Source organism: Larimichthys crocea, chromosome XIII (assembly GCF_000972845.2).
Source record: "Larimichthys crocea isolate SSNF chromosome XIII, L_crocea_2.0, whole genome shotgun sequence".
Lineage (NCBI taxonomy): Eukaryota > Metazoa > Chordata > Actinopteri > Sciaenidae > Larimichthys > Larimichthys crocea.
In genome coordinates this window covers 24,498,181-24,624,940 of record NC_040023.1, presented here as the reverse complement: position 1 = coordinate 24,624,940, position 126,760 = coordinate 24,498,181, and the positions used below count along the sequence as shown (strand labels likewise).

The 126,760-nt window shown below is 40.0% G+C and overlaps 3 protein-coding genes across 7 annotated transcripts; 2 read left to right on the top strand and 1 right to left on the bottom strand.

Moving 5' to 3' along the window:
- Positions 1 to 5,718: 5,718 nt before the first annotated feature.
- mbpb (myelin basic protein b) lies at positions 5,719 to 45,660 on the top strand. Its single transcript, XM_010730143.3, has 4 exons — positions 5,719 to 5,930; positions 18,126 to 18,184; positions 26,998 to 27,073; positions 45,259 to 45,660. Exons 2-4 carry the CDS (start codon positions 18,140 to 18,142, stop codon positions 45,555 to 45,557), a joined length of 420 nt encoding a protein of 139 aa, XP_010728445.1. The 5' UTR covers positions 5,719 to 5,930; positions 18,126 to 18,139; the 3' UTR covers positions 45,558 to 45,660.
- A 4-nt stretch (positions 45,661 to 45,664) lies between these two features.
- LOC104918399 (myelin basic protein) lies at positions 45,665 to 60,758 on the top strand. Of its 4 annotated transcripts, XM_019264932.2 has the most exons (7): positions 45,665 to 45,814; positions 53,597 to 53,701; positions 53,884 to 53,910; positions 54,292 to 54,321; positions 55,771 to 55,851; positions 55,995 to 56,013; positions 59,151 to 60,758. In XM_019264932.2, the coding sequence occupies exons 1-6, from the start codon at positions 45,695 to 45,697 to the stop codon at positions 55,995 to 55,997; spliced, it is 366 nt and encodes a 121-aa protein (XP_019120477.1). In that variant the 5' UTR covers positions 45,665 to 45,694; the 3' UTR covers positions 55,998 to 56,013; positions 59,151 to 60,758. The 4 variants fall into 4 exon arrangements, with proteins under 4 accessions (XP_019120477.1, XP_019120476.1, XP_010728443.1 ...); XM_019264931.2 differs by lacking the exon at positions 55,995 to 56,013; XM_010730141.3 differs by lacking the exons at positions 54,292 to 54,321; positions 55,995 to 56,013 and having other exon boundaries at positions 55,780 to 55,851.
- A 1,594-nt stretch (positions 60,759 to 62,352) lies between these two features.
- On the bottom strand, positions 62,353 to 114,570 carry znf236 (zinc finger protein 236). 2 transcript variants are annotated; one of them, XM_019264926.2, is made up of 32 exons: positions 114,434 to 114,570; positions 112,699 to 112,838; positions 110,100 to 110,264; positions 109,796 to 109,974; positions 108,539 to 108,669; positions 107,248 to 107,420; positions 100,604 to 100,726; positions 99,505 to 99,678; positions 98,612 to 98,789; positions 97,595 to 97,867; positions 96,471 to 96,674; positions 96,112 to 96,244; positions 93,867 to 94,127; positions 93,453 to 93,685; positions 92,479 to 92,580; positions 91,084 to 91,226; positions 89,734 to 89,837; positions 87,243 to 87,394; positions 85,780 to 85,956; positions 85,183 to 85,492; positions 84,205 to 84,308; positions 82,915 to 83,352; positions 81,106 to 81,254; positions 78,887 to 79,118; positions 78,440 to 78,613; positions 76,465 to 76,662; positions 73,122 to 73,279; positions 72,856 to 72,984; positions 72,183 to 72,377; positions 69,111 to 69,240; positions 67,162 to 67,335; positions 62,353 to 63,470 (listed from the first exon to the last, which is right to left on the bottom strand). In XM_019264926.2, the coding sequence occupies exons 1-32, from the start codon at positions 114,483 to 114,485 to the stop codon at positions 63,352 to 63,354; spliced, it is 5,607 nt and encodes a 1,868-aa protein (XP_019120471.1). In that variant the 5' UTR covers positions 114,486 to 114,570; the 3' UTR covers positions 62,353 to 63,351. The 2 variants fall into 2 exon arrangements, with proteins under 2 accessions (XP_019120471.1, XP_019120472.1); XM_019264927.2 differs by having other exon boundaries at positions 62,354 to 63,470; positions 76,465 to 76,623; positions 114,434 to 114,569.
- Positions 114,571 to 126,760: the final 12,190 nt, after the last annotated feature.

Genomic DNA, 126,760 nt, shown 5'->3' with positions numbered 1-126,760 from the left:
CCCTGCAGTCACAAATGCTATCAGGAGCTCTGAGTCAGGATGGATTAGACCAGGCTCTTCCGGATGCATTATTAGAGGCGATTTGATTTCTCTGGTCATCATATTACAGGATCAAATCTGATCATCTTTAAGCTGGATTGCTTTGGCTCGATAAATTGTCATGTGACAAACTATGACTCCAAAATATCTTGCTGGAAAAATCCCACGCTCTATTATATGGTTGTCAAATTTTAGTGAAGCTGCTACTCCATATCCGGCAGTGTAGTGCTGGATATACACAGAAATATGGAGTATAGACTATTATTTTTCTGTTTTTCAGTCTGGATTGGGTATACCCACTTCTAAATCCCAGCTGATGTACTTTATTCAAAATATGGCTATTTTCTGTAGCTAATATTGATTTCATAATGATACTTACTCCAACACCACAAGTTAAGTGACGATGTGGAAACATTACTGGACCATTTTTGGGTGAGCTTAATATAAGAAGTCTTACATTCATGTTCATAATACAGGGTATTTATCCTTTGGTGGATCATAGGCTGCTTTAGAAAATGGACATGAATTAAGAATGTACCCACAGCACTATTACACAAGTGACTGTACTACAACTATTCTGAAGCTTTAGAATGTTTTATGACATTTTAATATCATGTTCCCTCGACAGGACTGTGAATCTCCATTCTTTTTGTGTTGTAACCAACCTATACCTGTGAAATGACAAATGATAACTAGAGAGTGCTTCCTCAAATTTCACTAATTTTCTGGTTCTTGTGTCTCATACTTTAAAGGAGAAAGGATGAAACAGTTTATTGTAGTGCCATAATTAAAATAATTGCACCCAGATGCTAATTAAAAAAAAAAATCAATGAACAAATAAAAGGAAAATAAAGCAGGAATTAAATAAAATGCTATTGAAGGCAATGTCTTATGCAACCCTGTCTCACATAAACATGGTAAGCAAGAGTAAATGTGATCACAGCATTGTAAAATGAAATACAATGAAATATAGAATGTAGAAGTAGACATGAACTATATAAAGGATAAAGGGCTGCATCCTCACCAATAACATCATTAGCATCATTTCTCAAGCATAGAGATGAATCAACTCTTCACATGAACATCAGGTAGTATTTTTGTTGTAGAGCTATTGTATTAGATTATATTAAATTGTGGGGGCTCTGTTGTTGTGTCTATCTCCTGTGTAACATAGATAAAGCAGTTTGTCTCATGGATGCACTTGGCATATAGTGGTTAAAAGAAAGAGATGAATCAACAACAAAGCAATCAAAACAATATTTTTTTTACTTTAGTTGGATTAGGAAATGAATGGACAGAATTTACCCTGTCCTCTCAGCCTGTTAGCTTGGGGGATTTGTTTTTTGGTCTTCACAGATCTCCATTAACTTTGTATTTAAAGGGGAATTTAGATCACATCTCTGAGGTGATCTAAACGAATGTATCAAATGAATGGAAGTTTTATCATGTTTGCTTTGGTGCTCTAAGGAAAAAAAGTAAAGCTTTTGGCACCCTGAGGTGAGTTTCATCAACAAACAGCATCAGTAAAATTGATTCCATGGCTCACAAACAAAGAAAGACAACTTTTTATGGAATTCAGTGGGGAATTATTTATGTTAATATCGCTCTGGAACATTTTTCTCAAGCTCACTGAAGGAAAAAAAAGGAACCATGGCTATTTATTTGAAGTATACAAGAGATAATAAAGCAGCAATTTCTGTCTTGGAGAGCCCTTCTAAACTTTGAATCTCTGTTGCCCAAATTATACATCTAATTGTACAAAGTGGGCTCCTAATAAGAGCACTTATGTACAATGTTTGAAGTAAGACAGTAGCAGCATTACAGCAAAAAGAGTCATACTTTAAAAAGTTTTGACTGCATTAGACTACTTGGTTATTTAACCCTTGCAAATATCTTGTAAATAGTTTTGTTAAATTACTGTTAAATTCACGATGACAGTTGTTATGCCTGGCTCGTTCAGGAACATATCGAAGACGAAAGGACCACACAGTAACCATTTAAATAAACAAAATGTGTTATGTTAAAGACAACTCAGCCTAAGCAAACTGTAATGTTTTACATCAGTAATCTGTAGTGAGTGTGGATGTTGGGTGCCATGGAACTGTAGGTTCTCACTTCAAAAACCAAAACAAAACCAGTGGGTGCCTTCCAGGAGGAAGCTAGAATAAGAGCCAGCCATCATGACACTATCCAGCATTATAAAGGCTTCAAGCACACTTCCTCTCAATGCCTCCATGTCTCCTTCTCAACATCTGAATAATTTACCCAGTGACTTAGGTGAGAAGAAGCAGACAGGATGTTCAATCCTGTACCACTTGTCCCACTTTCTGAAGACAGCCCCAGCACCAATTTCACTTGCATTCACCTGTATCTTGAGATTTGTCAAAATTAGGAGCTGCAAGGACACTGGCAGAACAGTTCAGTTTTCATAGTCCAGTGAAAGCAACTTTGAGAAGACAAGACAAAAAGAGTTAGTCAATGGAGCTGCCACAGTTGGAAAGCTGCAGGAATACTCCACTGACCACATCAGCTCTGGTACAGGATATTTATTAGTGGCATCCACCTTAGCCTTTACAGGAAGTACTGCATTTTAGCATACAGCCTTGCCGAGATAGTTTTGCAAAGTCACTTTGCTAGACTGACAAATTAATTTGCTACTGCCAACCCCTCCAACACTGCATTCAAATGCTGAACATGAGCTTCCAATGTATCATTAAACACTAAACATCATCCAAATAGGCTGCACACCCTGTCAGTCTAGCCAACACCTTGATCATAAAGCACAGAAATGTTGCAGGAGCCCAAAAGGCATTACAGAATAGGCAAACCCCACTGTGTGATGAAAGATGGGATTTTCTTGGCTCTTGCTGTTAATGGCACCTGCCAATAACCATTCAAAACGTCTAGTTGGGTCTCAGACTTTGCACCTCCCACCTGATCACTGCAGTCCTACAGACAAGGCACTGGATAGGTTAGGTTTGGTGACAGCAGTAACCTTTCAGAAATCTGTGCATAATCTATCTGACAGCTAACATGGAGAGGCCCGGCTCGAGCACACTAGTTCTGCCATGTTCCAAAATGTACTCTAAATCCTTTTTTAGCCAGTAGAAACACTATTTATGTCACACTCAGATTGGTGTGTGATGTTGTATCTGAGTTCATATTCAGCAACTTCACTAGGTCTGTCTGCTAAGTGTCTGACAGTGTCTTACTGTCCAGGTGATAGTTTTTTAGTTTAAGCTCCATTAAGCTTTGCCTGGAATGGTGAACTTACGATAGGCAACAAAGCTAAAACATGATCCCCTGGCTCAAATAGATGGCTTTGGCAATAAAAAAGTTCTATCCATTTTTTTATTGTGTTGCTGGGGCTGATTTTTGTAAGCACTGGCATATGCAAGAGGCAGTTGGCGGCAAAAAACATTTAAAACTCAGGAATGACTGTAGCCACTAGAACCTCAATTACCTCCAAAAGCTTGGCAGATACAGCTGCCCCTCAACAATTCCCCATAGTTCAGCCGTTTTGGGCACATTCTCCGTTTTTGACCATCACCACCAATTGTGCTGCCAAATCAACTAAATCTACCTTTGCAAACTGAGCTAAAGTATAATGGCCTTCTTTGATTAATATGTTTGTACCAGTGTTTCACTGTGTCACACAGTCAGAGAAGCACATCCAAAAGAACAGAACAAGGCAGTTGGAGTCACACAATACACAACTACAGGGAGAGTAAGTGGCTGGAGTCCCTCTCTGCCTAGCTCAAACTGACTAACTACACCCTAGTCTTCATGTGCTTTCTGGCCGTGGGTATTCATGCACCAACAAAACATCTGTATTGGGAAAGACAAATTGTCTCAGCCAATACTCTGGGATGCTCCCAAGCCAAATGCTACTTACCACAGGCATGAAAACAAAAAATCAGCAACACCTCCTGGAGAGATGTCTGCTGCTACATCCTATCTGGAGGATTCAAGCACGAATGTCACAGCTTCCCAGCTACAATATAAAAAACATAAATGACATCATGTATCACTCAGATTCAGCATGTCATGCTGATGACACACCAAATCTATTTTCCTGGAACAGTCAATGATTCCTCCCAGCTGGTTTAATTATGGGCATGCTTGACAGAAGTCCATTATCAGATGTGCATTCATTCCTGCATTTGAATGCACATAAGGCCTAAGTCAGGCATGTCCAGAGTCTGGCCCGGGGGCCAATCACAGCCCATGGCCAGATTTCATGTGCCCAAAGCTTTATTTTTATAATATATTATTTATGGCCTGCTAGCATTATCAGATACTGTATGACTGCCAGATCTGGCTTTTTTGGTTGACATAACGAAGCATTTGAATGCACCAAACATTAACCTCTAAGGACTTAACTGCAGGTGTTGTGTATCTGTAGATGTGACATAAAATATTATTTTCTGAATGAATCTCCTGTCAAAGATAAGAGCAAGAGTGATATGTTTTAAACTTGAATGTTAACAGACTTTGCATTACTCATAATAAGTCATGTTTAAAATGAACATGAGGTTAAGATTTCATATATGCAAGTTTTGCGTATTCCATACAATTTATTCTTTGTTATCTGACTTCAGGTATGAAAGAAAGTCAGAATTGGTTTTTAGATTTGTTCACGCCTGATTGGCTTACATTTGGTTACATTACCTTTTAAAAAGTTGTTACTCTCTGTTACAGAACAGTGCATTTGTATGTAACTTTTATTGTTCATTTTTTAAATGTTAATGGCATCTTCACATTGTCAAATCTGGCCCTGTTTAAAAGAAGTTTGAACACCCCTGGGTTATAGGTTCATGAAAGAGCTGATTTCAAAATCATCCTTCAGGCTTTGAATGGACTAGCTGCCTCATATACGTATCTCCAGTCTTATTTCTCCATATAGCCTACTCGGTTACGCCTTTTTATGTTCCCTCGATTTTGTTATTTTCATTCCTCGATTATTAAGAGATAATGTAGTGTTGGAGCCTTTCCCACCAAGCTCATTTTCTCTGTAATAATCTACCACTTCTACTTTCACATCCAGGCTGAAAAACACATATTTTTGTGTTCATTGTGATCGCTCCAAAATGGAACTCAAATCACTGAATGTTTTCCCTCCTTTATGTGTAGCTACTCCCCAACCCTGTTACGGCTATTATATGCTTTCAGTTTTTAAAATGACTAACCTCAAACTTGTTAGTATAGTAACACAGTGGGTGTGCGTGGGTTTACTTTTCTATGTAATAGCAACTTTTCTTTTCTGCTGTTTTTTATTTATTCGCTTCATTTTACTTAACAATATGTTTCAACACCTTCATGCATATTATGAAAAATGTCTGCAGTGACTGCCACCCACACCAGTACCGCTTCAGCTCTGCCCTTGAGCAAGGCAACTACATGCTGGTGCAGTAAACATAATGCAGAGTTTGGTCTTTACCCTCCTGGTGAGCAATATCCTGTAGGTGTTTGTACTTGAGATCCTATTTCAAAATCAGGACTGGTGTTGAGCGCGTTTATCCAACCCTCCCTGCAACGAACCACGAGCTACTAATCATGCACAGACGTGCACCAACGTGCTTTTTTACCCCACATTTCTTGGCGGACTAAAAAGCTGCATTCCGCCCCACCCCTTACAAACATCATCATCATCACTGTACCTAAATCAGGAAGCACTGAGACACGTTTTTTTTTTTCTTCTGTTTTTTTTGGTTTAAACGGAGACGCTTTGGTGATTACAGCAAAGGCGAACCATAAAGGGGAAAAAAAGGCGTTATTGTTGATGTTGTCGACGACCACCGTCGACCACTGCTGAAAGAAGACTGACAGCTGGTTACATCCAGTACAAGGCTCAGCTGTGGATGCATTTGACACAGACTAACCGGAGAAGGGTATGTGCACAGTCGGACTGGTTCAAAAATTAACACAAAAACAAATACAAGGCGAGAAAGCCCAGCGTGAAGACAGTTGCGCCACGTTACTATCGTCTTACTGCTTGTGTTTTGTTTTGTTTTCGCGCGGTGTAACGATAGTAAACAGGTTATCCACGTCGACTTGTTTACAGTGCCTAACAGTCGTTTCGAAACCAGCTGGGTAAACATGCTGGCTATGTCTCGTCTTCCTAACTCTACCTATCAATACGTAGTAAGTGTTATTAAATAAGCGTCACTGCCAAAGTGTCACTGTCATGTGCTTTGACAGTGTCGCCCCCCTCCTCACCACCACTACTACAACCACCACCACCCTCCCTGCTGCTTTCTCTTCTCCTTGAACCAAACCCGGTTAACATTTGTGTCAATTTAACGCTCCTTTGCTTAGCGGTGATATAACACACAGTGTTGAATAGGAGTCGAGGCCTTGTCGCAAACCTTAGACTCTTATCTTCAATTCGGCATACATATGTCACGTCAAACTGGATTTGAATGTTTGAAATTAAGAGTTTTGTTATTGGTCCCCCACTGTTTACTACCGGAAACCGCTATGTGTTTGGGTGGAGGTGGACCGTTTGACAAGCTAAGGAAACCTGTTATTTATCCGAAACATAATTCAACATGCACATTGATAGGTGTATTATATATAAGCCGAATTTATCAGAAGACCGGGACGATTCTTTTAAATGTATAACTCATGCTAATATCCACCAATGCGTGTTTTCTTGAATATAAAAGATTTTAAATTGAATTTCTTATACAAAAACGTATAAGGTATTTAAAGCACTCGCTTTGTATAATGTTGTGGCATACAGTAATCACCCTGTGTAAACACACAGACACAAACTTGTTGGCATGTCGTATTTATATGCTCAATGTACTTCACATACAACTTTACCTAGGCATAATCATCATTGCTATTATGATTCTTATTATAGACAAGAGTGTTTGTTTAATGTCCTGTCTGATATATTTTAGTACTTTTGTCTTGGCCAGTGGATAATTTACTGTCCATTCAGCAGACTAAAACATACACTGTTAACCCTGGAGGAAATGAAGTATTACATCACTCTGCATCCTAAGAGAGGACTGGTCTGTAGCAAGCTCCACTTGTTACTCAGTGTTACATGGAAACAGTAAAGGTCTGTAACAGAAACCACACATGTTCTGTTGGTCTAACTGAACAAAACAAAAGTGTCTCAAAGCAGTGACATTCTCACTCACTGTCGCTGCTATGCACTGTCTATAAATAAAGTACTCACACATGAGTGCCTGCTTATGTCTGAACTACACTGATTTACTAATGCCTGCAGCACTGGATGTCCTCTAGCCAGGGAACAATCAGCAAGGTACCCGCTGACTCTGTTTTGATACGTGCAGCTTTAATCCTCACCATTTTTGCCAGTTGATAAAGACAGACCACAGAGCAGGTCACGTATATCAATTGCACCCTGTAACTTCAGAATCACGCTGTCATCGTTATGCCCTGTTAGATAACATTGTACTAATGTTTCATTTTTGAAACAGATCTGAGAATTGTCTTTGGTATGACCTGAAGAATTTTGTGGAGCGTCAAGTATTACAGACAGGTCTGTATTGATAGCGGGATGCCAGCAGTTGTAGCTTAACCTCTGCATAGCTTGAGAAGTTTCAGATTGCCTCCGACTACCTGAACTTGGAAGGTCGCAGGAATGCATTCCTCTGCATTTTCATAGGATTTGCCTCAGCTCAGCCAGGAGAGAAAAATACCAAGAGGTTTGCTCAGCCGTCACGTGTTTGACTAGGCATTCCTTTGTCCTCATGAACCAGATGAGCCTCTTCCAGCAGGCATTAAGTGTAGCTTTGCATAAAGTTAAGTAGAAACGTTTGGTGTTTTGTAGGTATTTTCCATACAAAGTGAAGATTTCTATCCTGCTCTGTAAATATGCGTGACTGCACACTTTATCTGTGTTTTGCAGGTGATGTGTTGAGGTTAGTCAACTTCCGTCTTTACAGACTTACAAACTTCCTCTCTTCTCTCACTTCCCCTCCTGTCTGTGCCTGTTCTTGGCAGACAGGTTCAGTCACATTACCTAGTGGAGCAAACCAATAGTTTTCTTAGTTTAGTCCAAGGCGTGACGCTGCCAGTCAACTCGGAGAGTTACACTGACAGCATATCCTGCTGTGGCATTACAGCTTGAATTTTTTCAGCTCCTCATAGTGATCACAGATGGTAGAGTTGAATATTTTGCCTCCAGCTCCTTGTGGAGAGCTTGTAACTTGGATTATTAGATAGCAAACCACAGGTGGCAATGGTTGTGCATTCCCATTAAGGAGCATTGAGCTTACACTTGAAGCCCAAGGCTATATCACTAAGACACCCCAGGGAATGTCGGGCGGTGCCCATGCATAACAAAGTAAAACAAATATATGCTTGAATTAACAAAGCAATAGCTATACACAGCATTGGACCCCTGGGAATATTGTTTTTTAATATTCCCTTAGGGCCATATGCGCTGTTTTTCAAGTCCCACAGCAGCCTTCTCAGAAATTTCTGCAAACAGCTGGATATTTGTTTGTACACTTATCCAAGGTAGGAGTGTGTGCACAAGGGGTGGAAAGTGCTGTAGTCTGATATTTAATTTGGTTAAATGGCCAAGTTCTAAGAGCAGTAATCTAAGAAAGCCATGGCCCTGATGTGTCTGATTGGCAGCTGGAGCCCACAGGCAAATATTGCTTCTCTGGGTGGTGGAGCGACTGTAGTTTAGCCAGACGATCATGGCTGACTGGTCCTTGAGCTGACAACACTCCTCCTGACTGGCTGGTCCTACATACAACAGTCCTCACTTGTAGAGCTTACACCAGACTGGCATTGTTATCTAAAATGAGTTCTATTATGTGAAAATGGCATTGATGAGTGTGAGTGCATGGCCCTATCCATTAGTTAACCGTTTGCTGGGTGCCAACCAGCGTAACCTCCCTCTGGAAGATTCATTCCAAGAAATAAACCCAAAAGTAATGAACCGTTAGCTGAACCCCACCCTTCTCAGTCACAAATCGTTGCTGTGCCCTGTGTTCTCTCATACCATTTTAAGTTTACAGTAAAACTGAATCCGTCATAACATTCGAGTAGTTGTAGCCAGTGCTTTTGTCATGAAATGAAACAAGCACTTTTGGAGGCAGATTTTCTCACCCCTGTCTAGCTAGCTAAGTCACTGTAACTGGCTAAATCTTTCAGTCCAGCTTACTCTCAATAAATAAATCATTATCTAGCATTAACTTACGCCATTAGTAGTTGAGGATGTGCTCTTTGGAAGTAATGCTTAGTAGTGAATTTATTTGTAGGTAGGCTAGTGAGCTGGATATGCTAACAGTCGCCAATTAGAGCTGATAAATACACCATTCAATCAATTCCTAACACTTTGCACGCTTGTTTTTATTTTTGGATTTGATTTTGGCTGTAAAAAAAGAACAAAAAACATCATCCTTCAAACTCTCTCCACAGCAAGTATTGCTCTTTGACCTCTACCTTGATTTTTCAAATGTGACGTAAACTATTTCTGGCAGCCTCACAAAACAAGTGAAGGGTGAAAGAGAAGGAGAGAGAAAGGAAGTGAGAAGACTGAAACTAACGCGGCTGGAAGTCAGGCTTCCTGCTGCTTGCACTCATCACTGTACAAGCAGATGCCCTCTCACTGGGACAGACCTTTGACCTTAGATCCGTTGTCATGAGTAAAGTGCTTCCACTGGTAGAAGCAGTTTGTAACTCAGGTTTCACTGTCACTATTTCTCATCTCATCTCTCTCTCTTGTGTCCTCTCTCCTCCCCTCCTCACACAGACAGACATGCACAGACAGAGACTCTATTTTTATTATGTAATTGCCTCGAGTCTAATCTAACTTGGTGCAGTCTCTGAGAGCGGCCGGGGGGGTTAAAAGAAGTTCTTGTCCTTCGTGCACAAGAGCAAACTTAAACCGAAACAAAGGAACCAAACAACAGCAGACAGACACGTGTTCCAGACACTTAAGTGGTAGACAGAGAAATGGATTTGTCAGCATGTTGTGTAGCAGCAAGCTATGTCTAAGCTATTGTCTGTCTGTTTTTCCATTTGTTCAACAGTTGTTCATCTGATCGTCTGCACAATAAGTGAAGGCCCATGAAAGTGCAGTTAGGAGGGTTACCCTATGCTGGTTGTACCAGACAAGGTGTCTGGTAATTTGAGTTTTAATGTTAACGTTTTGATAACCCTACACAGTGGTGAACTTAATATCACTAAATAATATCAGCCTACCCTTTGTGTAACACCTTAGGGAACCAGATATAACATGGAAATGGATTGCTTCCATTGGCATGTGGTGGTTATTGTAGATATAAGCAAGCTGGTTAGCTTGAAAAACTTGAAAAATGTATAAGACTTAGATTTCAATGGCAGCATCTCCTGCAAATAATACAATATAATGATAATGTTAGTGTAGGATCACATTTCTTGCACATTTTTAATACATAAAGTGCATTTTGTTTCAGTTTCAGAGTTTTTGGTTCAATCAGTTAAATGTCATTTAACAAAGAAGTAGAAATAAAAATAACAATTATTATTGTTAATTATTGAGATGTAGCTCATGTTTTGGGTAGCGCATTGTATTGCAAAAACTGTAAGGAGCACTACTAGAGGCTGAACCTTGATAGAGTTATAAAGTTTGGAACGGGCACTGTATTATAATCAAATATCATATAATAATATAGTACATATGCTGTCGATAAGTCAATTGATTGTTTGTATGATTCAACTGTTAGAGTTATTTCCGTCCATTCATGAGAATATGATTTCATGATTTCAGTTTTGAGAACAGTAAATGTAAACGCTTTTACCAACTGCTGTTGACTTACTACTGTCATCATCAATAAGATGACGATCATAGAGGAAATTTCACACTTTTAAAGGAAGGCATCTTGCGGTGCAGTTTGCTGCATAGGCACATAAACTGTTAACCTAAACAAGCTTTAAGTTTCCTCCTCTATTATTAGTGAATGCTGCCGCAGTGCTGTGACAGTATAGAAAGAAGCTGTCAAGGCTACCAGAAACTATATGACACCGGCCTATATTTGAACCCTGTAATAATAACAGTAAATCTCTGTGAGTTGATCACCAGACCGGACGTATAAATCTATAACAACATTATACAACTTAGGCTGTTAGGCTCTGTGTTCAACACTTTAGTGTCAGGCACTGACCCAAAACCCACTTGAATGTCAAAAGAACAAAATGTCACCACCACAAAGTTATTTTCCCAAAAGATTTTGTTTTTCATTCGTGTCTTTGTGGGAAATTTGGATTTGAATGCTTGTACTGTTCGGTGAGAACATGTCTAAACATTCTATAGAGAAAGAAAAGGGGGAAAAAAAACTACCCAAAATGCACCACATTGTTTACTTGGCTCTCCTCATCTATTTTTTCTGAGTCATAGTCCTATAAAAGTCGGTTTCATGGCTGCTGATCCTTTGTTCGAAGAAGTATCTCTCAGACAGCACAATCCTGACGGTGTGAAATCCACTGTATTGTTTCGGCTCCGTTCGTAATTGTTTCTCCAAAGTGAACGCACAAACATACTTACTGCACGTTGATAAAGCAAGGACGATAATGTGTCCAAACCTGATTGTTCCAGAGAGTTTTATTGCTGAGGTTCTTGTAGAGTAATCCATTCTCCCTTTTGTCAGCATTATAAAAAGCTCATCTGATCCTGACAGGGAGATTTATGTTGCAGCAAGGTAATATCCCTTTCATCGTCAGCCTGCAGTTAGTCAAACATATAGCGGCACCAGCTCTATTGTCACAGATATAAAAAAAAAGGGTTGTCTTTTTATTGGTTGCCAAAACGTGACCTGAAACAAATTTGCAGCAGATTTTTAATAGATGTATGATTCTCTTAGCTATTCTGAGGCTTCCTGTTGACAAAGCTTCTATCATATATCAGTTTCTATCAGTTTTCTGTGAAACTGACACCTGAAGTAGTCACAAATAAAAGAAAATAGGGCCAGCATGTGCTGCAAACAGAAGATATATGGTAGAAGGTTTGTTTGAAGGTCAACAGGCAGGTTTTTTTCTAACTAATGAGTCTCTTCCTTATCTACGTTGAAGCCATGTAAAAATGTTAGCGGCTTATGATGTGGATATGAAACGGCCTCAGGTAATGGCTTGGCTCAGACATATGGATAATTGCTCATATGTACTGCAGACTCTGCTTTGAGTGGTAATGGATTCTTGCAGGTGCTGGGGCTGTATGTATCTGGCCTTTTTATAAGAGCTCTTCCCATCCTAATAATTTATTTAAAAGGCAAACTGAAATGTGTTAAGAGACATACTCAGATATACCTGCCACGTAACAGCAGCTTATAGGCTGTGGGCTAACCCTAACCCTAACCTCTAACCCAGACAAACAAGTGTGTGTGTTTTTGTTTTTAGTTACATGTATGAAGCACTGCTCCTGAGTTGCAGCCCTGCATCACCCACCAACCCCACCCCCACANCCTCACCCCCCCCTCCTCTCTGCCTCTCCCTCGCTCACACGCTATTATGCAACAGTCCTTTCTTACAAGTGCTTGCAGGATCTCAGCTTTGATTGTGCAATATTATAGAGTGAAACTGTCTGCAAGGCCTCACGTTCCCTGCCACAACGTACCCGCGACATCTCCCCACGTCCAACAAACATCAGCGTCCACATCAGTTTAATGTACAGCCATTGTTGCTAATTTTTGGAGCGACTTGTTTGTGCTTTCTGTGACTGTTTTGGCTCAACCACAAGCACACTCCAATATTATTGAACTCATTATTTTGAGTTCACAAATACAATTTAAAAGGAAGTTGAGGTTTTGCATAATAAGCCCTTGACAAACAATATGTTTAATAAATACCAATTAATTTCTGCAAGACACAATTCTCATTGCTGTATTATGGAAATGCAATGTCAAAAAAAGCTGTGTATTATATAAAAATCCACTTCCATGTAGGAAACTGCATTAGTCTAGGTCTGTTTATTGTCCAATATTTTCCCAGGATGTGAACAAATCTAAGAAAATACAACAGAGATTCATTAACTTCTCCTGCAAATGTCAAATGTGATTGTTTGGATTCAGAGAAGGGATATCCAGTCACCACACACAGCTTCTTCTTCATCTGTGTAATATGCTGACAGGATCATAAAAGTATTACCAGACTGCCCAGAGTCAATTCTGTATCTTGTTATTCATACCCTTAAGTCTCTAACTGTGTTAGCCTGATTCTTGACAGGTTCGTGTGAGTCTGATCATTGTCTTTGTCTAAGCTGCTTAAAGTCTTTCTGAAGCAGCTGATGCTGCCACAGGGACCCATGCTCAAAATAACAAAATAACAAGCTCATCTAGAGTTGCACTAATCAATATTTTTGTATTACCAGGGGGATCAAATGGCAGTGTGCTATCTGAGACCTGTCACCTCTAGAGACAAAACCACCTGGAATTATCATCAAACTCTGCAATTTCCAAATGAGAATTTTGTCTTCCGGCTCATTGTTTTGCTTTTGTGGTCCACAACTAAGAATCAATACTCGTTAATCACTCCCACACAACTTCAGACATCATTATATTGATGGATACATGCTTAAGAAGGTAATCGATCTGTTACCAAGTAAACATGTCTCGACAGACCTCAGGCTTATTGGTTTTTAAGATTCTAAGCATACTCTAACTACATGACTGGGTTGAATTAAGCATTGTGTTTAGCCCAGCTGTTGAAAACTCCAGCTCATGTGGAACAGATGTCCCAGTTTGCACTTGTACTGTCATGCCAGATTTATCGGCCCAGGGGATCCTTAAACATATTCTTGTATAATGGATTTCCAAGTAAACATGATTGATGTTTGATGTTGTTGCAAAGTATTAGTACCAACACTGTAAGTGGAGTTTTGCTCTCCACTGCCTGACACACAGCTCCCCTGCCTGATTTGCTGATAGTTTTGGCATGAGCATGGATGTCTGGAGAACAGACATATATATTATATAGTTATAACAATGCTGCTACCCACAATTAACTGTTTTGGTTCACTCTGTGTTGTCAGCAACTGTTTCCAGCGAAAAACTTCTACAAACCTCACTGCAGGCTATGTCTCCAGCACAATGTGGCATCCAAAGTTAGCAACTAGCTAACATAGTGGAGAATTTAGTTGCTGATGGGACAGATATTAACCCCAAGGAGTTAAACCAGGTCTAAAAGAAAAGTGAATATTGCACTTACATTCATCAGGTGGTCAGAAACATGAGCAAATGAAAGTAAATATTGCTCAGGTCACTGTTAGATAACGTTTGTCATGTGACAGGTTCACACATTCAAAACATGTTTACAGGTAATATGTAGCCAAAAAAAATCAAGTAATACTGCTTTAAAAAGTTAGCAGTAGTCAGGGCTGTTACATTTCCCTCATTAATAAATATTAATAGTTGCTTAGAGAGGTATCATCACATCAATAATGAGACTGATTTTCAGTTTCAGGGAAAACAGTTTTGTGAGTGTTTTCAGTTCCTGGGAGACTTTCTAAAATGGTCTCTTAGCACTAGAGCACAGAGCGTTTACCTTGAGCCATACTGCTGTGATATAAAATCTTGAACTTTTCAATCTGATTGCATGTTAATCACGCTTGCTCCTCTGTGCTCTCTGTTCAGAAGATAATGGATGTAATGACGCCTCTCAATGGTTCACCTGTATTTACTGTTGGCACAGGGGAGGTTATGCGTTATTTAATTAACCTGAGTTGACTGTTTGTGTGTCTGAGGGTGTGTGTGTGTGTGTGAAAATGCAGATTTGTTCTTGAATTTTAATATTTTTTTATCATGATTGTTTAAAGGTTATATTACCGTATTTTTGAGTCCCTTTGACTGATTGATTTGTCAGCAGGGAATGTGAGAGTTTCTGTGCATTTAAGTTTGAATAATGAAGCTGACACATACTGCATTGTTGAATTAATTAAGATAACTTTTCACCATTTTTGTCCTTCATATGGAAAGTTTCCTGTATGTTAGACATCAACGTGGACGAACAGCAGATCATAAACAAACCACATTGCCAAACATTTTTTTAACATGCACTGTTTTGTAGCTTTAAAATTTCTGACAAGGGACATGACCATGCTGTGTCCATGTATTGCTTTTAAATGAAGAAACACCAGAAAAGGAAATAAATCAGGTTGCCAAAGATGATGAAAGGCTGTGATTGAAAGACTGAGAATGGTCCAAAGAAAATTCTTTTTTTGAGTGTCGGGTGCAGGCTGAGATTTCGATTCATGCAATATTCCCCACTTCTGTTTGATAAGCATTGAGTTTTATGCCCTTTCGAACTTCGCACTTTTAAGCAAATGGCACTTCTTATTTTCTTCAGTAAGAATAATTTCATTTCTCACACTCGAGTGAAAAAATTCTTGGTTGGATTCATGTTGTTTGTGAGCTTTAAACTAAGTCACCTCGCCTTGCCATCACAGATACTTCTCACTTCCTCCAGATAGAGAGAGGTGAGGCTTCGTTACTCTACATATCTTCCCTTTAGGGGAGTTTACTTTTGGAGCTTTACAGACATTTGGCAATACATCTGCTGGCTTGAGTCTGTATTTCCAAGTTATTGCTGTTGCACTTAGATGTATACGATATATTGTCAAAAGTAGAGTACTGGACGTGGCCCTCACCTTTTAGTGCCGTACAGGTACCTCAGAAACCTAATTATTAAAGCCTGTAATTGAGCAATAGTTCATATGATAAAGTAGCACTCTTATTTTTATTTTTTCCCATGACTGCTTTAGTCAGACGGCACAGCAGCAGATAACTGTGAGGTTGAGGCTCATTTGTGGTACCCCTGCAACAAAATAATAGGATGTTTAAAAAAAGGTGCATCATCAGCTGTGGAGAACTGTATCAGATTCAAAGATGATGACACTAATGAAGTAGCGACTAATCACTGGCAGGCTGTGTTTTTTACAGCAGTGGTAGCACTGTAGGGCAAAATGTTGTGAAATGGAAGACTAGAGGAGCACATACAGGGAGAGAATACGACATGTTTGGTAGTTCAGTACAGTTTAAACAAACTCTTGTGCGTTGGTCTGTTATGTTGGATTTCTTCAGTTTGGTGTGAAAGCTGTGAAATCTCTGCCTGTCTCCAGGCAGACTTGCAGCAGTCTATCAACAGGACTTTGTGAAAGTAGTTATATGGTTTTAGGGTAACATTCATCTATTATTAAATCCATCTGCTGATTGTGAACTGCTCAGGGAAGCAATCATATGATAAGCAGTCTGTATAAGCGGCAGATTAGCCTATGTTCATGCAAAATCAAAGTAACCATGGTAACATGCATGGACATCAGGACATCAGTTCTGAATTTCCCTTCCTGTTATATAAGAAAGTGAAGAGGAGTTTAATCTGTGGTGCGTTTGTGTCCTATACTGTGTATTCGTCAGTCCCTAATTGAAAAGTAATTCAAACATAGCAGCCTTTCCTGTTTTTAGCTTCCTCTGTCAATGTCCTCTTCAGTCTCTTTGCCTCTGCCATTATGTCCATAAAGGTTGCTGAGTCTGGTTATATTGTCTGTTTGCTCAGCTCCATTTCTAGTACGACACCAGCTCAGTCCTCGTCAGCATTCCCCAATGCCCCAGGCCTGAAAGCCTCCTCATAACACTTTGTGGTTTAAACACTACTACACTCCCTGGTGCTCTGGGCTCAGTCCACTCAGCCCTGCTAATAAACTGAGCTAATATTAGCCAACAGCAGCCGTAGCAAAGATGCTCTGTGACAGAAGATGATGCATTGCAGCCTGTGGCAATGATCTGCAATGGTATACACTTCTTGTGGCCATCCTATTTGTTGTGAGCGTCTTTTACGTGATGAAAGCAGACTGTGTTGTACCAGGGACTCTTCAGAAGGTTCTTCAGAAGTTCTTAGATCGTCCTTGGTCTGACAGACAGAAGAAATGTCAGACCAAAGAATGTGTTGCTAGATCTTGCAAGAGTGTGTCTGCTTGAACAAAGTGAATTTCTCCTAATCTGAAAAATGACATTTAGTGACAATGTTCAGAAAATATGGGGCTTATGAAATATAGTCCAATATTTACTTCAGTGATTATAGGGAAAAAGAATTGCTCATATTTTATGCTTACATTTATGTTTCCCATCAAAAAAGAATCAAAACCTGCTGCCAGTCTCCTAAAGCAGAGCGGCAGTGGCTAAACCTTCATGACACGTTATGGAAATGACTTCAGTGAGGCATTTCTTTTATTAATCATCTCTGTCTATAGTTTGCAGCAGTTTACTTCACTGCCCAACAGAAAAACTGTAAATCACAGAGTTGATGCGAAGCAGCTGAAGGACATCTGAGGAAAAACCAGAAAACTTTTTTCTTTATAAAATATCCAGTTTCACAGAAATACATGAAAAATGTGGTGCCGTGTGCTGTAAAGCGTTACATATTTCTCACTTGGGACGTAGAGCACAGCTACATGGTGCAAGAACAGGCATGTACCTGATTACAAGTCAGTGTAGCATCGGAATGACTTTTATGGTAGAAAAGTTACACAGTGGGGCTTAAAGGTAACTTACACATTCATATAAATGTCACAATGGATACGGAATAATGAGAAAAAGAATAAAGACATCTGAAATCTAATATAACACCATGATGTAACACAAATATCATGCAGATGCAGATTAAAAAAACATTTCTAAACCATTAGTTAAGATGTGAAAGCACCCTCATACAGTGTTGTAATTAAGTTCTTGTCCTGTTCATGTTGACTGTTCTATTTATACACACCATGGTGGAGAAAACAAGTTTTGGTTCCAGCTTGTTTGTTCTGCCGTTGACTGCTTTCACACGAGTCCAAACAAAACCGCACTAAGCTGGCAAACACACCACAGACCCAAATAAATAAAACACGGTGTGCCAAAAGATGTTCATATCATTCCGACTGACACTGCTGGATCATTACCATTGTAAAACATTGTGTTTTACAATGGGTGATGGTGTTTTTATCGCTGTGCGCGGTGCTACAGTTTCACACATTGACTCAAGAGGTAGCCCTTCTTGCTTAGAAAAGGAGGAGTACATAATCTTCACATAATATATTTACAGTCTTCTCCTGGTGAAAGCTCATCCTCTGTTTTTTCTTCCAGTCTCTGTCAGCAGCATGGGCCAGCATCTAGGAAAAAGAGAGACACCCACAGACAGCAAGGTAAGATTTCTCATCGTACCGTAGGTCCATATGGGATAATAACATCTTGAAATGTTAGTGTTAGCATTTTGTCGATTGCAATGTGAGAAAGAAGCATGTGTTCTTTGTCTTTACCTTATCAGTGTGAACACTGGCCTTTATCAGCAGGACTTTGGACTGTGTTGTAGACAAGTGGCCAGGCTCCTACAATCACAGATTTATTACCTTCACTAAGCTTCACTCAGACTGTAAACCACTTTACACATGTCTTGAACGTCTCTGGAAAACTCAGAGCTTACATAACATAGCAGGTTAAAAATACTAAATTCCTCAGCGGTGGTGTATTTATCTCTAAGGACTGCACACATAATATTTCTGTGTGTTTACTAGTGATTTGATATATTTCCGAGCCGCCTACGTGATTGTGCTTACAACCGCTTGCTTTTTTACCTCCGGTGCTTGGATCACCAATCCAAGTTTTGTGGTGATTGTGCTGCCACAGGCAACACTTTATACTCATCACTCAATTGTACTGAGATCTGAGTAATCTATGACTAATATGCCAGGAGATTTTTGTTTTAGAGAGCAAAAGGAGGGATGAGGAGGAGATGACTTTGCAAATGTTGAGTAAATGACTTTAACTGCAATCCGTCCACAATTTTATCTCAAAGGCCACTGCACTGGTTTGAGAACCACATGCAGTGTGAAATCGTGATAGATGCCGAAAGATTACAAATGATTTTCTTTTGCACATTATGGTAAATGAAGGATTTTAATGTGAAAAATCCCACACACTCACACATTTTTGTGTCACATAGTCAGTTTGTTAAAACAGCATTTTAAACAATCGCTTTTCTGCAAGTGTCACATCCCACTCTTAATTGAGCCGTGTTGCCATGGCGATACCCGAAACACATCGAGTCTCCGCAGCTCCTGTGCGTTGCCCTATAATAACCCCTCGGAGAACCGCAAGCCCCGTCGTAGCAGCACTCCATGAAGGAGAACCCATTTGAACTGGAGAGACTAAATAGATGATTGTGTGCATCAAGGCTGTCACTAAACCCTCTCCAGGTACACATCTCATTTAGCTTTAGCTTTGGCCTGGTGATCATCAGGACTCTGTTTGGCTACACCCACAAATGTTCAGCTGTCTGACATCGATAATTGAGCGGCCGGATAGCACCAAATTTCCATAGCAGCAGCAATTTGTCACCTTAAAATCCATCTAAAAAACAGATTTTTTAACTTTTTTTTTGGTCTATCTATCCGAACAGAAGATGAAGACTGAGAGGTGTGAAATTTTTAAGCGCACTTGCATCTTGTATTGCTGCTGACTCCAATGATATGCTTAAAGTCTCAGACAGAGAGACGTTATGCTGGCTGAGGGATTTTGTTTGCTCCCGTTACTTTGTCCTGTCAGCAAGTGGGCAGAGCTGTTGGAACAAGAGCAATTAATGCATCAGGACGGAGGGAAATTAAGTACAAGTTTCTTTGATAACAAAGTCATCAAGTGCCTCACAATAGGCTTTCTTAATTGGCTGGGAAGCAAGATGCTCTGTTTTGGCCCAGGGTTAGTGTTTTTTTTTTTTTCTAAACTCATCTTTCTGCTCTGCAAGTGCAGAAATTACACTACATTATTATAGTGTAGAGGTGGATAAGCCTTAAACTGGGATAGTAATGTAATTCAATGACATCATGCAATTAACCCACAGACTTCTTTAAATCCTTTTTGTCACAGCTTCTTAAAATTACAGTGGATGTAATAAGTTTGGGCCATTATAGCTGAGGCTGCAATCAGATTTGAAGGTTTGAGGTTGCTCGCTTGTTGTGAGCATCCCTAACCCCCAGTTTGTGAGAAAGGAGGGGAAAAACATGTAGAGAATAAAAGCACCGTTGAGTGTCAGCATTTGAGGTTGTGGGCAGCAGCGTTAAAAAAAAAAAAAAACGTGGTCTGCCTGTCTGGTCTGGCTTGCGGCTGGCTACCTAGCTGGTGCCTGTAATGGGCGGAGTGATCACCTTGGCGTGCTGTGGAAGAGGGGAGCCCGAACCAGCAGGGACGCCGATAGCTCAGCTCACAGATGATTTGTTTCCTTTGCCTGCAAAGCACACTCTGGCGAGAGAAGAGCAGGAGCAAAAGAAGTGGATTCATTTGTTAAATGTGAAGCTGCCAGCATGTCATACTAAAGTTGCATTGTTTTATTTAGCTTTGTAATTACGTTGTATGGTTCTCCGAGACTACCATTTGTTTTTCCCTTTCTTCTGGCTTGATTATGGTGACATTAAAGTCAATTTAAAGGTCTGCCAAAACAGCCAGTTGTCATAGTGGCAGTCAAGCAGGAACAGAGCGTGACGGAGTGAGGCAGGTTGTGTTTAGATGCTGTTGTCTGAGTCGTGATCCTTTTCTAAATCCCTTATCATTTCAGGCTGAAATGTACCCATAGCTCCCTTGTCAATCCTGAACAGCAGCACTGACAAAATGTTTCTTTTTCAGCTGTCTGCAATGTTCCCACCGCTGGTATTTTAGATCCCACTTGGAATTACGGAATAAAAACACAGGCCTTGCTCTTAATGTGGTCATTAGCCAGAGCGAAAAAAACCCCCAGAGGTGGATACACTGCAAATATATCCGTGCTAGTTAGTGCATATCATAAGATTTAGGGAGAACTTTAGGAAGACTACAACTTTATTTATATTTATGCTTTTCAGAGCTACACAGTATATCCACAGTCACAGGGGAGAGTTGAAGAACAAGAAAAAAGCCCTGCTCTTCCTCTACATTTCTTTTTCTCTGCATGGTGTGTTATCAGCGCTGAATTACAGACAGAGGCTCGGAGTGCAGTATGCTCAGATTTCACCACTGCGTACAAAGCCTACCAAAACCAACGTAGACAGTCACCTTGTCTGATTCCACAAATTCAGTCACATTATAATGCAATGTGGGTGATATGACTCTACAAAAACTACAATTTAAAAAAGTGGGGGAAAAAACAAGCTAATAATACACAACCACTGTTTAAAATAACCCCCATTTGCAATGAACCATGCATTTCTGACCCCATTATGTTGTTTGTGCAGATCATTTCCTGACCAGCTACAGCGAGGGGAATCAATTTTTCAGCTATCTCAGACAGCAGCAGTGGACATAGGGTTGTGGTATAAAGGCTTCAGGGTCATGTGCTCAACAATCAGAGAGAAATCCATCACAGCGAAGACAGAGATTCCAATTTCTAAACTGACAATAACCTCAAAAGCTCTGCTTCCTGGTCTCAACTCTGGGTTGTCACGGTTTTGGCTGACTAATAAACTTGGCCATGTTTCTATATATGAGAGCAGAAGGAAAATTAGATAAAGTTGCACTGTGCACAAAAGTAGACATAGTTGCAGCAGTATTTAAATTTAATTTAAAGTAGCTCAAGTTGTAATGAGACTTACCCTTTTTATTATATCCTGTTTAAACGGTGCTCTAAAATCAGCATGCTTATTTAGGATATTGCTAAATGTTGCTTTGTTAACCGTTCTTTAATTTGCTTCATTGTGCCTGACGGCGCTAAAGTGCTTTAACTGAAACCACTGAATTCAAGGCTGAAGTCTCCAGATGAGGGAGCTTGAAGCTCAGTGAGTAGACCACCAGCCTTAAGAAACTACCATCCATCACTACCATCCCCCCATTGTACCCAATTAGAGCTCTCTCTGTATTGTGACCAGCCCAGCAGGCTTGTTCCTGTCCCTTCTGTTCCTCTGTGTGAGATCAGACCACATCTGAATCATAACTATACTTTTTCCATCTCCAGTCTGATCTGGTTTGCACTCTTGTGGGGTTTTTTTTTATATACTAAGGATACCATTGCTGGGCTCAGAGCATTTTAACCACAAAAGTAAAACTCTTGTGTCGCTGGCCAGAATGCTTTGTGTTAATTGTAAAATTTCATTGGGACAGAGATATAAATCTGCAAATTCCTCACTTCTCAATGTTTATTGAATCCTTTGAATATCATGTTTTGATTTTTATCAGTGGCTTTGCATTCACAGCCTCAAAATCTGAGCTAAAGAAAGTCTTTAATTGCACTTTTTGATTTCTGAACACTATCTTAATACCCAGTTTGATCTTTATTTGGTAAAATTAAATTATAGCCCTAAATAAGAGACAAATGTTACAGATATTTGATTGTACCCTTGACATTTGATGATTACAGTATGAAATCGGCATTTTAAAGGTACAGCTACAGAGACTCCACTTTGTCTGGTGCTTTTTATATCTTTTTTTTGAAAAGGTGAGATGAAATGCCTTTGCTCCATTTGTCTTCCATCTGAAGACAGGATGAAACACTGAAGGGCACATCTATCAACGAACCGCAGATAGGAAAAGGAACTTAAGATTCCTTTGAAAGTCCCAATCAGCCGAGCCCTAAAAGGTGTTCAAATGGCTGCACTCTGCTTCCCTTCTCACTACTCAAACGTAGAGAGTACTTAGGCACATTGAACCCCATCCAGTACCCTAATACTGAATGGAGATCAGAGGGCTGAGTGGTGCTGAAGCAGCAACCACCAAGGCTGAGTATGCTGGTCTGAGATACCCATAAAATGAGGAAACATGCTCACAGACTATTAGAGATTAGCCTGGATGTCTTTTAAGCAGTATAATTTGTAACACTAACTATTCAGTTGCAAAATAATGATTTTTTTGTTGAGTGGCTTGTGAACTTCCACATTCTTCAGTGGCTGGTAGATGTTCACATTTTTAAAAGTCTCAATGTATTGACCCTCAGATTTCTCTATTACTGAACAAGGCTACTTCATCAGTTAGCAAGGCAGAAAAATATAAACTCCCCTTTTATTCAGAAAATCCAATTGTGAAAGTCCTGAGTAGAACTTTTTATTATCTAATTTATTATGTAACTTGTAAGATAATAAAAAGTTAGATAATAAAAACTAAGAGCTAGTTAGCCAGACTTGCTAACAATTGCAATTTGCACATTACAGCAGACAGACACACACTGTTTAAGCCATTGCTTACAACTTTACTCACGCTATGATTGAATAATTGCTGTTCACAAGAGGTGTTTAGGCAGTTAGCAAAGAAATTGGCTATCCGGTTACATCATCGGTACAGTTTTCACAGAGACAACATCTAATCGCCATTAGTGGAACTGAATCTTAAGATATATTGTTATACATATTTTTATGTGGGTGGAAATTAGAGACAGTGCAGTGTAGAGGAGTTGTAATGAGGGGGGATGTACATTTGTGTCATTGTGTTCTCCAATTCAGAGACATGTCACAATTGGCAAGCTAATAGATTAGCAGGTGAGGGCACACTATGGCAGGACGCTCCCAGGAAAATCTAGAATAATTGGCAAGTCCTAATGGAGCTGCTGTCCTCGTCTCCTTTACATGGGCCATGAAGATGCTGCTCCACTGCCCACTTTGATAAAATTGCCACTTTTTTTTTTTTCTCTTCCATTTTCTCCCAACACCCCATGTGTTAATGATGACGGCCAGATACAGCGGAAGAGAATTGTGTAACATTTGTTGCCACAAGCTAATGGGATTCTCTAAGTTATTCAAAACACAGGGTGCAATTAAGTTATTTCCTCAACTTCGTGACTTGTCGTGTGCCCCAGTGGGAGGAGGAGCCATGTGTCAGCAGTAGTTATCTGCCCTATCTGCAGTCTCTAACTGGAAATTTAAAAAGTTTGTGCATTGGCAAGCCACAGTTACGCACTGCAGATTAGCTGGTTTTGTGTAACTAGCATCAGACCGTTGCAAAATAATCACAGAAACCTCTGTGCTTATGTGGACATCAAGCATTTGTCATAGGTAATTACATTATAGTTCCTAATAAAGTGTGAACCAACAGGCATGTTGGCAATGGGTGCATTTTAAAAATTCAAAAGTTCACTCAATTAAATAAAATTAAAACTCTGTTCTCTAATCTGTGTGCTAATAAGTACATCAGGACTGTCCCCTGCCCATCCTGACCCAATATCTCCATTCATAACATCAGATAACCAGAGGGGGAATTGTACTACAGGTAGACATGTGGCTATGATTAGCAACATAATGTGACACAGATTGTTCAGGTTGAATTTATAGTGATGGTCCCAGCGATAAAAGTGTTAGGTCTTGTTATGTACAGAAAACATGATAGAACATGAAAACCATAGCAGGGTGGCCTTGTTGTTCCACACAGTTGATGAACTTCTGCCTTATGTAATATGTGCCCTCCAGCAGGGCGAGAAACAGGTTGTTTGGAGCCTAAAGTGCTTTACATTTAAATTCAAATATAAAGGAGCAAAGTGCTGTTCATATTTTAACAGTTTCATTTGTGTCGGTGCAAACTGTATACTTTTTAAATTTCAAAACAGCCCCAAGTGCACGTTTCTTACAGATTTAGTCCTATGAGTTGCCTCATAATCAATCACCAGCGGCTTAGCAACTGCAATGTGGATTTCTTGTTTGCATTGCTAATTTTTTGCACTCCCAAAAAGTGGAAAGCTGAGGAGAAAGAAAGAAAGAAAGAAAGAAAGAAAGAAAGAAAGAAAGAAAGAAAGAAAGAAAGAAAGAAAAAAGACAGCTGTGTCTGCGTGTAAGTGTGCATAGACAAAATCCAACATATGTTGAGTGCTTTTTAATGATTAGAAAAATGTTGATGTGCCAGACAGCAAGAGGTATTGGTAGGACTTTGGACTGGACACCTGTTTGTCCATCATTATTATCATCATTCTATTATCTCAGATGCCACATTTATCTGCTGAAGTGAACATGTGAACTCCAATGAAAGATAAAAGTAAAAACTTTTACTACAACTTGCATACTTACATTAATACACCAGATGTAGGGTAAATCCTCATCTCTGATGGGCTTTTTCTGCTCTGAACATACATATGATTAATCATCTCATCACTTGAGAACTGCTCTTAAATCTTTTTCCCTTCAAAACTTTGCTCTGAGTAGGAGTTGTAAGATAAATGTCTCACCCTCAGCGAAGAACTTGCTGTCAGTGTAAATTTTCACAGATTTTTAACAGAGAGGGAGGGAGCGTATTTCAAAAACTTAAAGCCACCGGAAGCTGACTGTTTTCCAAAACTTTGGAAGTATTTCTCTCTCCCATTGAATATTCATGGCTGAATAAGTAACAATCAAAAAATCCATTTACGTACTGTGGAGTATTATTTCTTTATTTTTTTTCATCAGAACTGTGTTTGCAGTATTGTGTATTTACCAAAGAAACTGCTGTATGTCGTCAGATTTTGGTTCAAATGTTGCAAAATGCAGACTGGTGTACAGAAGCACATACCGTTTTTCCAGCTGAGACCCACCCACTTCAGAGAAAAGAAAAAGTGTTGTAAGACGAAGAAACGATATGGGTTTTTGACTTTCACTCTGGGTTCATTACCAAGCTCTCTGAATGCAGTATTAAACCTTGATCAAATCTCTTCATATCAAACCAAGTTTATATAACCTGTTTACATAATTGAACAGACAAAGGACATTTAAAAAGCGGAGCACTCTGTTGACCTTCTTAGTGATTTGCATCGGTAAGTGCTCGCTCACCGCACAGGACTGTGCCACAGTTGCACTTCTTTGTACGCGAGCTGCGTGCCCTCGTTTTTTAAAACGCCTGTGTCGATTCTACATGTTGGCAAACCCACTGGGAAGTGGAAGCTGGGGATATGAGCGTACATTGTCATCTGGGTGGGGAGGAGGGAGTCCATAAGAGGATTTATAAGACCTGGGGATTAGCAAATGCAGATCTTTAGTTCACTTGGAGCCATTAAATACAGACAAGCGACAGAATCCAACCTTATACGTTATGAATAGCTATGGAAAGAAATGAACATGACATGACTTGTTCGCTTTAGTGCCATGTAACGGGAGATTAATTTATCTGACTCAGTGACTCTGAAATGCCAGTACAGGTGGGTAGTTCAGCTTGCATAATGTGTAAGTTATGACTTCATGTATTCAAAGTGTCTAAATCAGACCAGAGCTGACAGGAGCCTGCAGCTGAATCAATACCACATACTTTTTTTATTATAACACCCAACTGTGTTATTTTATTCTTTATGCTTCCGTAATATTTACCTTGACTCCTTGTACAGTTCCGTGCTGGCAAAATCTACCACAGAAGTACATTCAACACTGAAGCGAAGCATTTTATAAGACAGTGGTCTGTTGGTCTGTTTCTTTTCTTTTTTTTTTCTAAGGGGATTTCAAACAGATGTGATCATGAGGCAAAACTTTTTAAAGAATTCACACAATTCATATCAAGATCTATATCAAATCAGTCTGTAACGAGCAGATTGACAGCTCCTGTTGCAGCTGACATGTGGGACTAGTTAGTCACACTACCAGCAACAGTGTTCATACAGTTTAAATTTACCATCTGCTGTCTTCTTATCACTTCTTGACTCATTTTAACAGTGCTATCCTTTGAGATTTGATTTAGAAACAAAACATACACAATTATCTCTACACCTCTTTTGTTTCATCTTTGAGCCTTGAAGGTTGAAATGGTACCATAACTTATCAGTAAATGAATACAGTACAAATACATTGAAATATTAAAAGCAAATCAAAAAAGGTTGTGTTAGAATAATAATTCCAAATGAATAAATAATAAAATTAAATGCACATGGACACACAGATTTTTAAAATCAGCATCAAAGTGGCCGATTCTGCTGAAATTATAAACCTCAAAAGCCTAAATAGGTGTAACTATCTTACTGTCTTTTCTTTCTTTCGCCTTCTCTCTGTTGGTCTCCGTCTTTGCTCTGTTGCCATGGCACCTCAGCGTCTCACCTCTTCAATCTGTTTTTGTGTTCCTATTAAAGGCTCCATCACCTGAACCCAAAGCAGCAGCAGAAGCAGCAGCAGCAGCAGAACCTGAATCACAAGATGAAGTCTTTGGTAAGGGGTCCACTCTCATCTCCAACTTTTATTTGCCTTTAATATACATTTATTACATAGTACATTACACAGTGTGTTTGTCAATACCTGTTGAAAACCAGCTTATCTGCAGTATGAGCATAATGTGGAAAACCCACTGTTACTGAGCAGACTGAAGAATGGGGGCCACTCTCATAACACCATTAATAGAATCTCAACCTCAAGCAAACGTGAGGAGCACTGGTGCACAGTGAATCAAAATATGCAGTCACACAAATATAAATTAGGGATGGTGAAATTATACTGTAAGATTATGATTACTGATTGATTAAAAAAGTTTTCCAACTGGAGATATCAGCTGTACAGCGGCTATTCAACTGTGAAAGTTTTTGTATTAAAAAAAGTTTAGCATCGAATGAAATATAGATTTTGTAGAAAGTTCTTGCTGAGGCCTCATAAAGCAGTGAAGCAAGAAATACAGCAGAACCTGGAATGACAGGCAACTCGGCTATCTCGACTGGGGTGGCAACTATGAAAAACTTCTACTTCACAACTCTAGCTCAGAAGCTGCTTAATACGTGACATTTGTTTGGAATGAGCAGTCAAGCTGGTGAAAAGTTAGCAGTTACCGCTGATGAATAAAATTCTGTGGTTTGTGGAAGCCTCATAATGAGAAACAGAAGTCGATATTCAGTTCACCCCAGAGTTTCTTTTTTCACAGTTTTCTCAAAATTTCTCTCACACACTTTCATTGTGAAGCGTTCAATGGGGAAGGACAGGGGTAAATAGGAGCCTCTGTAATACTGCAGCCCAGCAGATGAGGGCAGTTTGGTGCACCAGAAGAGGGCATCTGTCCGTTGGCACTAGGTTGATGGATTTCAGTGCTCGACACATACGCCGAGGCCAGAGGAAAACTGAAATTGCGAGTACAAATTAGCTGAATTTTTCTGCTATTGTTAATGAGGCAACAGCTCTGATTTAATTGTAAACAAAGGCAAATCAGATCGGATTTTGCACACTGCATGCATAATAGATCAGGTTGTATAACGTGATACAGCAGAAGCTCAATTAAGATTTAGCTTAAATACCAAACTTTGGAAGACCTTCCCCAAGAAATCAACATCCCCATGTGTTTACTTTCTAACTGTGAAAAAACATTAGTGTCCCTGAGGCTACCCTGGGCTCTTGTTAACTTTTGATGATAGAAGCTGAGTGAAGATGTCGCCTCAGGCACCTCCTAGGGTGAAGGAAATTATTTTTAAAACATTTTTTCAATATGTGCTGTAGCCAAACCCCCCCCAGAGCCAAACATCTCTTGACTACAAGAAGTGTGTTGACTTCTTGTAGCTGACTGTTGAGACTTTTCGGTATGCCAAAAAAGAAAAAAGAAAAAGTAATCACATAAAGTAATAAGGAGAGGTATAAGTTTGGGAGAGGTAAAGTTGGTTGTTCGTTTGCAAGACAATAAAACTCTCAAGACCACATTTGTCTCGGAAGAGCGAAAGAGAGAGGGAAGAGGACAGAAGACAAGTGCAGCCTGTTTTCTCCCCTCTGTGTCAGCCTCAATTGTTTTCAGGGTGAGCTGAGGTGAAATCCAAGAGAGGGGAAGGATTTGGATAAGTGTACTGACTACAGCAGCTACAGAACAAGACCTTGTGGCTGCTTTTTGAGTGTTTGCCAATATACAGTATCTTCCAGTAGCCATTCTGACCATAAAACATCTAAAACATGTACACTGACTCCCTTTTTCCAGCCCCATTTTTTTTACAGAGCAAAATTGCCCCTGAACCATCACAGGCAGATAAAATGTAAGATTATCACCCTCTGTTCTACAAATACTGTTTTTACCAGCGCTAAAAGCTCACTTCTTCTGAACTGCAGGTTTCAGTTATGCTAACGTCAGCTCGGGCAAATAAAGTGAAGAGCTGTCGACTGTATGTTTGTGTCAGGCAGAGCACAGAACTTTAACAATGAGTTTATCATTATTACCACAATTAGGCCTTTGTGTGGCTGTTATCTAACTGTAACTGAAATTCATCTTTAAAAATAACTGAGTAGCCAAAGTTTCAGTCCTGCAGTGTAAGCTAAGTGGGTCATTTTCTCCAAGTTTAATTGGAAGTCTGAGTAAAAAAAAAAAAGCACCCTGGGAGGATGTTAGATTAGTAACAAGCTATTGCATCCCTTTTGCTGTATCATGTAGAAACAAGATAGGTTTGTAATTATGCTAACGGAGGTAGCTTGTTCAATACCACGGTCTATAAACTACCAATACGTGGTTTTGGCCCCACACATTTGGCTCCACATCTCCACATCTAGAAAGCCTTTATATTTCTCTGGACCATCTCTAATCAGTATTTAGGGTCCCCTTCTGAACCTGGTGCTTTGCTCATCCCAGAGTTTCAGGAACAACACCAGTGTATCTGTCTTGGACATATCTATTAGATATGTGTATGTCAAACTGATGAATGAATACAAACATGCTTTAACACAGAACATGAAACCTCGGCACATATATCTGAACACAAATGCATTCTAACAAACTGTAATCACAATATTAGTCAAAAGAGACAAAACGCAATTTGATATTTTCCTTAAATTGTTAAGCCCTGCTACACCTGCACACTCCTGCCACTGCTAAAACTACTAACATCACCACTATTACTACTCCTGAACTACTACTAAAACATTTTAGTTGAGGAATGGGCATTGCAGTAACAGAACCTCGATTCAAATTTGATCAGGAATGCCAAGTTTTACAATTTGATCTAAGTTTCACGACTTGAGTGTGTTGCACTGGACGACTCTACTCTGGTAGAGTGGTGGTGGTACTAAATGAATATCATACTCTGTGGAAGAAGACTTAAAACTAGCAATTGAGACCACAGGGAAACTGCTGTAATGAGGTAATAAATCAAGTGAGAGATGGGGTCATTTCCCCATAAGAGTCTTTTTTACAGTCAATACAGCTGCCCCCTGCTGGTCACTTTTAGTTTCGGACACTTGGCTTCACTTTACAGACTTGAAGGTAAATATATACTGTCAATGGACTAAGAACATGGAATGTATAATAGCATATCCAACATAGAGCCTGTTAGGCTTATTAGTGAATCACTCAAAAGTCCACTGAGTCAGAATGGCCCCTTTGCAGTCCAGTTCTGGCCAGTCCAGACAGAAGTATTTACTGTATTATACAGTGCTTAAAAATATATATATTTTTATAACCCAGTAGTCATCCTTTAGACTACAGTCGTCCCTTGCTATAACGCGGTTCACTTTTCGCGGACTCGCTGTTTCACTGATTTTTTTTGTGTAATTTTGCATGCTTTTTTTTGCATTGTGTTCTGCGTCCTAAATTGGCTAAGGGAGAACCGCACATGTGTTCTGCGTCCTGATTAACTAAGGGAGTACTGTACAAAATGCGTGTAAAAAGGTGTATAAAAGTGTGTGGTTAGGGGTTATACGGCCTTAAAACATGTATAATAATTGTAAAACTTACTTCGCATATTTCGTTTATTGCGGGTTATTTTTAGAACGTATCCCCCGCGATAAACGAGGGACCACTGTATTACTATTCTGTGTCTGTGATCATTATTATTGATGATATTATTCAGTGACTGGGAAAGAGGGGCCACAATGGATGGATGCACTGACCAACTGATTTTCAAAGAAAGGTCAATATTGACCTAATATTATGCAAAACCAATTGCTCTTGCTGCAGCGTGTTTGTCTTTGTGTAAGTGTGTGTGTGTGTGTGTGTGTGTGTGTATGTGTGTATGTATGTATGATTAAATTATTGTGTGTGTGTGTGTGTATATTGATGTCATGCCATAGCAGCTTGTTTGAGTATGAAATCAGGTCCTCTTTGTGCAGAGGGAAACATAGCAGATAGCCACCACTGTGACTATCTGCTTTATTATCAGCAGGAAGGTTATACCTCACAGAGGCTTCATCAGATTGATCTGTTAGCTACTCGATACTCTCCTTCTCCTGTAGCTTATTAATGTCTTGTGCGTTTAACACTTGTCATCGATCAGCATGGAGCAGACTTAGAGGACCCACTACTGACACAAGCGATGCCTCAAAGAAACCACCCACGCGACACACAGTTTTGATAGTTTTATCCTCAATCAGGGATGACGTAGTTGCTAGGCACATTTATGAAATTATCTGACATGCAGGAGCATAACTACTGAGGTTCAGTGATTTCATGGCTTGACCTCTGCATCACTCGTGATAAAACGCTATCATTTTCTTACGCCTGGCCTCTTTTGGTTGACCTCAGCTTCCCTCACAGATGCTTCTGGCAGCTCCTGATGAGAACACGGCTGAATTAGAATGCGGGTGTAAGTGTCGTTATCTCTTAAGATAGGAGGTATGCAGCAGACGTGATCTGACTGCAGCGTCTGCCACGCTCATTCAAGACTTCAAAGTGAACATTACTGAGCTGAACCAACACCGTAAGGAGAAATAATTAGCCTGATTTTAGATTCTGGATATTTTTTTATCTGTTAAATGAAGAGTTTGTGTGCGAGAAGGTCAATAAATGCTTAGAAGCTGAACTTAGAGAGCACTTTGTCTTAATTAAGGTTTGTTAGAGGGGTAAGTCAAAGCTCTACTATAGTGTGTATTTTGTCTAGTTATTTGTCAGAAAGCTGCTTCAGTGCACCATGACATAGATTCTACTTTGATGCTTAATGTTTAACTGCTCGTTCAGCGTCGTTCTCTGAAAGTGTGTAAAAATCCCATTTTCTTATCAGTTTCAAACTCTTACTGAGGGAACATTGCCGTTAGGATACATTTAAAGCCTTCCTCTTACCTGTGCACCAAGGCCTAACTAATTCAACCCCATTAGGTCGATTCAAGATGCGGGCAAAAGAAAATAAAAGGAATTTCGACCAAATAGGAACGGTGTGAGTGGTTTATGACGGCCAGGTTAGCTGTGCTTTATTGGTGCCTGTTTTGGCGTGGTTGTCATCAGCAGGCGTCATGACTCATCCCGGCCTGTCCAGTGTCTGGGGATGTCTCCATTCAGCACTTCCTGTTTGCACTGCTTTTCCACTGAAGGGCAAACACCACCATCAGCTGTGGGGCTGTTAAAAGCCCATTATGGCTCCATTACCTGGCCCAGTCTGCAGCAGGCCCCCGCTCAGCAAAACAGACCCCCTCTATCTGCCTGTTCCGTCCTCTGTCTGGGTCACTGTTTCTTCATCATCACAGGGTGAACTGAGGAAGAAAATGAACAGCAGTTGTAGATTGAAACTCATGAGAGCCAGAAAAAAAGTGGGATGGACTTATGGACATGGTTGCCTGACCAGCTATTTTAGGGCATGGTGGCTTAAAGTGCTAATGTTTTAGCCCATTACAGTAAGTAGGACATAAGAGATGATGAGCTGGACAATTCTTTCTTATAGTTTGCTTTTCTTTAGACCAGGGGCTTCTGTCAGCGAGTGAAGACAAAATCAAGTGAAATTATGTAAAGTTAAATAAGACAAAAACATTCCTGGCGAGTGTGGATTTGTCTTTCAGAACATCTCAACACAACCAAAAAGTTACTTAATGTTTATTCTTTCTTTTTAAATGAAGTTATTGCTGGTTTCACATCAAATGCATTACACTGCGTACATTGCCTGAGGTAGTGCTTAGGATGAAGTGCAGCACTTAATCCCACAAAGCATCAGGGATGCCACAGACTACATTAAAATCACAATATTAATTTTCTTTCCTTCCCACATTTGGTGTGAAAGCCCTCTAGAGGTTTTTTTGAGATGGACATACTCCCTCAAAAAAGACATTAACAATGCCTTGAATTTCACAGCGTCATGATTAAATTATCGCTTAAGCTCTTCCACTCCACAACTTATGTTTTTGTCTAAAAAAACTGCATAGTGTTAGCACTATGTTGGCGTATCTCTAAAGAGGAGACTTCAGGGTGCTCATAGAAGCCATTTAAATTCATCTTGATGAGAGGTCATCAGTTTTTACATTGCTAACATTTAACTTCACTGAGCTGAACCCGCAACATCCTCTGAAAGACTATATTGCTGGCTTCAGATGTCAGATGATGCTTTAGAAAATGGTTGGCCGGAATCTGTAACCTTTATATGAACTGTAGATAATAAGTTAAAACTACATTCAAGGAGACTCACCCACAGTCTTTTTGTACAGTTGTAAAGCCGTCCAGAGCAAATAAAGGTTCAGGTAATTGGTTTTGTTTCTGTGCTTCGGCCTCTTCCTGCACCCACACTCATCACATGACATGAATCATTATTGATAAAATTAAGGTTAGCGGAGCTCTTACATTGCAGGTAAAGCTGTTCTTATGTAAGAGAGATGATTGCATAGAAGACCAAAAGTTTTCTAAGTCAAAGTGGGCACTTGAGGAGCTGTGGCAGTATATATTTTGATATTATATACTAATTTAATTTAAGAATAAAAGTCAGCACACAGACGCTAATGGTTTTCGATTGTTGCTGAGCTTTGCACATTTAATTCCCCCAGTATCAAGACCAGATTAACACTCAGTTGCAATCACTCAGCAGTGACCGCTCCTGAGCGAGTTCTTCTTTAGCCTCATATCATATTGTCTGTACAAAGAAACTGCACACTGCCTGCGAACGACTACTTCTGCTTCCTGCTGAGGTTTTTTTGGGGAAAGTCTGTGTGATGAGGCTGCCGGGAAGGTCGCCTGCTGACCACCCAGGAATTAATAAATAAAGGAAACGAATGCATAAATTAACAAGGATGGGATAATTTAGACACAATGTAGTCAGAAAATATAACATGTACACACATTAAAATCATACAAATTAAACTTAACTGGCTAATGTCAGAATATTTTGTTGCCACTTTGATTCAAAATCAAGAGCAATCATTGATCAAAACTAGATGAAAAGTGAAATACTGTTTCGGAAGATAGTTCATCAAGTTCATAGTTCATCAAACTTTTCTCACTGTTACAGTCTCAGTTGTCTTTGAGTTTTATTCAAATTTATTCCTTTCAGATCTTCAACCAAGAAAATTCTCTTTGTCCTCTCTCTACATTTATGAAACGTCGAAAATATTTTTTTTCCATCCTTAAAAGCAATGCTTCAAAAGAAACTTGAAACTTGTTTGGCTATCGTATACTGTAGCTTACTGTTATTAAATTCTGTACCAGTCTATGTTTGATTACAGGATGAATTGGCACAGTTGCAGGCAGTATATAAACCAGCTGAATAAAATAACAAAAACACATGACATGCATACATCTTGGTTATTTAATGTTATAATGTTAAAGATGTTACTATTGGCTTTGTGATAGTAACAAGTGCATTTTAGTAACACAGGTACCAAATCACAGAAGAAGTAATGGAGTCAACAGAAACGGTTCTGGCAAATAATGTGAAAGAGGAAGCACAGCCAAACAAACCACAGATGTAGAAGACTAAAAGAATAGGATTGTATGTCTACCTCACCTACACCTATATTTATAGCTTCTCCAAATCAAATCATATTGTGCTATGTCTTACACAGTTTATGATTGGATAGATAGATAGTTGATACAAATCAGCATTCAGGCATCTGCAGTACAGAAATTGTTGGGAACATTTTTATATACATCTACAGGACCCAATAGCATTAGCTAATTCTAGTGTTTTATCAGAGCTCTGAACATTTTCTGCACAAAACTTGACTCCACAGACCCAGAAAGCAGCAATAATTGCTACCTGTATCAAAAGAGGCTCAGCATTTCAGAACTTAACAGCATTTGAGGGAAAAAGTGAAAAGACAAGTGGCTGACATGACTATGGTCATAAAATGATAAAAGTCCTGTGCTCTGAAAAAGAGTTTTTATTTCAGATTTCTCCCATCTCAAGGTTACACTTGAGCTTCTATCAGGGAAATTGAATGATATTGGTGTGAGCCAGTTATCACTTATTTCATACGCTATGTGCTCCCCCTGTAATTGCTTTAGAGACCAAACCCACTCTTGTAAACTTAAGGGTGGAACAGGCTGCTTCAGATTGCATTGATTTTGTCCACTGCTGGTGGGGTTATTCGGAGTGCTCTGCTTTACCACTGGCCAAGAGGGAGCAGAGGGAGGAACTGAGCCTCACCCACCTCTCTGTTCGCTCGTTACTAACTCGGTAGAGAAGCTCCTAAATAGACAGATCAGATTGTAATGAAAACAGAATCAGAACATTCTCTTTGGAAATGAGATTTCCCCCCGTGAAGTCTTGTGCATATTCAATATCTGGTTTAGTTTTTTTAAGGATGAAGAGCCGGATGAGGGAGTTAATGTTTGCCATTGTGTATTTGTGTGTTTACTGACATGTCCTTTATCTGGCAAACACAGCTCCCTCTGCCTTCTTCAGGAATGACTGTATTTTCTTCACTTTTCTGCTGGATTCATTGTTTGCTGCACACACTGAATGTAATATTTCTTCAGTGGATAAAAGAGTAGAAGGAGTAAACTATTTATGTTATTTTAGTTTTTGTTTTTTATGTATTTTGGCTCCAGACAAACAGACAAATTATAACCATACTCTTAAATATTATAAGATCTGTTATGTCTTCTGACTTTATACATTTCCTAATTCACGTTCAGATGGCTACAGATTCTCCACAAGAGGAAGCTTATCAGTCATGGCAAGGCAAAGATTTGTAGAACATGTTTTATACATGAAGGCAATTCAAAGTGCTTTACATTATGCATTTAAAATATTGCAACGGAAATAAAGCATAAACAGTAAAATGCTAATTAAAGCATTTAATCAAAGACAATGGAGAACATAACAGCATTTAACCTGCATATAAATGTAGTTTAAGTCAGCTGTAGCTGTATTTCATCTGCAGGTTTCTTCCATAATGCTTGGTGACAATCTGTTTTTTAATATACCAGTTCTATCCCACCCATAGGAAAGGAAGGTCACTACAGCAGCTGTTTAGACTTACAGATGTATACAGTATATTGATAAATGAATATCCACACCACCTGCAGGTAATAATTGTTGTTTTCTTGTGTCTGTTACATTAAGAACAAACCTCCAGTAAATATGAAATACCCAAACAGCTTCAGCTTGTCTATCACAGAAGTGTTAATTGCTTGTACAGAGTGGAAATAAATTGTAAACATGACCTTGACACATACAGAAAAACAATATGTCAAATATTTGCTTATTTACACATCTTGCCGTTACAAAGTAACACTAGCATTCATTTGCAGTCATGTTCACATCATCTGTTTATTACAAGTCCAGTATTCACTTTTTTTTGGTCACCAAGTACTCCTGAGGCTCTTGAGGTGCTAAATGTTTCACTGTGTTCATGAGCTTGCTCTGTTAGCCTGCTGTGTGGTGCTGCTCCAGTCAGTTTATAGATTCACAAAGATAGCTGCCTGCTGCTTTAACAAATGCTGACAAGAGAGTAAACCAATAAAGTTACAGGCAGTAAAACCAAAAACAATTAGCTAAAAGACACTAAAATGCTCCATACATTAAGATAACTGTTTCTAAATGATTCACATGTTTATATACGTTTATATATGATATAATCGTGGATCATGTAGTTCATATTTATATCATTAGCAACAATTCTTTTTTCTAATTTACATTATTTGGTATTCTTTGTAGAAAATGAATTGAGGCTTTCAGACTAGTACAAGTTACAGCAGGAAATGAATATCAATCGTAGATATCCTCTCTCCTGCCACCCTTGGTCATTTTAGCATCTACACTCAAAATGGTGACTCTGTGTACTGTATATTATCACCGAGATTGTGCAAGCACTGCTGACTGTGCATAGAACACAGTATTGAGAATATACTGTACATGAGTTTGTACGTCTGCCGCGTATTCGTCACATATAGAAGTGCAGTGGCTCAGTCATTTGTCTCTGTGGCGGAGGCTGACACTAGCCGGTACGGGCCCTGGCACTGCCAACATGAAGCACCTCCTTCCCTTCCCCCTCAAAAGCTCTGATTGTTAAAGGGCAGCATCCATCACTGGACCAGTGTTCTTTGGTTTGACACCATTGTTCAGATTTTCCCTTTCTGTCCCCTCTCACCTCGCTTTCTCGCCTCTGATCTTGCCCTTTTCTTTCAGGTTTTCTTTTTTTTTTCTCCATCTCTCAGATGGATGAATCCATTTCGAGGGTCAACATGTGCCACATGCAAATCTTTTCTTATGGTCTGCCAAATATAATTCCTGTTTATGCAGGCATGTTTAGTCCCTCGTGTCCAAAGCTTTTTCTAAGTGATTTCAATCTATCTGCACGTTCTGCATCTGTGTGTTTGAGTGCCGTGTTGTAAGAGATTGCGCCTCAGTGTTGCCATGATTTCAGGAGACCACGTCATCTGGCCTCGACCATCTGGCAGGACAATCATCGAGTGTGTATGTGTGTTAGCAGCTGGGTCTGTGGCTACAAGAGTCTAAGGGGAGGGGATGATGGGTAACCGAGAGAATACCAAAGTACTACCCGAGCTACTGCATTCCATATGTCAGACAAGATGAACTGAAGTCCTTTCCTCCTGGATGAAAACCACAAATTCAACATAGAGTGGAGGCTTTCAGTGGATGAGCGACAAGCATCTGTGGCCATGTTAAGACAACGTATGTTTTATCCAGAGACATCCAGATTGTGTCTAGATCCAGCTGAGATGGATTACAGTTTACACCTGCCGATAGATTGTGTCTCATGTGGCCCTTAATTTACTGCTTGTCAACAGATTTTGCTTGACTGCACTACGCATTTGGCATCTGTCATAGTGGTCCCACAGATAAAAACAATGAACACAGCTGGTGAAAAACCACTGTGCGTATTTGGTAGCTCGCCTTGGGTCCAAATAAATAAAAAAACCTTGTCTGAGGCGTTTGGTTTTGGAAAACCAACAGAGCTTTCATCTGTGTTAGAAAGATTTCCATGCACAGTTGACCAAGTAGTCCTTAATCCCTTAGGTCTGGACTTTATACAGATATGTGACTGTTAAAATGACGGATGTTAATGGGATAACACTTCCTCAGTGCTTTATAACTGCACCTGTTATAAAGCTGTCTGTCTGTCTCAATGCATCCTTCAACATCTAAATGATGGTGGTCCATATTGCTGCTTTATCGACATGTGCTCTGGTGCATCATAAACCTTTTTGGTCTCCTAGTGTTGAAAACACCAGTCACAGCTACGCAGGCTTAATACAATCCTGCACTCACAACTTTATTTCACCAGGCACAGACCACAACACAACAACCAGCTCTGTGTCACAGACAATACTTCCAACAGAAGCACCACTGCAGATTTTGTAAGTGGCCCAGAAGCAGCTCTCCACTCGGCTCCACGGTGGATATGGGGCTGGTCGGTGGGGCCAGACAAATCAGATCGAGCAGTCAGACACAGAAACTGTGGTGTGCTGAGGCTGGGGGTTGGGCTCCGTGTGCTCTCTTGGCAGAGATAGGTGTGGTTTTCTGGGTGGCTGAGGAGCTGGCTGCACACACCTAAGCCTGATCATCATCTGGAGCAGTACTTACACGCTGGCCTCCTGTGTTTTCACTGCCAGATTGTCACCTCTTTGTGGATCCAGCTCTCTAACCACCAAGCCACCCTGCCACCTCACCCTTCAGCTTTAGCCTCAACCTTGCCACGCTTTCCACCCCCCTCGTTCCGTGCTTCTACCCCCCGTGAGCTTGCCTGCCTCCACAGTCTTCCCTGCGTCAGGAGACGCCACCTCGCCTCTTACCCTCAGTTTCAATAAACTGCTGCTTTGCTACTTCTCCCTCGTCTGTTTGTCTGCATTTTGGATCCAGCACCACTGCCACGCAACAGAAATGACAGAACTTCCAGTCAATAACAACCCTTGAAAACTTCTGATCATTAAAAAAAATAGACAAAGAGAAACTACATAACCTGCATATCCATGGTAGAAGCACATAAATCGAGCACACTAACAATAACCGGTGGGAAATGCACCGTTTTTGAAATGCTCCTGGTGCTTCATGAGTGACAAAAACAGCATCACTGATGTGATCTTACAGAGCCGTGCCCGGGGAAATCAAGTCGTCACACGTACAGCGTTCGCCATCTTGATTTCGGTGTACCGTTTGGAAAATTTTGCAGTCTTTGGTGCTTGGCAGAGCAGAATGCTTCAGACTGTGTCAAAGTGTAATGTCTCAGTTGAGGCTTTTATCACAAGCACCCAGCTGGCTTACGACTTCAGCGCATTAGTCATGTCCACTGCCCTGCTGAAGTGAGTGCATGTACAAATGTGTTTTGGCCCTCTCGTGTCTCCACAGGTGAGGAAACATCCCCGGACACTGCACTGATAGCATAAACCCATGTTGAGCTCTATTCTTCTTCTGCGGTGTCCCACTGTCTCTACGAGAGACACCCATTCACATCGGCTGCCAATGAAAACCTCATCCTCCACAAACACGTCTGTCGTGACAGAGATATAGTGCTGTATTATTACACCAGGCTGAACTGACCAGAAAATTAAGATTCACGAGTGAGCCTGTATGGACCTCGAATCACAGTATAATGTATTACTGTGCTTAATCCAAAGGTCATGGTCAAGTCTCAGCAAGTAGTAGGAATATCTACGTGTTAAGACAGCCCAGTGCTGAAACTATGTTGATTTATTGATTAACACAGGCAAATAAATTGGTTGATTGATTGTTGAAGTCATTTGTCAAGCAGAAATGTCAAATATTTGATGGTTCCAAGCTCTCCAAGGTGGATTTTGCTGCCTTTGAATGATTTATATGGCTGTAAATTAAATATCTTTGGATTCACGCCTGTCAGACATAGCGGAACCATCTGAAGATTTCAACCTAGGCACTGGATAAATGTGATGGACAGTTTTCACTACTTTCTAAAATTTTCTTCAAAATGATTGGCAGATAAAATTAGTTGCAGCATACTCGTTGGACAAACTCCAATAACCTTTACGAACAGTGGCAGATGATCAGGATATTTTCTTAGTATTGTAGCAAATATGGCACGTCAAATGGCTGTATTGATCCACCCCTGTCCAGTGAACAAGCAATGTAGTTGTCAAAGACATAGACAGAGAAAACAGGTAATCTTCGTCAGTAAACAAATCAATGTGAGGAGCTGTTGGTGATCACAGACCAGGGCTTCCATTATATTTGGTCGTGCTATAAGGTTAGCCTCTGACACTGCTGTGTATATAATGGAGCTTGAAACACTCATAGCAGGCAAGCCAAACCCAATGTGGCTAATGCCGCATTTTTTGCAATTTGGATTTAACAACCAAAAAAAGGTGTTCAGCTATGTCTTGTCTTGTGGCGCAGCAGTGTTTGCTTCCTTTTGAATCACACCCGAACTCCTTTAAAGTCAGCTCAAAGTGAAGTTCAAAGGTCATGAACGCGGCTCGGGCTATAAGAAGGGAGTGGTTCTGCTGTGGCTCTTATCTCGTCCAGAAAAATCTCTGGAGGACTAACGTCCTGAATGCCAGATGGGGTTTCAGAAGACAGAGAGGGGCTTTTTTCTCGAGGCTTGTGGGTGCTTCAGATCCACCATGAATGCAGCGGCAGAGGGATTTTTCACCCCTCGGTGGGAGGTTTGGTCCGGCTCCACATAGCAATGGGTGTTTTTTCAGAAGAATGCTTCCCGTGCCTCAGTCCCACCACAGTCCTTGTTGTTGTCCCAGAAGCTAGGCTACACATCCTCTTCACACAGAGGAAGAGGAGGAAAAATGGGGAGATTGAGGCCCACTCTCTGCATACCTCTCTCCATCTAGATGCTGATCTTCCCTTCCCTTGCAGGCCGCTGAATTTCTTAGCTGAATACATCAGACAGGCTGTTTTTGGTATCACCAAACAATTTAAGCTTAGATGGTGCAGGAGAACAGAGGTGATGGTAATTGTCCTGGACACAATAATCTGAGACTCTAAAGCGGCAGAATGCATCAATTGTCAATTCATTTCACCAGAGTTATCAGGGCATCGTGGTGGTAACAGGCTGTTATCTGGTCACCCTCAGACTACGATGATGTTTCGGCTACATTTTAAGAAGCTGGAATGAGGCCGGTATCTCTTAGTGATATTAAAGGCAGTCATACGGAGCGAAATGTTTGACAGCAGATTCTGACCTCACCGTCTTCTCGTCTTGTGGCTTAAGACCCATCTGCTAAAGCAGTGATGGGCAGGCCTGAGAAACTGTCATTATCTCAGGATTTCAACGCATGACTAAATCTGGTATTTATGAAAGAGGGCAACAAAGTGAAGGCAACAACACTCTCTGCAGTGTTATGCGTCAGACTGCTGGATAATTGGCCCTTAGTGTTGTTTACAAGTTGCTTCTTTTGCATAGCCTAATGTAGTGAAGGACTACACAGAGGAAACAGAAACATGCAGCATCGCTTTGAGCCTTGTATCCCTTCCCAGCAGCATCTCAGTGAGAAGTAGTTCTCTTTTAAATGTCCTTCAGTGTTTCTCAGCGGAAACACACAGACGCTTTGCCATAAGCTGCCACGGTGAAAGTGAGAGTTCACAGCTGGTCAATGAATTCAAGTCACACTGAAAACATTTACTACGAGATTAGTTACGAGAATTGTCAGGCTGAGCAGTGCAGACAATCACAATAAAAAATTGGTTAGGTGTTCTAAGGGGATTATTAAGCTCTGCTCTGTGCTGATTGATTGCCCGACTCATGGTTATTGAAACAAAGGGAAGATTGAGTCATGAAGGAAACAAATCAGTGTGTGTGATTGACTGTAATTTAGCCTGTGGCCTAATTAAAAAATCAGCACACTGAGCACAGGCTGTCACACAGGGGTCAGTGACCTAGGCACTTAAACTCGGCGACTTCAAAAAGATCTAGCCAAGTCTGTTTAATCAGGTTCACCTTAGAGTTAGTGCTGTCCGAGTTGAACTTCAAAGAACAAAATAAATGCCTGCAACTGGAGCAGAGATTTTCAGTGGGTGCATGATAGAAAATCAGAGTAAATTATAAAAGGCGGCTGTGTGAGGGCATGCAGATCTCCACGGGGCAAAAGGAACTTCAACAAACAAACCAGCAAGCTTCATTATCAAGCTTTCCCCATTAACCATACACATTAAAAATTCATGCTGGTTTGAGGGACTGTGAGCAGCCGAAACTTTATCTAAAGCAACTTAATTTTTCACAAAGACATGTTTGACTTGTTATCTTTTTGTTAGACACCACACTGTTCTGTTTACCTCAATAGCAATATTTTAGCTGATCACAATCACAAGCAGCAATTAAAGGATCATTATATTATGCATGATTAAATGGATTTCTATAACCGAATATCACTGATGCTGATCAGTGTCTGATTCCGTGTACAGAATAACAGTCTTATCTCTGCTATACAGACGAGCAAGCTATCTAATCTAAGCAGAGAGCCAATAAAATCCCTGAATAGTAAATAAAAACAACACTGTGTCATTCGAGTCACTTGATCGTCCAGCACTCTTCCTCATTAGGTAGTTCAAAATATGCGTGGGAGGGTATTTGTTTTTTTCACAAAAGAGTACGGGCCACAGAGTGAGTTCTCATTATCCAGAAATGTGAGCACCTGACTCACTAATCGCTGAGTCATCTGCACTGATCAGCAGTCCCATCAGTCCACCACATGTATTAGGGCCAGTTTGTGCCGCGAACAGAACCGCAACCCTAATGCACCTTTAATAACAACACGCAGGGAGTCAGCTGACGAATCACTTACTCATCAGCACATAACCTTTTGTATTATGAACTGTGGAGGGCTGGTAAAGTTCAGCCGTGTCAGGATGTTTTTCTCTGTGTAATTTGTGTTTTATTGGTATTCTAGTGGCAGATGGTAGTACCGGTGGGCTTTGAAAAAGGGATCAACAGGTGATGGATGAGGGAAATGATTTAAGAGGACTCATGGCAGGCCAAAGACAGCAGCTCTTATTCTGTTATTTGCCACTTTGTGGTAAAGCAACAGCCACAAGGCTGTTGGCCATGAGGCTGCTGCAGGTGACGGTATTTGCATTCACAACCTACACAATTGAGATGGATTGATTTGCTTATAGTTGTAAAAATGTCACAGATCCATTAAACACATTGAACATGCAGAGTGAGTCTCAAATGAGCCTCACTGCTGGATGTCAAACATCACGAAGCAGCTTTTCCTTCGGTGACTGGCAGGTCATGCTGTGGGCTAACAAACTCCCTCGAGAACCTTCAAAACACAAACAGTGAGGAAAAAAGTACAGTTTGTTTGTTGTATTGTTTTTTTTTTAAAACTTTGTTTAAGCCACAGTAAAAGTTTTCAGTCCAACAAAGTAAGATAAAAAAAACCTGCTGACAGTATGCACAGACTGTAAAAGTATTGTGCAGCCATTCACTGTTATTACATCTCAACCGTAGGGGTTCTCAGAACCAGGGGAGAGTGACAGACCTTTTTACTGCAGGGGTAAATACATGGATCATCATCTCAGGTTGTATTAGTAGATGCAGTGCTAAATAGACCTGAAGACAAATGAGCTGAAAGCAACGTATTGATTGCATCAACATGTTTAAATTGTTTCCGAATAATTAGAAGAGTCCTATCGGTCTCACTTTCTTTCTTATTCTTTAGACCTTTATATTGCGATTATGTTATTTTGGGGTAAAAGTCTTTGAATGGGATGTGTCATCCACCTTAAAGCAGCTGTTAACCCTGCAAGTACTTCGTTAATTCATAATGAGGACGTTTAGTGCCTCTAAAACGGCTTGATCACATTGACAAGACTGAAATTATTAGGAAGTGAGACACACGCAGCGGGCCAACTTTCCCTCCGTGCTTTTTACAGCAGTGCGGTGTGGGTTGTGGGATTGTGGACACGCTAAAGAAGTCACTGCAGTAGCAGGAGAATGATATTATTAGATCATTTTATTAAAGCCTTCTTACACCAAAGACCTATTACAGAAGGCGTTTAATGCTTCAAGTGCTCTGGTGTTCTGAGCTATTAGTGGGGCGGAAACAAGAGCTCTCATTATATATAGTGGAACCACTGATGAGATTTTGTTCAGTAACATGTCTCTGCTGACAAACAGTGAGAGGTACATCCCTCAGTCTTGCTTCTGGGTGAAAACCCCTATAATAAATAGTGTTTTGACAAAAGCGTAGTAACCTTATAATTGAAGCAGTGAGGTGTGTAAGACAAATAGCAGCTCCCTAAAGAACAAAAGTTGGTTTCATTCTCTACAAACTGAGTTATATTTGAATCTCTCCTGCATCTACATTCACATTTGATACACCAATTGCAAATCCGCCAGAAGGAAATCAAGGTGCCAACTCATTATCGAATAATAACGAGATCTTATTATGCCGGTGGTGCTGCTACAGTTGCATTGTTTTAGGAGTGAGCTCCGTCTGAAATTGTAACAAATCGACTTCAACAATTACAGAACCAGCGTTTGCTCTGCACACAGAGTAGCGGTCTCGTAGCTCTCGGGGCCCCAAATCAGATAAGTGTCACCGTGCATCGGGTTGAAAATCCATACTTATAGGAGTTATTTTAGTGACACTGGGCCCTTTGTTTCTCTGTAATAACTATGCAGCTCTGACAACAGGCTACTGTTTCAGCCAATATTAGCATGCAGATTCTCTGGTGTAGTGCTACACCATTTCTGCCAGTACAGTGTGTATATTGTTTTGGAGGCAGGAATGCACTGGATGTCCTCCGCTGTGGGAGCTGGCTAACTTAATGGATAGCTGTCAAAGTGGACGTTGGAGACGCAGCTGTACTGGAACTAATGCGCTGAAACATGCATTGTTTTGACATGTTTGCACGGGGGTCGACTCCGTTTTGCAAAGGTGATGCAGCCTTAAAATGTCCCACAGATTTCTGTTTATTTCCACGTCATTTCCAAGAAGCTTCTCTTGCGTTGCTTTGTGTTTTACAGTAATAAATCAAGAAGGGTTTTGTGCAAGCACTCCTGAGCACACATGCCACAAGATTTTATGACTCGACTGCAGAAAGAGAGCAAATGAGCTGACACTGACCTCAGAGACAAAACATCAACACTAGGAATTTAGTTTTTCAGTTGCTCATGTCTTTAATTCTACTGTTTCCATGACAGCAGGTGAGGTTCATTCAAGTTCAAATGTGAAATGTTAGCTCTGCTGGTCTCTGCTGCAGCAGGAAGGGTCTCGTCAAAAGAGCCCATTGTGCTGCTGTGGTTTTGTTGTGTGCCATGCAGGCCCAAGCCCATAGATGACCCTTGTTGTTTCTGCGCAGGCCTGGGTGAGGCAGATGCGAACCAGAACAATGGCTGCATCTTGGAGAAGCCAGCGGTGACTGACTCCACGGGCACTGAGGGCCCCCACCAGTCCTGGCCCGACGCCAGCACAGCTGACCCTGACGCTGCCACACCACGCCCCCACCTGGTCCGCCTCTTCTCCCGAGATGCCCCGGGCCGAGAGGACAACACCTTCAAAGACCGACCCTCCGAATCGGACGAGCTGCAGACCATCCAGGAGCACAGCGGAGCGGCTTCAGAGTGCGGGTCGGAGAACCCCGAGCAGGACCTAGAATAGCTAGCTAGCTTTTTTTTTTGTTTCCCGCCCTCCCTCTCTTTTCTCTTTTCCCTCCTCTGTCTTTCGGTCTCTCATTTAAGAGAGCGACAAGAACCCCACATTTGACATACATACTAGCAACCACTACTACTACAACCATGGCATCTGCAAGCAGCTCTGCACAGGCCGCCTTCGGGCTGGGTCGGAGGAAGAAGAACCCCGGCGTCCTGGATCAAATTGGAAAGTTCTTTGGAGGGGACAAGAAGAGGAAGAGCAAGGTGAGGAAGCAGGGAGAGTCGAGACGAGAAACTCGAACCCTTCTCATGTATTTCAGTTCATTCTGCTGATTCACACCCAGAGCCTACTTCTGATTCTTTCACAGATCTTGTAAGAATTTGTTGCAACATATTTGTCATATAGATTTGTGCTGGTTTTACTGTTGTTTTTTTTGGTGAACCAAAGTCTGACATTGTCCTATGATTTTCCTTAAGTGGCTAATAGGTTACAAATCATCATTGGATAATGATTTGGGTGGGGTTTGTTTTATTTTAAATGTCTTATTACAAAGAGGCTGTGATTTTAAATCATTTCTGTTTTTCTTTTATTTGAATGGTACTGACATAAGTAGCATTTTTTCCTCATCGGTTACGTTTAATATGTCTGTTGTAGATGTGATTTGGTGGACTTGTTCATCTGCTGTCATTTGTCAGACTGGAGTTAAGAATAGCTGTGTTTCAGTTCAGGTACTTCCCTAAATGATGAGGTGACATATGAGACGGGGGAAAATCCAGCTAATTCAGACAGAATACTAGTACAGGATTTTTGGATTTCGTAGAGGCATTAGGTACTCCGCAGAGAGTTGATGCGGCTGCTTGTAGAAAGTCTCTTTGATTTCTCTCGGGTAAAAGTAAAAAAGTAAAACTTCTTTGATAAGTCATCCACAGGGTGGTCCTTCACTACTGTTTGCACGGTACAGCAGTTTGCTAAGTCACTTTGAAAGTTAATGATCACATTATGCTATAATGATCAAAGAGATATAAGATGTATATTAACGTATATTGACATATATTAGAGTAGGGGCATATTATCACTCCCTGTTTGGGAATATATACAAGTGTCTGCATTCTGTAAAGTCGCTTGCAGACAAGTGATTATGAGGCATTATAGCCTGCTTTTAATGACTCTAGTGTTGTCAAGATACCATCATTTTAACCCTTTCGGAAGCATAAAAATCTTTCTGATCAGGACAGAAGAACACAAAGATCAATTTGTACTCGTGGCACCAGTTTGTCCATTAGATTCGACAAACTGGGATCCATGTCCGGACCGCAGTTCTGCTGTTTCCAGCCCTTCTCGGTCCACAGGCCATGCTCTCAGTGATGCCCTCTTGAGGTGGTGATAAATGTTGGTGAATATCAGCTTCTGCACCTTATGTGCTAAAAATATTGAGCTGACAGCAGCATTGGTTCGTGCGTTGAATTCTTGGTTATCCTGACAACACTACTGGAACAAGCTAAATCCCAAAGCCTCTTGCAAGTGCTCATTTTAACTGCTCTCCTAAACACTGGACATTACTGATATTGGTGTAAAAGGAGAGCTGTAATAGTGCAGCAAATTAAATCCTGTGGACAAAATAAAATCCACTTTGAGTATAAGCTTTTTTATCCTGGCTAACCCTGCAGAGCGCCAGTCAAAGTGCTAAGGCAAGGTAATTGCAAAGAAATCACTCAACAGCATGAACATATGCATTTTCCCCCGCGCCTTACGTCAACTATAAAAAGGTGTTCAGGATAAAAATGATTTTCTATATATTTATATATATATATATGCTTCAAATCTTTGCTCTCACCTGTTCTGCTGATCAGATATTGTTTTGCTTTTATAAAATGTTGAAACGTTCAGGGAAACCGTCAGAACAAATTGTGAAGCGTTCATTCAACATCCAGTTTCCTGCAGTATTGGTTTCCAATACATCTTTCTTTATGCCGTAAAACTGTACATTGCTCTCCGTATTGATGACAGGTTTACTAAAAAACAAAGTTGTAGAAATATATATTTATGTATTCACCAAGGGATTGCCTTCGAATGATGAGCGGTCACATCTCTAGTACGTGACACGAGCGACAGGTTTGCCCCACCTCCGTTGCCTCTAGCAAAAAAAAAAAAATAACTCAACCTGCACTAACTTTCTGCTGCAAACACTTCTTTTTCCAGCAAGAATTCATCATGAAGACAGATATTTTTTAGCTTCATTTCTAATCTACTCTCGTGTCTATGTGCGCAGATTCTTCACAGACGTTCTTAAGGCACACTTTAACTTCTAGGCTGCAGTATTAGTGGGGAAATGCATGCTTATTTGAGTAATGCTGAATTGGTTTCTGATATATTTGGCAGGTGTGGAGCCTTTTACACACTGATCCCTTTTTGCTTTTAACGTCCTTTGTCTGTATAGTTGTCATTCCTAGCCCGAGTCTGGGCTTTATTAACTGTAGAGTACGCAAAAAGGCGCTTTTTGTGAGATGACGCCAAAAAAACCTCTAGTCTCAGGACATGAAACGTGCAGGAAATGAAGTTTTTAGTCATTTCACATGACAGGCATAATGATGTTAATGTTAATTGGAGGGAAAATTTAATTAGCTATTCAAGCTGAAATGAGTATTCATACAGAACAGATGTTTAACTCTTAATTTGCATATTAATTTCTCGAATGGCAGACAGAATCGGTCTTACAATGCAACGCGGGAGTGATCGCTGTATGTGAATCCGGCTTCAGCAGAACAGCTCACAATCCAAGCCAAAACTCGTGCGATACTGTACTCTCAACCCCAGTGTCTTGGATGAAGAGGGGGGTGTCAGCGGCCCCCCTCTCACATCAGTTTGCTCACCTCAGGTTCACGCGTCTTTGACCCAGTCGGAGAGTTTGTTTGAAGCAGCAGCGGATCGCTGCCGATCCCTGATTTGTACCGCCTTCAACTTTGCAGTGGATAAGCGTTTGTATCTGTTGTGAAGTGTTGTGACCGTTGACCTGTTTCTAACCTGATCCTGTTCTAAGCTTTTTTTGAATTATTGCTTGATTAAAACTCTTTAACAACACCCTCAGCACTCTGTTTTGTTTCTATTCATGTTTGCCTCGATGTCTTCTCCCCCTTTTGGTTGTTGTTGTGTTGTAAAAATGTGATGGAATTGTTTTAACTGCTCTGCTAACAACTGGTAATAGCCAGACACTGTGATTTATGATTACTCCAAAGCTGAAACAACGAAAAAACCCAACCCATTGTATCCAATTTTACTTTCAGTGTACGGTAGAGGTTTGTCTCCACTCTCAGCCTTTGCGATTACAGACTTTGAGACACAGGGATATCTTTCCAGTGTTCAATCAATTCCACAAACATCCTGCAAATCAGTTATCAGAGAAGCTTTAATGGAAAGCAGAGCTGCTGTTTATCTTCGCTCTGATAGGAGTAATGGATGACCAGTTTGATGTGTTGTGTGTTAGTCTAAAGATGAAATGGCAAGAAGAGAGAATAAAAGCATTCATTCGTTCACACAGTTTGTCGACTACAAGGCCAGAGCTTTGTGATCACCACGGGCTGATTGTTCTTGTTGCCTGCAGACATAAAATGAAATTTATTCATGTAGAGTCAGATTGGGGAGAGACGTGTTTCTACATTTCTACTTTCAGTCATTTAGAGCCCGTCTAAAGACTTTTATGTAGACTTTCATGGAGATTACTTCTCCAACAAAAGGAAGGGGTTAAGTTCAGAAATTCAGTCAGTGCAAACTCATTTCAATTTCAATTTCCATTTAAGATTCAAAAAACGTCATCCTTTGGTTAGAAAAAGAAACAAGTAGACTGTCTGGCACAGGAAATTACTGAACAACAAAAACAAACACTGCTTAGAATTTTGGACAGACGAGCATTTTAAATAAATGTAAATGCACACTTCAAAGGACTGAAGCTGCATAATTAACAGAAGGCCTCATTTTATCAGTCACACATGAAAGAAGGCAGTGCAAACTGAGTTCAAGAAGTTAACAGTTGCTCAAGCATTTCATTTTCAGTATTGGGTTATGTGCTACCTAGGAAATGCATTTAAAACGTAATAAAACTTAAAGAGGGACTGTCCAAAAATGATTTGGGCAGGAGGGTGGCTGAACATTATGTTTCATTTTGGCCCACTACAGTATTATCATATGTACTCAGACCTTTCTGTTGAATAAGACAAATAGAAACCATCCATCCCTGCATTTTCCATGGCCACTTATCCTCATCAGGGGGGCTAGAGCCAATCCGAGCTGACGCTGGGTGAGCAGGGCTGACGCATGCACAAACATTATTTATCTGAAAACAGACCAGCCTCGCCATGATATTTCAAAGATTGTTGAACTTCAATTTAAATCATCATTTGTTAGACAATAGAAGTGGAATTAGCACTTGTTATAATAATGGGAAACCTAAAAAGATGACAACCCTCCCCCCTTAGGCCAAAATCATTTACATGCCATCCTTGAGAAAATTCTTTCTTCATCAGTTCTATCTAATAGCACAGATAATTGCTTAATTATCCTCCTTTTGATCTGATCTGATCTTTATTTGATCTTGTGAGGACCTGATTGACTTCCGATGGGAACATCAAACTGCGTCTGCCATGTTTGTGTATCTCCGCTGCCAGACAAACTGCTCTCTTTGTCAGCCAGGTCGATTGGCCTTGCTCTCCCTCTGCTCATGAATCTTAAAGAGCAACTACGAAAAAGAAAAAGATTATTACTTCTTTCTTCAGTTTGAGCAAAGATGCACAGTGTGACACTGAGGGAGCAGATAGGCTAATTAAATATGTGAAAGGCTCTTCTCCAACCATTCAGTGCTGCAGGCTAGATACCAAGTAAATCAGCTTCGGGTTTCTCAATGAAAATGGTCAATGTTAAATGCAGTGAGTGTCACTTCCTTTACACCAAACATGTCACGGGCTGAAGAAATTTCACGTTGATCCATGAAAAAAAATGATGGAGATAAAGATTCTCACCTATGAATCTTAAAGTCTCCTTTGCACAGCATTAATTATTAAGCGTCCTCAGTAATGATGCAGGTTCCTGGTCAGGTTGTGACCTCCAAGCTCATTGACACATTATGATAAGTGATTAGTCTATGTCCTGAATCCTGATTTATTACTTACATCATATCCCCAAGTGCATATTATATGTGTATGTGAAGTATCATGTAAATTATCTATAACATATGAGAGCTCTTAATCACTCTCTTGCCGAGAGTTAGACCAGAGGAAGGATACCACACTCATAGCTAGTATGTTAAATATATTCTGTCAATACCATTTTCATCCAGACTGAAATGTTTCAATAACAATTAGATGGCATGAAATTTATTAAATCCATGTTCCCCAAAGTGTAATCACTTTAGTGATCCATTAACTTGTTCAGTTCTTTGGTTTATGATCAGATACCTGCAACACTAATGACATCTCCACCAGCTCCTATTTTGTGCTAATCTGGTAAACATTGTAGGCTACTGCTCCTTATACTGTACATTAGCATCACTATTGAAAGTATGATGTAAAATAAGAACTGGAAAGTTGCATGGGCAGCAGTGACTGTACCTTGACTAGGAAGACATCAAAAATAGCACAAACTACAAAAAAATAAATAAAACTCTATCAACCAGGAATCCAAATGAAAGCTGTCATATTACTTATATAAACTGTTTGTATAATCTACGTGAACTGCATACGAATTATGGGTGTCACGGGTGAAAGTGAAAATCTCTCTGTACCTCCCTCTCCATACACACACACACCTGAACCCCCTTCTCCTCAGACATCAAATGATTTTTCAAAGACAAGACTGAAATGAGAGTTTGAGAAGAAGTTTATTTCAGTAAGACTCGGCAGACTGCCACATTGTCACTGGTCGCCATCATCATTAACAGTATGGAAACCACGTTTGCATTTTTTTGTCCTTTAAATATGTGCAGGCCTCATATTTACTTGACATTTGGATGCAACTGAAGTTGTTTGATGCTATCTTGCACTGTTTTTTAATTTAAAAATAAATGAAGACAAAAAAAAAGTGTTCTGAAGCCACGAGGAGAGACTCACATCAAAGGGGCATCTGGCTGAAATTGAGACTGTACCAACAGAATTCATACACCATTATTTGATCTCCTATTTCCTCTCCCCATCTCTTCCCTTTTTCCTCTCCTATTCATACAAACAAAAGCACGATAGCAGTCACAGGGGCTGCTCTATTTCCTCCCTCTAACTTTCATTTCTAGCTTATTTGCATCATGACAGAAATAGATACACAAAAAGACACGCGGGGACACACAGTTATGTAAGAGGACATCATTAAGGGGTCACTCTTGAAGCTCTGGGGCAACTACAGAGCTGGAATACACAGCATGCTGACATCAACAACAGAAAGGCTGGATCTACTCCTATTCGAGTTGGAATAGTAATTCTTATACCCACTGTAAAGCTTTTTTTCCAAAATGGAAACAAAATTCCCTTTATATAAGCCGTGATTGTCCGATATGCATTGGTGCTCTTAGTGGGTACCTTTCTTTCTTTCTTTCTTTCTTTCTTTCTTTCTTGCCCTTTGTGTTTCCTACACTGTATCAACATAATCGTTGGTTGAGTCAAGGTGATGCATGATCTGACAACGCATGTCTGTCCTATTGTGTAAATGCCTTAAGGTTCTTTGATGTGAGATAATGGACGTGAATCATCAACAGCGAACACACACACACACACACACACACACACACACACACACACACATTTTGCTCTTACATTAATGGAGTCAGGATAAATGAGGTAACATTAATGAAAAAAGACTGAACATACCGAGTGGGTGGAAATGAGTTTGTCCTCCTGTGGGCTGCAGGTTGTTGATGGCATTCAGTATTAAAAGAATCATAGTTTTCACCTTTAATATGTCTGTGCTGCTTGCACAAGTTAATAGAGTTTTTTTTATTTTTATAATGCAGCAGTGTTTTTTTTCACTCGGGGCCTAAAAGTCAGATCATATCGACCTTAATAAGCACGCTTCGTGAAGTCTGACTTGGAAGAACTTTGTACTTTGGGATGATAATTCATCTTCTTTGTTGAGATCAAGACACTGACAAGAAAATAGTGACATCTTCAACCTGCTCATTTGTTCCATTTTAATTTGCTTTTAATGGTTCTTGGCCAGAGGTTTTCTGCACAGTTTGGGATTAGGGTTAACGAGCTGGGGGTCGTCTGTGACGTGCGCCCGCTGTTAAAGCTGCTGACTGAATGAAAATGGAAGGAAATTAACTGGCGAGGAAGAGTTAGCAAATCATGAAAATATATTTATTTCCAGGGTTTCTGCAATTCAGCAGCCACTTGTGACTGTATGGTTCAAGTTTTTAAGAGTAAAGTAGCTCCTTCCTTATTATAGCAGAGGAATGAGCTTATATAAAGACCAAACATTTAGTGGAAACTGCCAATTTTCAGTGAGAAAAAACGTTTCTGAGTGGGACTTTGCTGTAGATTCCAAGTGCTTTACAAACACGATTAGCCCACTTAACACTCACAGCTCACGCCCTAAAGCATCCTTACGTATATCACACAGTACACGTGTCCTTTTTATATAAAAATTCAATGTAAAAGATTTGCATGTTGCAGCATTATGCGATGAAGATATAGAAACACCATCTGTGCCAACCGTATCCACTGTGTTGACAATTAGTCAGTTATATAACCTACAGATTCATTCATAATTAAATCGAAAATGATTGTTACTCATACTTACGGTAAGTAATCACGTTTATGCTTATGCAATGAGTTGCCACTGTTTGCCTTCAGCAAACATCTTTGGTTAAAAATCATTTTGTAATTTCTGATGTTTTTGCTCCCATCATTCAAAAAGGTAAGTAGGAGAGCCTTCTGGTAGCTTACTCAAATTTGTGTTTTAAGTCTTAAGTCTTAAGCCTTAAGCCTTTCCTTTTCTTTTCTTTCCTTTCCTTTCCTTTCCTTTCCTTTCCTTTCCTTTCCTTTCCTTTCCTTTCCTTTCCTCCCTCACAGGGATCTTTCCGAGGTGCTCTCTCTCCAGGCCCTCAGAAAGCCTCTGCGACTTCCCCACGTAAGCGTGGAGCAGAAAACGCTGTGGTCCATTTCTTCCGCACGATCGTGAGTAATAGAAATGACACACCACACCTCTGAAACACTCACGGTATCTAGGAAAGGGAGTCTGCATCAGCAGCGTTGTCTCTCCCCATTTCTTCCATGTCTGTCTCTTTGCTCTCTTGCTTGCCCTTGTCTCTCGTTAACTCGTGTTAACTCTTTGCTTTCTGTGATTAACTCCTCTTCAGGTGTCCCCTGCCCCTCCCAAGTCTAGGGTGAGTGTTTTATAGTGATACTTTTTTAAAAAAAAACAATATAAACAGAAACAGAAAGACAGTCACCGGTAGTGTAATCTGAATTTCAAATTTCTGTGTGCTGTCTGTGTTTGGCTTTGTTGCTGCAGAATGTCATTAAATCTGTGCTCTTTCCAATGTGAGCATCTGCCTCGCTCCTCTCTCCTTCCCCCCCTCACCTGCTCCCTCTTCCCTTTCTTCTTCATCTGCTCCTGCCCCCCTGTGACCCTGTGATTTTCCCCCTTGGACGGACCCTCCTCTCCTTCCCATCCTGCCTTTTGCGCTGAGTAAGACACATATTTCTATTTGTCCCCGCTCCCTTTACGTCTTGTCCTTTGTCTCTTTGTTTCTCTACACATCCAGTGGAGAGGACTAGCAGCCAAGATAGGCCTGGTAGGTTGTTTAAAGAAAACTGCTAAAGGTCATAATCACAATCATACCCAATTAAACCGAGGGGGAAAGTGAGGCCATCGTCTAAAAAAAACCTTTGCGAGTGACGCCTGTGGCTCTATTTCCATTTAGTCTCCATCAACCACTTTATCCTCTGTAATCTGTCCACACATCAGTGATAATGCCCTCATTGCCTTCCGACTTAAGTCCATTTCCAAATACATCATTCTAATTGTGTAGCTTTGCAGCCTGACAAATCCATATCATGTGCATATATTGTGGTCATTACCTTTGTTTCATTTCAAACGTTCCTCTGCGGGCGGCTGTAGCGAGGCTGCCTTCTGCTTCATTTGGCGACATTATCAGCACTTCATTTAAGTCTCCCTCATGCATGCATGCAGTGTGTGTGTGTGTGTGTGTGTGTGTGTGCGTGTGCGTGTGTGTACTTGGTCTGAACCCAGAAGTAGCAGAGGGGTTGTTGTGGATAAAAGGCAAAATGATTTAAGGGACTCTCTGAAAATTATTTGGCCTGGACAGCGGATGAAAAAAGGGAGAGAATAATTTTAGTTTTGGCTGAGACAAAGACAAAATGAATGCTGCTGGGAAGGGCCTTGGTATTTTTATAAAGTGAAACATAAGGACCAGCCCTCACCACCTCTCCAGTTAAGTCCCTAATTGTTTTCCTGAAGGAATAAACCTTAAAACCACTTCATACATTTTCCTGCCTACTTGCTCAAACATCAGCATCTCTCTGTTTTTCCACTTGAAACGATGAAGTCTTAGAACCATAAGAGCCTTTTCATCTAAGTGTCAAGTGGCAATGTTTTGAAATGTTTCCAAATTAAAATCCATTTGGTTCATTGCATCCACCGCGAGGCAGCTTATCGAATGTCATTAAGACACAACAGACAACAGACTCTCCACAAACTGATTAGCATTTGTGTTTTTTTTAGTGTTTTTTTTTTGTTTTTTTTTGATAACTTTCATATTGTTAAAAGTGAGACTTGTGAAATTCGCCTGATTTTATTTTAAAGAAGAATTTCCGAAAAAATATGCAAGCGGAAAACTTTTCTGTTTCATTTCAAACTGTTTCGTAGCTTTTCTAACTCATGAATAATTCACATTAAACACTTGGATGAAAAGCTTGCCAGAGGTGGAACAAAATGATAGAATAGGGCGAAGCTGGATTAAACCATGATCAATACATAGTTTTCAGCAATATATGTTTTGTTTCGTTTTTTAAACACTCTCTTCGATCTTTTCCCACAAACCCAGGAGGTGGAGGTCTTATTATTATATTCTCTTCCCTTCTTACTCTTTGAAATATTCATCCCTCCCCCCTCCACTGAATTGAAAATGAATCTGAGGCTCTCTGTAGAAAGGTCAGCCACTTCTTAATCCCCCGACAAATATCTCCAAGACTCTTTTAACACACTTTTCTCCCACTTCCAGGGTGACCAGAAGTCACAGTCAGCTAAAGCCAAGAAGGCCAGTGGGGACGGCAAAGGCTCCCTGACTAGGATCTTCAAAATGGTAAAAAAAACACACACACACACACTTAATGAGTTATTTCCCAGTGGCTTCTCTACACTTTCTCTTCCCTGGAAGTGAATTGAGATAGAAAATGCAATACATCCATAATCACTTTCTTGCCCCTGTTTCTTTTCCTGCCTCAGTGATGATATCAGCGGCAGAGTGAGTAACTGATGCGTGATGGAGGGATACTTGAGTTTAACTCACTCCGCGTTTGTTTTTTATGCTTCAAGACATCCTAATCTCATTACTACTGCAGCAGCAGCAGAATAATAAGAGGCTTTTAGGGACAAGATTGATCGTCATGGATACTACAAGCTCTGTATCCATGCTGGAAATGGTAGATACAGTTTTTACAGCGACAGAGTGGTTTGCTTATGCAAAACAATATAACATTAATATGCAATATCATCAATCACATGCCAAACCTAACTGACTCATTCAGGTCCTAAGGAGGACCCACTGTGCAAAATGTTTAAAAAAGTGAAAAAATATCAATTTAAAGACACAGTACACAGTAAAGTAAAAACAAACTCTGTCTTTAACTTACTAACTGAAAAAGCATTTTACAAACATCAATATGTTTCTGGTAAATATAAATATAATATAAAGTACAGCTGCTATTAACCTAATCTGAAAAAGTCCACTACAGCTGACGTATATATACCTGCATTATTAGTGGTTTTCATTCATATCTAATTAAGAGGTATTGTTATAAATGCAATTTTGTGATTGTACACAGTGCAGACATGAGTGATGTGAAAGCTATCACTCCTAGTGACAGATTCATGCAGAATTATCAGCCAACACAGCAGTTCTCCTCAGCTCTGCGGCACGTTTTCATCCTAAATAAAACACTTAGCTCTCACCTACCGTTTGGTAGCTACATGTTAAAATCAGATGCGCAGGGGCGGTCGGTAGCGTAGTGGGTTGTGCGGCCGCCCCGTGTGTAGAGGCTTCAGTCCTCGCTGCAGCTGGCCCCGGTTTGAATCCCGGACGGCCATTTACTGCATGTCATTTACTGCCCCCTGCTTCCTGTCTATCTTCAGCTGTACTATCAATAAATGCATAAAAAGGCCAAAAAAAATCATCTTTAAATTTTAATTTTTTTTAAATCAGATGCGCAACTAAAGCTGGCTTCACCTGAGAATAAAGGTAAACTGGTGTAATTATAAGCACAAAGGAAACCTGTGTTAGTGTTGGTGAAAAATTAATTACACAGTAGAATTTCTGCACTCAAGTACCTCTAAGAGGTTGATATCAAACGTGATATGTCGGAAACACTGTGAGCACAGATGGCAGAGACAGTTGACTAAATGACTAAATGAAGTGAACTCCCACACTGGACGTTCAGTCTGATACCGTGCAACACTTGTCCAACTTTTCAGCTCAATCACATTCATTAGACTTCCATATTCACACCTTCTTGGCTTTCCAATTTACAGAGAAGCTTTTTATTAGTTAATTTGTTTTCATTTGTCATGAAAAGGAGTAGCAACTTTAACACTCTGACAGTGTTTTTAATTAGGCAACCTCTCTCACTGTACCATAGAGCTGGTTAGTTTAACAATTACTGCAGGTGGAAAGAAATCCAAATTTCCCTGGGGCTGCATATTCATCTGTAGAGGCTAAATTGTTGTCACTAAGTTGCAAGACGGTAAACAGCTCTGGAGATGACAAACTTATGGGATGCTCGTTTCCCATCTCTCTGATATGGCTAATTAGTGTTCACTCAGTGCCATCGCATTATCATTTCCGTTCCTTCCACACACAAACGGGGCTCGGCAGTCTCAAATTGGAACGAGAATAAAGCCACATTAACTTTTAATTAATGTTTCATACTTAGTTTCTTTTCATTTACTGCTTTCATTTCCAGATTTATTTGCTGTACATTGAGTTGTTCTCTTTCATAACAGATAATGAAATTCATCCGAAATGGCTTAAGAATAGACCAGAACAAAAGCTCATTCATTATCTTCTTGGCCAATCCATAAAGATTTGTCACATATGTATAATCTCCCTGCCATTCAGCGTCCTCAGCTCTTCCTACTTTTCTGATCTGAATGAGAGAATGGGATGAGAAACGTCTCAGAGACAGCTTTGTGATAAGCACAGGATTTGGAATCGGAAACTCTGGGGACAAAAAAACAAATGGAAAATGTAGAGGTTTCGCTTCTGGGAGGATGAAATGCCTGAAAAAACACAGAGGAAAAACACATTTGCAGGATTTGTGAAACAATATGTAATTACCTGTGGTCAGTGGATAGGACACAAGCCAATGTCTTCAGCAAGGATTTTTCTCTTTACCTTAAGGATGAATACAGGAAGAACTGTTTCTTTAGATTAAACAAAAGATGTAAGACCCGCTTGCAAAATACTGGCCTCCCTTATGTATGTAAGCCCACCAAAGAAAGGAATGATGAAAAATAAAAATGCTCATGGTGACTCAAAATTATAAGATTCTGAATTGAAATTCTAAAATTACAAGTTAACATTTTGACTTTTTAATATTGTGAGGCATTTAGGTCACAATTCTGAAAAACAAACAAACAAGTGAAACGAACAAAAATGTTTTACTTAAAATGACTTCATAAGTTTAATTTAGTATTATAGTATGCATGTATAGTATGATCCCTACATAAAATAGTCACAATATTTATTCTGCATTTCATAATTACAAATTACTTTCTAAAACTTTTGACTGATTATCTCAGAATTAGAATTAGACTTAGAAGCCTTAGAGACCTAGTCCATTTTCACTTAATTTTGTCTTACTGTCTCAAAATGTTGACTTATTATGAGTATTTTTTATCGTTCCTGACATTTCATTTATTTATTATTTTTTCTCTTGGCTTCCATAACTATGTATCATTGCAGGCCTGAACATCGCCGAACACACAAACATACTAACCTGCTTATTTCTCTCATTAAAGGACTACTATGGCTCTTCAGTGTTAAGCCCTGGTCTTATCATTCAGTTGGAGAACTTCTTGTAGTTTTTTTCTTCTTCTGTTTCTGACAAGCTGAAGTTATGACATCGTTAATGAGTCATAATGACCATCGTCGATGGTAAAAAGTCAAATTTAGCTGTGAGTAGTTATCGCCTACAATTACCTAGAACTCTGCGTGCTGGTAAGGACTTGAGAGAAATCTGTCTACTGAGGTAAATACTCTTTTCACGCACTGAGTGAAATGACCAGTTGGCCGGACTCATCAACATCAGAGTCATCCTTTAATGTTGAAGCAGCCCTGAATGACTGCAACACTCACATATTCATCACGTCTTGTCTGTTTTCCAGGGAAGCAGGAGTGCTTCTCCAGCCAAACGCTGAGGTCCCTTTCTACAACCCCTTCCAACAGCACGAGGGCAGATGTTCAAGAACACGGGACTGAAGTGGGGAAAAAGAGGAAGAAAAGGAGGAAATCTTGTCACCCCTTAAACTCCCCCCTCACCCTTTGATAATACTCTAATGTACGCTAAATCCCTCATCTCCCTTATTATCACCCCCCCACCCCTTTTGGCTGGTAGATAGCGACACAATCTGTTGCCCCCCCCTCCCTGCATGCTTTGTGCTGAGTCTGTGCAGTCATCATCATTGGTGTGAACTGTTTGCTGAATTTGATCCTGAAGCCGCTCACATGTGCAGCCTGAATGACCCCCCCTGACCCCCTGCCCTGGCTCTCTTTACTTGTGCTTGAGTTTCTCTGGTTGTCTTCGTCGATTTCTCTAACAAAAAAAAATAAATAAACGGGGCGGCTAAACTGAAGCATACCCGGAGCAGTTGAAGGTTTACGGCCGGTGCAAGTCCGACTGACTTGACCGTCATTGCCGCTTGCTGATTGGACGAAAAGACCGGGTCGTTTCTGTTTTAGTAAAAGAGCGGTTTTCTGTCTTGTCAAACTGTCTTTGTCAGTCCCTCGAACCTTTTTCTGTGAGCTCAAACACTTGAGTTTGAGTTCTGTTTTGTGATAGATTTAACTGTTTTGACATTTTTATGAGAGCCATTTTAGTCACAGTGTGTTTTCATTCAACCCTTTGTGTCTTAGCTGTACTTAAGTGTCCTGTCGTGAATGTCATGTTGATCTATGTTTGTCGTTAGGGCCTAAAGGCTGGCTGTGGATTTTGTGGTAAAAAATGTAATTTCTAAACCTTCTAAATCAATTTTAAGCAACAGTCACTGGAAAGAAACAGATACATTAGTCTTTCCTAATGTATCATTTCTTTTTCAGTCCATGAGATAATGACATACACTAACGTTCCTCTAAATTCTTTCGTAGCGCACTGTTTTCCACCATTAAAAACTGCCAGACTCTGAATCTGAATCCGAAGCGTGATGCTGGTGCTGCAGCATGATGCCAGATCCAGACCTCTCTTCTTTGCTTTACTGTAGTCTAGGTCTCTTCTTTCTTTGTCTCTCTCCGTTTCTATCTTCTGCGCAGCAGCACACATACTGTAAATTCGCAAAAAAACTGTCTCTTTCTTCCATCCTGACTACCAAAAAACGATGTGCCGTGTTTTTTTCCCCCCGTCTCGTGGATCATTTAAAAACACAAACACAATTTCAAAAAGGTGCTCTGTAACTAACTTGAAGTTTTCTGAAATACATATATATATATATTAAAAAAAAGGTCAGCACAGCCACTCGTGCTGTTCAAAAACATCCATTTTCCAAAAGTGTTTAAAAAAAAGAAGAAGAAAAAAGCAGGCATGTGTGACATGTAAGCGTTCATCTTTCCCACTGTTTGTGTGTGCTTGAGCCTTGTGAGTGCTGTGTGGTGTGTGTTTTTTTTTCTGAATGGATCCTGTGGATGAATGTAAAGATCCTCTTCATTATTGTATGTGTAATAAAACATGACCAGCCACTTAACTGAGAATAAAAAAAATAAAAATCATAAAACCACCTCTACTCTCTGCGTCCTGAAGTGTGTGTTTTGTCTAGTGAGGCGTAACGGACAGCGAATGACTCATCGTGACAAAAAGAGGAGAGAGAAAAAAACTGTGAGGGAATGAATGAGGGTTGAAATGATGTTATCGGGTCAGGTCACAGCATCGCAGCAGGCAAAGGCACGACACAGTTTTGTTCATTACGCCAGAATTCATGACTCATTAGGTGATCATTAGTATTCAAGCCAAGGTACTCATCGCTGGACCAGATAGTGCGGCATTCAGGCTGAAGTGTAATCACACAGAGAATATGCGTTTTCATGGAACGTTTTCATGGAACGATAAGAGTGCTCTGAAAATATAAACGAAACACACAATGGAAATGACCTAATGTTTCATTACAAAACATTTTTCCTTCCCTTTTTGCATGTTTTCCGCACATAACATTTGTTTGTGTTCACTGATGAAACATGAATCAGAGATGAATACAAATGTTAGCCAGCTGTATGAATTCTATTTTGAACCTGGACTATACAGAGGATAGATTTCTTGTATTACCAAATACAAATGACTACTTTACACGTACCTGAATGTGTTGGATAATATATGTGGTGGCAGAATGGAAAATAAGTTGGAAGGGAGAGCAAAAATGAATTTCAGAATGATGGTTTCTCAGTGTGGCCTCTTAGAGCTCCTCTGAGAAATAGTCTGACACTTTAGGAAATCAGTTATTTACTTCCACTTGCTTAGAGTTAGATCAGTTTGAAGCCACTCTCACTTTTTTTTCCATATGAAGCTACACACAAGACGACCAGAGGCAATGTGCCTAGCTTACCTTAAGACTAGACACAGGGAGACAAAACGTGAAATGTAAAAGATTCTAAAGTTAACCTTGTTTGTTTAATCTGTGGGAGGTCTGTTAATCTGTTAGGAGGTATTTAGGCCAAAAAAAGCACAGCGTTTGAAGAAAGAGGCTGTGATGGTGGGCGAGTGTTCCTTTAGTGTGATATGAAATCTGATCATTAGATCATCCAGGAGTTTGAGAAACAGATCTATGAATTTGAAGATTTATCAGAGACAACACAGTGGTTTATAAAACTATGAGACAGATTTCTAAACTTTGGAAAGTTATCAGTAGCTATTGTTTTTTGTGTTTGACCACCACTTTGGAAGAGTTGAATCAACTTTTTTCCATCCATTTTGCATCCCTGCTACATCGCTGGACTGGTTACATTAACATGGAGGCCTAAAGTCGGTCTAAACAAGGCTTATAACTGACATGAAGAGAACCATAGCATGCAGTCCTGTCAATGGGAATTTCTAACTGCAATACCGTGAGGCCACTGGGCAGAACTTAAACAAGGCTGAACATCTTATTAATACATCCATGGTCCTATGCAATTGTTTAATTTCTCTGTACATACTTCATTTTAATTTATTTTAAAGTCTAACTTCTCTGCAAATGTTCAATATTTTAACATTTATAATTTTACATCTATCTATCTATCTATCTATCTATCTATCTATCTATCTATCTCTTCCATTAAGTCCATGAAGGGTATTCAGTTTTTTGTTTTTTTAACATTTAAGGAACAAATAGTAATATAGACACTAAACAATAAAAATATATGCACGTTTAAATTAGTAGAAAAATTACTCTTCTTAATTTATTATGGACAATAGAAAATACAACTGCAAAAAACAAAACAAAAAAAAACACGCTTATCATATCCTCTGTACATTGGCTTTGCTTCATAATGCAACACTATGCTCAAATGACATATTTCCAAGCAAACCATGTCATGGCAGTTCTTCAGAAAATATATGCAATCTAATGATGCTATTTACAGAATAAACAACAGTATGGAAAATGCTTCTGCGAGTGGCTAAACGAGATGATAACAACAGGAAACAATGCTAATAAAAAATTAAAAAAAAAACTTTCCGAGCATCAAACACTCACAGCTGACTGCTGCTGGCCTTCACCAACGTGTTTGGTACACCACTTTTGTGCGTTGGTTTCTAACTAAAACGGACATAAAACAAGCTGCAAATGCGAAATATGTACAGTATAAATACGTAAAAAAATGACATAATTTGCGTAGACCAGTGGAAAAAACTGAAATTGAAGTCATGACAGCAGTTGGTTGTGGCTCTGCGTACGTCCCTGTGAGCAGACCAAGAATGAAAAAACAAGACACTTGTCTAAGGGGGGGGCTTGTTTCGAAGACAGGGTCAGCATGAGAGGGACCTGCATCTCCTGGCTGAATTCTCTGGGATGCCTGTGTTTATTGAGCCAAACCTCTCCGGAGGTCATCATATTGATGACAATCAAACAGTAACAAAACAGATACAAGTCATTAAGCCAATCACAGGGAACCAGACTCCCCTTACTTCACTGTTAATTTGGATAAACAGCAGGGGACTGCTACGAGGGTAAAAGCCCTCGATATATAGTGCAGCAAATCTATAATGTCCAATCCTTTTTCTAACCAGATAACTCTTTTGAGTGAGAGGAAAATGTTTGGCAAAGCTTTGCTGTTTAGTTCTAAAACTCAATCAGTGCTCAGTACACTGTACAGTGCTTTTTGACTCTGGGGCTTGGTGGTTTGAGGTCAGGGGAAGACGTGCCAATCTCCGGATGATTCAGGAACCACTTCCAGGTCTAGTTCAGGTGTTACTTCCACCTGGTTCGCTGGTTCTTCCTGGCTCAGGGTCACTTCTTGGATCTGACCTGAAGGGAGAAAGAAATGAAGAATGAGAAGACGTTCGCGTGACTCACGTGCAGTGAAATGTGACTCCTTGAGATAGGTAACAGCGATTTGCAAAGCCCATGAACATGCATTCAGCACCAGCAGCTCTGATTCTATATTCAATTTGCCAGTGGCTGTCATACAAATGAGACAATCTTCCTCTCCTCAGTCCTGCAGCATTTGTTTTCACATCTCACATTCTTTGTGTGCTCTTCTTAAAACTACAAATCTACTGTACATACGTATATAATGAGACTTGACAGATGTGCAAAAATGCTCATTGTGGGTTTGAAAATGTGAGCCATGTGTCATAGTGCATTCAGCTTAAAATACCTCGAGCACAAAACAACGATAAGTCACTTATCTGCACGAGGAGAGTGATTCAGACTCGCTTATTTCTGCTGCTGCAGGCCACGCACTGCATTGACTTTTACAGTGGGAGCCATTTAATTATGCCCCTCTATTTTTGCTCTCTATATCTGAAACACTTCAAACACATATTCATTAAGTTGTGTGCACCAGTGTGCGGCTGGAATCTTTCAGTATTTTGCACAAACAAAATGACTGACATACAACAACATCTTGAACAGCCACACAAATACAGAATAATAAAAACAAAATATCCAGGATACATTTGAATTTTTTAAACAATTTTAACATTGTGAATATGTCTTTATTCATGTACAGTCGTAGGTAAAATACCGGGAATTGAGATCCTGGCATTTCCCAGGAATTCTTGCCAAACTGTGATTCAGTTTCCCAGGAAATAAAGGTGTGGAATTTCTGGATTATAAGCATGTGCGCATTAGTGTACACAAGAATATCACAGACTGAAAAAACTCTCCCCCTGCAGTGTTTGTTCTGATTCGGTCTCTTGCTAAAATGGCAGTTTACGGTTCAGCTGTGAAGAATATTCTTTAGATTGAATCCACAAACATAAACTATGTAGACAGGTTCAGTTGCTGCTGTTCCTCGAACAAGAGGAGGAGGAAAATTGCTTTCCAAAGTGTCTGTGGAAGATAGATATTCCATCCATGCCAATGCACATAGTAAAAAGTCAGCATTATTATTATTTTTATTGGTTATACGCTCTCGAAGCACTTGGTTGTAAAACTGTAAGAGGATAAAACCAACTTTAAAAGATGACTTGTTGTTGTACTAACAATGTTTACACAAAATAAAGATGACTTGTTGTTGTACTAACAATGTTTACACAAAATATGACAAAATATCACCAAAGTCACTGGAATTGCACATGTGTGAACCTCCTGGTGGAGCTAGAGGACAAATAAAGGAATCACCAAAGTAATTAGGCTGCATCTTCTGGGAACCATGAACGTTTGTGCAAAATGTCAATCCATCTTGTAGATGCTGAGAAAATTCACAGGATAAGTAAAACTGTGCCTTGCTGATGGACGATGGATTAAAGCTTGTAGGATCACCAAAAGCTTCAGGGTGCAACCTCTGGGGACTATGAATGTGAAACTGGCAACCCATCGAATAGTTGTTGAGCTATTTCAGTCCGTCTAAAGACGTAGAGGTGGATGGATTCACAGAATGATGGACTGATCGACTGACATTGCCACCCAAGGAGCCATGCTGATGCCTTTGGTAGTTTGGAACATATCTGATCCTAATCCTTTTTGCAGATGATGTGATTCTGTTGGCTTTATCGGGCTGTGCACTCACTGGGGCAATTTGCAGCCAAGTGAAAAGCGGCTGGGTTGAGAGTCAGCACATTCAAGTCTGAGGCCATGGTTCTCTGCTGGAAAACGGTGGAATGTCCCCTCTGGGTTGGGAGCAAGTTACTGCCCCAAGCAAAAGAGTTTAAGTATCTCAGGGTCTACGAGTGATCAGAAAATGAAATGTGAGATGGGTTGATGTGGCGTACCGGACCATTGTGGATAAGATTATCCAGTCCATCTACGTTCTAACCCTCACTCTCAAGAATGAGACTGCGGATACAAGCATCTGAAATGAGCATCTTCCACCAGGTGGCCGGACTTAGCCTTAGTCGCAGTTAGAGATGGGGTAAGGAGCTTGGACATCTGGGGGGACCTCGGAGTAGAGTGAACCAGGCATCTGATTGGACCCCCCAGACCCAGAACCCGCTGGAAAGACTACATAGTCCATCTAGCCTGGGAACACCTTGGGATCCCCCAGGAGGGGCTGGAATGCATTGCTGGGGAGGAGGACGTCTGAAGCACCCTGTGACCGCTGCCACCGCAACCCGACCCAGATAAGCGAAAGGAAATGGATGGATGGATTCTAAACACTGATCACACATACATGAAAAACCCTGCATTGCAACGTGTGAAGACATTTAATATCATATTGCCAGATACCGTACCTTTACTTCTAACAGTTACAGTTTACATCACCCATTTGATCCCACAGAGACTTCCAACTGTGCATTTCCAGCAAAAATATGTAAATGGAAATCTTTGCATGGGCACATCAGCAAAAAAAAGCCAGACTTCCATAACAAGCACAAGCGGGTGGTTGCCTTTTCAATCCTACTTTAACATGCTGTCACATCAGGGAGCTTTAACTGAGAGGTCTGTTCTCTCCATGTGATATGATCACAGAACCAAACACAGATTTATGTTTGTGTGGACACAGCTGGTTTGTGACCACATCAAAAACTCAATTACTTTTCCAGCTGTTTAAAATTTTGTACATTTATTCCACGTGGAAATGTTTTGATTTCCAGGATTTGCATCACCAAAGAAAACATCGGTTTGATCTAATATTGTAGCCTACTCCCAGCGACACTGCAGAAGCCGCTTTTTAGACATGACCTCTTAAACGATCTACACCTACCCAGCAGGGGGACCTAAGTGGAAGCTTTTGTGGAACTGGTGTCATAAGTTAAATAACTAGAAGAGATCTATCGGCATTGTGCATTCTGCTCTTCGGGGCCTCATCAGTCGTTGCTGCCAAGCTCCAAGGTAGCACAAGGTTAAGAGGGTAGACTAAACGGTAACTAAGGCTCTCAGGAAGAAGTAATGACTTAACATTCAGGACGAGCATCTGCTGGTGTCAAAGAGGAAGCTGCGCCGACAGCTTCAAGAGAACAAAGCCAACGGACCTGTCATCACGGTTTTCTTGCTCTACAATATCACAGCGTCTGTGTGTGTCTGCCTGTGTGTGTGTGTGTGTGTGTGTGTGTGTGTGTGTGTGNTGTGTGTGTGTGTGTGTGTGTGTGTGTGTGTGTGTGTGTGTGTGTGTGTGTGTGTGTGTGCATACACATTAGCGGTGAGAGTGGGGGTGGACTGAGCGGTTTGCTCTTTCTCTACAGAGAGAATGGGAAGGATCATCGAGGGAATTGCAACAGACACAAAACTTGAGAATAAGAGAATAACAGTCCTAGAGCGGAAGACCAACACTGTCTCTCAGCTAACCCTGGGTTATTTTTTAAAACAGAATGTTATATAGGAGATGTGGACTAGACGCAAACACTACAAGGTAGAAAACAGATGATAATTAAAGCCTCATCTCCCCTGATACTCTTGGAAATACTTCTCCTAAAAGATGGTGAGAAAAGCTGACAGAGACAACAGAGATTATTACTGTCTTCCGCTGCCCAGCTGCATGCACAGCTGGCTGAACCCACAACTACTATTGGTCGAGTTTGCGTATGAACTGGCGCGATGCCGGTAATCTGCTCACCGTAGCCGTGGGATCTCTTCATGTGGTGTTTCATGTTGCTCTTCTGGGTGAACCTGATGCTGCACACCTCACACTTGAAGGGCTTCTTTCCAGTGTGTTTGACCATGTGGACCTGCAGAGCGCTCTTCTGGTTGAACGCCTTGTCGCACTGACTGCACTTGAAGGGCCGCTCGCCTGCACGAAAAACACAGACGCAGAGGTTAACTCGTGATTCAGTGTTGTTGTATTTACCTGCATTGGAATGCCACTGTCGGATTAATTGTGATATGCAAGTGTTGTACTTTGGTTTGACTGATAAAACTCCAACAATATGTAACTAAAAGTAAACTATTTGAAAAACAATTATGGGGTTCAAACCAAAGTGAAATGTGAAAAATGTCCATCACAACTTCATCTCAACTTTAAAAGGTCTTCTTTTAAAACCCAAAGATGTGCAATGTACAATGCAGAGAAAAAAATCACACTCTTCAAAAATAATTTCAGTCATTTTAGCTCTATTCTAGAGCTGTCATCATTACTGTTGTCAGTCTGCTGCCCTGAATTGCAGCTTGTTCTGTGATCAGTTTTATTAGTAAGTGTTAGTAAGTTATTCGATATTACATAAGGGTTTAATTTTCTGGAGTTATGGAGTCTCTGAAATCCACAGTGTCAATAATGCCTGTTTAGTCAGTTGCTGAGATCTTAAATACATACTGTATATGTCAGAGTATTCTTGTTTGGCCGTCAAAACAGCAACAGCATCAACTTAGTTATTTGAACACACTTTATTCCCTCAAGGCAGCATATGTAGATATTTTCTATCTAAAAATGACAAGGAGACTTCTGCTACACGGCAAGTCACTTTTCCTTGTCATTCCGTGCGCTGACTTTGAACTATAGACCACACGAGAGAACAAGCAGCTACAAACCTCAAGCAGAACGCAGAGACAGAGACAGAAAAACTGACACAGCGGGTAGGTGAGCTGAATGGTAAGGTCTAATCAGAATCTCCCATAACAGTGTTTAAATGAGCTTATTCAAATGGTAATAGGCCAACAGAACTGGTTCATTATGTACATTGAGGGTTGATAATCATGTCTGAGTGATTAGGATTTCACAGTAGGACGAGGCATTCAAAGCATTGAGCTGCTTATGAGCTGCGTCTGAATTAATGTATGAATCAGTGAATCACACATCGTCTGTGTGGGACCCAGTGTTCATAAGGCGGTTCTTTTTTTTCCCCGCCACCATGTCATTAAGGACCGTATCAGGACTCTTTGTTGATTTAGACACATTAAACTTATTTTTCAAAGCGACCTGAGGAATTAAGCAGCACGGAAGCTTCAGAGAAACTCGGGGCAAACGGCTGTTTGTTGTGAAGCATTCAAAGCTAATTTTTAATTTGCTTTCCCCCCTGAGTCAGTTAAACATTTCTGACCATGTTGATGCAGTAATTCACTGTGGAATTTTTGACATACGGTATGCAGTATGTAGACCGTGTAACGCACAAGTCGAAAGCGTACTGCAGGTCTGACCTACGTTTCCACGGTGTTCGAATGTTTCTCTTCATTTACATAACTTCCCTAACCGTCACACAGACGCATGATATTTCACATTCATGCTGGAAACCAGACTCTGAAATTCAGCTAAATAATTCTTATAAATGAGCTTAATAAAACTTAAGCTTATTACTGGAATGTTATTCCATTAATCTTACTGTCATGCCTGTGGACATTTCAGCCAATCACATGCCTGTCGCCCCTCCCAATTAATCAGTTCACTAGTTTGGATAATTATTGGTATATATTCATATATTATATGCTGTTTATTATTTTAGAATGACTTATTTACTTACCTCACTCCATGGTGTAGTGTAAGATTGTTAGAAATGGTGGGTTTTAATTTGAATCACAATGTTGTGATGTTTGTTTTGACATGCACTGTGCAAACTTGCTCTGTAATCTTCTTACCTGTGTGTGTTCGGTTGTGTCTCTCCAGCTGGCTGCGCTTGGCGAAGGCCTTCACGCAGGAGGAGCAGTTGAAGACTCTGGGTTTCTGGGAGCTGGGTGACGGCCCCGGCTGGTGCACTCGTTCATGTTCCTGTAGACACATCAAAAAATGTCATTTTATTATTTTCAGTCCAGCACACAAAGTCCCTCTACTAGAACATGGCTAGAACAGAGATTATTTTTCCCTTGGAGACCATGATGCATGATCCACAAACCAAAAACTTTTCCTTTCCATTTTTAATGTTTAACACAAAATGGACTTTTCAGAGCAAGAATCACAAATATTAGCCGGAGTTTTGAGACTGATATAGATATTTGAGAATGTCATAATATAGCAGCACATATTTACAGTATCTTTGTACAGAAATGTGAACCAGCCAACATTTCTGATTAGAATCCTTTAAATTTGACTGATTAAAAGGTCCAGTATATGCAGGATTTAGTTGCAGGTTGTAATCAAATGGATAAAGTTTGCCCCCTGCCAGAAAAAAAATCGCAATAAAAAGGCAAAAAGTGCCATCTACAGCCAGGGTTTGTCTGTTCTAGGCTACCGTAGAAACATGGCAGTTCAACACGGCGGACTCCATGGTAGAGGACCTGTTCCTTCTATAGGTATAAAATGCTCATTCTAATACAAAACAGAACAATTCTTATTTTCAGGTGATTATACACTCATGAAAATATATTTCTGTTGATTGTATTTTTGCCTTGTACTGCCAATAGATCCTCCTAAATGTTACACACTGGACCTTTAAAAATTGTGACCAAGACTGAGCAGAACATTTTAGGTTACAAAAGTGGTCTGAGAAAAATCGAGGAGAAGTCGACTGACTTGGCCTTTCTAGAGTAAAATTCATTCATCATCAACTTCTCAAAATTGCAATCTGGCAGAACTCGACAATGCCCCTACTCATTCTTGTACTGCAAACTCTCAAGGGTGTTACAGTGAACACACTGGGCCTTTTTAAATGAGAAAATAATTCAGTAAAAACAATAGCAATAAGGTCATGGTTCACAGTGTTGCATCAGAATTCTGAAAGTTATGACGGGCTGAAAGAGCAGAATACTGATGGCAATGCTGAGCCTGCAGCAATGAGCCTTACAAAGCAGATGGGTATACAGGACAGTGAATGGAAACAACAGCATAATGAGATGATGATAAGGCAAAAGTAGCTATGCTGGAACTGCATCAAGCTTTGGAGGATTTAAGACCGTCTAGAGGCCGTTTGGGGTCATTGTGAAGGCAGTGTTTATTAAAAGGGCCTTGGGTAAGTTTGACAAGCACATCATAGCTTTGATAAAAAAATAAGAAAGAAAGAAAGAAAGAAAGAAAACTCACAGACCAAAACCAAAAATGATGTTTCCATCATGCTCACAGTGGAAAATGTGTCAGAAGACTCGCTTTAAAGCGATTCTTCAACTTTTTGTAAAATATGATTCTTTATGGATGAGAAGATTCATGAGCTTTAGAGGTGCTGGTAGGTGGATTTTGCCCTTGATCTTCTCCTATCATTTTTATTATACAAGTCTCACACCTTACAACTTAACTTATGCACGTCTTACTTTGTGCTTGTGTTGTGGACAAATTAAACAGCCATTTTAAATGACCATGAAATTAGAGATGATGTAATATCCATAAAAAGATATTTGTATGCATACACATGCAGAAGGGACCGAGAGTTGGAAATTAGAAATCTTCTGGTTTCCATTTATAGTCTGAGTAGTATTGACGTCTGAAAAGCCTTTGGCTGAATGCGTCTGTGTGGAGAGCAAACACAACATATTGGATAAAATGCAATCTTGGAACCCAACTTATAAATCTGCCTGATGAGTATCTGGGTTTTTATTATCTGGCAGATATCATGCAGATATCTGTGCATAGAAATTTGCAGAAATTTGCATTTCTCATCGTTTTCAAGACTGCAGAGGAAGTCTTGGTTGGATATCTGTTAGCCGTTTTCCAGATATTCCCTAGCAACACTAGAGGTCCTGAAACATTGGCCTTTGCCCCCAGTGGTTAAACTGGCATCAGGTGATTGGTTCAGAGACTGGAGTTGATAGGATTGATTACAATGGGCCAATACAGCTAATAGCCTTCATTTATCTGGCTATTCTCACCATGTCTACCGATTACAGCCCTCTAGCCAATCTAGCTCTGCCTGTCAGGCAGAAATGCTGACAATTAATTATAAAACTTTGTGTGTGTATATATATATAATTTATTTTTTTCACATTTCCAAATTATAAAGCCATAGTTTTTGGTTGTCTAGCTATAATTAAATTGCAAAATGATTAACCACAGGCCAACAAAGTGAAAAATAACAGCTCTACCAATTTGTCTTTTTCGCCACTGGGTCTTATATCAACATTGAAGTTCTTGCTGCAGACTAATGAGCACAGTGGGGACCTGGATAGAATAGAGCTCAGTCACTCTCATTGACCGACCTAATCTCAGTGTCATATATTTTCATATATTTCGCAAAGTGAGAGCCTATGGTGTGATGGCCTTGTGAGAGAGCTTGTGTAACAAACTCCTTCTCGTCTTTCCTCCTGTTATGAGAGCTCTGGCATTTACATGTTTGAGTCTGTCCACTACTTGAAGTGGATCACCAGAAAGGAGAAGAACACTAGCTCTTAAGTTGGCTACAAAACACCACTCAGTTTAAGTGTTTTGTTGTCGAGGGTGACAGTGTGTGAGAGTCTTTCTGAAATGCCACTTATTATTTTTGCACTTTATTAATGGTATCCTTTTCCTCACTGCCTCCTTCAATCTATCATTTTCCAGCCTGAGGTGGAGGGAGGTAGATGAACAAAAATGAGATTGGTATTGTGAGATTTGATTGATTTAAAAAAAAAAAAACAAAAAAAAACGTGAAGAGATTTATTCATTCATATACAAAGTTCAATTCTTCATCAAACAAGTGTTCAGTAGAAAGGAAACAGTATCTAAATAGATTGCAGCATTAAATATAAACCATAAGCCTTAAATGTAAAACCATTTATCACGAGTCCACCGTTTTTACACGTTCTTACCTTCAGGTGTGTAGCTCGCTTAAAGGCTTTGTTACAGACGTTGCAGACGTGACAGCGGTCCTTGCCATGAGCTTGTCTGCAGTGGCGTCGCAGCGTGTTAGCATTCTGGAAGACCTGATTACAGTAGTAACACTGGTTCCGATTATCAGCCTCCGTGTGGCCATCCTTCCCAACTTTATGGCCGTCATCAGTAATCTGGATCGAAGAATAGTCACATGTTTCCAATTACGCAACTAGACAAGCATCGTAAAAACGTGAAAGTCGAAAATGTAGACATCTTGCGGTAAATATTTCCTAAATAATTCAAGGAAGTTTTTGAAATTGATAAATGTGTTTTTCTTGATAACGTACGGATCAATGGTGGAGACGTTTCTACACACATGGTGATACATTTGACATAGGCGTTCAGTTTTTAATACTCAAAAGACAGCTTGAATGATCCTTTAAATATAACTGTACCATGTCCAGTATTTGATCCTAGTATAATGTTTAAATTGTATTAAAACGTCTTGTTTGAGTTGCTTATTTGAGCTTGAATAAAATATTCAAGTCTGACTTCTCTGGGAAGGTGCACCCGACCCGTCTGATGATGACGTTGAATTTCATTGCTGTATAAACCATGTGAATCTTGAATCTTAAATAGCATGCTACATATACAAACAAACACACTCACGTTGTAGCCATTATCGGCTGCTCCGTTTGTGGATTGGGGATGGTGGCTGACCAGTATGACCTGCTGTCCTGAGCCGGCTGGCTGTCCTGATAGAGTGGAGTCATTCAGCACTGCAGGAAATGTCTGACCCTGGAGACCAAAAGATACTCTGATGATATCAATCTCCATAATCACACACTAAATGACACTAATGAGTCTTGAGAAATACCTCTTGACTTGATCTAAATGTGAGTTTGTGTAGACTGTTGAAGTGCGTTTCTTCTTACCTGTGTATTAAGGTTCAGCGTGACGCCATCCAGCATACCCTGAGCATCTGTCAGTGTCAGTGTGACGCTGTTATCACCGGTCACGCCTCCTGGTGACATCACTAGGCTCTGGGATGCAACAGTATGTGACAGGGTGGTGCTCGGCGGCAGGCTGGAGACTGACAGGTGAGAGATCGCACATTAGGAAGAAGCTGTTACTGAGTTACTGCAATTTTACCACATTGATCATCAGCCTTACTGTCTATTGGTTACTCTTCTGCTGCTGTATTAGAGCAGTTATTAGTGATTTATTGTGAAACAGACCTAGATGGATCCATTAGAGGGAGTAATGAACCAAGAAGGAGCTACTGTAATTAGATTAGAAGCTGTAGGCAGCAACTTGGTAGCAAGTAACTAACTTTACTGTAACCTACTGTTTTGTGGAAAACTAACTTGCAACATGTGCAGTGCAAAAAAATATTGTAAGACTGTTTGGCGTGCATTGTAAACTGTTTTGTTGTATTTCTGACAAAGTAGCTACTCGAGGGGTGTTTGCTTCCCTCAGAATTCTGGGATCCGTAGTGTTAATCTGCACTTGCTGCTAGCACCAGGTGTTACACATATGAACTTAAGAATTAATTTAACTGCCGGTAGTTAATGGATTTTTGATTGTTCTTATATTAACTAATTGACCTAAGAATTGCAATTTAATGTTTCAACTATAATTTTTTTTCTTCCTTAAACAAAAGCGCCTCTGAAACACCATTCGGATGATTATTTGACATTAAAACTCTCCATTCAAAGCCTTTCACTAATAGAACTAATAAAATCATTCTCAGAATGAAGGATGGTTGATTCATTTGTTTAATAAAATCCTCCCATGCTGCACTGGAATGGTTTCTATGGTTACAGGCCTTAACGTGAGTTGAACTTTAGACCAGTGGCTGCAGCACATGAATTGATGTGATGACCCAAAAAATGTGTACCTGTATTTCATGAAGTGACAGATCAATTTGTTTTGGCTTACCAGTTTGGAACCTCCATTATATTAGCAGTGAATAACACAAGCTTATATTTGATTTTAATAAAAAGGCCAATCTGGGTCCTGTTCAGTGAATCAGTCAAAGCGCAGGCTGAACCATATTTACATACAGAGTGAAAGGAATGCTTCAATCTAATCAATAAAAGCGGAGATGCTCTCAGTGTCTCTGTGAAGCAGTGGGAATGTTTTCCACTTGAGCTGAAAGAGGACAATAATGAAGAGCGAGAGATGAGACTGGAAATTTGATTAAGCTTCTGTGTGACAAGCAAACCAGTCAACAGAACAATCAGGAAGCCATCTCTGAGAAAACAAATCAGATTTGCTTACTTCACAGCACACAAGCCCTTTACTTTCTTACCATGGATTGGTCTGCTCCTAATCATTAATTGGCAATAATTCACATGTGGAGTTTTTTAAACTTTGGGTTTAACATATTTTTGTGCACTTCTGAAAGCAAAAACACAACAGCAAAACCTCAAGGAACAGATTAAACAGTGCGTTTGTCTGCTCTAAACTTCTAACGCTAGCATAAACAGTGAACTAGTTTACTATTAACAGCACATTAGTAACCTAGCATTGTTTCCAAAGTTGCTGAGTTTATAATTTATGAGGCCAACACATGTATATTGAAGAGCCTTTAGCAGGGTTCTTAATTAAAAACAGCAGAAAACATTAAAGAGCTAGGGACTAGTGAAAACTGATAGCAGACACAATCATTTCAGGTGACAAACTATACAGTAAGAAGCTGGAAATACAAAGCCTGCCTTTGTTTCCTTTACTGTATTAAATAAAATTCAAAAATTCAAAAAACCAAACTGAATTTCGATTGGTAAATCTATATAATAGCATATGTGGTGTGTGAGAATGGAAAGGTTTGACATGCGAAGCAGAAACTATGCCGGACGGGGTTAGTCTGTTTGAAGTGCCAGAGCAGTATTCACTAGACAATATCCCATTTTACTCACTCACTTTTCAAGTTTTACATTTTTTCTGGCGGAAGTACACAAGGGCAGGCTTGAATCATGAAAGCTATTTGAGCTTCTCACTCACACACACTCACTCACACACACACACACACACACACACACACACACACACACACACACACACACACACACACACACACACAATAACACTTTGATGACTACACAGTTGGGGCACACACCTTAGAATGCCATTTCATGAAAAGGGCATTGATCAAGAGACTGTCTGAGCCTCTCCATTACTGTTTTATCCCGGGATCTATCATTGCCGCTCAAGGCAACGGAAGCTCTTTTTGAACCATTAAAGGGTGAGTTGAAGTCACTCCCATGTGGTGGCATTCATGCTCCCTCTTGCACTGGCTAAGCATACACTCATTCTCCTGTCATGTATGCTTTTGTATTTCAGGTTGCTACAGATTACTGTTGTTCATATCTGAAGGACAGAAAGAGCTTTGTGTTCAATCGCNATCCTGAAAACGATCAGGGGTGCCCAAACTTTTTCATACCACTGTATATAGACAGAGCCCAATCCTTCTGCCAGTGTGATTTATTGCTTGTTGTTGAAACCAGCAAGAGGTTAGACTTGACCTATGCAGTGTCTCATTCTTTATTTTTTTAACAATGGTAATAGCTTACAGCAGGACAGACAAGGACCCCCCACTTAGTGTTGGTGCCCATTCCATCAAATGGGTGGCAATCTAATCAGTTCTGCTCAAGTAGGTTACTGTGAAGATATTCGCTCAATTGCCAGCTGTGTATCTCCCACTATTGGCTTCAAGAGGTGTTTGAGTCAAGTGAGTGGTGCAGGGTCACTAACGATGGCTTGATGCAGGTCGAACATGAGTGCATTAGTAAGACTTACAAGAACAAAGCCGACTAAAACAAAGTGTTTAGTTACTTTGAAGCCATGAATCCATGGGAGGACTTTTTATTTTGTTAGACAGGAGACAACCAAATATCAAATCAGAATAACAAAAACAATAAAGCTTATCATTAAATATCTTGTCTTTGTATTGTGTTTAATTGAATGTAAGCCAAAAAGGATTTGCAAATCCTTTCATCTCCAGCACCTGCTGTTTGACAGTAAAATTGGTCATGCTAATTTGGATCTCGCTGTGGCATAATGACTTCATGCTAAGCGCATCAAAGATGAGATCCCCACAGAGTGAGCAGAGTTCATTCAATTTTTGCTGTATTACTCAAGAGCACTTCTGCAAGTCATAATGGATGCTTCAGGGACTGAACATGTTTTTAATATTCTGTGTAACTTTTTTCTTTTTAGAGAGAAGATATTCTAGTCACACCTATACACAATACACAAAAACACATCATTACTGACCTGTTATTCCAGTGTTGGCGGGGCTCTGAGGTAGGAGGTGGTCATTGGTGATAGTCAGCGTCGCGCTGGTGGGCTGACTATTGAGTGGTGATGCCAGCCTGATGCTGCCGTTCATCTCGGCACCATTAGGGTTGCTATGCTGGGCGAGCAGATCCTGACCTGCAGAAGTATGGAGGAAAGCAGGTTGTAGTCCAGAATCTAAGAAAAATGTATAGATATTTATCGGTTAAGTATACACAATTTGTCTAAAAAAGACCTAGAAAATGACACCAGACATTTGACTTGGAACCTCCGGTTCTGGGAATTGAAGTCAATGCGGAAGTGCTAAAAACGGCTGCTTGAGACAGGCTGCAGAAGTGAGTCAATCACTAAAGATCCTATATTAAAATGTCCAACTTTACAGCAGAAATAAACATGTTTACAGCCTGGTACAAAAAACTCTTTAGCTAATTCAGGGTTTATGCAGGAATCCTGAGGTTAAATTGAATACCATTTACAGTAATACCTTTGTAATAATACCTTCTAAATATTTTTTAAAACCTCAACACAACTTGCCTCTAGTCATATAGCAAAAACAGAATGGATAAATGGGAGGCCACGTGTACTGTTACTGTCAATCCCTTAGTTATTTACATATAGTCATTTAGCTGACACTTTTATCCGAAGCGACTTTCAGAGAAGATGCGATGGCTGCAGTGGAAATTTAACTGGTGGTAGGACTCGGTTGGAGCGGTGTACTGGGCATACTTATTAATGGCTGCTCTCCCATCAAGTTGTCAAGTCAACTGAACACTGCAGATAGATCCAACTACATGATTTGAGTTACGCTACTTGACATCTGCTGAAGAAATGACACAATGCCTAAGAGTTCAGCACCACTCCACACATGTTCTCTAATGAAGACATTAAGTGTACTTGACCAACAGTGTTTTACAGGAGGATGCTTGTGAACAGCTGTTCTACTGACACTTTTCTTTTTGGTCTTTTCAATGTCATTTTCAGTCAATGAAATCAAACTTTTTTGTGCAAAGCTCGTTTCAAGAACGATGTACAGAACTCTTCAGTATTCAGTGATGTTGTGCCGTGATACTAACCACAAACTTCTTGAGAATCATTACAAAGTTTCAGGGCGTTCCCGTAACCATGGTAACTCACAGTACAGGAGAAGAGGGAGCGACGCTGAATGCCGTTTTTATACGATAATGTCTGGACAGAGTGGAGTCGTAGTTTTACACATGAAGCAACAACAGGAGACTCTCTGTAAAGGTTAGTCAACGTGAGAACTCGTCTGACACAAACAAACAACTCAATCCTGAGTCTACTGCTGTGCGCTATGGAAAATCAGTCTATCTAATAAATTCTGGCGAAGAGAAATAGCTCTGGTTCTTGAACCAGTTCCAGGATTCAACAACATTCAACAACAAATCTTTTCTTATTAGAAATAAAGCTGCCGACGAACTAAACTGTGACAGAAAGCCCAGGTAGTTTCCAGAGGAAATAATCTGACTGCTCCAGTCATGCAAGCAGAAAATGATCTATCTTGACTCAAAGGGGCTCAGAAATACAGTAGTGACACAGCCACAACTTACCTCTACACTGTGGATACAACATAATGTGTTTTCCCAGCTGATCTATGACCAGCTGGGGGCTGAAGGCTTTGAGTTGGAGACGATGCAGGTAAAAAAAAAAAGGTTTGTGAAGATGACGCATCACCTTTACCACTCTGAGGCTTAATTTTGATTTGTGCAGCGGCTTCCAAATGAAAGAAAGGGCTGTGAGATATTGCATTTTTTTCTCTGCCTGTAAACATGTTTCGCCCGAGTGAGGAAATCAATAAATGTGTTACAGATCCTTAGGGGAATTTTTATTTCATGTTTTTGTTTGTTATTGACAGTTTGTGGAAAGACAAGGATAGATGTATGTAGCTGTGTTTTTTGTTTTTTTTTTGATGGAGCTACATTGTATTGGTCTGTACCTGATATGGTGAGGGTGATCTCCTGAGGATTTCCTGCTGCAGCGCTGGAACACGAAGCTGAGGCGAGAGCTTGAGTCAGGCTGGGATTGTTGATGGTGAGTGTGATCTCCTGGCCGCTGGTGCTTCCAGTTATCAACCCAGCGCTGCTCATGACATGGCTTAGGTCCTGAGAACCTGTAGAATACACAGGAAAGCATAAATCAGTTACAGTTCTGACATGAAGCCAAAGTCTGGACAATACCGAATTTTACCATTAGGTGTCATATCGGACTCAGACGCTCCAGAGTTTTCCACACCATGTTCCTTTAAATGTTTATTAACCTTACGATAACATATTTTACAGACTAGTTAGCAACTTACTGTGTTACCGGTTTGAGGTCGTACACCAGATCAGATCGGCAAAACAAAAAACTAAACTGACCCTAGTCTGAAAAGTAATTTTCTAACCTGTGGCATCCTGCTCGGAGAGGCCAGCCATTGTGACCTGACCAGGTGTGATGGTGGAGGGCTGCAGGGCCAGGCTGGTCAGTGGGTGGATGACGACATTGGCGGACACCGACGGGTCTGTGGTGGACATGAGCTGACCTCCAGAGTGTGAAACGAGGCCTGTGTCAACAGTCAGGGGCTGTGAGAGGAGGCCGCCTTGTTGTAAAGTCTGCTGGAGGAGGGCAGGATCAATCTGGAAGAGAAAGTACTACTTCAGATGAAAGAGGAAGGGTGATATGGAGGAGGAAGAGGAGAATGACACTTGTAGAAATGCACGGGGAAAACAGCTGCAGTGGAGATGATTGCTTTTAGAGAAAAGTTTTAGGATTTCCGAGGAAAAACTTTATGATACTTTTTGACAACATACAAAGTACATACAAGATCAAAGTTAGTTCAGCCTACGTACTTTCACTGAAGCTCCTTATACAACATAGATCCTATGTTGTTGAGGTGACTTAACAACCTCCAGATTGTAGGTTGTACATGTGGATGGAGAACATACAGATAGATTCAAGCTTTATTAAACTGCTTCTGATCTCAGATTTTGACTCATAACGCAGCTTAAAGGAATAGTTATCAATACATTGCTAGCTTAAAATATCTGTTCATGTCCAAATAAATCTATAGATTAAAAAGTGTTGTAGTGTGTGGCTACTCTTTTTTTAGCTGAAATTCATTTAGACCCATACATTGTGCTAGAAAGAAAATGAAGCACTAGACTAGACTATATCTAATCCGTCATAGCATGTGGTGTATGACGTTTCTGACAATATATTTGAGAACAAGAACAAATTTGAATTTATTATGTATTTATATAAATTTGAAAAGTTAATCATAAACAAACTGAATAGATATGAACCCCAGTATGCAGATCTGATGCGTTAAATACTAAATCATACTCATTTATTACTTTTACAGCTGGCTGAACAAAACTCATAATCGGCCCTCCTTATAAAAAGCTCTACTGACTTGTTCTAGTGATCTTGTGGGATTTATAGGAATTTCTCTTCCACTAGACTGCTCATTTGATTTAGTGCACATACGCCTGCTAGTCACGTTATGATAAAAACACTCAATCTGCCACTGTAGATCGCTAGAGGCCCCAAAGAAATCTCATTAGCCAATACGGTACCAATATGGCAAAGCAGCTGCACTAAAAAGGCATAATTCATTAATAATAGTTGTTGAAATGCTCATACCCACATCATTAACGTACAATTAGAGGATACATTTGCACTGAACAACTGAAAACAAACAAACTTTCATCTCTTGGTTACAAACAAATGTAATTATAAGGCGATGTTGACAGGGTGGTGCTGTGTTTATAGTTGTGTAGATGAAATGTGCAAGCAAAATGCCCTTCATTAAGAACTACTCCAACAAAAATAAAACTGATAATACAAAAACTCATTCAACAACAATTTTGCACAAACTAATCTGTAATTAATTGAGACGAATTAGACGATATGATAAATCAGCCCAAGAATAATTACGGAGTCTAGTCGTTCAATCGTCCTCGACACAATTAAATAAAGAAAATATAAGACATAATGTTTTGTGATTGAAGAGCATCCTTTAAAAGAAGTTTAGCATTTCAAAGGAACGCAAACAGATATGCAATTAATTAGAGACCATAGTAAGATTAATTTGTCAAGATGTATCCACTGAATATTAATTCAGACTCAAAACTTTGTGACTTATAAACTCTGTCTTCATAAATATTATAAAAAAAACATTGAATTGAACATTAAATAAACCATTTTACAATGTTTAACAGAATATAGAATGTCTATATTACGAGAAGCTAATAAAATGGTTATATTATGCCATTATATAGTATACGTCTCCTGGCTCGCAAGCTCATAAGTAGAACTGCAACAAACAATGGTTCTGATTCAACATATTAATATTATTTTAAGTTGGTAGATTTTTGTCAAAGATGGTATAAACTCTTTTGAAGTTTGGGTGATAGAAGAAACCCATGAAAAAAGAGATTACTCTCTTAACTGCTCCCTCAAAACGATTTTATACCCAACAATGACAAGAGCACAAGCTCAATTTTGTCGAGAAACTCTGCAACAAATCGTTTACTAAAGATTTTGATTCACGACCAACAGAAAAGGCAAGGAAGACACACACACAAGATAATAACACAAGATTCAGTTGGCGGTGTGGGTAACCTGTAGTGTGATGTTGTTGATGTTGTTGATGTTGCTGGTGTCGATGCCAGAGATTTGGACGTTGGGGCACACCAGGTTGGCAGACGTCAGTTGCAGATGGATGCCGTCCAGTGACGTCAGACCATCTGGGAGGGACACAGTCAGATCTCCTGCAGATACAGCACATACAGATTTGAGATGTTTCTATTAATACTCAACTGATTTAGTATTGAACAATTAATGAACCTTCCAGGAAGCAGAAAAATTTCCAGTGCCAAGATGTGTTTACAAACTCAGCCCCATGCCAGAAACTGACTGACTGCCAGGAGTAGACGGGCAGGTTATGACAGTTAAGCAAAACAAAAATGTAGTACTTAGTACTTTTATGGTACCAGACAAGCATGACCCGGGAGGCAGATACATATTACATCGCATGTCAAAGGCCAGCTGTGAGGGCATGGCATACAGCCCATTATATCCACTGTTATGCTTCTGAACAACAAAAGCGCCCTGACTCGTTCTGCTAGTACAAGAAAATCCCTAAAGTAAGGGTAGTGAATATCCCATGAATATGTGCCACTGAAAGACAGTACTGGAAATCTGGCAATGTTCTGTTTTTTTCCCAGATGATCAAAGGAGAGAGGTTTTTGACAAAGTGCAGTGAACTATGGACATCACTCAAAAATACAGAAAACAGAGGGCATATAAAAAAAAAAAAGACCAGATGTCCAGAAAACATTTTTTGGCCACCTTCCCCAACTGTCACGCGACAGGAAACTGCGAGGGGAAAGTAATTTCATGGCTGCAGACAACATATTTATTTCAGATTAATTGTAGTGTTGAGGAGAATGTATGTGCATAGAGCTGAATCCAGAAATCACAGCTGCTACAAACACCCACATAAAGCATTTTGATAGCACCATAAATCCAATAAGCTTGTTTATAAATCTGTTTCAAATTAGACAGTTTTGGGGAAGAGCTATTCATTAGCTCTGTGAAGAAATCTGAACATAAAACTACCTTCAAACACACAGCTCAAAATGTCACATAAAAGGGTTAGTTGTTGTTGAATAGGAATTCTGAAAATCCTCTTTCCATGTCAAGCCTTGGCATCATTTCCTTTACCAATTTCATACTACAGCTGTGTCAAAGTGAAGTGTGAAAGCCTGTTACAGAAAAGCAATATTTCTTTCTGTGACACCTGGATGGTTTATGAGATGGTCGTAAGTGAATGTTTGGAGGTTCTTTGGAGGATTTTGGGATGATGAAAAAGCAGATTTGTGTTGAGATAGTATCCTGTGATTGGAGGAAAAGGCGGTAAAACAAGAGGTGGCTTGTGGTGATAAACCAGCTTCTTCCTCCAGCGAATGGGTCTCATCTAGCACTGCAAAGAAATTCATCTCGTCTCGAGTAACGGCGTTGATGCTGCCAATTGATTGAAAAAAAGACTGACACTGGAAATGATGATCCCTGCAGCTTTCAGTTACACGCACAAACTCGAGTGCATTAATCATCGGTCTGTTCCGATCAGTCAAAGTGCCAACTGCCAATAAAATGTGTTGTTGGTGGGTCATACATAACCCAGTGAAGTAACTCTCCGGGATAATAAAATTCTGAGTCTTGGGTCATTTCATCCTCTTGAAATTATGCTTGTTGACCGTAATACACTATAACAGACTCTAATTGTCCCCTCAGTATGGCGCTCTACACCACAAAGTAAAATATGCAAATGTTCTTATCTTCTACCACTCTGCACAATCGATTACAAGCTATTTTTTTTCTCTGTGTATGTATGAGTGTATGTGTATTGAACCATCCCACAATTCCTACCTGACATGGAGGCAGGCAAGATGGCCTGTCCCACCAGCCCTTGCTGCAGCAGATTCTGGTCAAATTGCCCTGTCAGGACTTGATTGGCTGGGAGGTAAATGTTGGGATCAGAGTTAGACGTTTGTAGCAGACCCACAGGTTGAAGAGCTTCTGAAGCTGCTGACTGCTGTCCCTGGCCCGCTGCCACAGATTGCCCAGTCCCTGGGTCTTGACTTGCTTGACCTGTGGCTGAGGCAGACCGCTTGGATTTGTTCCTGTCGCTGCTCGGCCGGAAGTGGCACTGGATGTGGGTTTTGCGGTGGCCTGAAGTTCTGAAGCGGAGTTCACAGAAGGGACATTTGAATGGCTTGGAGCCAGTGTGGAGGCGCATGTGCACCTTTAAGCTGCCCTTTGTAGAGAAGGAGGTGTTGCACATGTGACAGCTGAACAGTTTCTGACCTGCAGAGACACGACGGAGACTGTTAAAGACACGAGTCATGTTTAGCTAACCGCACCCATCACAACTCCTGCCTATGGCAACTTTTGTCTCTTTGTGTCACGATCGCAGAAGTCCTCTGTGTCCTTTGTGAATTATAAATCTGTCAAGATAGCAGTGATGGACCTGTCTGATGGAACAGCTTTGAATGAAAGCCCAAAGAGTCTGCAATCAAGTAAGGACGTCTGAATGTCTTATTTATCTAATCTTATCTTATTTCACTCTTTCTTCTTCAACAAGGTTTCAATAACACATGCAAAGTTAAAAAAACACATTCTGATAACTTCCTGTTAAAGAAATACTTGGAGCTAGTTTGTTCTTGTTTTTTGTATGTTTTAAACATGTTAGCTTAGCTTAGCATAAACACTGGAAACAGCTAAAAGAAAAAGAAAAGCCCTACTAGTACCACTAAAGCTCTCTTAACAACATTCTGTATGTTGCTTATTTTACTGTGAACATAACATATAATTTCCCATAACCCCCCATAAAGCCACAACATGTCGTTTTTAAACTTAAACAAACACTTGTTCCCTTTGGGCAGAGCCAGGCTAGCTGTTTCCCTTTGTTTCCAGTCTTTATGCTAAGCTAAGCTAACCTGCCGCTGGTGGCAGCGTTACATTTATAGTATAAACACGGTGACGGCATTGATCTTCTGATCTTAGTCAAGAAAGCATCTTTTCCAAAATATAATCTTTTCTGATTTGGGGATGAAATGTCCTGTCTTGTTTTAAGTATTCTTTAAATACAATAAAGTTACAGAGATTCCACAACCATTTGTACTTATTCTTATAACAAACTGTAGTGATGACTCTAACCTGTGTGCGTCTTCACATGGCAGTCCAGGGTAGATTTCACCGTAAAGCTCTTCCCGCATGCATCGCACTTGTAAGGTCTCTCCCCTGTATGGATCCGAATGTGCCTAGACATTGAAGCAGATGGATAAAGAGACTTTTGATGGGAAAGTGAGCGCAACTTTATCTTTATGCTTTATTATATAAAGCATACAGCCATACCAGTGTTTAATGGTTATTACCCATGAGCACTCCTCCATTTCATGCCTTTCATGCCTTTTCCAATGTTGTTGTTACATGTTACATGTTGTTACATTTGGCTCACTGATGAGTATTTGAGTTATTTACAGAAGAAATGTTAGAGCTCAGTTAAAAGTCAAGTCAACAACAAGGACCAGCTTTTAGATCATTTATTTCTACCACTAAAATTATCTCTTGAATCAAACTGTTTTATCATTCAAAAATGTTTTCTGATAGTTCTAAAATTATAACTGAGAAACGTAACCTCGTGCATTTCTGCACCTTTTACCTTTAATTAGGAACTCTGGCAAATAACTGCCTCTGTAAATTGCACAGAATGATCTACTAACCCATGTTTTTCTACCATTAAGTGTGTTTTATTTATATGGGTACAGTACTGCAATAAAATGTACCCTCTAAAAAGAAATGCAAATTACAGTGAGCATTAGCAGAGAGAAAGATTATACTAAGTGTCTGCATTGAAGAGAGATTATAGGATTTGGCTGCCTCGTTACATAAGACAAAATCCAAGAGAAAAAAAAAACTCAGTTCATACGGCAGAAAAAGATGACAACACTTCTCCTCGAAATCTCAAGTCCACTTCTACCATATGCTGTAGTAATGATTAGACTTGAAAGGCAGTTCCAGTATTTTTCAACCTGTTCTGACAATTTGTCAAGTAGTATTCCAAATAAATAAACTTTCACACACACGCTGTAATTTGTAATTTGTCTGTGGGGGTGTGATAGGTGTGATATATACCTGACAAGGTCACTGGGCTTCTTGAAGCTTTTTGGGCAGAAATTGCAGCAGTTGGCAAACTTGGGTTCTGTTTCCAGTTCCACCGCCTTGTCTTTGATCTCGCTGATTCGATCCCTCTCGGCCGCTGACTGGGCAAGGATCCGCTCCGACACCGAGGCCTCCTCCCCGGGATCCTTCGCCAACTCGGCCGCCTGCTCTTCGGTGAAAGTGATGATTTCCAAGCCCCTCCTCTTTGATGTCTTTTGCTCTCCTTCGTCTTCGTCTTCCTCCTCCTCCTCTTCCTCGACATCTTGACTCTCCAGTCCTATAACTGTGAGAATTTAGGGTCTATTATCACTGTGTGGCTTTCAGTTACACTTCATGCTAAGCAGCTCAAACTGAGGCAAAGATTTACAACTTGGGTAAAGATTTACACAAACAGTAGAAAATCAGCTTGATAATTATTTAGAACAGTAATGTAGAAACAACAACTTAAAAAAAAAAAGTAATTTAAAAAAAGACAAAAATCAATCTTTTGCATGCTGACTCTACATTTCCTTTTAAAATCCTTTTCACATTCCTGTATGAAACATCTGAATGAGTATAAGCCGTCCTCACTTTGTTCCTCCACGGCATGCTCCTTCTTCATATGCTTTTTACACAGCAGGCTAGTCCTGAAGCTCTCATCACACATGGAGCATTTGAAAGACTTGATGTGGATAATCATGTGCCGGTTCAGACTGCCATTGGTTGTGAATGAGGCGTCGCAAACATTACACTTGAAGGGCTTCACTCCTGTCAGGGAGAGATGAGAAAGGCAGGGTTTCACAGGAAATGTTAGACGTCAAACTTTTTTCAGTGATTTCACTTTTAAAGAGTGCATTGCACTTAAAAAACAGAAGATAGAACTGGATAACTTTCCTTAACTTTTCATACACTGCTTATTTAAAGTCCTTAAAAAAGAAACGTTAATGTTCAAGCTTTGCCTGTGGCTACTTTTAATTCTTTAAGTACTTATTTAACCTCTCCCACTCTGTTTGGATGCAGACATCTGTGGCCGACATTATTACATCCAATGGTACCAACCATGCCATGCTTGCTTATCAGGAAAGGAGGCTGAGTAATGCTCCGAATTTTGGCAAAAATTTGGCAGCGTAAAATGTCCATGCTTTTAACATCTCACCTCAAGATGGCTTTTATGAGTAACCATGAGTCTGACCATCACAGACATGTCCTCTTTATGCAAATCCCATGCAGCTGTGCACAATTAAACCATTAGGTTTTTGCATGCATTATAAATGGGTTATTTTCATGTATTTATTTTCATATTGCTGCATACTGGGGTGCTTAAACAGTATTAGAATTGTGTAATATTAAATGTGGTATGAATGGAAAGGTGAGACTGGGTTTGATGAGCCCCGTTGCATTCATGTGTGATGATGTTAATCTCAATTAGTAGCCATCTCATCGTAGTGAGACCATTTTTGAAACCTCTTGACCGCACTGTATAAGACCTATTGTGACCTCTAGGATAATCAAAGCCTCATAAAACTGTACATTCACAAGCTAGAGAACTATAGCATTTAGAGGATGGATGGATTATTATAGGGAGGGAAGAAGTTACATTTTGTTCCTTTCTAATCTTCAGGAGGAAGACTTGTTTTCAATACATTTACTGTAGTTACTTTGTAAAACCTTCATTTAAATCATTTTCCCTTTAATGGTATAACCATAAGTATTTCCCTTTTTCTACTTATTCATTTACCTTAAGATTGGACAGCACAGTGGGAAGAGACGGTGTAACAGTGCCTTCAAGTATCATCAAGTTTCTTTTAAAACTTTTTCATTTGTAATCGGTGTATGAATGGAATGCGCGGCCAGGCTTCAGGAGATAAGGCAATACAATTTATAGTAATTTAATCATTTAAATATTCCATTTAAATACAATGGTATGACATATTCAAAATTGAATATGATGTATTCAATAGCATTCGTGATCTTTGAAGGCTTTTAATTTGCTGAATCTAATTAATTTAGGAAGACGTGGAGATTTCTCAGTACGTGGGATAAAGTGAGCTCACCTGTGTGCGTATTGAGGTGGGACTTGAGCACTCCAGCTGATACAAAGGCTCGTCCACAGAGAGGACATCTGTATGGTTTCTCCCCAGTGTGGGAGCGCACGTGCTGCTTCAGATGGCTCGACTTTTTGAAGCCCTTGTTACACCAATTGCACCTGAAAAGGGAATAAAAAATAAATAAATAAAAGCCTGCTGTTTAGAGTACCACTCTGAAGATGCCAAATTTAATGATGAAATTAAAGACCTGAGCAGTTAACTAGTCTGTACGCTTTGGGTCAATGAGGGGCATTGTTGAAAGCTCCAAAAAACGTAATGAGGCAACCCAATCCAACTTCTTTGTAGTTTACTTTTAATCCCAAATCTCTCATGCTACCCATCTGTTCAGCAGCTTCCAACTTTTCTATGAAGGATTCATGATAAACACCACCGAAACCCAAGTGACGTGATGTAATGACTCAGTAAAAATGATAAGCCTTTTGCTGTGTGTCCACAGTCCCCAAAGCAGCTGCTAGGTGGAAAAAAGGTTTTGTTTGTTGCATGGGTAGGTATGAGCATGTGTTAAATATGCTGTGTGATGTCTGGAAACAGTGAATACACCTTGACTTGTATCCATGTCGAAGGAAAAAAGGAAAAAAATAAATAAATAAATCGTAGTTTTGGCCGAAGCTTTGGTGTGTGATTCAGCACTGTTTTCATTCAACTTGATGACCAAATTAGAAACCAGACTCTCCTCAATAAGTAACACTCCTGTGTGTGTGTGTGTGTGTGTGTGGGTGTGTGTGCGTGTGTGCGTGTGTGCGTGTGTGTTTCCTTTCTGTTAACATGAACTTTCAATGACAAAGTTTCTGCAGGGTAAGAAACCAGCTCCATATTTACCATCTATCTTCACTAGACCTGCACAAATATTAAAGCTGGTGTCAGGGATGAAAACATTACACGTGTGAGAATGATAAAAAATTTTTTTTTTGCTGTTCCTCTCCAAGGTTCCCTCTTGTCAGAGCAGTACATTGCTAGCAGGGAACTGTCCAATTAGGGCTGATGCATCGAATGTAAGATTATTTATTTCATCCTAGTCAAATCTCCTGAATTAAATTTAAAATAAATTTGTAAAAAGATCAACTTGACTCTTTCTCTGACCAGCCTTGTACAATAGTGTGCAATATGTTTAAAAAATGTTTTGGTAGGTCTGACATACACACAGAAATGATTAAAGGACTGTATTTGAGGAGATGCATCAGTTACATGGACAAACATGACTCTCTGGGGCATGTGTCTAAATGCTCTTGCTTTATCTTGGTACGCGTTTGGAATGAAAGACGCTGATAACAAAGGCAGGTAAAGTTATTAAAGGCAAAGTCGTTGTGGCTGCTGTAAACAATGCCTTGTATTTCCCCAGGCTCAGTCTTTATGATGGTGCTGCTATGAGACTGTTTAGATATTATAGAGCAGAAATACACAATGCAATCACTCCAATGAGGGGAAAATAAAAACCAGCAAACCGGTAAACAAGAAGGAAATGACTCAGCAAAATAATATGAAAACATCCGTAAATCAGTAAATCATTATCTAAACTTCTTGAAGTCTCAGTATTTAGGTTCTGTGACCAGAGATGTTAAAATGACTGATTCTGCATCAAAATTATAGTTCACAAATGTTGATTGTAAAATTGTACATCTATGTCATTGTGTTGCAATTTCTTGTACTGAATTGTGGGTGAACATTAGGCTACGGTTACATTATGTTGGCATAGAAGGTGGAGGGAGTTCAATAGTGAGTGATAAAAATATGCAACCAGTAGCTTGACCACAAAATGGCAAGAGAAAAGACAAAGAAGAAAGTGTTCAGAGGAAATGGTCGCTGCTGCACTGGGGCCCATCTGGTGTGAGCCAGAGTGGAGCGGTGCAATCAACCTAAATGGTGAAATAAATAGACAGAACTCTCCTGAGTTACCTGGAGTTTGCCAAACTGCTCTCAAAGTAGTCAAAGAGAGCAAAAAAGATTTTCTGGTGATGAAACTAAAATCTAACGCTGACTTGAGTGCCAAAGACGTTAGTGAAAAACAGGCACTTTTCATCGCATGGTTAATACCGTGCTAGCTGTTACTACATCGAGCCATCAGGAGGTTTGACAACTAGAGAGAAAAAGCGTTAAGAAAACATCAGAATTGGCAAAGATTTGTTAGATTTTTTTTTTCTCTCTCAGGACAACTCAAATCACTCGACAAGGAGCAGTTATGGGAAAATCACTGCAGAGGATGAAAGAGGGTGAAAGGATTTTTAAGAAAGAAAGGCAGAAATTACTTTGGAGAAATGCAGGTGTGCAAAGATAGCAGAGGAAGACCCAGAAGACCTCAAGCTGTAATTACCAGGACTGATGCTTTTACGAAGGGTTGGAAGTTAAAACGTGAGGTGGTGGGAGCACTTTCTGAAGCCACACATACCACTATGTACACACATGGACATGCACACACAAAAGAAACGAGTCAGATTTAAACCTGTAGGCTCTCTTGCTGTTGTCTTCACTGTCGTCCTGGTAGTCCTGCGTTTCAGTAGTCAGCTGAAGCTCGGCTTGACTGCTCTGCTGCATAAGCCCGTTTGTCTAAATGAAAGAAGGACTTTGTTAGTATCAAGTGTGTTATGTTTGATTCAGGTACGTCTTCTGTTGGGAAATGTTATTATTTGCTGAGTTACTGGAGAAGATCTATTTCACTCTCACATTTGCATGTTAATGTTGTAGCTATAGTCAGATGGCATTTAGCTTAGTTTAGCATAAAGACTTGATGCAGGAGAGACACGCTAGCCTGCCTATCTGGCAGCTCGGAAGCTCTTGAATGAACACTGGTTTCTTGTTTGTTTAATCCACACTCAAACAGAAATACCAAGAAAGTACTACGACTTGACAAACAACAGTTTATCCATAAAAAAAAACTTTCTTCCTGTCTTATTAAATCAAACTTCCTCTCTCTTCATATTAATCACATTTTGTTTTCTACTTAGTGATCTGTCTCGACAGGAACTGTTTGTTTTGAAAGCTGCACTTTGTGGTGCTGTTAAACTGTTCTGTATTATACTGAGAGGTGTCTACTCATGTCCACATTTATCTCAGTGATCCTCCAAAATGACTTTCTGGATTTATTGCAGGACCGTTTCATGAGAATACACAAGTTTTGGCTTGATGTACTAAAAATACTTGCTACAGAGTGTTCATCAATTAAGAAACTATTTATGGGATCTTTAATTATTAGTAGGCTTTTTTTTTTGAGAGAGAGAGAGAGAGAGAGAGAGAGAGACAGCCTTCAATGTTAATGCTAAAATAAGCTAATCTAAGGGGAGTATAAATCTTCTCATCTAATTCTAACAAGAAATATTTCCCAAAATGTTTTAAAATTGCTAATTATATTAAGTTTAATATCCTCTGTTCTACAAATAAACAATTCACATTATGTTATTTAAGATAGTTGTTAGAAAAACGACAAATGAAAAAAAAGGAAATAAGGAGAATTAAAAAACAATTACATAAAAACACAACAGGATCCCCAGTGTTCTACACAATTAATGATTCAGGGAGGCCATTAATCAAGCAAAATCTCCAGATATTCCACTGCATTGTACTTTTTTAAAATTATATTTTCAATTATTTTAAAGTCAGTTCTAAAAATTGCATGCAGCTACTCCAGAATATACATAATAATAATATTGTGTACTATGGAACCATACTGTACAGAAGCCTTAAATACCATTACAGAAAAATTATCCTGACACTGTGAAAATATATTTTTTAATTTGAGACTTCAAGTCCAGATGAATGTGAAGGCTAAGGGCACACTCAGAGGCCCTTGACTCACCACCTCAGCACTGGAAACGTGGAGCAGATTCGGTGGGTGATAGCTGGAAGACAGGGCCTGAGACTCGAGGGTGCTGGAATCCTGCAGCTGCTGAACAGTGGAGAACTGTGGCTGACTGTAAGTCGATTCAGTGATGGTAAAGCCTGAAGGAAGCCAACAGAGAATAACCAGTCTCTTTAAAAAGACACGATCCAGCTTGTTTGTTCTCAAAAACTTTAAATCTTTCGAGTCCGTAAGAACGTTTTTTTCATCAGAGATTTATGGACAGGTTAAGTTATTTATCTTAAGTTATGAGGTGAGTTTGTATTTCAATGTTCAGTCTAAATATAACTGTTTTCAATATAGATGAAATTTACAAATATGTATTCAACCAAACAGAGCTTTCAGATTCTACAAAACAAAAGTAACTGCTACATAATCCACAGAAGGAAACAGTCCAAAGCTCCTTTTCGTGATTTTTACCAGGCATAATGCTAACAGTTGGCATTCTTTGGGCTCATTATTCATACATTGTGTGGCAGCTTAAGAGCTATTCATTTTGCTGCAGACTCAGTATGTGAGCCTCAAATGAAGCACAGCGCGAGCACCTGTGAACTTGGAGCTGCGTCAATTCACCAAATGAGACTCTGTGATAAGTGACTGGTGTGAGAAAATACAATATGTTAATAAATAACAAGACAATAAGGCTTTCCCACATGAAGCAAACCAAATTAACCAAATGCAATACAAATGGGATTAGTATTCTGGGGGTTTAAATATGAGCTGCGTTTCTCATAATAAGTAGAAGGTAGATGTGCCTGACAGATTTTTGCTGTCAGCCTGCAATGCTGCATGCAGCCACCGCCCAGATTCTGCCATTCTGATGCCACAGGATACAGGCTGCCAACGTTAGTTGGTGGGAGTAAAGTAGCAACTATAGAGAGCACTACAATGGATTAAAAGCAGAAACTGAGAGAGGCTTTCACATATGGTATATCTAATACGACCAAATTACAACCAAATGTTCTGTTTGCTGTGGGAATTGAGTCTTTTTCCTGCTGACTCATTTGTCAGACTAGTGAAGCTGAAAGAAAGTTTATTCTGTGATCAATGTTTTTATTTGATTTATTTTTAATGAAAACCTAAAGTGAAAGATTTCATGACAAATATGGTTTCTTGGGGACAACATTTGCTCACAGCACACTCAATTAACTGCAGCAAGAAACACTGCAGGGTAACCAGTGGAATTACTTGCTACTGTACAGCTCATTATCTATTCACAAGAACATTTCAAATGTCCTATTTCTTAGTCCTATATAAACACACACTCAATAGTATATTTCTGTGAAAGAAAATCCAGGATGAAAAAGCCTGTGTGAGTGAAATGATTGAGACAAAAAATGTGTGTGTCTGTACCTTGAGTTAGAGTTTGCTGATCAAAGCCAGGCTGAGGGAGTGCAGGTGTCTCGAACTGGCTGATATTTTGAGGCAAAGCATGCTGGGTCGTCACATACGAGTCTGGCACAGCGGAGGAAAAGATGCACAGCAATACAACAGCTTAGTGTAGAAGTCACAAAGACACTAATCAATCACGTGTGGAAATAACTGCGTATATTAAACAAACTGAGGTGCGTAACAACAATAACTCTTTTAGTACTGTGAAAACAAAAAAGAAAAAAGAAAGCATTAGATTGGGTCTAGCTCATTGCTGCATGTGTTGGGAACATTATAAAAACAGTGCACTCTGTGTCTCCTCATTTAAATTTGAACACTGTACATCCTTTGAATGTAGGATAAATTCCAGTCTATGCATTATTAAAATGTCATGAAATATAGATAACTGAGGTCAAACGTACTGAATAGGACAATGCATTTTAAAACTGAGGTAATTTAGTGTTCTATGAAGGCCAGTTCCAAGGCAATCACACAAAGTTAATTATGAGAAATATGGAGCTTTCAGAGATCAAATAGGTTTATCTGCTTGGTTCTGGAGGACAGTGATGACCTCTCTCTCTCAGAGACCAGGTCCCCGTCCTTGTAGTTAGATTGCCATGCTATTACCTTCCTCAAAGTGCTGGAGCTGCACAGGAGGGAGTGTACTCAGCCCAAGAGTGGTTTGAGAGGTTTCCTATTTATGCTCTTTACAGAAAGCCAGAAATTTCATTTTAACAAAATCATACAAACATCTCTTTAAAAATTTCAAGTAGAAGTTTAAATAAGATGCCACATATCCCTTTGTGGTCGCTTGGATGGTGGTCGGACTTTCCAACAAGAAATGCTACAGTCACTTTATACAGCTGCTTTGGTCCAGTGGCCCTCGACCTGTACCTGATAGGCCTGCTCAGTAATGACATCCATGGTGTCCCGCCCCTGGTCACCCCTCTGCTTACCTTCTCCTTGAACGAGCGGTTGGTCAGTCAGCGGTGCCTCCAGTGTCACTTGTTGACTTCCATTCACCACCTCTGTCTGTCCCAGCCCCAGCATGCTTTGCTGCTCTGCCGAGGTAGCAGGTGGTTGCTGGAGGGAATCTCCCTCTATTTCCACCTGGATATCGTGGGCCACAGCGCCCCCTCCTAAGTGGTCCTCTGTTGACTGGGGCTGCAGTTGCTGGGCCAGTTCATACCTGGTTTGGCAGAACAAGGAAGACAGAATCTTAAATGTAAAATAGTGATTGATGCATTTGTATTTTTTATACATTATATATTCACTTTCTGCTTTATATATGACTTCCATGTCACTACATGCTTGATGCTCCAAAGTACATTCAAAACAGCCACAGAAAAGCCGACTGACAAAGTACAAACCTGTGTGTCTTCATGTGCTTCCTGCAGTTGGGTGATGACTTGAAGGTCTTCTGGCAGTAGGGGCACATGTAAGGTCGCAGGTCACTGTGGGTGGTCATGTGTCGTCGCAGGCTGCCACTGGTGGTGAACGTGGTGTCGCACATCAGGCACTTGTATGCCTTTAGGCCTGAGTGGGTCCTGATGTGAGCTTTGAGGACTCCTGAGGAGGCAAACCCCCGACTACACTGCACACACTTGTAGGGCCTTTCTCCTGTATGAGACCTGGGGTGATAAAAGGATGACAAACTCAGGTACTTTGCCCTAAAACAACAGTTTTAGTGTTTTGTTTGAAGTCGGAAAGCTAATGCTGACATTTTGAATTGAAGTGATTTAAAATAATTTTAAATTCCAGGTTCATCCATGAATCAGTGGAACTGTCACTAATGGCAGATATGGATCCACTGTTTGAGCTATGAGTTTAATCTAAACCTGCCAACAAAGAAGATAAATAAGGAGGCGAGACTCTTTCAAGGATGACAGCTCCAATATTTACAATTACCTCCCAATATTAAAATAAAGTAAAACACTGTGAGTCTGCCATAATGCAGAGGCTAGAGAGTTCATCCGAGATTATAGATTGGAGTGGCTGAATGTTTATGATGCAATGCTGCTCATTCTTAGTCCTCTTTCAATGTTCTACTTTATGCATGTCTGACAGGGCATTTTAAAGTTAGTTTAAGTTTGAGTCCTTGCACGGTTAATTTATGTCAAGCATTGAAAGAAGGTACATATCTCGAAAGGGCCTTTAAATACAGTATTGGATTTGCAATAATGAGTGTGCTTGCCTGACAAAAGTTGAACACCATCCAGCTGCTTCTCCTTTATCCATCTGCTCGCTACTCTACTCTTTCTCCTCAGCCTCTCCGGTCTTGCATCGATTTCATCTCATCTCTCTTGGTACATTCACACACCAAATTAATCACCTCTGTCAACATGTCTTTTCTTGCTAGGTGTTTTCCTCCACTCTAACTGCTGACTGTCGATGAGCTTAAGTCCTAAGCTAAAGTAAACTTTCCAAGATGAGAAATATTCTTTGCAGTTCACTGACATGATTATTACCTGGGTTAAGTTCGAAGGAATCATTTAGAACAGATTCAAGAGATTTGTAGCCCTCTTGAACACAAACATCTATTAAACCCAATGGTACAGGTGAAGCCATTCTCTGACACATACAGTAAACTTTCCCTCTCTTGGACAAATATTGAAGTAAAACTTTTGCTGGAAAGACATTCCCACAATCAAAACGTTGGTACCTGGGATACTTCCTTAGGCCGGTCTAAGTTATACTTGTCAAACAGAACCAGTAGTTGTTGGTGATGCCCCTCCTTGGTAGCTCTTGAGCTATATTGGTGTTCCCCAAGGCTTGATCCTTGGTCCCTTTTGTTTTCTGTTTGAATGCCTCTATTTTATTACATTATCCACCAATACAACGTTCAATAACACTGTTATGCGGAATAAGACGGCAGAAATCAAGTGTTGGATGTTCCAAAACTCTTTTTTGACTAAAGGAAAATAAATTAGAAATTATTTGTATTTGTTTCATTAAAATTGTTAGAATATCTTCAAATATCAAAACTGCAGCTGGAAACCTCAGTGTTATCTTTCAACCAAGTCACAAACGTTGCCTAATCATGGTTCCTCCAAATCAGGTCTTTCCTCCCCTGTGCGATTACTGCAATTCCCTGTATTCAGGGTTAAAAACGCAATCACATGCCTTCAGTTGGTACAAAATGCACCTGTTCTGACCTCTCTTTGCTGGTTTCATTAGATAGATTTACTGATCGCATTTAAAGCACTTCATGGGCAGGCTCATGGGCAGGCACTTAGCTTTATGGCTGAATTTCTCCTCCCCCACAAGCCAGAGCGCAGCCTCAAACGCTTAAACAGGGCTTATCTGGCTGTTGCTTAATCCCATTTTAAGACCAAAGGAAACCAGCTTTTTTTGAACTCCTTACCTGAAGGCTTGTAGATTCAGTAATATATTTTAAATCACTTCTCAAAAACTATCTTTCATAAAAACAAATAGCCTTCTATCAGTGTTAGCCTAAAGTTATTTATTTTGCCCATTTCAATATGTTTTATGTTATTGTTTTTATTTATTTATTGTTTTTAGTCAATCTTATTTCACAGAATTTGGTATTTGACCTGTATTTGCTTGATTTTACCAAATTTAGCACTTTAATCTAGTGTTATAAAGAAACTTTACCTGACATGTTGTTTAAGATGGCTTGATTTCTTGTAGGCCTTACTACAGAACTGGCACTTGTACGGGCGGTCACTGCCCACCACCTCAAGGTATTGTTGAAAAGCCAAGCGAGGGTTCTGGGATGGGATGAGGCCTGTCAAGCAACACGTGAACAAGCAAAATGTTGACTTCCATGTGAAAAGACATCTCACTTTTTGCAGAAACACACAGCACACGTGAAGAAACATCAACAATAAAGCTACTGAAAGATGCATACCACTTTATCCCAAGAACACCTGATACACTGTGTGTTTACAACAATGAACACAGACAAACAACACCTCATGTGTATACATATACCTGTCTACACGTGCTCTTACCAAAGTCAGTGATGAGGATGGGTTCCTGCAGGGGGATATCAGGCAGAGGTAGGTTACTCTTGGACACTTTGGCTTTGTTGGTTTTTCTGGGAAACTTGTGCTTCTTCTGCTGTAAGCTTTTGAAGTGAGAAGCAATGTGTGTTTTCCTGTGGCCTGACGTGCGAAAGATCTTGTCACAGTGAGGGCAGGGGAAAGGACGGACACCTAAGAAAAGTGAAGGGAAAAAAATTGCGCTTTTGGAGAATTAGAATTTAGAGAATTAGGCTGATTCTGATCTTTGAGAAAAATAGTCTAAAAAAAGACAATTTACATAAATATCAGGATTTACTGTCCCTAACCCAATCTAAAAAAAATGATATGAAACCAAAAAAGTGAGCAAGCTCATGTAATTTTATTTAATTTTTGTCTACAAAAAGGTTACAAAGCCTTTCAGTTAGCAGGAGACAATATTTTTATACTTTTCTATGAAACCAAAAAACAGCACAAGGAAAAGTGACAAAGATATAAAACTGGATAAAGCACAAATCCTTGGTAAGAAACAGAGCTGTGGACATATTTATAAAAAACCTTCGCTTAGAGCTAACACACACCAGAACACCTAACAGTGCCATTACAAAGAAATTAAGAGAGGCAAAAACTAATGCACAGATGCACGATAATTAAACTGTTACACAGTTTGGTTTATTCACATTAATACTGACATTTCATGTCCAGGGGTTATCTCTGTGAGAAGCAAAATCAGAATGACTGCATAACACATAAATTTAAATGAGGGCTCTAGCTGTAGCAGCAACACCATATTTACACGGGTCCAGCTTTTGCTATTTGGTGTGTAATTTAGAATAACATATAACTGTATTCTAAATGATCGAAGCTGCCATGAAACTGAAAACATTATGTTTAAAGTTCAGTTTAATTCCATTCAAATATCAGGGCACTTTTGTTTATATAGCGTAGGTCTAAACCGTACTCTTTATAAAATATATGTCTCCTTTAACTTGTGCACACAGTATACCGGTATATGATGTGACATGAGAGCCAATAAAGTGAAAGAAGTGTGTTCAAATGTTCATTTTACTTTGGCTTTAAATGTAACTGTTTAATGAAGTGGGCCTGCTTCTCACCTGTATGCAGCCGCATGTGTACCTTCATGCTGCCAGAAGTGGAGAAGCACTTCAGACAGCACTGACACTCAAAGGCCTTGATACCCGTGTGCGTTTTCATATGTGCTGTGAGGGTACTCTTGACTGCAAAAGCTCTGAAGCACTGTTTGCACTTGAAAGGCTTCTCATGGGTGTGGATGCGGATGTGGCGAACAAGATCGCTGGGCTTCTTGAACTCCTTGGAGCAGTATGGGCAGCCATGCCAACGAACGCCATTCTCCTCCCTGATGGAGCCTGGAAAGGAAGGAAGAGTGAAGCAGCTGTCCGGTGTCTGTCAGATGACGGCTGCATCTGAAAGCTGTTATTGTTGATCTATCATTACAAATCACTGATTGATGAAACTTGAAAAATAAAATGAAAGATTTTCTGATTTACTTTGAACAGCAGCCAGTAAACAGAATACATCATTTTATAATTATATGGACACACATAATACAAGCATGTATTTTTAAAGCTCTAAATATTTGGTATATTTACTTAGTAAATAACTGGACTGATCAATTATTAGAATTCATTTATTAGAATTTTAAAAAATCCAAGCACTTCCACTTCCTTTATCATTACATCTTATTTGCAGGGTTATTATAGATTAATCTGTCAATAATTTTCTAGATTAATCGATGTATCTATAAAACATCAATGTGAAAAATTACCTGAAATTACCTAAAATTGAGAAAAAATTCTCAAAGTGATGTCTTTAAGTGTCTTTTGTCAGCCCAAAACCCAAAGACATTCAGGAAATATTTGAGGGGCTGAGAACATTCTGCCATTCGTGCAAGAAAAATTAACGATTAATGTCAAAATAGTTGGCGAATATCTTCCTGTCTGAATAATTACTGCAACTCTACTAAACTGCTATTTGAAGTATACTTTATTACAGAGCATATTTGAATTTAAGCATATTCTTAGCCTAGAACTTGAAGTTTTTTTGTGATTCAGTGAGTCAATTTTACGTGGTTTGTGTCATATCCCGCCTACCTGGCATTTGTATAGGTTTCTTAAAAACGCTCCTTTTCTTCTCCCTGACTGGTTTTTCAGGACCTTGTACTTTCTTGCTTTCTACCGCAGAACCTTCCGTGGTCTGGTTCTGTGACTCTCTGGATGTGGTGTCACCCTGTGGTTGGACCACACTCAGCCCGCTGTTCTCCAGAGCTTGCTACAGACACAGAACACAAAACATCACAACTCGAAAACATAAAAAAAAAACCTATACATTACTACATCATATTACTGTTACACAAAGTTGAATAAGAGAATGTATCTTAATTATTGTTAATATATAGAGATTATTATAAGAGTATTAAGAATACTCTGAAAAGATCTGCCAAAAAAAAGGAAAAGCTCAATGATAATCACATCATTTTGTGTTGGAGAGCAGAGGCTCTATTCAACTCTTTGGCAGTAGTCATTTATAAAGCTTCCTGGTCTGAATTCATTTTCTCTTTTCCCCCAGACAGTTCACCACTGTGAAGAATCCATTCACTCACCAAAGCATATCATTTGGGTTGAAGCAAACATTATTTCAGGGACATTTTAAAGTTTATGGAAAACATTTCTTCTTTTCATCTCTTTCTCTGTGTCCAAATATATTACCACTGTGGATCCTCCGATCATCTAACTTATTTACACATAAATGGTGCCACTAAAGTGATGTTGCAGAATGACAAGGAGAAGCTTCCAAACGATGAGGTTTTGTCCACTCTCATATCTAATGCATGTCACACTGAGAGGTTGCTGTCTTTCTTTAAGATTAATATTTGAATATACCGTAGGTTAGATCTGGGGGATGTGCTTCTCAGGTTGTCGGTCCATGAATACCACTGAGTTTTGTTCCATCTAATTTATTTAGTGGTAGAATATAATTCGCTCACCTGTAGAATGTCCTGGTTGATGGCAGTTTCCATGGTAATAGCTGGCTCTGGAGGTTGGGGCTGTGCAGTCTCACCGCTGACCTGCTCAGACAGCTCTAAAAGTTGCTGAATGACATCTGTCACCCCCTCGCCGCCCTCTGACCCCCCAGGAGCTTGACCTGTTGTCTCTGTCTCCTATAGGAGAAAAAGAGGGGGAATGGACCGAGAAGAAGAGAAGAAAGAAGATGAGGGCCGTTGTGACAGATCAGGGCAGGCACTGATTTGAAAGCTGACTCTTTTTTATTTATTTAGGGCTCTCTGGGGTGTAGAATTAGCAGAGGAATGGCCATTACTGAACAAAATGTTAATCAGTGTCTACTTCTGTGTGAATCATTGACACTTCATGCATCATGCCATCAAAGACATTGAAATAAATACAGATAGTGGGTATAGTTACTTATACAAGGTTGGTTTATGTTGGATATGTGTCATGTAACATTTTAACATCACTAAACTTTTAATAAGTAATTAATCACCTACTAATTACTACTGCTGCTGCTCTTTCAGCAAATGAAAATGAAGCTTTTAGAGCTTTTACAGTATCAAGCTCTACCAGTAAACAAAGGGACTAAAAAAAAACATTTCAAAAAGGAAGCAGGCTCCCAACATTTTAAAGCAACTAAAGAATAATCCTGAATGAAATATAGCTTCATATTTCAACAAGATCCCTTCTATTTATCTGCGACTTGGTTGAATTATACCTGTGGTACCTTGTATCTGTCTCTGTCTCTCTAAGAATAAGTATATGAATAGTATTTCAGTATATCAGCCTTTTTTTAAAAGGAGATAATGGCTTATCACTTCACACAGGAAAAAGAAAGCAGACAGAAACAATTAAAAGTCAACCAAGTAAGAAACACCCACTTCACAGAAATAGGACAGTAAGCCATCAACGTTACTTGAGGAGCATTAGAACATTAATCTGTCTTGAATACTGGCATAAATTGCATACTAATTGTGTGGCAAGAACTCTCTACTATGTCTCATTAAACTCTTTCACTAAAGAGTGAATATATTAGAATATACTTAAAAGCGGATGTTGGGCACACTGTCCTCTTACCGGAGTGCTGGAAGGCACCTCAATCACTGAGATGTGCATCTTACTGATGTGGGCGTTCAGACTGCCCAGCTTCTTGAATGCGCAGCTGCAGTCCATGCACGGGAACAGCGGTACACCTTTAGTCTGTCAGAGAATAGAAAACACATACAACACATTATTTATGACTGCTTTGTGTACGTTTTGATATTAAAGCTCCTCTCCAGGTACTGAAAATCTAGAAAATATCTATATTTCATTTCGGTTTTATCAGAAACTGCTAAATATCAAACAAACTAAAAACATTGTGCTGTAGTTGAAGTTGCAGATGCTCTTGTTAGTGGCCTAAGCATGAAGGATGTTATATCAATGTACACACAGTTTATACAGACATAATAGTAAATTTTCTTGCATTTCATCAAGAGCTGCTCAAGCGTGTGCGCATTTATATATTAGGTATAAATTATGAGTGCTTACCCTGCTTTGAGAGCCATTTATTCTGATCTATAATAACATGTTCTCTTCTTCTGTTATTATCACCACCTGATGGCTCCTTATATTTATTATATGCACTAATGCTCAAACTGACTTACAAACTGAGTAGGGATGAGTAAGATGCTGATGTAAGAGAGAGAGAGAATAACAGCTTGAGATACAACCAGAACAGAGGTGACAGCAAGTGGTAATGATGCTTAAAAAATGTCAGAACCTGAAAGAAGAAATGTAAGAGGAGTATAAGAAAAAAATAAATCCATGCGAGCGAGTGTGACTATTGAGGGCGTAGCAAAAATAAAAGCCTGGAGGAAGTTGATTACTTTTCCATGAGGGGCAGTAGAGTGGAAGATGAGTGTCAGTGGACGGGGGTCATTGACAGGAAGTTGAGAGAACTTGTGAAGAAAGGGTGGCTGAACTCCCAAGACACCAGAAAGGATGCATTTAGAGCATGGTCCTCAGACTGTGGGGGCATATAAAAGATCTCCAGTAAGGTGTTATCACCATCATGATAATAGGTATGTGGCAGCTGAGTCAAGAATGAGTGTGCATAGTTGTGGAACATATTGGAAAGATGGTTGGGCAGGAGGGGAGGAACCAGGGAATTAGTATGGTGTTTTCACTGTAGTGGTAATCATTACCACAAAGAATGGAGAGAGGTGGAATAGATGTCATATGAGGAGGCGGAGGAGAAACGACAACAATGGAGAAAAGATCAGGGCAGAAATCAGCTCTGTGGAGAGAGAGAGTGGGAAGATGATGGAAATTAGTATCTAGCGGTTGATGCAACAAGGAAAATTAGGAGGGATATTAACAAAAAGAATTCATTATTTTTCTTCAGGATACTGAAGGCAGCAAGATTAGCTAGGTCACATTAAGGAAGTAGAAAGCTGGTTGGCATGGAATAATAACTCTGTTGTTGTGCAGTGCCGTTTCCAAGAACACTGGCATGCTGTGGCGTTTCTGGATGTTGTTGACAAACGGCTTTTTCTCTTTCTTAACTTGGATTTTTAGATGCAGTGACGGACTCTGTTTACCACCAATAGTTTTCCTAAATGTTCCAGAGCCCATGTAGTATTATCCTAAGTGACTACTTGGGACAACATTAGGCAGAGCGGGTCATCCACTAACCAGATCGGTGATCTGTGATTTGATGCCCGGCTCCTCCAGTTCTACATGTTGAGCACATTGCTCCCGGTGGGGAAATTCAACCACAGATAGCCACTAGGATCCTAAATGAGTACACTGCCTAGAACAATTTCTTCCTCGCTGTTATTGTTAACAATTGGGTGAGAAATGAATTTCAGAATATCTTTGCTATGTCCAACATTCTTTAATGACAGCATCCCGACTGAAACCTGATGACTCGTGGTTATCCAAGCATGATCTGACAATGTTCCAATGAGCTGTTTGTGACGTCCCAGAACGCTCGGCTTTTTCAGTCTTCAAGTGCCTCCATAAATGTTCAGAGGGGTTAAGGTCAGGTGACTACAGGAAAGTCCATGACACAACATAATCCTTGATTTTGAAGTAGTTCTTGCAAAGCTTTGAGGTGTCTTTGAGGTCATTCTTCGGTATGAACCCTTCTCCACAAATATGCAAACCAAAGAGTGTAGCATGTCTCTGAAGAATGGAGTGCTGCTTCACCTTGGTCAGAGTGTAGTCAACTCAGTACATGTGTCCAACTCTGGAGTAGGTAAAACACTCTCAGACCTGAATATTCCCCACTCCATGTTTCACTGAGGGTTTGATGCACTGTGGTATCCTTCTGTCTCCTGTTTGTCTCCTTACATATGCCCTTCTCTTACTGCTATAAATATCAGACTTGGATTCACCAGTAGAACTTTTTTTCTACTATTTCTTGCTATTTTCTGATAATGTGGTCAATTCTTTTGGTTTGGCTGATCGTGCCTTGGATACAACTTATCCAGTTTCTGCAAAGAGGTTTAGAGTTCCATGCACTGTCCTCTTAGAAACTTGGAGTTTAGCTATGATTTGACCTGGAGAAAGCCTCTTTGCATACAATAATAATTTGACTCCTTCACTTACTGAATCCTCAAACCTTCTGACTATTTTAGTACATACTGTACACACTCAAACTTAATAGTTTGTACATCACTTTCCGTGAGGCTTAGGGATTGTTGACTTGTTGACCTGAATCTGTGATGAGCGAAGGTTTTAGATGTCAGTTTATGTGCCGACAGTGTTGTCACCCCACACTAATAAACACTTTATTGGATTTAACCATGATGATTTTACTCTCCTGGCTCCTGAATATGCATCTGCACATGCAATCTATTGCAAATAACACCTGACCATAATTTATTCATAAAGTCAGTCCATCATAAGGACAAACTCTATGTGGAACAGGAAAGCTGAAGAACACTTGTGAAAATTAGATGCATTATTCAAATGGTCCTGCTGTTTGGCTTTCCAGAAGTAATTCAATCAACCCATCGCAGGCTTTTAGCATGGAATACACGATCGTGAGCAAGTGAGAAAAAAAACATATCCGTGATTCAATTCGTTCAAATTTATTTTGTGGAAAAGGCAATGATTAAGTGTAAGACAAGGTGTCTTTTGACCTATTGAACCCCTGAAAGAAAATGTCATGTGACAAACCTTTTCCATGGTGCAATGGAACATGACGGTTGGGGAAAAAAATCATCAAATATTATCAACAAAAGCATTAATACAACCTGACTAACTCATCAGAGTGAGTGAGTGTGTGAGAAACACCTTTATAACACCCCCACTACAGACACATAAAAGAGGTATAGATATGTTTGTACAGTTTAATTCATTTCTTATATTTCTTTTTAAAAGCTATAATTAAGTCAGTAGCTTTAAAGATGTTTTTGACCATCACATACTGTAGAGATCATGTTCAGGAGCCTCTGATGTCTTATGCTGTATTATTTATTGACGCTTGATCAAGGAGAAATAGAGACACTCAAAGTACATCAGAAGTGTCTGAGTCAGTCTCACATTCTGCCCAACTCATCCTGGTGGATAGACTTTAAACCCCAAGATAACACCACAAATACTCCACGCCCAGAATTAGTCAAAGAGAATGTTTTAACTTATGGAGGTGTTAGTCAACATATTCTAGTCTGGAGACACAGATGTCTGTTTATGCCGATTGGACCGTCAACAGAAAGCTATCTATTATGTCTAGGAAGGCAGCAATAGGTCTCTTCGACCCTGGCCACCACAGTGTTGAGATAGACTGGGACCTACTGTTCTCAACCAAAGCCAAACAACTAATACAGCCGAGGACCTCAACGCCCACACGTGACCTTGTGTAACCTAAGGATAGGAAATTTCATAACACCTGGCACCTGCTTTATTTTGTTCTAACAGGCAAACTGGGAAAACTGCTGATATGTCTGTCTCCTTATACCCAGAAACCCTTGTGTTTTTTGGCTGTTTCCTGTGGCTCAGATTACATTCTCACATCAAATGCAGTTCTGCTGAAGCCATTTCCAGGCATCTTGGCATGTTGATTTGGTGCCATCAAATGTTGAATGATTTTGTTTAAAACCTGCAAACCAGACTAAATGAGCAATTCCTCCTGAAGTCCTACATATCCCTTTGAACAGTCTTAGCATGAAAAATGATAACCAAGTCATGCCCTAAATGTTTGCTATTCTCAGCTATCTCTTTTCAGTGGGATTTTGGGTAAAGTATTCGCCTTTGCCTTTCAGATTCTGTGACTACACAGCAGATGACAAGAAGGATGAAAGAATAACAAATCCTGTGCCGCTTCAAAGTATGCCGGGAAGATACAGTCACAACAAATATGCGTGACATCATTTGAACTGATCTGGGATTCTGCTGAAGAATGATGTTGGTGTTAAATAAGGCACCGATCTTTACTAACAAGACTATGATGGTAGAGGCTGCATAGTGACGCTGAATTACATTACAATGCTAATGCAGATGACGCACAATAACAATGGTAACATGCTGATGTTTAGCAGGAATAAGGTTGACCACATTCATCTTATTTTGGCATGTCAGTAAGTATGCTATACTAATTTGTACTAAATATGCAGTATAGTCTGAGTCTGATGGGGGTGTCATTTTCAGACAGACCACTGTGACAGCAATTTTAGATTCAAATATCAAATTTTCAGAAGCTACAGCCTAAACCCAAGTGAATTTATTCTTCGGTTGGCACTGGTAGTAGTCAAATAAATTAGTGTGGAGCCTGGTGTGCAAGCAAGCAAAGCATCTTTTATTTATACTTTAAGGCTTTGTTACAATTTTGATAAATGCAGCAGCACTAAACATTGATGGGGGACTCACTGCACCTCCTGTGATGGAGGCCATTGTGCTGCCTTACAATCAGGCTGCCAAAAAGCTGACCCAGTCCAGACTGGAGCCACATTATTGGAAGTAGTCATCAACTCAGAGCTACTCTCACCACTATCACTCCGCCCATTAACACACATTAACGCACACACACATACACACACACACACACACACACACACACACACACAGGAGAAATCATTATCTGTCAATATGGACATTTGGACATCTGGAGGGGACTTTGATGTACCTGTCTCTATTTCAACCTCTTCACCACAGTTTGGTGCTAAGAGGAAGTGACCTCTGTGACAGGGCACCGCTACAGACCAGTGTCCATGCTAAATTAGGATTAATTTAGGAGGGGTCTTTAAAATTGGCTACTGTGAAGTGTTTACCAAAGACAGAACCAGATGAGGAACTGCAATTTCACCTCATTCTATTTCCAACAGCCAAACAATAGGCGAGGCGTCCCACGATATTGAATGTAACAAGCTGTGATCAGGAGGGCTGGTAATTTAGCGTGTGCGTGAAGGAGAGAGCACAAAAAGAGACCGAAAAATATCTTGGACAACAACCGGAATAAAAGAAATAAGTGAATTACCAAGGCCTGGTAAAAAGCATGAAAACTATCTGACAGATTCTCGGTGTGAGCAGTATGTCTGAGTCCATGACATAAAATGTAGTTTTTGTTTTCCTGCTCTCATCTTATCTGATATCTTTATATAGATAGGGAGGATTTTTGCAGGTAAACAACAAAGACGGGTCTGTCAGCAATTTAAAAGCACAAGCTACTTTTACTGAAAGCATTCAGACATTCTACACACAACCAACACACTTTAAGATCGTTCTTTCCTAACAAAATTTTGTACAGTGGTCCCACGTTTATCCCAGAGGATACGTTCTAAAAAACCCCCGCAATAAACGAATCCGCGAAGTAAGTTTTACAATTATTATACATGTTTTAAGGCCGTAAAACCCCTAACCACACACTTTTATACACCTTTTTACATGCATTTTGTACAGTACTCCCTTAATTAATCAGGACGCAGAACACATGTGCAGAACACAATGCGCGTTCATACTGTACAGTACGCTGTAAAAAAAAGCATGCAAAATTACACACAAAAAAATCCGCGAAACAGTGAGTCCGCGAAAAGTGAACCGCGTTATAGCGAGGGACGACTGTATTTTCATATCTGCAAATTACTCTAAGTGTGATGTGCTAATTCACACGTAGACAATCTGTTCTTCATTAGTGCGTTAATATACAGTAAAAACTGAAACTCATGTTTGCCTAAACTAATCACTTAGTTCAATATTGTTTGAAGACTGGCATGACAGAATCAATTCTCGTCCATTTATGAGAATACGTCACAAACAAAATGTGTCCATGATGATAAAAGCTACAGCTCTCTGTTGTTATTGCACTGAAAACAAGTTACTAAGACTTGTTTCTAATTTTTTGCTAAATACCAGGAGGACTTAGCAAGGATGCAAGTAGTGACTGATGTGTCTAACTTTTCTGTCAGTTTCAGAGACTGGAAAAATTGATGGTGTGCAGTCTGGAGAATGTATTTTGAGGTCATGTTAGTTCCTCTATTTACAATCCTTTGCGCTGCAATAACAGTGAGGGGAAGTGCACAGTTGAATTTGAGTTTGAATTTAAATTAAAAACCTGCAAAAGACTTGGATGGAAAAATACCTTTGGAGAGAATTTAAAAGGAAAACTTTTTACGCTGTTATGAAAGCAGTGTTTGCTCGCCATTTTCTGATGTAATACAGCAGCAGTAACTATCTAATCATATTTAAGGTAGTAAGGAGTATTTCACGTTTAAATCCGTAGCACTTGTTACTCTTACCTCAGAATGAACTCTCTGAACATGGGAGTGCAGGTTCCCCTTCTGGGAGAAGGAGGCAGGGCAGAAAATGCACAGGTGAGGTTTCTCTCCAGTGTGTCTCACCATGTGAGTCTGCAGCACCACCTTCTGGTTGAAAGCCTTGCCGCAATGTGTGCACTTATAGGGCCTCTCACCTGATGGAAGGTCAAACGAGTCAAATTTAATACACTGAAGACAACTTGAGTTTGCTGCAATTTTTATAATCTAAATAAATAACTTAAGGTATAAAGGTATGCAGTGAATCCAAAGTTAAATACTTAAAGATGTCCTTAATTACTTCTCTCTATTGTTTGAATAATTTTAGTATAAGCAGCCTGTGAGGCTGATTAGAATGTTAGATATTTGAAAACAATAAAGATGAAGTATTTACTTGAGCTAAAAAAATGTATTTTGTCACCATGGCACTGACATAAGGCCATCTCTGGTATTATTTCATGCTGAAAAGAGGTGAGTCCAATACAATCTTGTAACCTTAACCACTCTGTGCACCAGAGAAAGTGAGAGAAGGCAGAAAGCATATTGTGTGTGCCTTCTCCTTTGTGTGTCTCCCAAAGCGACTCTTCACCTCATCGGCTTAAGAGCTGTTTGAGATTCGAGGCACAGAGGAATCATCTCCATCCACCATTAGTCATCCAGCGAGCCAGCCAACCAAACAAATTAACATGTGGATGATGGGTAAACAACATGTGGGTAGAAGCTGCTGGCTGCATTACCTAAACCCAGACCAGCTGAACAAGCACACATCCACGCAATGATATTAGAGTTAAACATTAAGCAGCATATCAAAATTCTACCCACACGACATCTCTGCGTGACAGCTGAGAGATGAACTGAGCTGAGGTGTAGAGTCCTCCGAGCTGGAGGGTAAACGCAGCGAACTGCTCAGGTGGCGTTAAGTCATTGAGTTAATCAGGCAGAACTTAATCAGACGAGGTCCAGTTTAGAGAGACTTCAGTTATATAATACTTTCTCGAATTAAATTTAGGGGACATTAAAAAACCTGCTAACTCTTCTGTCTGTGCCGCCGCTGCCCACACACCCGCCGAGTCTCCTGCTGTGCCCACGAATTAAGGCAGTGGAACAGCATGCTACCAAGCTACCAAGCCCCCGGTACCAGTGCCCACCCACACTTTAGAAAACATCGACTTCAGATTTTGAGGAACATGCAGGAACAACACTATCCCCGTCTTCGCATGGGCGTTCTATGTAACCTGAGCGCCTCGTACCCCTTTTTTCTGTGCTTTTCACTCACCTGTGTGTATTCGTATGTGCCTAACAAGCTGGCTGGGCTTTTTAAAAGCCTTTCCGCAGTGGTGGCAGCTGTTTGTGAACCCACTGCGGTCAATGTTTTTCTTGTAGTTTCTGGAACTCGAGGTGAGCGGCCTGTGGAGGAAGTAAACACAAGAAATGTCAATTTTGTTTTAGGCCAGGCAGATTTATTTGTATAGCACCTTTCAAGGCGAACTGCATTTATGTAATACTTGAAAGGGAGTGAGAAGAAACACAAGGCAGTATGAAAACACGCATTGATATGGGCATGTAATTGGCTTCGTATTCCACATAAAAAAATCACTACACTGTAAATAATCATCATTCCTTAGTTATGCATTGTTTAATATTGTTTTCCTATTTAAAGATGTTTGTGCTGTTCGCCTAATTACAACCTCTACTGTACAAATCCTCCTTCTTTGGTGTTTTGCCTGTATGAGATTGTGCTAGATTAGTCAACACTGGCAGACACTCACTAGACATTAGTACAGTCAGCTCTCTGGTTAGTGTGATAGTCTTAACAGGCAGTATGATGTCAGTGTGTGGGTGATTTTCTCTATTGAGTTTTATAGCCTACAGCTCCAGCACCTAATTTAAGTCTGACACCAGACAAGCTGTGTTTTTATCCTCAATAAAACTAGTAAACTTATTTCCCCCTGAACCCAATCATTTTAGACAATATCTTTAATTTCCACGTGCACAGTTATGAGCTGATAGAGCGCCTCCTCCTGAGCTTTTGTTGTTGCAAGGCTCAACATAAAAGGACTTTTGCCCTCGCGTTGGCTTATTTGCGGCTTTATTCGTGCTAATGAAAATCTTGTGGATTTAATTCATGAGAATAAATGAGAACGTACAAAGTTGTCACTTCCTGTTCGCTAAATGCCAAGGCAAAATCTTTCAGTGACTGGACATGCATGTCCTCGTGCAGTCAATGAAAGCTTTTGCAAAAGTATCAAATGTTACATTTTGATGGAGGTTGGTTTTGTCCGTTAACATAACCAGCTTCATTTTGTAACACCTGCTCCCACTCCAACAAGAATTTCAAAAGAATGTTTTTTTTTTTTTCATTTTAAAGTGGTGCTGCCTCTTTATATTCTCACTGCCGTTTCAGATGCCCCTCAGTCTGCAACAGTTCTGAATATAAATTGTCTACAGCTGATGGATTCTCTTTTAACTTTGAGCAGTTTTCTAGCTGTCTTGGTTTAAAAGAAATAAATCTATATCTGCGACCCTGTCTGACCTCATCTTGACGTGGCACTTCATGTGCTCCTTGAGGTGCGCAGATGTCTTGAACTCCTTGTCGCAGTTCTTGCAGGTGTAGACCTTGATGCCCGACAGCTCTTTCCGGTGCTCCTCCAAGTGCAGAGAGAGCTGGCTCTGGAGAATGAACTCATCTCCGCACTCCACACAGATCAAATTCTGCGGTGTTAGGCAGCAAAGGCAGCAGTGGACACAAAACAGAGGAAGAAGGTTTTTTCGTAACGAGCGGTGAATTCAAATCCACAGTGGGTTTTTATGTCTGATTGGTCAGCTGGCTAACTAACCTCCTCCTTCTCGTGCAGCATGACGTGAGATTTGAGGCTGGCAATGCGGGAGAACTTTTTATGGCAAACCGGGCAGGTGAAGTCTGAGGTCGTGTGCGTGGACTTGTGGAGTGTGAGGTTGAACTCCACATTAAAAGTCTGTGGGCACTGGTCACATCGGTGAGGCTGCAAGCGAGAGAGGACAAGTTAGAGGGAAGTAGTGAATAATGTAAGTGTAAATGATCTCAGACGGGTCGCTCTGCAACATGCAGTTCATTCACACTCTTGGTGGAAACTGAAGCATTGATTGAGGTGCTGCCTTCACTGACTTAAACAACTATACCTGCTGTGAACTTGAAAAGCTATCCACCTGTCCTACTTTAAAAAGTGTCTCCTAGAACTATGGATGGAATTCTGCAAACAAATGGGTGTGTTAAAACATAATATTTCACCTCATCATCTAATCCCAAACAGTGTTTTTATGGGTGAGGGAGAAACATGAAGAAAGACCACAGTGATCTACAAGTGCAGAATATTACCGGACAACATAAAAATGATTTCCCTCAAGGTAGAAATGGCCCTGATATTAAATTCCATTTCTATTGGGAGAGCTGACTGACTTGATTTTAGAGTACTTTCTCGACGTGGTGAAGGCTGAGAGCAATGCCGCTGAGTCTTATTCAGAGTGGCAGACCCCGAGGCTACTGCTCCTCAGCCTGGAGAGAATGTCTATGTAAGTGAGGATAGTAGCCTTGAAATTGAAATGGCCCACGACTACAGGTGCAGTTGCAAATTATGTCCCATTATCATCTTTTCATGCCAGAAGAGATGGTCGACGGAGGAGACCAAAGCAGAGAGATTATGGAAGTTTTCCTTAGGCTAACATTCTTGTTAATGACATGGAGTAAAACCTAGCCGCTTATCTAGTCTTGTCTTGTGTGTGTTGTGTGTCACAGTGAGTGAGAGAGAGAGAGAGAGAGAGAGAGAGAGAGAGAGAGAGAGAGGGAGGGAGAATAAGAGAGAGCAAGTGTAGGTGCATTTGAAAAACAGAGAGGGTGTAGATGTGAGTGTGAGCTATAAGCAGCTGATAAATATGGAGAAGAAGACACATTTACACAAATATTCCCGCATGAATTAACACCTTAAAAAGCCCTGCACTACTCACTTATTTTAATGCACATTTATTTTGGGTCATTGATTAAATATATAACAAAAAAACAGGTGTTGTTTCGCTCAGCATCTGCCCCGTGTATGAAGGATCAGTCTTTGCCGCAGCGGCTCAGGGTTTGAATCTGACCTGTGGCCCTTTGCTCCATGTCATTCCCCATCTCTCTAGTTATAGCTGCCTCTTTCAAATAAAAGCTTGAAAAAGGCCACACACAAAAAAAAAAAAAGTTAAAAAAACACCCGTTGCACTTTTGAAGAAGTTTCCAAATAAATCAGAAACAAAAGCCAACAGCGGAAGCTCTGAAGATTAAGAGCAATATGTGTTTTAGGATGTTCCTCTGTTGGACCACAAATATGAGCAGGTGGAATGGAAATTCAAACAAATAGCCACTGAAACAGATTTACTATTATTAGTAACTGAATACTGCAGCAGATGAAATTGCAGTTGGGATGGAGGGGGTGTAATATTCATACTGGGCACTACAGCCAGCGGTTTCTGGACTGGATTAAGCAACTTTGGTCCTTCTGAGCACAGTATCAGTCATAGTTCTGCTATAACTGCTCTGCCCATCCACAACACAAAAGAAGAACAGCAGCATGACGCAGTTTTTCACGGGAATGACTCACAGCAAACCCACTCCTGCATACTATGACTGAAGCAGCCCCACGTACTGTAATCTTGTCAGATAAACATTTTGAGAACTACCAGATTGATTTTTCATTCACCAGAGAGTCAGACCGTGACATTTCAACGCAATAGTTCCCACCGTTCAAAGTTCAGAGGCAGAGAACATGTTGCGCTCAATTTCTTCCCAGACACGGAAGAAATACACGTCTTACACATCCCAGCACCAGTTTATTCAATCAACTCAACCGAGGCTACACTCATTCACATCTTCACTATTAGCAAGCACTGTCTTAACTGAAAACATGTGTTGGTATAAAATACTGTGAGAAAGTGCGCCTTGCTGCTGTGTGCAACATGTTTTCAGAAGCTTCGGAAGCAGTTGGCACCAAATATAGTGATTGGCAAGACAAAGTTGTGACCTGTGCCGAGGCTGCCAAATAAACAATGGCATGCATGGCAGCTTTTACACTTCTGCATTGTGAAAAATCGCCGGAGCGCAAACAATCCGGGACACCTCCAGCTTTAACGCCTCTAGCCTGGCCCAAATCCAAACTGTAGCTGGGACACAGCCACCCAACTAAAGCAGGTAAGTTATGTTCTTCTTCACCCATGCCAAACTCAGGTGAAGGTGGAAAGTTTCCTCTATTCCCACAAGGTGTTTTTGTTGTGCTTTGTAAAGGTAATTAACAGATGAGGCTTGCTGCCCTAACAAATCTCTGTGCTTTTATATACACTGTGGTGCCTGGCCAACTCTTGACTTTGTCTGCGTTAATAGGGGTTCAAATGTTCAAACAATGATTGCAAACACTTGGGCGCTGTACTTGCCTTATCGTTGATCTCATGTTCTCGGAGATGCTTCTGCAGCTGGCTCTCGGTGGTAAAGATCTGAGAGCATATCGTGCACTTCTTGTCCTTGAGCTCTCCATCGCTGAAACTTTCTGCCTTGGCGTCACTGGGATCTGCATCTTTTTAAGTGCAAGAAAGAACACTTCAATAGCTTTATCTGGTTCGAGAGGCTTGCTCGTGGCAAGAACAGCTGAAGTAGTTGATATGCTGCATTTTCTTTTTATCCCCTTTAGTTGCACAGGAGCAATATTCAAATGAAGCCATCATATGAATGTCTTCTCTACAAAACGTCAAAGAAGTGGTAGATGTTAATGAGGTCGAATACTAACAACACACACACACACACACACTATGACTTGAAATCCATATGAAAATATATCAAAGTGGGGTCTCAGTTCAAGCATTAAGCAAGAATATGTTAGTTTCACATGAATAAAGGCTTTTCATTTAATATCTTTGAGCTGTATTGTTCTATTGGTTTGTTTATTGTGATCTCTATTAGTTGTTCCCTTGGCAACAACTACTCTTCCCGGGTCGGTATAAAATTTCAATTGTACAGTACCATACTAAGCAAAAGTCTTTGTCGGGTAGTCTTAAGCAATAAACATCAAAGATATGACAGCAATCTTTTGTTTGAGCCTCTTTGTATTTTTCCTATATTCAATACTTGATAGATTTCACTGTTAGAGAATACAGTGATATCTCTGTTTTTGTTTTTCCTGTCAGGATGGACACTTTAACTTTACATCAACACTTCTAAAAGCGATGACTGTGTGCATGATGGAGTAAAATTACATTTTTAATTCGCCTTATTTGCAAATGCACTTGCAGTGTTGTGCAAAGAAAACTGTTTATATCTCATATCATTTTTTTTTTCTCTGTGAACCTGTTGTCAGTGTTTGTAACAGAACTTCTGATGTCGATATTCAACAGTTTGGCTCAACACACGCCCATCTTGGCTGTCACCGTCACGGACATTGTAATGACAGTAGGGCGCTTAATTACACGAAATTAACCCAATGTAACGTTTTAATGTGACGCTATCGTATAGTGTTTGTTTTTACGGTCAACTCATTTGCACTTAATAACGTAATTGTGTATTAACTTAGCATTCAAGTTGCCCGACTAACGTGTCGTTATAACTAAGCTGACCTAAATATTGTAATCCGACGGTGACATTAAAATGCCAGTGAACTGAGCGGACAGTGCACCGCTACTTTGGGTGCCGTCCATTGGTGAACATGACTACTTATTGACAGTACACCGCTGCTCCATCAGCAGCTGGACAGCCGAGCGAGACAACAATAACAATGGCCAACATTTGTGGCGTGCTAGCCTGGGAGCTAGCGGTAGCGAAGCGGGCTAGTTAGCAACAACAAGCTAACGACGTATTAGTAATAAACAAATATAAAGTGTAAAAAAAAAGCGCGCGGAGACTAACGGCACACAACGCCGCGGCTCTTCCCCTCGCGGACACCAATTTAGAATGGAAGCCAATAAGAAGAGGCACCGAGATGTTATTAATATCATTCCGCCTCAATCACTCCTTCGCCGCACAAAGCAAAGCCCACCCGCAATACTATATCCGGGGACTATATACACCACATTGAAGTGTTATTATAAAAGATACAGAGATGTTTGCCCAAATAATAGCGGATTATTTGGATAGCCGATAATCTGTATTTTTTATTCCTTGCATTTTGGTACTTGTTACCTGTTTCGTCGCTGCTTTTAACTCTCTGTTTGCGAGGCCGGCCCCGCGGCATAGTTCCAGTACTCAGGGTGGGTGTGCTGTGAACGATTTGCTTTTCAAAATGGCGACTCGCTCATCTGTAGACAGCATTGTGCCCGTGAAGACACACAGCTGCACGGAGTAGGGAGACATCTACCGTCTGCCCCATTGTACATGCACCCTCAGGTGCACACACTGGCAATGGAGCGAGCTACTAGAATTATGAATAACTAATGAGTGAAATATTCATATAATGTGGCATACACAGTCTAGTTCTAGTTCATTTCTGTCATTTTGCAGACATAATTTTTTTTTGTTCTCCTCAAATCAAGATATGAGTTAATAACATATTTAAATGTATATTCAAGAGAAATAGTCTTGATTGCATCCATAGCTGTAGACTGTTAGTCAACACTCAGGGGCCCCTAAAAGTACTTTGTACATATCAACACTGCCAACTTGCTGTATATACCTCTGTACAATATATTTTATTTTATCGTATTTACTATTGCTTTTTGATATTTTATTATGTATAGTTTGCTTTATAGTATATTTTATTCTTATGTTGTCACTTGTCACTTTGTGTAATGCTGCTGCTGCACTATAATTTCCCAGCTTGGGATAAATAAAGTATATCTATCTATCTATAAAAGCCCCATTGTGTGTGTTGTTTTGTGGTAACATAACTGTACTAACTTAAAAAAAAACAAGGCCCTGCAGGAAGGTACTGCATTCTTACCCTCTCTGTCTAACATAGGCAACATTTTTAACATTTAACCAGGGTATAAATAAAGTCTCCATGGCTCATTTTTGATTTTTAAACAGTATGCAACAGTAAACACACTGTTAAAAGTAAAAAGTACCATAACTGTCCCTACTTTCCTGTCACTCTTCAGCTGTCACTGTCCAAAATAAAGATTCAAAAGCCCAAAAGTAATCTTAAATGTTGAAATGTTCATGTCCTATCATCGGGCAAGCTATTCACAAATGTAACAAAGTCAGACTTAAATTCAACTAGAGAGAAAGTATCTTATCCTGAGTGTTATGAACACGCTGTGTTGTATGTCTGTGAAGATTCTCAGTCATCTAGGTCAGGGGTTCCCAAACTTTTCAGTCCACGATCCCCAAAATAACGGTGCCAGTGACAACCCGGACTATCCCTAGAGGTGGTAGAAGTACACAAACATTGTGCGCAACATCACACATGCACTAATAATAATATACTAATATTGAAACACAAGCATAACACCACAAAAAAATAACAGTATTATTTATAATCGAGCAACTATAATATAATTTCAACATTAACCTTGCCTAATGAGACTATTATTAGGTAACAATTTTTTATCTTTTGTTACAATTGATGCTAAGATATGCTAATTCTAATAGATTAACATATTTTGTTTAATAACATTTTATGTTTAATGTCCCGACACCCACTTTGGAAACCACTGATCTAGGCCATAGTGTCCATTGAAGAGTAAAATAGACAGTTGGACTTGCTTAAATTCTTGAAGATGTTTCACCTCAAATCCATGAAGTTCAATTCAGAACTAAAGAAACTACTGTATTGTATTGTATCATATTTCATTAATGTATGTATTGTATTCATTTAAAATCAAAGAGGAAAATCATTGGAAAGTTGTGGTTGTGCTATACGATAAAAAACACCACAAAATATATAAATATTGATTGCCAGTGGGACATAGTATAGAGATATTACTGTATTATTATTGATACTAACAGTACATTTTAAGTAATGTTTATAAAGTTATCCATGGCATAGTTTATGTCCATTAGGAGTATCAGACTTAACAGTAGCATAAAGTGTTAAATATCAGTTCAGCATTGCCACATATATATATCGTGTTCATTTTTAAAAGGATATAAACTGCCCATTAACACCAGCAGAGGGAGGCAATGAGTTATGAATGGCTTTGGTCATTTATGGGCCAGTAATCATAGAGACGCCAACACGCTGACTGTGCTGATGTTCCTGTTTAGGACTGTTCTGCTGATCTCAACTGCAACTCAACACAAAGACTGTTTTCACCTCAGAACATATCTGGATATGAACGTGTTAACGACTCGCAGCTAAATGATGTATAACCACGGGGTGAATATCCTACCCAACACTTGAAACTGACCTTACATTCCAACTGAAAGACACACAGGCAGCTCACACACCCACACATAAATACATAGAGGATTATTTAGGCATGTTAAAGACTAGATCCATGTCTCTTTTTAAATATTTGTCCCTGTTCATAATCTGGTGTTGGTATTGATAACATCTCTTCTTAAATGCACAATGACAGGAAGTTAAAAGAATTTATGTGTTCAGTCGACACAAATAGACACTCTATATATGGAATACAGACCAATGGGAAGCAGAGCTGTGTGTTGAAATAAAGGAAGAAGGGCAGAGTATGGATGTCCAGAGTGGAACAAAAACTCTTTGTGAATTCATTTGTTAATTGATTTGGTGACCAAATAGAAAATAAATCCTGCAGTTCCATCTGGTCACCTCGTGTGGAATATCTTGAATTTTTAGATCTTAGAAACAGGAAAGTCAGGGAAATTTGTGTCTCATTGAAAGAACATTTACAAACGGAAAGACGTTTGGGAGTAGAAGGTAATGAAATTTTATCTCAAGGTCAGTGTCATCCTGACCCGAAATCTGCTTTTAAAAGTGTCTACTCTACATTTTTATGCGATATGCAAATGTGTGAGTTTAGCATTATCATTCAGTTATTGCAAAATTCCAGCGAAATGACTGGTTAAAACCTGTATGTTCTGTTATCTAATGAACCACAGCCTATTGTTCTTCAAAAAAAAAAAGAAAAAATCCCACGTACACACCAGGATTATGTGCAACTTAAACATCTTATCATGGCCATAAATAGACGCCCATCTGTTATATGAATGTATCTTTAGCAGGACGTAAATCACGCTGTATCTGAGCCTGATTGCCTCAGCAACATTTTTCCCTGATACAGGCCTACAGGTGGGAAGACGTGACTCTTTGCCGTGGTTTTCTTTGTTTCTCAAAAAAAGGGGAAGTCAGCCCCCTTGACTTTTAGTGGATAAGCAACCAACCAAGTGCGTGTTCATTGTGTAAGAACATCTGTTCCTGCCAGGCCGCCAGTTACTCTGCCTGTCCTCTCGCGGCTTGCACAGGCCACTGATCGTACCGCAGAAAACAAAAGACTGGACATCACTCTGACCTTGTGGGATTGTCCACGCCTCTCTTTTCTCCCTCTCCTTTTTTTTTCTCTCTCTCTCTCTGTGGTTTGCTGTCTTCCCTCTCACCGCAGTCAAGAGGAGAGTGATCAATCATTAAAATTGGCATGGGCTCTGGGAGTGGGATCGTCAGGAAGCCCACCTCCTGTAGGAGACGTGTTGTAAAAAACATGCTGAGAGTGAGGGAGAGTATGAGGGAGCTGCTGCTGCTGCTGTTGTTCACTCTCTAGCCTTGTCATTCATGCTAACAAGCTTCACCAACAACACTGACATCAATGATACTGGCTTTTCCACAGACCGGGGCGAGACATGAGTCAGACTTGAAAATGCGGTGCTTGTTTGCACCACTTTGCAGATGAGGTATCTAGTGAAAAACTGCTGTGCAATTAAAGATTCATTCCTTGATTTCTTAGCTATCAGAAGCTTGAATTGCAATTTAATGACATCAGACTATTCACAGTCAGAACAGAAACATTCCTTGACTGAGAGGTCTTCTTGCTGTTTTGGCTTGCATGTTTTTTTTTTTCCCCCCCCTTTCAAACCAGGACATTGTTGTCTGCAGATTCACCACCACTTTACACAGAGGCAGACAAAGCCCAAGTCAGACTCCAAACAAAGGATAAATTCAGACACAATATTCTCCATATGTAGCACGAGGCCGGTCTGTAAATTCCTCAATGACAGAGAGGAGGGGGGGTGACAGGTCTTACAATGACCCTTGGAATGACCTTGTTCAGTAACAGTTCACATCCTGCCAGTGTTTCTTCTCCCAGGTGTGACAGAGTCTCTCCACCCCTCTGCGCTGTCAGAGAGCACTGTCCGGATCCATGAAACCAATCATTCTTTGGCATCATGGAAACAGCACCTGACAGCCGTGGTCGCCATGGGCGTCCTCCCCTGTGACCATCCTCAGCAGGGGTGGGGGGGAGTACTGGGGAAGTAAGGCCATGCTCAGCAACACTCTTTGGTCTGCTGGGTCTCTGCTTTAGTAAAGAAGGTTTTCGCCGTGCAAAGGTTTTTATTAATGTTTCACGGTGCAAATTCAAGACGTATTACACACAGAACACAATGAACCTTTAATGATATGAATATGTCACGTTGCAGCTGCAAAAGAGGAGACAGGAACAAATTTTGAATATAAATAAGAAGTGAGCAAATGAATATTTACCATCTCACAGTAGTCAGTAATTGACATGCTAGAATACAAAGCTAGAATTAATGAGAATCACAATGAGATGTTGTTAACTACATGCAGGTCGTGCAAAATAACACAAGTAGAGCATGTTGAAACAGAGAAATCAGAGAGCAGTAAACATGTATTAGAATATAGAATGTATAAAACATAGGCAGTGAGGTGTAAACACACAGATGTGTGTTCTGCCGCAGCACAAAGCTCAGCATAAAGTCAGATATGTGCCGTTAGATGTGACAGAGTCTGTGTTATAACCATTAGAGTGTATTTCACCCTGCCATTGTTCCACATTGGTATGTCTCTGCCTACCTTTGTCTTTTGTCTTGTGCGATTCTCTGTCAGCGTACTGTGCAGAGGGATGTGGAGATGAGGGAGTTGTTTCTGCATAGCTACCGTTTAGCCTCCCACTGGGTGTTGGAGGGAACGGAGGGTGAGAGAGGGGGCAGAAAGAGGGAGAAAGCATTACACCAACAAAATCATGCAGCCAGTCAACAAGGCGCGCGCTTAATACAAAGTGAATCTGATAAAACAAATAAATAAATAAAGCCCCAATTCACAGTCAGCTGTGCTTGAAAGATGAAATGGCATTGCAGGAGTGTTTTCTAATCAATAATGCATGGCTGTCCATCTTCGGAAAAAGAGAAAGCCCCTCCAAACACACCAGAGGCATCAGACACTTTTCATTTCATGCTGAAGGTCAGTAGAGCAGCATGGACGTCCCTTCAGTACATAACACAAGGAAATGAGCAAACACAGAACAGCGGCTCCCTCCATACATACGTTCATTTTCATATAGCGTCACAAAGGGACTTAATAAGTAAGATCTTTCTGATTAAGTCACTGATGAAATTGAATCTTTTCAACAACAAGCTTTAGATTACAACCTGATACAAGGTGATATGTGGAAATACTAACAGGACACCCAGAGGTCCAAGTGAAGTAAAGGAAACAACGTGTGTTTAGTTTGGTCTTAGAACTAAATTAGTCTATAAGTGCTTTTTTAATGGTTCAAGCCCTGTCCTTTCACAACAACTATGTCATGAAAAAGGGACAAACTAAATGTGGCACTTCAACTTATTTAATAATATTAATTGTAATTACTCAGTAAGATGCACAAAATGTTATTTATTTAGGTCCTTCTTGAACACAAAATTGTTCCTTAACATCTAGCCTCCTTCCATTCCCTAAAGTGTTGCCAGACGATGTTATTATCATCTCCTCCTAATGATTATTTCAACTTACTTTATTACCGTCTACTGTGGCCTTGATGTAAATTCACCCTCACACTGCTCAACGTTTTTTATCAACGGCCATCTGTTCAGTCCAGGTCACTGTTAAATATTAATCCCTCTCCATCCTCACTGTATTATGACAGTGTGCTTATCACCTGCTTGGGAGCCATCATCTGTATCGATTTCCCACAAGCTTCGGCACATCTGGATGTTAAATTATTCTGACCGCAGCACAGCCTCATCTCAGCTACTATGAATACAAACATGCATACACACATGTCAAAAATACCCCACCCACACACAAACACACATACAGAGTCAGCCTTTGCACACACAGCTGTGCGCATACTAATCTGTGACTGCCTGAATGCAATGTATATATAGACATGAGCACAAAAATGATCGCCACACAGAGATGCAGAGTTCATAAAATTGTAGTTATATTTGCCTACACACACGTACACACCTGTATGCACCCACCTTCTCAGACTATAAAAGCCAGAGGAGCACTGAGCTAATGCTTGCGCACCGAGGATGACACATAAGGATAATCAGCTTCCTGCCAACATGAAGCCATGCCCCCATGACAGCTTAGATCAATTAGACACCATTAAAGGCTGTTCCCAGAACAGCCATGGAGACTTCCTAATGTCTTCTTCTCCCTCTGCAGGGTGCTAACAAAATCTATCTTCTCCCTCGCCCCAAACCTAATTACAGGTAGAGATGCACTGTGTGAGATGAAAAGCTGGGAGACGCTTTGATGGATGGTGGGCTCCTGCAAAACAGAGCAAACAGGTAATTAACATGACAATAGGGATGAGGCAGGGGTCTCATACACAAGACACAAGGGCGGCGGCGGTGGTGGCGGTGGTGGTGGTGGTGGTGGTGGGAGCAGAGGTGTGCATATGTGTATTATGTGTGTGCTTTTGGGACACAAAGACACCAAAGTGCAGATATAAAGGGAGCTGAGGACAAGAGCTGGAAACTTTGATGTGTTGTGAAATCCTTTCACTGTGCGAGCTGTGCTGAAGTAGAGTAGATAACAGTCCTATAGGGAGTGACCAGACGCTTAATGGAGGTGTTGAAATCTTGTGCGGGGATAAATAATTAATCCTCTGACAAAGTATACCTCATTAATATTTCATTGCAGCATATTTACGGGTGAATCATGAAGAGCTGCACCAGTTTAAATTGTCAGGTGTATAGCGTAAGAGCTACTACCGCTGCTCTTCACACAGTTTGTACATCTGACAAAAGTATCTCCTGTTATCCCTCTATCACTTTCCCTGTCAGTTTGTGAGCTGATGTCAAGGTAAATGCGACTTGTTTTACACACGAAGCATTAACACCGGAGTGTCTCATTAAGGCCGATAGCACGAAAAAGGTGAAGTGAAAGCAACAGGACAAACTTCCCTACTGTATTTCATGGCTCATGAGAATAATAAGCACATGTCATGTGTTTGGGGAGTTCCATGCAATAGTAAACGTCCATACAACATGATTCCTCTGCGGGCAATGTGTTATACTTTTGTCAGGGTTTCTAAGTAAGGATGGCAACAATCGCTTGGCAGCCAGTGTGTTAGATTAACCAGTACTTTTTTTGTTTTTTGTCGCATACTTTAAAAAACTCTTTATACAAAACAAACATTATATATGACAGTCATTATCACCGTGTCAACATGGTCATGGATAGGTGACCCAACAAAGAAATACTAAAATGGGTTAGCAAACCCACAGCAATGGTGGCAATGTCAAGTATGTAAACAACAGCAGGTTTGACAGTAAACCATGACTTCCCATGAGAGCAGCAAGACCTCTGAAAATATACTATTGATAGACATGGAAGGCTTGAACATGATTTCTGATCCCTGTAACAATAAAAACATAGAGATGAAGGACCACCTGCGGCTCGAGTAAATCCAGCTTTTTAGAACTTTTCCCATTGGGGATTTCGGTGCCAGTCATTGCAGGGACTGGCACCGAAATCCCATCTTGTGTCTGTAATAACTGTCTGACAGACAGCCATACATTCAGTCACTGTTGACAGTTGGCATTGTTCTGAAAGTGGCTGGTTACATATTTTTAATCGTATAATTAAATTTGGAGGGCTCGTCTATCAGCCAGTGGCAAAACAGTTGAAAGTGTCGACAGTCAATTCAAGTTCTGTCTTCCTATAAGGCATGTACTATGAGCAAACATCAGTTGTTTGGTTAAGCCAGTGGTGGAGGAAGTATTCAGATCCTTCAACTTCAAGTAAAAGTACCAGTACATGAATGTAAAATTTCTGTATTACAAATAAAAGTCCTTCATTCAAAATCCTACTTTGAAGTGGATATAGTTTTATTTACTAGTTTATTAGTTTAATTCGGTAGTTCCCAACAAATACTATGAATGATTCTGAGGTGTCCTGAGTGATTAATAGGTTAAGGAAGAAGAAAAAACAAATTCTGCTACACAAAGTTGTTTTCAGTTTTTAATTATTTTGTAGAATATTAGATGATTTCCCTCTTTCTGCTGATTATTTCAATGAAATCATATGAGAGTTTTGGCGGGGAAGTCTCTCTTTGGTGGAATGACTCAGAAACATCTGAAACTTTCCAAGCCCTTATTTGCCACTTCCAAAAAGTTTGGAAACCACTGGTTCAGTATTTCAGTTTTAATTTTTCTTCAAAGTCTTTTTAATAAGCTAAATGTAGTGGAGTAAAAAGTACAGTATTTCTTGTAGTAAATGTAGTAGTGTAAAATACGAAAAAAGGTTTTGTTAATCACTGAAAACTGGATGCTAAACACACATAATAGCAACATAACAAACACAGAATGATCCATTAGAGATATCCGGGGTGATTTATTTTACAGGAACTATTATACATCAGTATGACTTCATAAGATGGGCTGGATACAGACAGCTTGTGTTGTAAATGTAATGCAAGGGCAGGTGCCTTCTTACACACAGGATGGGAATGTTCATTTTCCTTTCCAACTCAACCAGAATGATCCGTCTGGGTTAAGCTGTAACTGAAAACACTTCCTTTTAAGTGATGATAGCTAGGTTAAGGGAAATTTTAGGCCTGGAATTATTTTCAATTATATAAAGATGGAAATAGGTGCCTATAATGTGCAAGTGGAAGAGGAGATTCTAATTGTATTTAATATCCTTCATAGTTGAAGATAAATGGGATACTATATTCAATATGAGATGATCTCCTTTGTTATGTTTGTGTGCTGATGTATATTTTTTCTTTTGTTGTTTTTTTTAATATCCAACACATTTGCTTACCTTACTTAGGAGAGACTGCAGTGATAGATAATCTACGTAATATTCTTAATATCGGTTACATTTTTTTTTCTTTTTATTTGACCCATTGAAAATATTATATATATTATCCAGACTTTTTTGAAAGCGGCGCTGTACATACACTCCCTCTCCCTTCCCCCCGCACATTTGTATAAATGAGATGATCTGTTCGCACGCTGAAATCCAGTATGTTTAGTCCAGAGCTGACATTGTGAAATGCTGCCGTGGCGATATAAATTCCTTGCCGTTGCCTATCAGCTTTAGACTACATTCAAAAACACACAAGGAAGTGCTGTAACCCCCTTGCTTGATGGCCCATCATCACATGATTGAAATACACAGTAATTCCCAGTCTACGGCACAAATGTTCCTGTGGGATTAGTGTTGTGGACAAGACTCCTTTTGTTTTGGATTTCAGTCGAACATTCTCTCTGCTCTAAAATCATTTCACAACTACAAAACTCCTTTCTGTTAAGCTACTAGAAACACTGAATGTAATCAGCCACATCACACTGGCCTGCCACCGTCCTTTTTTTAAACACATCTCATTATTCTCAGAGAAGAAAACAAAGATAAGACTAATGCACGCTGCAAATTGCCTTTCCATTACACTCAATATTTCTGCTACATATTCAAGCTGATGGCAATTAAGCTACAATAAGCATGTGTCTAAAACCGAGCTATATGTCTAGTTGGCACAATGCAGGAGGGCTGTGAATGAAAGACTTGCAAAACACTCTCAAGGGGGACGCTCTGAAACTTCCAATGCACATTTGTCATGCTTTTAAGTGATTTACAAATGAGAGGCATGCAGGCTTTGTGAGGGAGACTGGGAGAGAGAGAGGAGATTTCAGTAAAGGAGCTTTGTGTGTCCCTGCCTACCCGCAGCATATAGATGGAGTTGGAAACTGTTTGTGCGTCATCAGTGGTCATTAAACCAGGAGATACACCAGAGCCACTTGACGTATAGTGATGCAGGGGAGAAGGAGGAAGAGGAGGATGAATGTTTGCCTTCTTTTTTAGTTATTATTTGTAGCAGAAAAGTCTAAAAGCAGTAAGAATTATAAGGTTTCTTCATCGAGTTATACAAGTTTTATATCTATTTAAATGTAAGTATATGCTTAATTCTGTGATTTAAATATGTTTGTTCATTCATTTATGTTCACTTTACTGCAACTCCCTTTGACACCACACCCACACAGGCTTTTCCACACACACAAACACACGGGCACATACACACACCGCCACCACCACACAATAATAACACACAATATCTGAAATAAACACGCCGACTCTCGGCCAGTGACAATGTCTCACCGACTCACCCCCTTCCACTCACCCCCAAACACTTTTGACTCATTTATTCTGACTTTCGTTCAGTGTGCTGGGGTGGCTTGTTTTAGCCAGGCAGCCCTTGAACAAAGATGAGAGGGAAGAGGAAAAAAAAAAAAAAAGACAGAGGAAGAGGGAGGAGGGACAATCTAAAAAGCCACCCATCCCCCTCACGCATAAAAAAAAATGCATGCCTTTCCTCCCTCACCTTCCTATATGAGGCCTGTGTATTTTCAACTTCAAACTTTCCCATTCGAATGTTCGGCATAATGAAAAACACACTAATTTGTTCAGATTTGTGCGACTTCATTGACTCTGGCATTTATTTAAGGAAATGTGTTGGTGAGTTTGCTGCTTGAATCAACAGGTTTCCGTGTCTGCGAGCAGCTTCGATTTGCCAGTAGACTTTGATAAATGTTGTTTCAGTGCAATCCCATGCAAACATACACTCCGTATGCCCTCGATTCTTTTGGAATGAGGTCATAAACTAACACTTTTCAATGTCAGCTGTTTTGAACATGGCTTCTGTGTTGGAGCTATTGTTACTGGCTTGAGCTGTGTGTGTGTGTGGATGATTCAGGCTCGACTTTGTAGAAGGGATTGGGGGTTGGTAGGGTGTTGTGAATTGGGATGTGTGGCATACCCCCCTACCTACACACACACACACACACACACACACTCATCACTTCAGTAAAGTAAAACATAGATAGGGCTAATTACAAAGTGGGTTTGAGCACTTGGGGCAATACAAACAACAGCTGTCTGTGGCATAAGTAGGAAAGTCAAACACACAGTTGTGTACGCAGGCACACACCGACTCACACACACACACACACACACACACACACACACACACACACGCCTTGGATATAATTAGCAAGATCAAGATAAGTGGAGGGCAATTCAAAACGTCTGTGTGTGTTTTGTGCAAAACAACTATTTGTTAAAGTTTCAGTTAAATGTGCAACCAACCTGGAGGTAAATGTACATTTTACAAGAAAACCATCCTTTCTGACCACATGTTTATTCGTATGTTACTTCACACTGTTAATTCAGAACACTTCAGGGTGATGAAAGTACTGTATGAAAAAAGCATGGCAGCCCCGCAGATTACTAACCAATAGTGTACAGCAGGTGAAGCCAGAGAGGAACTAATAACTGAAATCACCTGCTGTAGTCTCGAAAGACAGCTTGTGCACGACCTGCTTTACATCATACGAAAAGGACTGTAGGATATTTCACTCCTGTATTTATGATGAATAGCTAAGTACAACCTTAGTACTAGACCAGAATATTGTCTGAATAACATGTTGAATGTTTCACTTAGTCGTCATAAGGGTTGTAAATAACTAGTGATCATACATTTAGTTCAGTTTAGGTGATGTCACTGGTTTGAATGACGATCTTTGTCTTCCTTTTTGATTTAATTCAATCTTTGGAAAACAGATCTCAGTAGCAGGATTACACAATATTTAATATATGTAAAATAAAATAAATAAATCCCATTATAAACATACATGTGTCATATTGTTTCAACACATTTTTACAATTTAGTTTCATGTTTTTCAAAATACACACAAGAATGAGTCTTTAATATTAGTTACTAGTTAGTACTTCGCCTATGAAAGCCGTGATATAATGTCTTCTTTGCCAAGCCCAAAATAACCCTGATGATGTTACAGTGATGTAATCGAGGTTATCTCACTTAGAGCTTAGACATAACTGAAAGGCTGTGTTACAAACGGGGTGTGGTGTTTCAAACAGTGTTTACTCCTCTGCTGCTTTGACAACTCTTCATTGATGTTGTTAGTCCAGACAGTGTGACTGCTGTCGGTTTTCAGCAGTAGCAACAGCAGTAACAGTAGAGTAGTACCGCTACAAGTTGTAGTGGCAATATCAATTTCATTTTTTTTTTTTTCAGTCCTGACGGGGGAGGGAGCGAGCGTGGGGGTGGGTGGGTATGATGTTGAGTGTGAGTGTTTCAGGCGAGGGGTGAGGTGAGTGGGGGTGTAAGC

Bases quoted from the DNA above. Each gene is read 5' to 3' on its own strand.
- mbpb (XM_010730143.3), top strand. From the start codon at position 18,140: ATGGGCCAGCATCTAGGAAAAAGAGAGACACCCACAGACAGCAAG. The intron at 18,185-26,997 runs GTAAGATTTCTC...TTCCTATTAAAG, and splicing joins AGACACCCACAGACAGCAAG to GCTCCATCACCTGAACCCAA. The intron at 27,074-45,258 runs GTAAGGGGTCCA...GTTTCTGCGCAG, and splicing joins ATCACAAGATGAAGTCTTTG to GCCTGGGTGAGGCAGATGCG.
- LOC104918399 (XM_019264931.2), top strand. From the start codon at position 45,695: ATGGCATCTGCAAGCAGCTCTGCACAGGCCGCCTTCGGGCTGGGTCGG. The intron at 53,702-53,883 runs GTGAGTAATAGA...ACTCCTCTTCAG, and splicing joins TCCATTTCTTCCGCACGATC to GTGTCCCCTGCCCCTCCCAA. The intron at 55,852-59,150 runs GTAAAAAAAACA...TCTGTTTTCCAG, and splicing joins TGACTAGGATCTTCAAAATG to GGAAGCAGGAGTGCTTCTCC.
- znf236 (XM_019264926.2), bottom strand. From the start codon at position 114,485: ATGCCGCGGGGCCGGCCTCGCAAACAGAGAGTTAAAAGCAGCGACGAA. The intron at 93,686-93,866 runs GTTTGTACTTTG...CTGCCAAACCAG, and splicing joins AAGCACATGAAGACACACAG to GTATGAACTGGCCCAGCAAC. The intron at 89,838-91,083 runs GTGAGTCAAGGG...TCTTTCATTTAG, and splicing joins ACGTTTCCAGTGCTGAGGTG to ACAAACGGGCTTATGCAGCA.